General features: G+C 39.6%; 1 long non-coding RNA gene across 1 annotated transcript; it reads left to right on the top strand.

The window, feature by feature from the left end:
- The first annotated feature begins 30,406 nt into the window (after positions 1-30,406).
- Positions 30,407-101,358, top strand: LOC133208897 (uncharacterized). The gene is made up of 4 exons (XR_009724529.1): positions 30,407-30,441; positions 50,856-50,958; positions 100,375-100,471; positions 101,254-101,358. It is a non-coding gene; the product is annotated as an uncharacterized LOC133208897 (long non-coding RNA).
- The last annotated feature ends 42,821 nt before the right edge of the window (positions 101,359-144,179 follow it).

Consider the following 144,179-nt stretch of genomic DNA (forward strand, 5'->3'; position numbering starts at 1 on the left):
CTTCAGTTAACAGTATTAATGCTCCTTCCTGGCAAGGACAATGGCAGAAGGTCTGCTCAGTGAACTCCCCTGAGATCTGTGGCAGGAGGTAGCTTAAAGCATGGTTTAGCACCTATATCTGCAGGCACTCCTTAGTATTTCAACCCACTGACACCCTGTAATGGGAGAACTGTGAATGCTGCTAGCCTCCTAACTCTGACCTCAGAGCAGGGCTTCGCATTTAGTCCTTTCCTAACTGGAAGACTCTCTTAGCCCATTGGCTAATTAGGTCATTTTAATTTACAGAAATATTAAGCCCTGATTTTTAAATCTGGCATTGAAATGCTGCCACTGAATTGTTCTTGCCTCCACCTCCAAGTTTGCTTCTGCCACCGTTAGCATGACATAAATCAGTGCATCTCTGACTAGCTGCCTCTGAGCAGTTGCTTTAATATCTGCATACTGGCATGTAGGAGCAGGCAAAAAAAGACATGTGCCTGGGATGTGAGCAGAAACTCAGCGGGCTGACATGCCCTTTTCTGTTTGTTCCCTGAGGTGGGCAGGCACAGAGATCGCTCCTCTTGGCTGTGGGAGCCCTTGTCCCTTTCCCATGCAGGGGAACATGAACAGTGTGCCCTGACACCACTCTCTGGTGTCTCCAGGGTACCCCAGGACTGGCAACATGGATGGAGCCCAGCAGAGCTAGTGTCTAAAAGAGCCTCTTGTTGACTGTGTGTTGCTATATGTTGTATCTCTCCTATGTTGCTGTGCTGTCTGAGAGCTGCAAAGGCCAGAAGGAAGGGTTGCATACACCTTATATCCACATTTTTGAAATTGTGACATGCATCCCTACCACAATGGAAAAAAATGGTGACTACAGCTTAGTACTTACCTTTCTTTGCCTGCCCAGGAAGACACTTTGCAGCCTCTATCCTAAAGGTAAACGTACCCGTACCCTAGAGAGAAAGACACAGATCTCAAGATACAAATTAAACTCGTAAGTACTTGACTGCTACTTTGCATAGTGTATGCAAGAACACTGTGCAGAGGTAAGGGGATGCCATCAGAAGCAGCCAGCAGGAGCTTTTTGTTGGATATAGCCATTGCAAGGAGCTCAACACAGCTGGGACCTGGCCCAGCAGAGGTTTGTAGCTCTTCTTCTCCCCCAGAAAGCCAGAGAATCCCTGATGGACTGGAGAATTAAACTCTGATCTTAATTCCTTAGCTTTTCTGGTCTTAGTCTGAGCCGTAGTTTTGTCACCTATGTTTTTGTCCATGGCTACAGTACATTTGTTGCTAAAACCCCTTCTGGATATAACAGGTCTCTAAAAAGCATGTAGACAATGCTCAGGAGATTTCTGTGTGATACTTTCTAGGTCATCTTATGATACTGGGAAGTACAGAGGGAAAATAAACATTGGGTCCCTCTTTGGCATTAGTTGTTCATTATGCAACTAATTTAAAAAATGGATATAATATAGGAGTTTATGTATGCTCGTATGTGTATAAATTAAGACATGCTCATATATACACATGTTAAATATATTAAGTTAATTAGTAACAGAGCAGCAAGATTCACTTAATTTTCCAAGCTCTCAGCTCCCTTTTATGGGATTTATTTAGGACTGAAGCAGCACCCAGTCTACAGCAGCTAGCTGCCAGTGCAGCCAAGTGAGTCATTTCCACCTACACTAACACATGTCAAAATGGTTCCTACTGTGTGTCTACCTACTAAGTAATAAACAGAAAATAACTATAATTAGTCTCAACTTCTGCAGCTTCTTTTATCTGAGGGTCTTAAAGCAGTGTAGGGCTGGAGACCTCCCAGCCCTGCTACGGTGGTATAGTATGTTACATGCATTGAGGCATACGACATACGTTTTTAGGTGGGGAAACTGAGGCACACAATGGTTTATTTGCCTAATGTCATATAGCAACTCTGCAAACAGAGTAAAGCTAGAGACCACCTGCCCCCATAGCTTTGTTTCCTACCCACAGGACTACACTGCCATTAAATTCCAGGAATGTATTTTTATTTATTTTTGCTTTATTTCCAGCTGGAAGTGATGGAGTTTTCCTCCTTTCTGTTGCTTAGCTACCCCCTGACCTTTGGATAGTCTTTCTCATTGGCTGGGTGAATGTCTTTCCCTCCAGCTGCCTGGATGCAGACATGTCTCAGACCTCCCCCTCTGGCACGGTTTCATCAGCTGCCCTGCCTCAACCGTGTGTTTGTCTTCCCATATTGCTGAAAGAAATTTTGCTCTTTTCCTGTAGTATATATCAAATGGTGCTAGAAAGAATGCAAAAAAAAAAAAAAAAGCCTTCAAGAGTGACGTCTATTTTACTAATTCATTATATTACAGAAAAACACACTGTTAAAGAATGCTAACCCACTAATTACTGTGATTCTGCTTCACCAACCTGCAGATCAGTGGGTGTGGGGGGTTGACCCTGGCCGGATACCAGGGGCCCAACAAAGCTGTTCTATCACTCCTTTCCTCAGCTGGATGGGGGAGAGAAAATGTAATGAAAGGCTCGTGGGTTGAGATCACACACCAATTACAGTCACAGGCAAAGCAGACTTGACCTGGGAAATTAATTTCTTACTAACCAAATCATAGAATCCTAGAATTGTTTGGGTTGGAAGGGACCTTAAAGCTCATCCAGTTCCAACCCCCTGCCATGGGCAGGGACAGCTTCCACTACAGGAGGTTGCTCCAAGCCCCGTCCAACCTGGCCTTGAACACTGCCAGGGATGGGGCAGTCACAGCTTCTCTGGGCACCCTGTGCCACTGCCTCACCATCCTCATCATAAAAAATTTCTTCCTTATGCCCAATCTAAACCCACTCTCTTTCAGTTTTAAGCCGCTGCCCTTCCCCTGTCACTACAGGCCCTGGTGAAATGTCTCTCACTTTCTCATAAGCCTCACCACCCTCACAGGGAAGAACTTCTTCCTAGTGTCTAATCTAAATCCCCCCTCTGTCAGTTTAAAGCCATTCCCCCTTGTCCTGTCACTATAGGCCCTTGTCAAAAGCTCCTCTCCAAATTTCTTGTCGGCCCTTTTAGGTATTGGAAGGCTGTTACAAGGTTTCCCTGGAGCTTCTCACGTATTCTCACTCTCTCTGGCTGCTGTTGTGCAGCCTTTTTTCCCCCTTAAGCATGTTATTCCAGAGGTGTTCCCACTGTTGCCAATGGGCTCAAACTTGGACAGTGGTGGGTTTGTCTTGAAGATGGCTGGCACTGGCTCTATTGGACATATGGGAAGCTTCTAGCATCTTCTCACAGAAGCCACCGCTGTAGCCCCCCTGCCACTGTCAAAACCATGCCAAGTAAAGCCAATACAGTGGGATTTCCTGTTCAAAACAGCTGAAACTGGAACAGTTAAAACTCTGAACAAACAGGGATTTGAACTTGGCAACTTGAACATGCATCCACTTGACACATGACCTCACCACTATTAAAACCATCTTAAAAACTTGCATGAGGAATCTACTTGATATAGGGGGATTTAAACCTTTATTAAAGACTTTTGGGAGTGAAACTTTTGGTCTGATGGTGTACTGGCATTTCATGCTACTGTTTCTAGGATTTGAGTTCTCAACCTAGTCTGTTTTGACTCCTTGAAAGGCAGCTAGAATAATCAGAGATTGCTTTTTTTTCTTCTTTTAATCTATCAACCTTTACTGTTACATTACATAGAATAAAAGTGCATTCATCCTTGTCTGGAAATATTTTGCCAATAATTACATTTCCTGGAGGTGGAGAAGCAGATACTGGGACAGAAAACACAAAAGAAAGAGAAGAAACGTGCCTCGTCAGGCCATTCTGTAACTTTTCTGAATTCCTTAATCATGGAGGATGATATCAAATGGACTGCATAAAATCTAGAGCCCTGTGTTAGGCACTAGTGTCCTACAGACAGTGCAAGGGCAGCTAAATTTCCTTTCTAATGGGACTCAAACAAAGCATAGGATGAAGCTTTTTGTGTTCAGCCTTTGATGAACTGTCTGGTGAACACTGAGGATACATGAGCCTAAAATCTAACTTCATGGGAGTCTTCAAGGAGGCATACTCTTATGTTTGGGATCCATTATGTATGGCCTTCTCTTAAAGAGCTGAGGAGAGGTCACCCTTCTTTCTTCCAAACTGCCAGAAGACATGGTGGGATACCTCCTTTCCCCTGTGAGCACACACTGGCTGTGAAGAGGACCTTCCCACCACACTGGTCTATTCTCACCCCTGCCAGAAGTGCTCAAAACTCTGTCTTTGACCTCTCAGGAAAGTGTCCTTGCTACCAGGGTATTTGGTATTTATCAGAAATAGCTCACTTGTGAGAGACTGAGTTTAATTCACAGGAATCAGTGCAAACAGCCAAGATCTTCAGATGGAAGGTATTGCAGAACTGCAAATTATTATATTTAATCATAGAGCTCTTGAGACTCTGCCCTTTGAAGCCTAAAGGCATTCATTAGCAACATCATCATGTAATGCTGAGCTCTTAGTAGAACATAATGAAGATATCCTCAGGATGAGGGGAAAAAAAGAAACACCACATTTCCTCCCATGGGAGAGAGTATAAGAACTAGATGTGCAATCCTAACAGATACATTCCTTCAGGAAAGATGAGTTTGTGTATTTCTTCCAGCACCAAAATGAATTTACCATAAATTATAAGACAACCTTGTGCTCCTGCTGATCAGGCTCTCAGGATGTTTTCATCTTTGTAAGAAAGTGCATCCTGTCTCCCTAATGGACTATGCCAAAATCCCATCTGCAAGCATCCCTAAACACCAGGAAACTTTAGGTCAGATTTAAATTCAGGCTCCCATGCTAGCATCCATCCCCTGGTGGGAATACGATCTTGGAAAGCCTTCTTCATGAAGATCTGCTTCTGAGCTTTGAACCTGGGCTCCCCTATGACCCTATATACTTGCAAACCAGTCTGGTGACTACAGCAGAATCTTATAGCTGTGGTGTACCAAGGGACAAAGGGACCCGCAGGCACAGGCTATGCTCTAATGTCCTTGGGCCAGAAGCCAAGCAGATGGGCAGGGAGCTGGAAGCAATCAGCAGTGCAGGCATGAGAACCAGCCTCACTTTTTTGTGTGTACAACTGAAAAATGTGGATTTGAAACAAATTTGCTGCAAAAAAGCAAAGTGATTGAAGAAAGGTTATACTCAGAGTGTCGTTAGATGTGCAGGCACTACATAGGCAAACGCAGCAAGTGCTAGCAGCCGAGCAGCTGTAACAGCATGGACTTCAGCTGCTGACACAAAACTGCAAGTTATTCTACTTTTCCTTAGTATTTGTCACCCACCCACTTGTTCAAACAAAAGAAAAAGGCCGGAAAAGGCTGTCAATTGCAGCATGTTTGCAAATTCTCTTCTTATCACCCATCTTTGCTTCTGTAAACAATTTCTGTGCATTATTAACTTTAAAAAAACCCTACACATGGAAAAATCATAACTAAAATGTACTAGTCAGGGAACGGACCCAAGGACACAGAAATATCCATAACTCCTTTGAAGTTTTAGGATCAGCTGGATAAAAAATTATTGGAGTGGCTACAAGCTTTCTTCTGGAAGGAAATCAGCTAGCAGTAGGCCAGTGAGGGGGGCTTTGTGAAATTTTTGACCTTGAGCGGGTTCTGGAAAGCAGTCTATTTACTTAGGATTATTTGAGGGGCTTGGCAAATTGAACAGTCAGGGTCTTAGTCATCTCTGTGTGGGAATGGTGTGTGCTCTCTCTGTAGCAGCCTTGAAATGAAAATCCTGCCTGCCTGTCTGTGGAGCAGTGGGGCTGTGAGCAGATTCAAGATGGAGGCACGGCTCATTCTGGCCCAGATTTGTATTTTACTTCTCTCTCCATTCTTTCATTTTTTGTTAATCTGCAATAAATCATCCTGTCTGGAAGTATGTGTTTTTCCCTTTGCATTTGGAAACCATTGCCCTGGAAAGCCCTACTTTCATCACTGCACTACATAAACTGGTGTGTATGTGTTACAGATTACTAAAAGTTCAGAGGATTATTAATAGAGTTCGGGGGTAGCTGTAGGCACATTGTCTAAACAGATAGATGAACTGGCAGTATCTTTTACCCAGTCTTTCTAGGTGGAGATGTAGTGAGTTGTGTGACGACTGGTATCCAGCAGACAGTGTGCTGAAGGCAGATCTTCCAGCACCCAAATGCTGCTCTCCACAGATCCTCCTCCACCACAGTGCTTCTGACACCCTGCTTTAAATCTCAGGGTTATATTGTCTTGCCAGACACAGGAAAATTACTTCAATGGCATTACAGTCCACACACAACTGTGTCTGACTTGACTTAAACTCTAGCTTGCTTGGCATTTTCTTTCACACCTCTCTGCAAGGATTATTTTTTTCTGAGTTAACAGCACAAAAGACATCCCTTCATTATTTTTTTTTCCTTAAATTGGAACAGCTTGGCTATGTAATTAGTAACATGGAGAGGATGGGTGTTTATTAATCTGACACATCCTGCTTTATATATCTCTTGCACCTGCTGGAATATACCTTTCCAGAAAGCAAAGAAGGAAAGGGGTCTCTTCACTGGCTATTTTTCCTTCTTTCCCCCTCTTTTTTATATTAGAGCTGGTAAAAGTAAAGTAATGGCTCCTGTGATGCCTCTGACCCAGGATGATTTGTCATGGTTGTGTAAGTTGGGTGTTACAAATGGGATGTGAAAGTCTGAATCCCTGGCTGTAAGCTTGGCAGGGTTAACTTGCTTGGCCCTTTGTTCTTGTTAGACAAATAAAATGAGCTTCCTCTGAGTGGGTGGTAGAAGGGTGTGTTTTGGATAAAATCTCAAACATGAGACTCTGTGGATGTTTAAATACTCTCTGGCATGTTGTTTGAGAGGAGGGATGGGCAAGGGGAGGAACAGGGCTCTGCGGCTGGAGGATGCAGTCTGGTCTGGCTGCTGGAAACAGTTTTGCAGACAGCCCACCAGGCAAATATTTGACTGCTGAGAAACCCAGGCCAGTGTGTTATGTCCTTGTACAGTGAAAACAGAGCTGAGTCCATCTGTGGGCTCCATCCTGCCTTTCTGTGTGTAAGCACAGAGGTTAGGTACAAGATGCCTGAAATTTTCCAAGCTCTACAGCCTACCCACAGCAAGGCCAGCTTGGGCTGTGATTAAACACCCTGCTGTTGGAGAGGTGGTAGCTGAGCCCTTTCCCTGTTGCTGGAGGGGTCATTCAGCTTCCTGCTGATCCTGCTTTCTTGCTGGCATGCAGCAGCAGTGACTGGGGATCCTGTGTGCTGCTCCTTCCTGGACCAGATCCAAGGTAGGCGGCTGTCTGTACTGCCCTTGGAGCCTCTACCCTGCATGGCTGAGAGATGAAGAAAGTCTTTAGGAACCTCTGCTTGACCACAACAGCTCAACCCACCTCATTGCTGTAGGCAATGAGAATGGAATGAGGGCAATGGGAACAAGGACTAGAGCTTAGCCTGGTCAACTTGCAAGATACTTTCTGTGTAGCAAAAAATGATTTAAAAAAAGGGAACAAAGAGAAATGTAATAAAAATCATATTAATAATGTTCAACTCTTCCTGCAATGCAAGAATGGGTGGCAGAGGGGGAACACACCCACAGCAGGAAGAAAATACAACTCAAAGAACTGAAGAGGATAGACTCTAAAAGCGATGCAATCAATATCTAACAATCAAGGACAAAGCAAAACGGAGTAATGACTTACTTTTTATCAGTATGCAACTGAAGGCTGATCCTTCAAATGAAACGAAGGCTGAGCAGAATTTAACTTTCTAACCTTCGCTTCACATGTGGGAACTGGAGCCGGACCTAAACCAGTAATTTCTGATTATTTTTGCTAAGGGTTCATAAATTAAAGAAAGAAAAAGCCCTCTGAAATCTTGTTAAATGTTTTGTAAGCACTACAGTGCTTTTCAGTCATTGTGAACCATTCTCTCACTTCTTGCCCCCTGGTGATGCTTTATTTAAGGGAACAGGTGACCTCTGCAATCCCACCAAGGTCAGGGAAACCTTCACATCCTGCTCATGAGGAGTCACAGCAAACAGGCATCATGGCAGAGTTTAGGCAGGTTGTTGCTCTGTGCTGAGGCTATGAGTTTTGTTTCCACACACTCTCATTGGGAGAAAGGGGCTTGAGCCTGCTCATCTTTCTCAGAATTGGTGGTTGAGTCAAACCCAACAGTGATCTGTGTGAGTCACTGCATTGCCAAGTCAGTTACAGTCATAAATGGTTTATCCCAATTACAAATGAAGGAAAATGAATTGCTTCCATTGCTCTTCATCCTTAACAGCCTGCTGTTTTAATACAGATCATGTATGGTAAGAAGAGATACACAGGGAAAAGAGCAGTTTAATGATCACAGCAACTAAGGGAGGGTCTGATCTTCCAGTCTCATTACCAGATTCTATGCTTCTCTGCCTTGTACCACTGAGGCTTCCCCTACCAATGGCAACAAGCACATGAAGAGTGAGGTGTTTCCCGTGGCTTTTCTAAACAGTGCATCTGTATCTTTTGAATCTTTGGAGTGTTAAAAAATCGATTCTAAGCCAACTTCCACAGCCTTTCCCAGCAAAATCAAATTAAAGGAAGGCATGGTGCCATACTTTCCCATAGCTGTGTATACTGCATTACAAATAGAAAGCCTACTCATTATTAATAGCCGACCAAATGATAAAATATCTCAATCTCTCACACTTTTTTTTTTATGTGTAGGTTACCTTTTTTGGTTAGTCCTTTTAAAAGCCAGGCTTTTAAATAAGGCTGTAGTGTAAGATGACTGATGATCTCCTCTATTCACTGTACTAGCAATTACTTCGCCGATTCCTCTCCAAATGCACAATATACTAATATGTGAAGATTATATTCAACAGCGAGACAGACCGAATGCTGCAAGGGAAGTAGTTGCTTTTGAAAATCATTTTGCAGACGTTATGAAGCCTCTGTTAAATGAATTTATGAATGTTATCAGAACTGATGTAAGCACGTCTGTTACCAACTTTGTCTAACTACATGCATAGTGTTTAGGGACACCTATATACTGCCAAATATTTAAAATCTCTGCAATTTTACAAGATAAGTTGGGCCTTGAAGAGATACCAGTATAAAAAAGTAATAAACTTTTCCAATAACAGACAAAACTTAAAACTGCCTTCTTTCTTTTTTTTTTTTTTTCTTTATTGTCCCAATAATTATTGCTCTGCATGGAAGACAGCAGAATAAAGGAAGTCACGCCTTAATAGAAAATGGCTGGGTAGAAGAGACGTAATTATAATTCTTTTGACTGGGAATCTAATTTTAATAAGGAACTTGGGTTTGGCTAACTTTCTTAGAAGAGATGGTATGCTAAGTTAATTGTTTCCCCAAAATTAAAACCCAACTGAAAGACTGTTGTTATGCTCTGGGAATAGAAGCACTTACAGAAGAGAGTCATGGAAACATGTAATAAGTTAAGGTAAGTGATCTTTTGTTTGTGTATAGTTAGGTATAGTCATATAAAGCTGCTGGTATTTACAGTTCAATTATTATGCCATAGAAATAATGAAAAAATATATGGTAGCAACAAAATGAATTTTTCATCCATAGCAGCATGCATTTTCATCACACTGGGCTTTAATAAACTAGGTGGGCCCTGGCTAGTGCTCCATCTAACACAGAGATCCTTTGAAGGGTCTGAAATTCATGATTGAGTTGCTCAGGTGAGTAAATTGCTCCCAATGGGATTAAATAATGAGGTACCTGCAAAACCTGAGTGTTAGGATTTTCCAGTAGCCCCTTCCAGCCTGATATTACTGGTTCACTTTTGCCTGCAATGCCCTGCTTAATAGAGAAGGAGTTCTGCGAGGAGCCCTTCCTTCCCTTGCCTTGTGAAGGAAGGAGGCAGCTATAGTCCTTATATTCTGCTGAACACTCCCTCTCATGATCTCCTGAGGGCAAATCATGGCTCACACTGGTGGATGTGGCTGCAAAACAAAGGAGAGCTTGCAACTGGTAAGCTTTTCCTTTGCTAGTCTGCAAAGGTATTTGTTGCAAGTAATAGCTATAGCACCTTGACCAAAAGTGCAACAAATCATGCTTTTATTTCTGAAAGTGTGTGGGTCAGCTGTTCTCTGTGTTGGCCAAATGTCCTTGCATGTCTTTACTGTTTTATAAGAAAGCAAAACAAGTTTGTCCTGTAAAGATGTTACCTGAGCACTCTAAATTTCTGCCAAACCCATATTTCACAGAATGGTTTGGGTTGGAAAGGACCTTGAAGATCACCTAGTTCCAACCCCCTGCCACGGACAGGGATTTGCAGCATTAAATTTTGGTTTTGATTTCCTGCTAAGTAATCTGTACTTGCTGTGTTTCTTCTGTCAAAACAAAATATGTTGAAAATAGGAGGACTGATTTTTCTGAGGCTTCTGATGGTCTTAAGGGCACTGCTTTATAAAGAAACTTAGAAAAATCTTCATCCAAGCAGCTGCTTAGGTGGTAACTTTTTGTGCTGGAGTCCAGAAGACTCGAACTCAAATTCCATGAGTCTTCTGTAATTTTTTGCATGTTGAAGTATATCTGGCTTTCAGGCTTTGGATTGAAATGTGAGCTTTCTAATATAAACAAGCATGCAGGGATTGGCTTTATAACTCACAGGTCACTGGCTTTGGATTATGTTCAAGTGTGACATACTGTCGGGAACTGAATGCTTTTGATATTGGATGGTATACCAGCATCATAATGCTAACAGGCTTCTCAATGCCTACAGTAGTAAATTTGTTACCAAAACTAAGAGGATATTCTGTCAAAGTATCTACAACAACAGCCTTAGCTCCTCACTGCACTGACTGCAGTGACATTCTTAAGTTTCAGTTTGGTTTTGCTTTTACTCCCTCCTTCATTGTTCTTTATAGCAATGGTGTGCTATTGTATCTGTGATGCCCTTGTTCCATTAATGGAGAGAGAACCAGGCAGAGCAGAGCTGCTGCATCTATAAGGTCGATGAGGCTCTGCAGGTTCTTGGAGAGGGCTGTGCTATTGGGAAGGTAGATCCTGTAACATGGGGTGGGCTGGGAGGAGAGCCCCATCCTGCTGCAGCCTTCTCCAAGGGATGACATTCTCCCAAGCTTCAGATCAGCTGGAAAAGAAACATTAGGGAGAGGAAAAGGAGAAATTCCCTACCCACATGCACCACCTGTGGAAATTTCACTGATTCTGGCTGAAAGAGTTAATAGTATTGAGACAGCCAGTAGTATTGTGATACTGTGTTTTGGCCTTGTTACTGGGGAAGAATCAGATATTATTGCCTGTCATTACTTCTCAGTCCCTGGCAGGCAACACTCAGCACATGAGAAGAAAAAAAAAAAACAGCAATTCCAGCATGGAAAATCTCCAGAACCAATCTTTCCCATGCAAGAAATAGAAATCCTAGCTTGAATGCCTGAGATTACAGCTCCAGAAAATATCTCTAGACATTACAAAAGTCTAGAGACTAACAGGAAACATTCTTCTGTGTGAGACATACAGTTCATGCTGATGTTGAACAGTATCTCTTCCCTCATCAAGCACGAGGACATTTTGAAGCATACCCTTGATGCTGCTCATGGCAAATGAAGTGATGCTAAAGCAGCAGACTTGGGCATACATTCAGCACTGGGATTTTATTTTTATTTTTTTTTTTGTTATTGCAGCTGCTATGGTTACCAGTCATGCGGTTAGCCACCTTCTCTAGTGGAAGTACAGAGTGATTATACAGTACATTGTGTGAAGAAGTCAGATAGACCTTGGGGGTGTGTGGTGGGTGTGAGTTTCCTACCCACTGCAGAAGGAGCTGGAATGAAAGTTCTCTGAAAGAAATACATGTCAGTGCTAATACTGACAAAGTGTTTGTAAAGCAACAGCCTTTGACTTTTCTATTACTTCTAAGGGGAGTGGGGGGAAGTAGCAAAGCAGATATGCCAAAATAAATTATTACCCTTGCAATTAATTCAAATTAATGTTGACCTTATGAACTTGATGGTGCAGTGACCTCACGGGATCTGATCCTATGTATGCTTGCTCTGCCATTCAGACTAAATAAGTAGTTCCTCTAACTGACAGTATCCTCCTATATTAAGTAAACACTGGAAGGAAATAATAGGCATTACATAAGTCCACATATAATTGTGTTTTCTTGTATGTTCTTCAGTCCACTCCTGTAATTGTGTTTTCTTGTATGTTCTCTCACCAAAACCCACTTTTTGGTTTGGTCAGTTGTATCTCTCCAAAAGAACTTATTAAAAAACTTTTGTCATATGGGAAAGTTATTAAGCAAAGGTACTAAGTTATTATTTATCTACTGATGCATGCAGTTCACTCCCAGCAATGAGATGTTTAAAATTTGTGGGGTGACAGCCATCCATGAGTTAACACAGAGTTACAGATAGTAACTATTTGGTAATGATATTCCTTCAGTGTTATGTAGAAGACTGAATTTTTCTGAAGTCAGCACTAGAAGACCTTTGGCTACCTGGGTGCATGCTGCAGGACCAGGAGACCACAATGGTTTGTTTCTTTGCATAGGAATTGTCACTTAGAGAAAGGATAGAGCAAATTTCTTCCCAACTCTATTGCATCGCTCTAAGCGCATCTGCATTCCTGAAGACTCTGGAGTTATTGCTAAGAGCTTAGGATCTCAGTCCCCAGAATCCTTAGCTGTGATGCAACACTGCACCATCCTCAGAGACAAGCTGGCATAGGTGTCTTTCTACCAGTCACGCAACACCTGCCCTTCTTCACTTCTTCTCAGCCTGATTGGTCTAAGCAGCTGGAATATTCCAGTCCTCTTTATTGGTTTTTATTATCATAAATAAACATCTGACTCTGCTTTGTTGACAATGGTCTGCTGCTTCTCTGGGCAAGGGTACTGCCACCAGCCACCTGACTGTACAAACATGATCGTTCATTTAGGACTATCTGGCATTGCCCACCAGCCCTGCAGAGGTGCTGCCTTGCCAGATACTTCTGCAAAAAGGCAGAAACAGCTTCTTCCACAGTGGCTTCTGGACTGACACGGTCTCTCCTGCCTCTGAACTGTGATGCCCCATCCCAGTTAACCTACGTTCTCCATGCATACTCCTGCTGCAGAGGCCAGTTTCAATTCTATTTATATTCTATTTATATGCACAGGGGAATTTTTGGAGTTGGGCATTGACAAGATCTACAAGAGGCACATAATGAGTCTGAATTACCTTTGAGGATGTTATCATCCCTTTGGGCAGAGCTTCCCTTGAAAAAGATAGATCCCCTCCAAAGGTGGTTTTTTTGGTTGGTTGGTTGGTTGGGTTTTTTTTTTTTACCTCTATAAAGATCAACTACAGATTCATCTTCAGGAAGGAGCCAAGTGCTTTTAGCTGAGACATCATAGTTTAAATAACCTTGTTAATGAAAGACGTGTTCACTTTGCCTATTTATGGATATTCTTCCTGTCTTCAAGCTGGCAGCATGCAGTTACTGATAGAAACTTGAATTTCTTCATGATGACATTGCAGGTGTTTATTAGAGAGGCTATTTTCACATAGCTCAACATCCTGCCTTTTGCTGCCATGAACAAATGGTACTGACACTTGTGCAGCTTTGACTGAACTTTCACAAAAGCCGTCACTGTGGATGAGACCACCTTTGACTTACTTATTTCTTTGTCATTGATGCCTACTTGTGGTTTTGCATCCAGCTTATAGTATTTCCTAGGGTTTCAAGACTTAACACCTGCCATGACCTAAGGTCAACTGCTGCTGGTGGCTTCCATGAGCCCACTGCTGCCAGCAAACCCTCCAAGTCTTCCCATATTCTTTCCAATTCATTCTTCCATTTCCCATTCCTTTACTGGTACAGTAACTGGGTTAAAATGGCCATGATTACTGGACTTCATGGCATATAAGATGGCTAGCAGTGACATTGAGAATTTTAACATTTCCTGCTTTCTTACCATACACCGGATTTTCTCTATGCATGCACACACATGAAAGCATAATTTTATTTGCACTTCTGTAGCTGCTTGAATCAAGTCAGTCCTAGAAATGTAAGGTATCCTTCTTGCCAGTAAGCACATTACAGAGGCAATAGGAGTCCTATATTCTAAAAGGGACAAAGACAAAAAAGTAAAGTTATGTCAGTAACAATTTGCCAGGCAATAAAATAGCACATAAAATGTTGAGAGGGGAATGGTAATAAATACAGAAGAATTTTTTTTTTCCATTTATTCTCATGTATTCATCTTGTCAGTTTTCCCTTCTCCAAAAATCTTTCTTTTTAAAAAATTTCATTCTGTGAGTTTATTTTCAAAAAGGCTGGTGGCAGGTTGTCATAGAAGGGGAAGATTATGATTAACTGAAATGTCATCAGCCTGTTATTCTCCACAGAGGCGATATGAATGGGAATTAAGTAATGAACTTCTGCAAACAGCTGATAGGAGAAGGATGAAGTAACAGGCTGATTTCTCAGTTAAAGTAGGGCTATTCTGAAGGAATGGAAACAGTGAGATTTTCCTTTTAACTTCTTACACCTCATCAACTCCTATTACCAAGAAAAGACAAAACGCTCCTCAAAAAGAAATCTCCAAGATCATGCAGAAAGGGAAAGGTGAATTCCCCTTTATTTAACCACAAGTCTTGTATTTCTCAGCTTTGGGTTTTCTGTTAATATTGCTGTGGCATACATGCTGCTGATCCTTTTTTGCAATGTTGTGTGATTAAACCATTAAAATGGTAACTGATGCATTTTCCTTCACAGCACTAGTAGAATGGTGTTTAATTTTACCCCGTGGGAAACTTGTGCCTGATTTAATCAGGCATTCTTTAACTTTTTTATTGTTGTTCTATCAAAGGAAAGACAGAGCAGTACATGTCAGTCTATTATGTTACACGTTATAACTCAAGATGAGTTCAAGACATAGAATCTGGATATGAATTTCAAATGCCCAATACAATGAGAAAGGTCATTTTCATTATGCTGATCTGGGTATATGGCTGGTGTTTGAAGTGCTTACTCTGTGTGTACATTATGGGTGAAATGTATGCATTATGCCCAGGGAGGTTGTGAATGCTCCATCCCTGTCAGTGTTCAAGGCCAGGCTGGAAAAAGTCTTGGGTGGCATGGTTTAGTGGGAAGTGTCCCTGCCCATGGGAGGGGGGTTGGAACTAGATGATCTTAAGGTCCTTTCCAGCCCTAACTATTCTATGATTTTATCATTCTATAATGTGGCAACAAGGTGGCTGGGCTGACGAAAAGGATGCAAAGTCGACACCATTGGTCAGATTCCTTCTCTCATTCCTGTCCTTTTAGGGATGCTTGTTTGAACATCTGAGCTGCTCCTGGTAAGCTGATGGTGGTGGGCCTTTGTGAGGGGTCCCACATCTCCAGCATGTTGATGAAGTGAAATAGCTGGTTAAATCATGCTTTCCAAAACCTTCAGGACAAACAAAGCCCAAGGACATGTGGTGGTTTCATAATAAGAATGTAATAATATTTCCTCTCTCCAGTTGAAGCCCACATTTTTCCAAGATCACAGTGGCCCTGTGGGTCAAAGGCAGTTCAGTGGTGAGAGCCACTGACACAGTTAAGACAATTTTGTCCTAATTACCTAATACAAAATGCTACTAATATAATTTTATATAACAAACTCTCATAATAATGCTTTCAAATCTTACTGGATTTAAGTGCCAAGATTCCATAAAGGGCCATTTTTTCCCCTGTTAGTTGCTTTCTTTTAAGCATTGGTAATTAGAATCTAAAGAAACTCTAAGTTGAATAGGCGAATTGAAATCTTACAATTTCCTCACAGTTACATATCTTAGTGCTTTGAATAAGCCAAATAAATTTTTGACAATGTTGTCTTTGTGATCTCTCCAAAATGCCTTCCTATCCTTCCCCCAGCCTTACTGTAACTCTCTTAAATATTTTCTTTTTTTTTGTGTGTGTCTGATAAGTAATTTTACATTCATTGGCATTGCTTGCTTGTAATCAGAGAGCCATTCCAGCAGCCAGCAGATGTTTAGAGACAGTGTCTGTTGTTCCTATTTAAACCAGGGAAGGTCTGATCCCAGGAGACATCCCAGCAAAATCAATGGGACTGTCTGCTGTAAAAGAAATGCTCACTGGTAACGTAGGTAGAACTGAGCGGCAGAAGTTTCCAGGGAATTAAGCAGGTATGCAGAAGGAATTGCTACAAGCTGATTTCACAACAGTAGTTCACTCAGTGGTATTGATGCAGGAAAGCATTTCAGATGTATTGTGGAATAAACTGAGCTACTGGCAACATTCATTCCTGCCTCCTTCTTGTATGCGGCAATGACAGCCAGGCTGTTTCTGGACAAAGAGCTCCAGTTTCCTATTTCTGTTGAAGTTCCTGTAGTATGACAACAGACATGATACTGTAAAGTAGTCTATGGCAAGGCCAGGTGTGGAGATTGCAGTAAATAGGGCTGCATATCTGCAGAAGAATGAATTGCTCAGCCACTGCTTTTATGTCTTTATGTGATGGTGGGTTCTGTATCAGGCTTCCCAGCCAGCTGGCAGCCATGTAACTTCACACTTGCAGCTGAAGTTCATAATATGCAGTGCATTGCAAAGAGATGCTTGTGTACCTTGGTTATTGCTGAAATGCACAACGCAGTGGAAGATTTTAAAGATGCCCCGCATGAACATCTAATGAGGGATTTTCACTCACACTAGTTGTGAAGATTCAAACAGCAGAGGAAATGAAACACTATCTCCTCTAGAGAACCTGCTGAGATATATTTAAAGCTTCCACTAATACATTATGCAGATGCCTGTTCCAACAGTTTATAACAATTCTCTGCAGCTGATGGCACAACTTTTCAGGAATGTGATGCCCACAGGAGGTTTTCTTCAAGATGAATAGGATTTCTGTTAATCCAACTGGATATTACAGAATATCTCACTTGCTCATGGCATAATATATAACAAAGATGGCAAATGAATAATCACTGGGTAAATTTTACTATCACCAGGTTGTAATATACAGTTTCAATACCCTGTTTACTCAGGTTTACTACTTTTATATGCCCTTGTTGACATCTTTTATTGTGATAACCAGCCACCTGCCAGTCTTTCTTCTCAGTTTGAAAGTCTGTTCTGTTTTGGGTTTTTTTTTTGTCTGATTAAGTCTTACAGAATTTTCAGATCCCAAATTTTCTGCTCCCTTTCCTATTTTCCCATATTGTTTTAAGCCACGGCATCAAATGAACATTATGGATATGACTCCTTGTAAATGCTGCAGCCCCTTTTACAGCGCTCTGGTAACGTCATTGATTCCCACGGCTGTCAGACCCACAGAGACCCATCTTTGTGTGAGTGACAATCACCCCATAAATCCAAGAGTGAGATCCTCTTGGCTATGGCTATGCTTTTAGGAGTATGATAACAAAAATTACATTAAATAAAATGATAAAATATTGGTTCATCTGGTGTCCCATCAACAGCGCTTTGGGTTGCTACACAGGAAAGCAGGATGTTGGGGAGACTGATTTTCAAAGTGGTGGGAAGCCAGGCTCATCAGGGAAGACAAGTGATTTAACATGGCCCTTCACCATAAGTGCCTGCAGCTAGCTGATTGTTAAAGCAGCATTGAGAGGATCTCTAGAGGAGATTACACAATCAACCAGGCCAGCTAGCAAAAAGTCTGCTGTGACGGCATCAGTTGGCAGCAAGTTTCCATTAGAAAAGAGGCTGATTCCTGCTACTAGTGTTCTTAGACCTCTAAAGATCACCTTAAGTAAGCATTACTTGTTCATAAGGTTTTTAACTTTGCTTTGTCAATCCAAAAAAAGAGGATTATGCAAATTGTTGCTCCTTCACATGTCTCTACCAGCAACCCTGAAGATGAGCCGCATTTCACATTTCAGCTGTATACAGTGACTTAAACTGAGCGTGTGAGTTGTAGGACAAGTATTAAATTCTGTAGGACTGTTGCAGTTAAGCATGTGTCTCTTCTCTAGGGAAAGAAATCCTCTGGGGAGAGGATATCCTATCAACTTAATCAGACAACAGAGGTAGCTACGGAGTAGCTGCTCTTCAGGTAGCATTCTTAAAATCAAATACCCTGAATTTTATGGTAGCTGCACAGAGTGCTATCTGCAGACCATGAGGCCAATCCATAAAAGCATAACTAATGATAATATCTGATTTTTTTCAAACATGATTTTTCAGACTAACAGCCATAAAAGATAGTATTTAAGAATAGCAGATACAGAGGGTGGTGTTCTTGCCTGGTCCTGGGCTTTGATGTTGGAGTGACTAGCTGGGTTAGTAACTAAACTAGGGTTAGTACCTAAACTAGGAGCAAGTAAATTAGGGGTTAGTGGCAAGCACTAAACCCTAAAGGGTTACATACATTTTAAACAAAATACCCTGACAGGATCAAGACTGGTTGCTGGGTAGGCTCAACAACGAGGTTATGATGTTACCTAGAAATCCTTCTACTGCCAATAGGAAATTACTGTAAATGGTAAAGGTGTGCTAAGAGCCACAAAACTCTCTACAAACCCGATCCCATTCTTGTCATGGCTCAGATGAGTAGTGACTGCCCCTGAATTGAGCTGTCACATGCATTAAACTGACAGTATGTGCATATTGACAAAAAAAGAGCCTACATCAATATAGCCACCTGTAAAATGAAGGGTATAGAGTGAGACAGAACTAGTATTATATAATGTAAGAAAGAAAATTTAAGCCAAAGACATTAGTGCAAATACTGAACACTGTCAGAAGTGTTATGGGAAGTTTAATACTCCCACAGAACACAGCACTACAGTGCTAAAGCTCTCACCTGGAAAATAACATCAGGAATATTTTACTCTATGTGCTTGCATTAATTGCTTGTTTACATTTTTAAAGGGGACCTATCTAAAAGCAGAGAGAAAACCAACCATACCCTACTTTTAGCCAAACACATTTCTCTGATGTTAGAGCATGAACTTGATTTCTATTAAACCAGCATAAATCTCAGAACTCCTTGTCAGTCAAATTTTATGTCCGCGATGGATTTCACTGAACAAATTTTATCCCCCTGTTTCTTAGAAGCAATAAAGATTGATAAAACCCTCAAACCTGTGCTGGAAGATTTGCAGAAGGAAAAACTTGCAAAATTATTGCATGTGCGTTTTTAGTTATGTTGATTGTGTACAATCACACAATCACACTATTTGATCGCTTGCAAAAATGTGTGTAGTGTTATTTGCTCCTTACATAATTGTTACATTTATTTCACTGAGGCTTAAGATTATTAATATAAATGAATCTTCAAGCACATACCCAGAAGAAAAATAATGATTTCTTTATGCTATTTGTCAATAACTATAATGAAAAGGTCATAAAGACATGAAATAAAGAGGGAAAAACATATTAGAAAAGGGGACAAAAAGCATTTGTGCACAAAATTCATTTACTGTAACCTTGGAAGTCCAATCTCGGTAAAGGCCACTTAAGTGTTTAGGCAAGAAATTCAAGATAGGAAAATGCCACTGCTGCATATATAGCTATTGCCTCCAATTCGGAGGGCATTGCCAACAAATACACTTGCAGGGAACTTTAATCTGCTTAAGTACAGATATTCTAATGACTACCCCAGGGCAACTACCGCAGAGAATGGCCACATATAGGATGTCTAGACAACTAACACCTCATTTTTACAATACTCTTACATTTCTATTGAGTCTAGAGATCACAGGAGGCCAGAACAGAAAAGTTACTAATTCATTAGTGCTCCCTGTTTTGTTTTGTGCAAGGGTTATGAACTGCTGCAGTGTTGAAACACAGTGACTTCAGGGGTTATCAACAGATGTCTCGGATTAATGAGTCATAGTTACTGTTATTCAGTAGGTTATGTTTTTTTACACAGGAGAAATTAACTCCACCACACAATATCATAGAACAACTGCTGCAAATTTAACTGAAATATCAAGAATGGAAGTTCTCTATGTATCCCTAGTGCAGAAATGAACCATATAAAATTGAAATAGTGATTAAAAGGGCAGAAATCATAAAATTTGTAAGGAAGTTCTCCAGACAGGAAGTCCTGCAATCCGTGTGCCTCATAAATAGATCAGCAGACCCATCTGTGTCATTAGGTGACTTATGGAACTCTGAACTGAAAGAACCCATAGTATTCCGCTATATGGCATGTGAAACCATGGGGGCTTTTTAAACGCAAAAGCTTGAAAGTTGGAAAAGAAACATAATGTTTTGTTGAAACTGAAAAGTCCTCCAAAGCCAGTGCTGAAAATATTGGATATTTCAGAATGACTGTATTTAAATTGAGGGGAAATTTAAGTGTGGAGTCAGGGGATGCAATGGTGTCATTAGGATGTCTCATTAAAACAGCCAGGGTTAGATTTTAACCCCAGAAAGGATTTCAGAAGATACAGACAGAAACGTAATGATTTGTTCACCAGAAACCAAGAAGGGGAATTCTATGGTTATGACAACAGCCTGAAGTACAAGCATGACAGCTGCCCTAGACCAGAAGTACTAAGAATACCAGGAACTCTTCTTCCGAGTTCTAATTGACAGAGAATACATGTAAAATAGCCCCGTTAATTTCTGAATAGGTTTTATATGACATTATGTAGAGCTTTTATATTTTCTTGAATGAAAATTAAAGATGTTTTCTTCAGTTTAAAAAACTTTGACTCTTAAAACCCAGTTCCAGATTTGAAAATTGAAAAGGTTGAAACACATTTCTTCCCTGCCTTCACTGAAATTAAATGTGCATTTTGGCAGCAGGGCTTTGGCTGGCATTCTGATATATAGTTCATTAGTCCCTTGGCAGTCGCAGAAGACTTTTTTTTTCTTCAAGCAGGGTCTCCAGACAATTTTTTTTTCTCACTTCTCTCCCCCAGATAATTGCCAGCGGCCCCATTTTACAAGCTCCTGTGCATTTTTTCTCCTGAGATTCTAATACCACCAGGATTTGATAATCTTAAAATGTTGTCAGTACCTCACGCTCTCGAAGCCCCAGCCTGGCATTCATGCTCAACAAGCTCTGTAGCCATATCTACCTAGGGTTTACAGAAACAGACTTGGGCTTCCTCCTGTAAAATAATTTTTGTATGATTGCATAAGCTAATTAAAAAAACATTCATTACTGACTGAATGAACATTAGTATAAAAAAAAACCAGATTTCTGTACTCTGAAACCACAATTTACAAGAAAAGAAATATATTTTATTGGTTCGGCTTGTGAAATTCTGTGAAACTTGAACAACGATAAATAGGCAAGACTGCATATTCAACCCTTGAGAAGAAAAGGTTTATTAAGAAGAGAGAGGATCTTACCAGAGACTATCATTCTCATGCCACAGGATACTTTCAAAGCTTTTATGGTTCAGCAGACCTGGAGGAGCTTTGGGCTAGGCCAGACCCTTCCATTTTCTTCATTAGGACCAAAAATAAATCTGTATTGGTGCGCTTGTATAATATGCTCATTGATTTTCCTTAAATAGCTCCTTAGTTTCTGTAATTATGTTGGTTATAGGTATCGGTTAATATAGGTATTATTACAGCATAACTAGTTAATAAAAAGCTTGTAACACCTATTTGTACCCTTACAGCATGTTGAAGAGTCCTACAGTGAAGAAGTTCTATAGCACAAGACAAAATTGCAACTTTTCCTCTTTCATGTATTTCATATGAAATATAAACTGCAAACAAAGAAAAAAAATATCTGTGTACATACCCAGCACTTTTCCTTTACAGATGATCTTTGTCCTTTAAAGATTACTTCATTTTTCTGCTAGTTCTTAAGTTGAATTCCAATAGCAGTTCAAAGTTGAATTGTAATTGCAGTTCTAAAGTGCCCCTTTTTCGTAGGAGGCTTCTTTAACAAAATACCTGGAAGACGACTTCAAACCAGCTGAAGCCTGATGCACACACATCAAGAGAACATTAAAGTGGATACTGAGTTTTGGACTGCACAAAGTGATTTTATGAGATTTTAATTTATCAGTTGTTTCCAGGTAGCTTTCTAAATCCTGCAATAAGATTTTCAACCCTGAGGAGGCAGAAAGGCCCAACTGGAATCTAAGGATGCAAGCGTGGTGGTGGCTGGAGCAAAGTCACTCCGTTTATGGAAACTCTATGGAATGAAAACTGGCGAAGAGGAAATTCCAATGTTTTTCTTTTTTTTTTTATTTTCCCCTTATATCTTTGTGTTGACAAAGTGGACACAACATGTGAAGGTCTTTTCTCAACATAAAAGGTGGGGCCCAAGCCTGAGATCTACAGAAAAATCTGGTGACCCACAGTAATGAACCATATGCAGCTGAATAACCAAAATAGAAGTATAGCTACTTAGCATAACTTGCTTCATTGACTTAATGTGCTCTGTGAGTATAAATACACTTTTACAACATGCATAGTAACTATAGGTGGCTTAACTCTTCCAAAAAAGTATGGCTAAAAATTTCATGTTTTGGCCCCACTCCAGAATCTTTTTTGACAGCTTTTGGATTTCAATAATCATGAAGTCTTTTTCCCGATTCCTCCTGCTATATGAAATCCTCAGACAAACAACAGAATGACTAACACACTTTGCCATGGAAAGAATGAAACTGAGTATTCAGAGAGTTGCCAAATGCGGAATAAACAAACTGATACAACAATTTCCCTCTCTCTATCTATTATGGTGATCTGAGTGTGAGTTTCAACATCAGTACAGAAATCCTCAGACAGAACAGATTTCCAAACAGATAACATATATTTAAATGGTGTATTAGACGAAGCATCTTGTTCTGCTGGAAAGTTGAAGCCACTGATACCACATTACTCCTCTTGGTAACAGTACCATCTCTTTCTCTGCAAAGTAATTGTTTCTTCCCTGACAGTTTAAGCCACAGAGTAATTTAAGCCTGTGACTGCAATTTCTGATTCTAAGAGAGTTCTCGGAATATATCCCAAAACTCCCAGTGATTGGCAGCTCTGCAAAAAGTGCTAGCTAGCCCAACTATCCATCAAACAAATGAGTGGTAAGTCATTTGGAATTTATCCCAACGTTATTCAGTTTTCTGTAGAATTTGATTCTGTTGTGTGTAGGAGAGGTTTCCCAAAGGTTAATAACTGTGTCATTTTATATTTTGCTCAGAAAACTAAGAGCTAGAAAACCATATTTCAGGCTACGTGTGTATAAAATAGTTTGGAAAATAGTCACCTTCAGTTACGGACATACAAAAATGAAATTTATCCAAAGGTTTTTTATCATTTTCTTTAGAATTAATCATTCCAGTTTAAGTTTTGTTTTCCTCTCTTATAAAACGAGTCTACAACAATTAGTCCAAGACTACAAGATATCCCCATTCCTTAGTCTTCAGAGCCTGGAATTCTTTGCTGAAGATAAATGCTAATTACGAGTGAAAAAGAGAGTTCACTCTCTCATTTTAAGATGTTACCAGCAGAAGGGGTGCTGCTCTCTTCTGCCTGGACAAAACTTGTCCTGAATCTGTGGCACTTGAGTTACATTTTTCTCTGGACCAGAAGAATCTCCAGCTATGTTTCCCACTTCCCAATCACATGCTGTAAACAGGCTGCTGTGAGCTGTTCTTGGTGAGAATGTTCTCAATGACTTCTGCTGAAATTTTGCCATTTCCTAGAAAGGAAAACAGGATTTCTGGTGCCAGAGAAAAAGCATAAAAGTTAGTCCTGAGACACTGTCTTTGGACTGTTTCTGAATATGTTCCAGAACGTGTTCTTCATAAAAGATAGAGACAACCCTTGGAGCAAAAACCAAAACACATTTCCTCCTTCCAGCTGACTTGTCTTTAACAGTACACTCATTTGCAGAATAAAATGGGCCTCATTCTCTAATATAAGCTGCTCAGGGAAGCTATGAAGAGGAATGCCAATTTAGATATTATGTTTGAACACCATGTCTGAATCCTGTCAGTGAGGAGTCCCAGAGAAGCACAGGGAAGGAAGACTCAAGGGGAACAGGTGGTTAAGAAAGGAAGACTTGGGCAGAGATGAGGAGTCTCAGGGTAAAAGGGTAGCTGAACTGAAACTGTGTCCTTTCCACCACTACCACACTCTATTCCAGCTTCTGTGTCTTTTTAAGTATAGTCCTTGAACAAAACTAATGTGTTTGCGCTCCTCATGCTAAAGTTCAACAAACACTTCTATCCAGAGTAAGCTGACAATACCACTGAACAAAAGAATCCTACCTACCTGCCTTCCTGGCTGTCTGCTTCTGTTCCTGTATCATGTTCTCTCTTGTACCAAGATAAGCATTTACGAGGTCACACTCTAAACTGCATCAGGAAGTTCATCTGGCTGAAAGACAGTTCTATTTTTCCTCCTAAGTTAGTTTCTATCTGGAGCAGTAGTTTGAGTCAGTTGGCTGTAGAGTCACTTGAACATCTGTGCAGCACAAATATCGGAGCAGGAATAGGCAGCCAGGAGGGGAGGAGCAGGGTATGTAGCAGACACATCTACTTCTTCCATTAGCAGTGCCTGTGTAACTGTCCGGATAAGCCACAGCCTTATTCCAGGGTACCTGGGGTTTGATCTGCAGAAGCATTTACAAGTGAATTTCTGGGGAGATGTGCTTATTTGTAACGAAGAGCTATCCTTTGCTAGCTGTTTTGGAAAAGCAGGTGCTAGATGTCTTAGCTAACATGTGTTAGAATAACAGAGCACTAGCTGTTCGACTGCATGTCAAGACCATAACTGCATTATGATCTTGACATGTAGTCTGTGCTGGATGGGGAACTGGTTGACCACCACACCCAGAGGGTGGTGGTAAATAGCTCCTTTTATAGCTGGCGACCTGTCATTTGTGATCGATATTAGACCCAACGCTGTTCAATCTCTTCATAAATAATCTGGGTTCAAATGTACCCTGATGAACTTTGCCAGTGACATCAAATGACACTGAGTGGGGAAGTGGGTATTTTGGAAGGGAGAGCCACCCTGCAGGAAGACCTGGATAGGCTGGAAGACTGGGCTAACAAGAACCTCACAGAGTTTAACAAGTGTAAAGTCTTGCACCTGTGAAAACACAATCCAAGACTGCAGCACAGGCTGGGATCTACTTGGATGAGGAGCAGCTCTGTGGAAAGGGACCTGGGGCCCTGATGGACAACAAGCCTGATATGAGTGAACAGTGTGCAGCTGTGGCAAAGAAAGCCAACAGGATGCTGGGTTACATCATCAAGGTCATCACCAGCAGAGATAAAGTCATTATACCACTCTACTTGGCGCTGGAATACAGCATTCACTTTCAGTCCCTGCTATACAAAAAAGATGTGGACAGGCTGGAGAGGGTTCAGAGAAGGGCCACAAAGATGATCAAAGGACTTGGAAGCCTGCCATGTGAGGAAAGGCTTAGAGAGCTGGGTCTGTTCAGCACTGAGAAAAGAAGGCTTAGGGGAGACCTTATCACCATTTTCTTGTTCTAGCATTTATAGGGCTGCCATAAAGAAGACAGAGACTCCCTTTTTACAAGGAGTCACATGGAAAAGATGATGGATAATGGCACAAATTACTTCTGAGAAGATTCCGTGTGGACACAAAAGGAAAATTTTCCACAATGAGAACAATCAGGCAATGCAATAATGTTTCCATGAAAGTGGTGGATTTTCCAGGATTGGACCATGTAAGATTCAGCTGGACAGGGTGCTGAGACATCTAGTCTAGGTCACGCCTGCCTAGAAGTTGGCCCAAAAGATCCTTGAGGCCCCTTCCAGCCTGGTACTTTATGATTCTTTCATCTGTAAAATGGAGATAATAATGTAACCTTACAAGAAAGATGCAGAAATGCATCTGTTGCTGTTTGTGAAACATTCTGTTCTGATGAACACTGTATCAACCTAGCTGGCAACACATCTGCCTGTCTTCAGAGGCTAGTGGAGAACAGTCTGCAGAAAGGAAAATGTGGAGCTGTGCTCTGATTGCCCAGGCTTCTGAGAAGCTGGAGGAAGTTGTATAATCATGTAACTGCAAATTATATTGTAGAGTATGTGTATACCCAAGAAATCTAAAATAAAAGTATAAGCAGATGATATTTGGAATTACTTTTGTTTGGGTTTTCACTCCTGATCTTTTAATCACGGTAGGGGAGTTTTGGGCTAACTACGGTCTACAAAAGAACTTTGGAATTCTGCTTATATTGTTTTTAAATACTTTAATAGTATGATTTGATGAGTGGCATTGTATCACATCACTTGAAAATTTGAAACAGAAGAACCCTCTCTCCACGAATGTTCCTTTTGAATTATCTTCTTGCACTTTCTCCTAAGCCTGTAGTACTGTGACTACGTTGATCCATAATGCTGAATTAGCTCTTGTTCCAGGCACTGAATTAGAAACAAACCCAACATCAAAATAATATTCTTAAGTATTCTGATGTGCATCCAAATAAAGTGTGTTTTGTCTGGTTTTTTTTTTTTTTTATATATTAAACAAGGCTAATAACCTCTGCCTTTACTATTGAAAAGCCTTCTTGATTCATAAAGTTAATGTTTATGGGTATTGGTGCCTCTATAAATGTAGACTTGAGACATGTTCTGTGTTTCACAATTTCTTTTCTGAAGATTATATAGCTGTCTAGGGACTGTTTCCCACTAGTACAGTTTCTGGGCCTCTCTTCTCTGTTCCAGTGGTTTGGCAGTCCATTGAAATGCAAAAGAATAATGCAGATCCTTGCAAATTATGAGAAAGAGCCTACTGACTACAAAGCAGGACAGACAGGCTTGGCAGGAGGAAAGTGAGGCATGGATGGGTGCCTCTGAGCCCAGGTACAACTGAGAGGTCACAGTTCTGGCCTGTCAGACTTGACACTGATCATTTCATTTTGCACTTTCTACTTGACAATCCCTTTGCACCAGTCTTAAGGCTCACTTTCTTCTATGTTTTTTTGTTGCAAATGCTCCTGCGTCCTTCCTTCGAGACAAATTCTTCACTATTTCTACTATGTTAAATATACTGAAGTCAGAAAAATTTCTTTACATTTATCAAAAAACACATTTCCCCCACTTCTAACTACTGTGTGTTTCTCATTTTGAGTTTTAATGACTTCAACAATTAGTAATTACCCATCTCACTTAAATAGAACAGTTTACTTCAGGGTGAGTGGTAAGCTGCAGAGGGTTGCTTTAAAGTCCTGTGAAGTCCCTTAGAGAGTTCAAAGATGACCATATGAGTGCACAGACTTGTAACTGGTGAAGTCAGAGAGTGTTTATAGCTACTTTTTGTCAGAGAAGGTGAGTGAAAAAAACCCCACATAACTTATGGTTAACAAGACATCACCTTTCAGCCAAAGCTGGCTGAAGAAGTTGCCTCTTATTCCTGTCCCCGGTGCCCCAAACCAAAACCGGTTTGTTTTTCTTTTTATGGCAGTGTAACTGTTTACGTGCTATAAACTGGATCACTGGAATAATCCATATTTAAGACCTAAAGACCTCTAAAACCCCCAAGCCAATGATACTAGGAAATACTCTAAGTACAACTGTATCCCAACCAAAACCAGGTCAAACCCTAAAATCTTTCCCACGTATACTGACTTCCAGAGACCACAGATAACAATATGGACTTTTTTCATATCCTGAAACTCACTGATCCTGGGCTTCAGTACACCATCTCTATGTGAATTATTTCATCTATTTTTTCTGGCTCATTTTATATCCAAATTGTAATGCTTCTTGGAAGGCTGTATACAGTCTTTCAGATGTTCATTGTTCGACAATGAATAAATTATGCACTCTGCTTCAGGGTGGCTTAGATTCTTAGTCAGATTTTCCCTGTGCTTCCAGTAGCTTTAGCCAGCCCTGATCAGAAACAGTGCTACTACTTACCCTTTCATAAAGGTAAACCTTTAGAGGGCAACATAAATGTTAATTAATTTACTCTGACCTCACTCCTCTGAGGTAAATAGCTGTATCATTTTCCCTTTCTGTTCAAATGAGAACATTAAAACACAACTAAAGTGATTTGCCTATGGTAACACAGCAAATCAGTGGCAGAAGAAGGGCTGGCATTCAGAAAACCTTGTGGTTCTTGGGGCCTGTCTACACAGGGAAACTGAGTGAAACGCCAACTGTGCATCCTCCATTTGTAACAACTAGTCAAGCAGAGGCCAGTGCGTGAGCACTCTAAGAGAGTCCTTTTGTTCTGGAACAAATTGTGCATTATTGAGGCAGGGTAATTATTTTGGAATAAAAGCCATCTTATTCCTGTTATTCTACATCAGCTGTTCTGACAACTTCCTTATATAGGCAGGAGGTAAACTCTGAATTCTCCTCCTCACCAAACCTAGTTAATTATTGCTTAATTATAAAATCACAAAACTGTTTATGCTTCAACATAAAGAAAATAAACGAGTTCTGGATACTCTGAGACCTCTGAGAACAAGTGCTGCACCTGAGCGCTGCTGCCTCCCCCCAACTGCAGCTCTAGACACCAAGGAGAGCATGGTGAGAACAGTGGCTTGTCCGTGCCTCATGCTGGCAGCCCCTGCTACCAGATGTTGACCTCTTAGACCTGGATTCAGGCAGAGATCGCAGGGGCCCCGGAGCAGGAACCAGCTCTTGCACTGGACTGTGGCCAAGAGGGTGTGCCTCCACTGCAGCCTCATCTCAGATAGCACATAGGCTGGGCTAGTGGTTGGTGTCAGACACTTCTCCCTCCCTGTGTCCGAATATCTCCCTCATCTTATGATCTGACACAGCAGCAGTGTGTGAAGGAAGATAGTAGAAATGGTTTGGGAATGCGCTAGCCTCATTAACCTCATTAAAGAACTTGCAAGCCACAGCCTCACTATCTGAATTCTTCTGAGGAAAACAAATCTGGTAATTGCACCCCACGGTTCCTAATGCTGCAGTCACATCCAGCACCTTTTCCTTTGTAGGAAATAGGCTAGAACTGACACAAAAAGCTTTTATATGTAAAATACACAAAACATTTCAGGTTGGTGATATAAATGTATTTAAATATTGAAAATGTTCATATTTGTCTTTCTGGATTGCCAATCTCTTTTTATTTTTTTATTTTTTTCATGGCAGAGCAGCACAGAGATCAGTTCTTCACCCATCCAGAACGTTCCTTCTCCTTAGCAAGAAGATAGGGAGTGGTTCTGTGGCCCTGGAACACTTGCAGGAGTCATGACCTCAAGCAGAGGAACCCATAAGAGAGTGAGCGCTCTTTGGAAATCCACCCAGGTATTTTCACAGTACCGAACACTGAGGTATTTAATCATCAGTACTAAAGATCCATTAGGAACACCTTCAGAAGATGGCAAGCCAGAAGTCTTGTTGGTCTTTGCTGTCCATTCCAGGGAAGTGAAGGAGGGTGAACTAACATCTGTGCGGTGGACCAGCTGCTCACCACAGCACAGTTGCTCCAGCTATCACCACACTGTTGGAATGTCGCCAGCTCAAATCAGAGATGTTTTCTGGAGTGTCCTAATTTCAGAGACAGCTCAGGAATAGCTTCACTTACATTTGTTTAACTAAGATTATTAATGTTCTCTCAAGCCAAGGACGATAGTGACAGCCAACAGAGTACCCATCATGGGTTACCCACTGCTGACCTTGTTCAAAAGGTTGGCCATTTGAAATCAGAGTAGTGTTGCTGCAGAACAAGGGTGATACTGATGTATGCTCATTGTTTTTTGCATGTCATTGATTTGTTACCTGTCATGGGAATCTAGGCAGAGAATTGAATCTGATTTGGCTGACAGTAAATGAGCTCAATATATACTTTCTGCATAGTACTGGAAGGTTTTGCCTGTATGTCAGTAGCTAAAGCGACCTTCTCCCTTCACATCTCCAGGAGGCTGGAATGCGATGTAATGATCAAAATAAAAGCTTTATATATATATATATATATATATATGTATATATAAAAAAGCAATTAAGACAAAAAGTTCTGAGAGAGGCAAAACTAAAGTGTACAGGGCACGCCCCACAAAGTCTAGTTACCGACCCCACATACACAGGTCGCTGCTACGCGTGACCACAGCCACATACCCCGCCGCTGGCCACGGACCACGAGGCGGTTCCCTGGGTTTAGCTCCACAGCCCCACCGCCCTTCGGGGGCAGTCGCGCACCCCAGCGCATCCGCCTGACCACTTCAGCCCCCAGCCACCCCCCTCCAAACCCAAACTCGCTCCCCATGGGGCCGGCGGGGCGGGCCGTTTCCGGCGCGGACGGCGGTTAGAGCGGGCCGGGCTTGTCGCAGGCCTGTACCTCCCCCTAGGCCCGGAGCTTGGCCGTTGCTATAGGAACGCGCGCGGGGCCGCCAGAGCGCGGGCGGCGGGGCCGCTCCTCTCGCGAGAGCTGCGGCGGAGGGGGGCGGAGCGGAGCGAAGAGAAGCAGAGCGGGCGGCGGGGTGAGCTCATCCCGGGCGCGGGCGGGGAGCACCGCGCACTGCACAGCCCGGCACAGAGCGAGCGGAGGTGCCGGCAGCCGCCGCCGCCGCAACTTTGTTGGGTGAGTTGCGAGCGGGAGCGCCGAGCCGGGGCGGGCTGCGCGCCGTCCTCCTTCTGCCTGTGTGCCTGCCGCGGAGCCGGGCGCGGGGAGCCGTCGTGCCGTAGGACCGAGCGGTGTGTGGGGGTGTGTGTGGGGAGCGGACCCCGGCCCTGGCGCTGCACGGCGCCGGGGCTGACGAGGGCTGGCGGCCCGGGCGAAGCTGACTCGCAGCCCCGTCGGGCGGGGGGCCGCCGAAGCCCGCCGAGCTGTTGCCCGGGGCGGCCCTTCACTGGCCGGGGGCGGGCCGGGCGCGGATCCCACCGGGGGAGAGTAGAGCCGGGTTTTTTTTTTTTTTTCCGGATTGGTGTCTTTTTCTCGTAAGGGAAGGCAGCCCCGAGTGGGAGCATCGCGGACGGTGCCCCGGCGGGAGCGCGGGCGGGCGGCCGGAGGCGGCGGTGAGTGGCGGCGGTGAGTGGCGGCGGTCCGCGCCGTGTGCCGCTCTGCGCCGTGTGCCTCTCCGCTCCGTTCGCGGCTCCTCCCGCGCCGCCCAGCTCCGCGGGGGCGGCCGCTGCCCTGCGGCGGGGGACGCGCTCCCTGCGGGACCGGGAGCAGCGGTGGCGGCGGCTCGGGGCTCGACGCGTAACTTGTGTGTTGCTGCGAGTTGCACTTCAGTGCCTTGTCCTTCACTTCTGATAGCCGGCGAGGGGGAGCTGTGCTGGTTTTGTTCCGAGGCGGTGCTGGGGACACGGTCATGATAACAATTAGGTAATTCAGTGCCGGTGGGGATGCGCTGACTGCTCATCAGCTCATGAGGGAGGGGGTGGAGGAACAAAATGTTTGCGGATGGTATTTGATTCTTCACCGGGAGCCTAGAAAAGTGGAATGCCTTAAACTGGATCTTACGGAGAGGGAAAGAGGAGATGGGGAAGCAAGGAAAGGTAGGTGAGAAGAGGAATAACCTTCCTACGAGGAGTTTGTTTGCTCTTCCCCCGCTTTATATTGCATGAAGTCTTGATGTTAATGCCCTCATGCTATATTTAAAAATAACTCGTTATTTGCACTGAGTAAGTGTGATGCAGCTTTGGCTCGTTTAATAAGGCATTCACCCGTTCGTGTCTGGTGAAGCAGTGGTATGAAATGGAAATTGCTCAGGTTAGCGAAGATCTCCTTGTATAACCTTGGCCACAGTATGCGTATGCTTTATTTGGAGGAGGCACATTTTTACCCAAAGAAGAAATACGTACGTGGCTTTTGGATAATATTACAAAATCGCTTTTAATGATTTTTGCCTGCAAGATCGCTTCTAAACATGCTAGTGATGCCGCTTTAATGAACGCACTGCTGCGTGCTGAATGAAGTGCATCTGTGAGCAGGGACCCTGAGTTGATAACACAATGCAAATTTGTTTTCAGAGTAGAGGTGTCACATTTCATTAGCTTTCAGGTCTGTATGGATGAATCATGAAGATTTGTGTTTTCTTTAGAAAGCAGTCCTTTTGGTATTTTGATTGTGAATTTTTTTCTTTTTTGTTAACTATGGGAATTAAGCATTAGATTCCTTTAAGACATAAACCAGCTTTGTGTTAAGGGAAAAAGAGTCTTTCCCCCTACATCATTTTTTGTGTGTTGTTACTGCAAGTACTAACTGTATAATAAACACCTGTGTTTTCTCTGGTGAAGAGTTTGGTCGTTATTTATTTGGAAGGTTTTGCTTGGCTGGCCTCTGCTCGTCTTCAGCTGGAGGGGTGGGAGAAACAGGTGGAAATACGAAGGTAGATGTTTGTGGTAGCTGTAATTGCAGAGAGAGATCTCCAAGTTGTTTCATGGTCAAGGCTTTCTGTGCATTAGGCCATTAGATGCCATACCAGTTATTAATCCAGAAATGATATGGGAACTTCAGATTTATCTTTTCTTAGTTACAAAACACATACGTTCTGCTTAAGCAAAGCTAAAAAGTTTCATGTTTGTTTTCTCTGTAAATACTGACTTCTTTTCATTGATTGCTAACTTGGGGCAGAAGATTTTTCCCCCTATTTTAACAGTGTTTGTTTATGCCTAGTAGATTAAAGGATGTGCACTTAGTTGCTCAACAGTGTATTAAAAAGGTATTACTGATGCTAATAAAATGCTTAGTGTTAACATTGATGCTTGGGATACGCATACTTAGCTTTCAGTTGTGGTTTGTAGAACCTCTTAGATCATGAAGTCAGAAGCAAAATGGGATGTCAACTCTGACTATGGCAGGGCTGTGAAAGGTTGCTTCATTAAAGAGGTGAGCAGGTGTAGAGGTAGGCACTGACACAGAGCTTTGAAAGGGTGGAGCTGTGGTCGGAAATAAAAACTTAATATGGGGACATGTAATTCGCAACCTATTTTTTGTATAATATATGATTGTGATTTCACTCATGATTGTCATTTTACTTGCGCGTAATTGGTCTGGGATTGAGAAGCCTTTTCTCTCTCTTATGTTTATCAGATGCAAAATTTTAAGGTTTCAGATTAACTTTTGTTTAGCTGTTGTTTTAAAAACCATGTCCAAATGTGGCCTTCCCACCCTCCCTGATTTTCAAGGGGATTTTTTTTTATTTTTATCATGCTTATAAGCATTCTGCTGCTGCCTCAAGAATGTTTTGTTGTTACGTAGCTCTTTGTCCTCTGTTTTGTAGATGTGTCTCAAATACATCCTTTAAAGTGTCTGTTTAAGAATTATGAAATCTGCTAAAATGTATGCATTTTTTATTTCTCAGGTAGGCGATCAAAACTTAATTTTAAGAATATAGAATATTCCTGCTATTTATTCCTGTAAATCCAAAATTTTGGATTTTACAAAGGTTATGTTCTTCCAGTTAAGGTGGATAATTTTGTAAATACACTGGGGAGATGAGAGGTAGGCTTGTAAAAGAAAGGGCTGAGGCCCAGCTAAATTTCTTTTCTATTTCTTGATCTGTTTTGTCCTGTAGTATGTCCACTGTAGAGAAGAAAAAATGAACTGTTTTCTCCATATCAGTAGTTTAATCCCTTTGGCAAGGGGGTTGCTGCAAGCTATTGAGTTCTTGCTGCTCTGGTTAGAAATCCTGAATGCCCTACTGGAATGAAGAAGCAGAGCTTCTGCCTTCATCAGAATTTCAGTTGCGCAACTTGATTTCCCTAATGCTGACATTTTCAGAGGTTTAATTTTATTCTTGTTGACCCCATGTGTTGGTTAGTTGGCAAACAGTCTTGATCTGTTTCCGTGGCTTTCTTGGCTTCTGGCAGATTCCTTTTTGTCCTCAGCAGCTTCTTAATTTACATATTTAAAAAGTCAATAAAGCATGATTTAATTATCTTTTAATATCTTATTATAATACCTTTTTATATCTTTGCTTTGTTTACTTCATTATCCATCTTAGATTTTTATGAATTTGTTCTGAAACCCATTTAAGTTCTTGTTATGACAGAAATATAGCAAGTGCAGTTACTACTTTTATCAGTGTAAATGAATATATTCAAAAATCTGCTACGTGAGACTTTTGTTGATTTGCATATCAAATTAATAATATATTAAGTATCTTTCTGTGAGGGGATAAAAATGTCACATTGTTCAGTGTTTTATGTTTCCAGGGAGATGTCACTTCAGTCTCTTGAAATCAAGTACATCCCTCTAAATAGCAACTTTTAAATACTTTAAGCTTTATATTTCACTGAGTTCAGTTTAACATTGGAATGAGGATTCTCAAGCTGGAGGTTTATAGAGTGGGATTTTAAGGCTTTATGAGAGGTGAGATAGTCTCTACTTAATGAAAGGTAATCGATGTTTTTTGGGAGTAGAACCTTGCCAGCAGTGGCTAACTGAAGACACAGCTGTAAACCTGTAGATGATGGGCAGTGGTGAGGCTGAGTGGTAATAATTTTGTGGTTTTGACTAATTGTGTTTTTAGTCCTTATGCAGCTGGCAGTGCAAGACTAGCAGTCTATAGCAGTTTTGGTTTTAGCTTTGGTAGTAGTTTTGCACTCTGAACTTTGGGAAACCCTTTAGGAGTTGAGAGGCACTAGAAATGCTTGGTTATTTAACTGTGCTTTTGAACATGAATCAGCAGATAGAATGGTTTTAGATGTCTGTCTTTGAATATGCAAAGCTAAATTATGTCATTGTCTCAGCCTCTTTAATTTTGAATTCTATAGCACCAGTTTGATGGGTAGGCTGTTTGATTTAGATTCTGCCACATGTCTTTTATGGTAAGTGTTAAGTGAGACTAAGCATTTGCAAGTCTTTGTTTTCTTTATGGAAGCATGTTTTAAAGAGCACTTCATTTAAATGTGGCGACATAATACTTCTCATAATCTTGATAGCTGGTGAATTGTATGATTGCTGACTGAGTATTTGTCAGTGTTGTTTCAAAGGTCTGACTGTAAGTGGATCCTCTCTTGCAGGCCTGTGTTTAATTAGTAGGATCAAAATCAGTTGTGGTTTCACCTCTTCATATTAACAGTCTTCGATGTGTTGGATGCTGGAGTACAGTAGCAGTAGCTCATGTTCCCTGTAAAGTGGACGGACATCAGTTTTTTGAGAGAGAGATCAAATTTCTAAAAGGTGCATGGCTGTATAGAACAACTTTTCTGAATGTGGGTTATTTATAAAGATAATACATAGGGAAGAGTTGTTACTGGGGAAAGCAGTCTATGCTTAGGCCTGAGGGGCACTTTGAAATTTTTATTGATGTTTTAATACTCTTTGCCTTTGATCTTGGGCTCTGTAGAAAGTGGAGAACACTTCTTAAGGTGCTAAAGATTAGTGAAGTGCCTTTTGAAGACCCAAGTTTTATTTTGGAAGTTGTCAAAATTTAAATAAACTACTGGCATGCAGTTGTTCTAAAGCGGGGTTGTTCGTCATGGTTCCATATGGTTTGTTTCACTGTTCACAATTCTCTTGGTGGTGGTTATTTCAATTTGTGTTTAACTTTTGAGGTAACAGTTTTTTAACCTTAGGATACTCATTTAGACCTTGGATAGATTTTTATTGTTTCTTTTTTTTTTTTTTTACTGCAGCTATGAAAAAAACATGCTGGTGTTGAACTTGTGCATCAGCCTGGGGTTTTATCTCAGTGAAAGGTTTTCAAGTTAACCCTGAAATATATCTTGATTTTCCCAATTGATGATGACATAGTGGATTAGAAACCTCAACTAGCTGACATCAGGAGAAAATTCCTGATGCTGAAATTTCTAGGCTGCTGGAAAGCACCTCTTGGAAGTTGAGCCTAACTTAGAGAAAAGTTACCTGTTGAGTTTGGTTGGGAGACTTAGTTATGTTTAATATACTCAGCTGGTATTATTTTGTGGATGTTAATGCTTGCTTTTCTGGGTGGGAGAAATTGCCGAGCATCTTCCTTTGCTTGGCAGCCTGCCTTGCTGGCTGCCTCTTCGTGGTGGATGGTGGGGTTCCAGGAGTACCAAGAGCTGCTTTTGTAGCATGGCTCTGCTCTCTGCATTTCTGGAGTCACAATGCATGTTAAGGCACCATCAGCTAAATCCATTGTCTTCTGACCTTTGAATTGAAATGGCAGGCTTATTGTATGCTGATGTGATGTGAAATAGGATTAATAGAGAACTTCTTTTAATGCTGGCCGATAATATCTGTAGAACAACTGCTGTGGTAGCAGAACTTTCTGTATGCCAGTTGCTCACGTCAGCAGCTCTGATGGGTATCTTGGGTTTTCTTGTGGGTGGCAAAGCAGACAACTCTTTTAAAGAGTTAAACATTTTTAAATACATACTTTTGTGGGTTTGACCAAATATTGCATAGCCCCAAGAATACATTTATGTTGTTCTTGGGACTTTTTTTGAAATGATTGAAGTTATATTTTCATTATTGCCTGTTTCTTTTGATCTGAAGAAGATATTGGTCTTAGTCCACACTCACTCAAAATCCTAAGTGTACTTCACACCTTCATATGAAGTATTTGGTGCGGTTCCATGATGACTGGTGTTTTGCAAGAGATTATAATTTTCTGGTTTATAACTTTTTTTCCTCTGTTCTTTTTGGTTCAGAGAATGCTTCATCTAATTTCAAAATTGTTACGTCTTTACTTTAGACAGAATTTAGTCTGGTCTCCTAAATCAGATGTCCCCAACACAGATGTGGTTTTATGACCATGCAGGGTTGGGCCACATTTGGTGAACTTCTGGGGAAGGAATTATTTCCTTAGTTTCCTTTAGGAGAAATCCAGTTTATACACACCAAAATGACTATAAAAAGTAAAATAAATCATTCTTAGGGTGGTTAAGCATTGAACGGACCACCCTAGAGCGAGTGGTGAATTTCCATCTTTGAAGACTTCTAAAGCTTGACAGGACAAAGCCATGAACAACTTGATGCAATGTGGTAGTCAGCCCTGCTTTGAGCAGGAGATTGGACTCCTGGTTTACATCACTTTGGGCTCTGCTGACTGCTACTTGGTAATAGCTGGAGGGCCCTCTCTAGGGGCGTTACTGGTTGAAATACTGGTGCAGATACAGTTTAAACATACATATATATGTGTGTGTATATATATATTTTGTTATACATTTCAACTAATGTGAAAGTTTTACTGGGTATCCAGTCCATTTGATGTTTTTTTTCTTGGATACTCTGGTAGCAGCACTACCACTGGTGTCAGTTTCACAGCTTCCTAATGCTGGCTCTCAGGTTGCGAACCTGCAACAGGAAACTCTTACTTCCTTTGTCTGTGGGCATGCAAGAAAGGGGGAGGTGTATTTATTTATTTTCCTCCAGGAGGCCAATGTAAGAGGAAATGTACACATCTTGAATGTTTTTATTTTGTCAGGGCCAGAGCACAGAATTGCCCTTTCTGAAGAAACTGGCAAAAACCAAACTCCTCCACATTTCTGGAGTGTAACATGACTTTGTTTTTAGAAAAACAAAAGACAATGGGTGATGAAACTCAAGCTGCAGGCTTAAACGTGTTACTGTTACACAAAAGCCATTTCACTTCTTGTCTCTGAACTATTTAAAGATATCTTAGTTTTGTTTTTGTGGAAGAGATTTCTGTCTTCACTTTCTGAATTGCCAATCTTTAAAAAAAAAGAAAATAATCTTAAAGGGCCCTCCCTGCTTCTGCCCAATGCATCTGAGATTTACACCGCTTCCTTTCTTTTCAGATCAGAACGGCGGAAATTGGGTTTTTATGCTTCCAGTCCCTGCTGAAGGACCGCATAATTGTGTGATAGTTCTGGTTTAACATTCTCATGCCTTGAAAATAAATATATCTTTATAGATGACATGGTACTGGCACAGGTCTTGTACTTTGCTGTATTTAACAGCTTGTTGCATGAATCAGGATAAAATAGTTCAATAGACTGCACTGTATTGATTATACAGCAGTCAGAATAAAGAGTGCAACCTGATGCTTTCCCCCAGCTTCTGCTAAAGCAAACACTTGGGAGCGAGGGAATGAGAGATACTTATGTAAAAGCTATTTGCATAGTTTGTCATTTCCTTAGATTGTTTCCTTTACTCTTTCTCTTCTTTTGCCCTTGTGCAGTCTTTGAAGAGGGCAGTGTTGACAAAGTCAGTTGTGTGTTTTCCTAAATCTTCCTTCTGTTGACTTCTGCAGCATCTTGCCAGGGTAGTTACTGACTCATAATTGACATAACTCGGAAATTCCTATGATGTCCCAAATCTAGTGTTATTCATTGCATTGCCATACAGAGAAATGGTAGGTGAATCTTGTTAGGATGCATTTGTTAACATAAACAAATGAAAAATGCTAAGGTACTCTTAAAACATGCCATTTATTCAAAATTGAAAAACCTGTTAGGGATTTGAGGTTGTGTGGGTTTTTAGGTCATGTCTGTACAGTGAAATGAGTGGTCATGGTACTCTGGACTACTGCCTACCACAAACACTTCCACTCTGCTATTCAAACTGTGGGATAAACTCTGTGGCATAATTTGAGAGCTGTTTAAGTTAATTCTTACCTTATTATACAATTACTTTCTTATCTAGGCAAAGCCAGATGATCTCCAGAGCTACATAGGGGTTTTTATCTTGCATTAAAATTGTCAGGAGCTTTTTTTTTTTATTCCTGTGCTATTGTACCTTTGTTTTCATCCAGAAAATGTTCAAGGTTAATTAATGTTCTACATTTGAGAACACAAGAGGTTACTGTGTCTCCAAACAGTATTAGAATTGGGTGTGAACATGCAACAGTGTGCAGTATTTCAGATGTAATCACTTGTATATGTAGTGTTGATGCAGTAAAGACTTTCAAATTTGTTGGTAATTTAAAGCGCATCTCCAGTAAAACAAAGGTATGATAATAAGTGGTAATTAAATGTTGCGAATGGTTCTCATCACTGTTATTTTACCAGTTAGTCATTATCTGCTGATTGCTGGCATCATTAAAACTCAGTTTTTTAGTAAGTCAGTGCTTACCTGAGCAGCTGAACTGAGGTTTTCTATTCTTGCATAGTTGAAGTATGTTTTTGTTCTTGGACCATAAGTGTAATGACATACCTCAAACTGCCAGCAACTTTATGTGTGCCAAGGGCAAGAGTGTGCATGTTATGAATATGCTCTTTAACTCGGAGATATAATGCATCTCTTCTGAAAATTGGGGAGGCGGGCACAGTCAGTTTGAGAACAGCTTAGCAGTTGTGCAGAGCTGACCACATGAAAAATAATCGTATGCAAGGTAAACATTGCCTCTTGTGAAAGTGCAGGATGCCCAGAGATAGAAAGCATCTGAAGGGCTGGGGGAGAGGAGAGGCTTTTGCTGCTCCTTCTTTTTTGTAAGCCTGCATTTTGTTTAAAAAGAACAAAACCCAAAGCAATTTATCCTAGGTGTCAAATATTCCCAAATACGATGGAGTCTAACTTCAGGTGATGGCTTTCTTCAGTTCTTGAGAACTCTTGAGGAGACTTGGTGCTGAGTAAAACAGGCCTCACAAACTGATATAAGGAGAAAAATTAAGGAGTTGTAGAAGAAGGAATTTGAAGATAAAATTCTCATTTCATCTCTCAGTTATGTGTAATTTAAAGAGGCAATTACAATTAACAAGGGTCAAACTTGAAATAGTTGGTGAAATGGAGAGCTAGTGGACAGGTTTTAAATAAAGTAGCACTTTGATCACTTTTTTTTTGGATGAAGAAGTGAATAACCACCTGTTTCCCCTTCTCTTTTGTGAGTATTATAGTTTAGAAAGGAACAGTCCAAAAATCTCTGATTCTCTAGCCTTACAAGTGAAAGAAGAATTGAAACCTATTTGAAGGGAGGTGGGAGAAGAATCAGCACAAATCTGTAAAGGTGAAGCTAAATGCTTAATATTGTGACTAATTTCTTAAGTTTGAATCCAGATTTCCTCCAGAATGACTACCTTTTTTTTTTTTTCCAGGTATTGACAGAAAACGTGGGTAGAATTAATTCTTACTTGAAGCTTGGCTACTAATTTAGTACTTTATTACTTGTAAGATACATGAGGGTGTATCTTAACAGACAGTATGCCTGATCGTCTGGTCCTTTGTATTCACTTTTTTACATGGGGAAAGAAAAGGACTTGAACAGTGCTGCTCTATTTCAGTAACATTTTACAGGTGGCAATAAAAACTTGGCTCTGCGACAGTACGTGGGTGTTGTGTGCTTGCAGGTAAAGTCGTTTAATGTCAGCGTTTAATACTACTTTTGAAAATGAAGTAATTGCATGCATAGTATAATGCAAAATACCCTTTAAATAGTGGTTGGTTTCTGCATTACACTACTTTCTTGTTGCTAATAAAAGAAGTACAAAAACCTTCCCATGTTGGAGGTACAAAGCAATTTTGCCACGTAGAAAAAATTGCCTTTCTAAAGGTGCTGGTTTTTTTTTTGTTTTCAAATCTTGGGCTAATGCTGAGTGACTGTTCTTGCACTGAGTTTCTGCCTTAAAAATGTTGATAGAGGTAGCTGTCTTGTTTGCTGTAACCCTTGTTTGTTATCACTTTAGTACTTATCTGAGGTGCCAAAAGCTCTTGAGATGTATGGAAACTTCAGGTAGGTGAGTCACTTGAGTAATGGCACCCCGTGTTGCAAGGCAATGTGTTATATTATCCCTGCGAAAATTTGGAACTGAAGACTTAGGATAGTATTGAAGTGCCACTGCTGTTCAGTTTTTAACTATGTTAATTAGTGCTGGGTGTCAGCAAGATGAACATATGTAGTATTAATAAAACTACTTGTGAAATTAAACTGTTGTCATTATCTCAATGAATAGTTGTACTGAAAAGTTGCTTGACGCTTTTCCAGACAAAGATAATTAAGAAGGGCTTGCAGTGTGCCCTTTGAACTGTAGCTATCCTTTGGGAGCTGATCATCTGGTCTCAGCCACCTCCTTTCTCTGAGACTCTAGATGGTCAGACCTGGCTGCAGGGAGGACAGTCTTAATAGCAGTGTACAGCTTTGAGAGTACTATTCTTGGTGCCTTGTGAACAAAACCTAGTTGTCCTGATCTCGTAACTACATGAGGAATTGGCTGTTGCTTCTGGTAAAGTTAGTATGACCTGCTCTGCTCCTTTTATGCATCTGAAAGGGTGTTGGGGAAGTGTAAGGGATATGTGTGGGGAAGGTTCTGTAAGTTTTTAGTGGTGGCAGAAACAATTGCTTTTAAGATGTTGTTTGATTTGCTTATGTTCCCAGTTTAGACAATACTCCTTGACTTGATAAAAAAAATCCCCATACAAACCTCTAAACCAACAAAATATGGGAATTGAATCAAGCAGGATAATCGGAGCACTGATGTGTTTTATACTTGTCTGTACTTTCATGAACTGGAAAGGGCCAGAGCCCTAATCTGACATTTTAAGCAGAATATGGAATCCTGTACATGTACATGTGCATGTGCAGCCTAGTTGCGTGGTAATTGTGCTGCTCTACATTGAGTGTACTTGACTTCGCTTATTTATGGCTACTAATGAGATTGTATTTTGGTGTGATATTACTGTAATATCAGTGCCTCATATTCATTCATTACCTCATTGACTTTGTGAGGTAAGGAAATGCAAATGCCTTTGGGCAAGTTGTTTTAACACACAAATGAGAAATCTGTAGGAGTGTTCTGAGGAGAAGCTGCCTTGGGCTTTAGATTTCATCTCACTGTGGATAAATTTATTCATAACTAGCTGTAAAGCTCTGCTGGAGACCCTTGAGCCAGTTCTGAGGAGTCTAGCGTATGTCTGCACTTGTCTGCAGTCTACTTTCTGCTCCGAAGAGTGGCTTTGCACAGCTCAAACCCTGCTATTTACTGGGAGCAGAACCTAGCCTTTTGGGATCTCCTGTACATCAGTGTCTGTTAGCAAACTTGGGCAAAATCATGAGTTACAGATCAGTGCTCAAACTTGTCCTCTTGCTTTATTTTATTATTATAGCTTTAGCTCACAGTACCTACATGGCACAACGCAACATTATGCTGGTTTGTATCTTGCAGGCAGATAGCATTTAATGGCAGTAGCCATTGGCAGTATTGCATATGAGCTGGCTTGCCATCCTCCTCAGTGGAGCTTCCTGAGCTTGGGAACAGTGTTGTGCTAATGTGGCCGTTTCATTTCTGGTTCTGGTGTTAGTCCAGCAGTTTTAGTTCAAAGGTTAGAAGATCAGTGGTGCCAGCATAATAGCTGGTATGCTATGAATTAAAGTAATACTGGAATAGATTGCTTTGGATTTTAATTGCCTGCTAGACATCCCTATGTTGGTGAACTCTTGCACATCTTGGCCTGTAGCAATAGAAAATGAGGTAGTCTATAAAACTGCAAAAAGAATAACAGCACACAAAGTAAAAGAAACATGTAGAAATTGTTGTGTCTAAGGCAATTAAAGTGTATTCTAAGATATTCCTTTAAATCTGGGTGAGCTTCTGGTGTGGGCTCTCAGGTAGCATTCAGGAAGAATTATGTTTAGAAGTTACATGTGAAGTGCTGCCTGGCTGTCTCTGCTGACACTGTGCCCTGTGGGAGTCAGTGTGCCTCATATCGTCACTTCCAGTTCTGCTTTGTTTTCCATCTGCTAGAAAATACATGGATGACGTTCTTCAGCTTAGACCTAACTTGAGTGTCAGTTCTGTGTGACAGTCACTGCTGAAATTGCAGTAGCAGTATCCTAGACTTCTGGTAATAGGTTTGAGTCAAGTTTGTCCTCAAAGCTTTTGGTCTTCTATGGAAACCAGATTGGGTGGTTATGTTCTGTGTGATCCTACCTGCCTGCTTTTCTCTAACGCTTCATTCTCCCTGACCTCCTAGGTATTTTTCTAGCCCCTTACTCATGCCTGTGGGTGAGTGAGTTGCTGGGTGGGTGAGACTGAGTTTGAGCAGTGGCAAGAGCTGGTTTTAATTGCCACAGAAGCTGTGTGATAAACAGCATCGTATGCTAGAAACTTCAGCTGGAGTGTGTGTTCCTACATGTCCTACATCCGTGGGTCCTGAAGGAGCTGGCGAATGAAGTTGCTAAGCCGCTGGCCATCATATTTGAAAAATCATGGCAGTCAGGTGAAGTTCCTGAGGACTGGAAAAAGGGAAATATAACCCCTATTTTCAAAAAAGGGAAAATGGATGACCCAGGCAATTAAAGACCGGTCAGTCTCATCTCTGTGCCTGGCAAAATCTTCAAGCAGATTCTCCTGGAAGGCATGTTAAGGCACATGAGAAACAACAAGGTGCTTGGTGACAGCCAGCATGGCTTCACCAAGGGGAAATCCTGCCTGACCAATTTGGTGGCCTTCTATGATGGGGCTACAGAACTGATGGACAGGGGTAGAGCAGTTGATGTCATCTACCTGGACTTGTGTAAAGCATTCGACACTGTCCCACACGACATCCTTGTCTCTAAATTGGAGAGACATCAATTTGATAGGTGGACCACTTGGTGGATAAAGAACTGGCTGGATGGCCACACACAAAGAGTTGTGGTCAATGGCTCAATGTCTGTCTGGAGACCAGTAATGAGTGGTGTCCTTCAGGGACAGATGTTGGGACCGGTCTTGTTTAACATCTTCGTCGCTGACATGGACAGTGGGATTGAGTGCACCCTCAGCAAGTTTGCTGATGACACCAAGCTGTGTGGTTTGGTTGATACGCTGGAGGGAAGGAATGCCATCCAGAGGGACCTTGAAATGCTTGTGAGGTGGGCTGATGCCAATCTCATGAAGTTTAACCCTGACAAGTGCAAGGTCCTACACCTGGGTCGGAGCAATCCCAGGCACAGCTACAGGCTGGGCAGAGAAGGGATTCAGAGCAGCCCTGCGGAAGAGGACTTGGGGGTGCTGGTCAATGAGAAAATGAACATGAGCTGGCTTCAGTGTGCGCTTGCAGCCCAGAATCCACCTGTATCCTGGGCTGTGTCAAAAGGAGTGTGACCAGCAGGTCGAAGGAGGTGATCCTGCCCCTTTATTCTGCTCTCGTGAGACCTCATTTGGACTATTGTGTGCAGTTCTGGTGTCCTCAACATAAAATGGACATGGAACTGTTGGAACAAGTCCAGAGGAGGGCCACGAGAATGATCAGGGGACTGGAGCACCTCCAGTATGAAGACAGGCTGAGAAAGTTGGGGCTGTTCAGCCTGAAGAAGAGAAGGCTGCGTGGAGATGTCATAGCAGCCTTCCAGTATCTGAAGGGGGCCTATAGGGATGCTGGTAAGGGACTCTTTATTAGGGACTGTAGTGGTAGGACAAGGGGTAATGGGTTAAAACTTAAACAGGGGAAGTTTAGATTGGATATAAGGAGGAAATTCTTTCCTGTTAGTGTAGTGAGGCACTGGAATAGGTTGTCCAGGGAGGTTGTGAATGCTTCATCCCTGGCAGTGTTCAAGGCCAGGTTGGATGGAGTCTTGGGTGACATGGTTTAGTGTGAGGTGTCGCTGCCCATGGCAGGGAGGTTGGAACTACATGATCTTAAGGTGCATTCCATCCGTAATTATTCTATGATTCTGTGAATAGATACAAACCCACAAATCTTTATCTGGAGAACACTTAAAAAAAAAAAAAGCCATTAGAGGAAAAGATTTTAATGAGATCATAAATGTTCTATGTGGTTTATTAGACAGGGCTTGGAAATTGGGGCTCCTTCTGAAGGCGTTTTTGTATTCAAATTTTTCAGTAATTGACCTCATTCTACTATGAGCTGTCATTTGTATTTCAATACATGAAATGGCCTTCTCCGGAAACCTTTAAAGTCTTTTGACCTTCCTTTGGGAAAGGGTAGAACACTTTTATAGGCTTGTGATTAAATGTTTTTTTTTCTCCACCCCCTTCCCCCTTTTTTCCCCCCAGTAGTGTCATTTATCAGTAATGTTTAGAAAGAGGGAGAGAGAGTTCTTTTAGTGGTTCTTCTTTTTCATGTGTGATGAAACGGGAGTTGTCTTGTGTTCACATCTTCCCTGAGCTGAGGAGTCTTTCCTTAGCTTGGTTATTGGATTTCAGTAACTTACGTTTATGATATGGTAGAGGTATCAGCAAAGCACTCAAAATACTATGAAGTATAGCTTAGTTTGGAGGATTTATGGAGGCTTCACTGACTCTGCACGTGTGGGGCCTTGGAGATCCTCTAGTCCAACCCTGCTGCTCAAAGCAGGGTCAGCTAGAGCAGTACTTTGTCTGGTTGAGTTCTGAACATCTCTGAGGATGGCAACTCCATAAACAAGTCTCTCTTATCTGTTTCAGTTTTCAGTTGCCATTAAAGTGTTCTTTTTTCTATATTTACAGGATATTTCTGATGTTTTATGTGCTGCAGTTGTATTTCTGAACACTGCTTCAGCACAGTGCCTGTCAGGAGTCAAGGGAAAAGATTCTCAAGGGTACTATTCAGAAACTGTGTTCATTGTTTGATATTTATTATTTTTCTGTTTGTGAGCTACATAGCAACTGCAAGCTGGAGCTGCTTGTTGGATCTGTTTGTTAGATAAGGAACAGAATGACAAAATCACTTTTTTGATCTGCTTGTCGGATACAACACTTACCTAACATGTTACACTTTCTGAAAGCTTTTAAATATCATCCATGTCGTTAGTGTCTTGCTAGCCTGTAGAAGCAGGTGTCTTTTTGCAGGTAGGCACCAAAGTGTTCATTCTTTCTGTGGAAGGTGGGCAAACGCGCGCTTTAGACTGAATCTTGCATTTAGTTTGATCCATACATGTGAGCCAGTCTGCTAGATGTCTGTTTTTCTTTTCTGGAAATGTATCATGTTTTTTCGTATGAAAGTGGGGGGAAAAAATGCATAGAAGACAGTTTACAGCTTCATCTCTGTACCTGCAGAAAAGATTGGTACCATAGTCTGAACTGTATTTCTTTGGAAAAACTGGTATTTTGTGTGTCTTGCTTTTCATTCTTCTGTTTACCCCACTTCTAACGGTAGCTAACGCATAGCTTGGCTTTGCAGTGAATTTTACAACTTACTGTTAGGTGACATTGTTTTGTATCAAATATGATGATGCACAGGTGGTTTTAGTGTGGAATGGGTGAGGTTTTCAAAGCCAGTGTTTTGTAGCTCTCTCTGTTGGGCTGCAGTAATTTACAGAATCACACAGTATGATTAGGGATAGAAGGGAGCTCTGGAGACGTAGTCCAACCCCCTGCCAAGGCAGGGCCACCTAGAGCAGGTTGCACAGGAATGCGTCCAGATGGGTTTTGAGTGTCTCCAGAGAGAACCAATAACTTCAGTAATCAGGATGCAGCAGTGAAAATTGAGATGAAAACTTTTATAGGTAATCTCAAGACCTGTAACTGATTTAGGCTGAAACACGGGCCTCTGGAGGTCACCTGGTCCAACCTGCCCTGCTGAAAGCTTGGCCAGTGTAAAATGGAGGTGTAAAATGACAGTGGGTTTAGCTTAGTCTTTGCTGTAATCTCCCTAGGTAGGTACAGAAAGGAAAGTGATCCCCCAGGCGTTTTCCAGAGTAATAGACTTAAGCGTCTCGGCCTGTCCTTGTTCCTCATGTACTTCAGCCCCCTAATCCTTTGGTGATCTCTCTGCTGAGCTTGATTCAGTCCATCTTTCATACACTGAGCAGTCTGAAACTGGACATACTCAGCGTGTGAAATGTCACTTACCAGATTTAGACAGAGGACTGTCAAGCACTGCAGGGCAAATACTGTTAACTTAATCTTTACTACAGCTTGAGATGGTGCATTTTCAGAAATGCCTGGTTTTATTCTTTTACTTGTGAGGAACCTGAGAATAATTTTTTGTTTTTACCATATCACTGTTTCCAGAAAGGCTTATTTACATTGTCTAGCTTGTCTAATTTGTAGCCAGACTTGTTTTCCACAGCCTCAGATTTAATCAATATGTTTCTCATGCTCTAAAACATTTTTCTATCTAAATTGAACTGGGTAGTCACACATCATTTTAGTTACCCTACTGATGTATTTTGCCTTGTGTGGCATGTTATATTGGTTTACATTGTTTTTCTTGACATTGGGCATCAAGCAAACCATTGTGGTTGTCTGATTTTTGAGTGGAAAAGTAGTTTTCTGCCTGCTTTATTCTTAAGGTCTGCTTTCAATTTATAAATTACTGTTTGTTTGATCTGCATGCAGGGATGTGCACTGTACCATATTTCAATGTGTCATAGTTAAAAGTCTCTAAAAGTCATACCAGAATAAATGTTTATGGAAGAAATGGGAAAGTGGATGTTCTCGGAAACAGGGATTAGGGGAACGGGGAGGAGACAGTGAGTATATTATTATCAAGCATGGATCAGTCTTTCACGTAACTAGTGGAAAAAGGCACTCTGCCCTTGTTGTATCTTTTACCTGATAGCTTGTGACATCCAGCAGGCTGGGTGGTGCTGCCAGAGTAGGAGCTAGCTGCGATGGATCTGTTTTGGTGCAAAGTCGAGGTCATCCATTCAGACCCTTGGCTTCGTTTCAGACTGCTCGTATGGTAATGTTTTTCAGTCCTATCACTTTGATTTTTGCCAAAGACTGCCTTGAGCTAAAATCCTCTCGGGACCTGCACAACATTATTTTTGGCAACTGCAGCACTTGTGCTATGGGCTGTTGGCAGGTTGAATCACTTGCTTCGTTTGTAAGATACCATGTAGTGTTTCAGGATGTAAGGACAAATCAGCTTGCAGCCTGAGCTTGTCACAGCTGTCTTGCCTTTCACCTCATGGGAAAAGATTTATCAGGAGTAATTATGTCTAATTGAGCCTCTCTTGCTGTCTTGACAATTTTTCTTTTTTTTCTGCTAATTTGGTCAGTGGACATAGATGAGATAAAAGTGTAAACAGTGCCTCTCTGAATGGCTTCATGCTTCTTGGATTATTTAAATGATTCTTTTAATCTGCCGTGAAATTATGTGGGTTGTTATGTGGTATTTCATCTTAACTCCAGTTTTCTACCTCTTGAACCATATTATATTCCAATGAGGAAGGTTTGTTTTTTACCATCTGTACAGGACAAACTTATTTTTTTCATTTCTTTGAACTGCCGGAGTAGTGCATGTCTGCTTTTTTTAACCTTTGTTTTCTTTTATGTTGGATGCAGGTGAAAATTGACTTCTCCCCACCCTTTACTCACCTGAAGGGTTCATGGTTACAAACTTTTTCAAGTTGGGAACAATTAAGTGCATTTCTTATAGAAACTTCACTGTTCAGGAGCTTCTGAAAATGGCACTGAAAGTGAAAGGGTTTATCAGCTGAGTATGGGTATAGCTAATAGTGGTACTTTCTGCTCCTTTTTGATGGATTTTGTTTTTGTTGCTCAGATTCCTAACCTTACTGTTGAAATAATTGTAGTAGTCATGAGTCAACTAAAACTCACTAAACTTGTAGCAACCTATTTCTTAGTTTATACATGTAATTCATGAACATTTCAGGAGAAAAGAAGGCTGCATTTTAGGGTTGGATGTCTCTGCCTTAATTTATACAAAATAGAGGTATCTTATATGGGAAGCTGTGGAGATGTTTTTGTTTCTGAGTGAAGATCTGCCTGGTGTCCTGGATATCTTGAAATACAAATGGTATTTCTATTTTGAGGACGAGGAATTGGAAGATACAATTAAGAGGAAGGGACATAAAACTCCCATTACTTCAGACTTGAGTTTTCTTTGTGTGAACTGCTGTGTATGTGGAATTTATTGTAGGACAGATAAAGTGAAGAAAATTGCAGTATGGTAAACCTGAATTAAATTTTCTTTCTTTGCCACTAAGTGCATTCTTGAGCATATTCTTTTTTGGTTTTTTTTGCTGTTAAAACCTGGATATTCTTAGTACCAGAATATTAGAATGGCCAGAAATATTTGACTTGCAGCCTAAGCCAGTCTTTAGAGAGGGAGTTTTGCATATATGTGGGGATTATTCAAAAACTGCTGTCATTGTTTTCTTCTAGGACAGTGGTATACCAGACAAACATGTAAGATATGCCTTGGCTGGAATAGGTGCATTAAGTTGACTCACTTTTTTTACTAAAAATGTTGAATCTGGAGATATCACTGTCTGTATTTGTGTTTCAGTATATACCAGATGCAGGTTTAATTATGGAAACTAGACTTGCTTTAAAGCAACTATAGGAAAGGTGACTGTCCTGTTTTTCTTTAGTCTCCTAGCTTCCCAACAGGCAAATTCGAAGGAAAAATTCTAGCAAATGTAAATGATTTTAGTTTATCTCCACACCCTTGGAAAAAGCCTCAAAAACCATGTAACACCACCCTCCCTCTCAAAAAGCTGGCAGGAAAATGGAGAAATTCCTGGTAAAATGCCTTCCTTATCTTGACAATTGTACAGAGTGGTAGTGCTGCTCTTCCTGTGCCCATTTACTTGTAGAAGGTTCAGTGTGTCTCACTGATGGCATGTACAGTGCTTTTATCATGGAGTGCCTGGAGAGGCATATCCCAGGCTGTGATATGCCTCTTGCCAAAAGTAATGCATCAGCCTGGATTGAGCTGAGTGCTTTCCCTTTACATGATGCATGGAACTGTAAGGTTTCTTACACTTGATCATAAATTTGTGTTCTTAGTTGCTTGTGACTTTATCAGACTGATCAAAAATTGGTTGCGCAAATAGAATTCTTCCAGTGCTAAGGAGCAGAAGGCATTAGTGGGACACTGTTGTTTTTCTCAAATTCAATATAAGGTTCTGTGGGCAGGTAGTCAGCATTGCTGATGGATTTTTATTTAGGTTGATGCTTGTGAGAAGTTGTGTAAAATTGCTTCGGTTAATGAGTTTCATCCTTTCTTGACAATTGTTTCTATTTTCACTAGTGGGAAAAATATATGATACCGAGTACTAGCTTCATTAATCTGGTTTTGTGCATTTTGGTGGATAAAATGGAGGCTGTTTTTAAAAGTTAAATTCCACTTTGCATAATTGCATCCATACTAAGCAAGTGGATCAAACAGCCATTAACTGAACCATTGACTAATGGCCACTGGTAGAGGAGAGAAGTTAATGGGCAGGAGGGGTCTGCTGCTGTTGAACTTGAGACCTGTATCAGATTGTCTTTTGGTTTGTAGCCTTTTCCAAGAAAAAAATGCTACTGATTTGGCATACTGCTTTATAGTGTGGCTACTGATCACTGCATCTCCTGAAAGATATGCCTTAATGCTAGCCTGCAGAAAAGCAGAAGTAAAATCTGCTATTGGCACATGTGCTCCAGGTATAACATTTCCATATTTTTAAATTGAAGCTAATAACAAATGTTATTAATGCTTGCAATTTTTATGCTTTATTGTGATCATGGCTGTCAGTTGACTTGTATGTAAGAAGTTTCTTGGCTATATACATTTGTAGACACATAAACATTTCATTTAGAATTTGATGATTTGCAGGTTCTAGTCATGTATAAAAGGGAAATTGAGTTACAAAACTTGAAGTAGGTCTGTGCATCTGAAGCTACTGCTGTACCACTGCTGGCAGATATTACTAAAGGTCCCATTAAGTATCAGAGGAACGGGGGGAAAAACCACCAAGCACAAAAACATGCATTATTTCTGCTAACAAGCATACGGATCTGAGAAGTCCTCTTGCCACCTTAAGGTATCTGTTCCTGTAGCAGAACCAAGTGGTTTAGGGCTGAGTTACTCCAGTGCTTGTTGCTGTTACTACTATGGGATGTGAATGGGTGATACTTCAGTAGTGTGACTTGAAACTGGTGGCTCAGGTGAAGGGTGACCTTGCCAAAAGGGATTATTTTTTTGTTTTGAACAAATTGCACAAATTGATTCCTTTTGTATAACTGAAGGAATATTGAAGTGTACAGTGCATCCATAATGGAACTTGCCATGTACTCTAATTCAGTTTCAGTTCCCTCTGTGGATTGGTCAATTGCTTGTATGGTTCCAGATGTGAATAAAATTTTTCTTGATAAGCCTTTTACAAAAGAACAAGTTTAAAGTACATACTTCGGAGGAAAAAAGGGATTTTTATTTTTTTTAATGTATGTCTGTGTGTGTCATGATGCTGATTCCATAAGATCACATCTCGAAATTTTGATGTATTTTAGGTGAAAAGCATTCTTTGGACTGGACCAGATATTAACTCTGACAGGAATGAAAATCTGAAGAATTTTGTGAACCTACAGCTCTCTAAAGAAATTGATGAGCAGGGTAAGAAGTCACTTATCTTGCATAAACCTTACCTTGTGGGTATTTGGCTGCTGTAATACAGAATATGCCACTTCCTGCTACGTAAATGGAAAGAACAAAGGCAGTTATGAAGGGTGAAGACAGCAGTCACATTCAGTCTTCCTCTCTCCTAGTATAAGACAAAATATCATCGTTCTGAATACTTAAACCTGAAAATGGTACTGGCAGATGTGTTTTACACAGTACAGATACACGGTGGCAGAATGTGAAGTTTGGTGAGGGAAAGGTGAATTGTTTGGTGTCTGTTTACTTTGAAATGTAAGAACAAAGTGAGGTGCTGTGTTGGCTATGAAACTGGGGGAAGTAGAGCATTTTTTTTTTAAACTGGCTTTAGTATATGGATGTCATGACTGAGGAATAACTTCAGGGAGTTGCTCTGGGTTTGAAATACTCTAAAATGCATGTCATTTGAATTTAATATCTGACAAAAAAAAAAGCTTCAAAGTTTTGCCTTGTAATTTTTTTGGCAAGCAGTGGAAAGCTGGCATTGTGAAGAAGCTTGAACAGAAGAAGGCTGAGAACGAAGCCTCTTGTTTCTTCTGAAGATCTATCCGACAGTGTATAGTTAAATTGTACTGGATTTTTCTGTTATTTTCTCTTGACTTCTTTAGCTTCATAGCCACAGGTGATTCATTGTAACAGCTTCTGACCTTTTGTTCTTGGAAGCTTTATGTTGTTAATGGACCAAAAGCAGAATGGCTTTTTAAAAAATAGGTTGTGGGAATTTAGAGTGTTCTTGATGGACAGGAAGGATAATCCTGTGGCAGAATTGACTTACTATAGTGACTTTCCACTTTGAAGCTTTTATTTGTACCAAAGAAAATGTAATTCCTGCAGTGCAGTGCAAACCTGGATTTAGCTTAATTTTTCTTTTTAAACATGAAGAGTTTCTGTGCTTGACATGATGGAGCAGGGGGAAAGTAATTTGCCTGTGTGCAGGTGAATCTTTTTCCTGTTTCCTAAAACAGGGACAGCTGAGGGAAGAGTAAAGGTCATTTAAACATACTCGCTGCTGTTACAGATAAGCTAACAATAGTTTAGGTCCTCTTTGCTCCTTGCAGATTAGAAAATTACTGAAAATGTTAATAATGTTTTCCTTAGTGCCTTATTTTGAGAAGTACTTAGACTCTTCAGCACAATGAGTTCAGTTATTCTTCCCTAAATAGTTTATACTTGTCTTTAATTGCAGTTTGGGTCATTTTTGATGGAAGGTTATTTTGTGAATTTATAAGCTTCTTAGGGAATCAGTACTTAAGCTGAACTATATGGAGTTACCCCTTGTTAATCTATTGCATACCAAACCGCCCTTTTTCTGGAATGTTAGCCTATCTCCAAGGAGCAATGCATGGTTAAGATAAAATATAGTTGTGTTGGGTTTTTTGTTTGTTTTTCTTGTTTGGTTGGTTGGTTTTGTTTTGTTTAACCTCATATAAGTACCTAAGACTGAAATGTGTTAAAGTGCAGGTTTTGGAAGCTGGGATTTCGCTCACTCTCCTCTGTAGTTTTGATATTGACAAATGTGTCTCCCAAATCTGACAGCCTAGGAGAGGGACTTGCAACTTAATGTAATATGATGAGCTAGGGTGATGTGTGTGTCAGATCTATACCTGAAACTGCATTATGACTGGCCTTTTTTACTGCTAGATTTTGCTTCTAGGCCTCCCTCCTGGGTATGTCACTGCTGTACAAGTCATTGAGTTTGTCCTCTGCCTCATACATGCTTGCACAATTCAGAAGGTAGTAGAGAGGCAAGAAGCTGCAGCAGAAGATTTGCTCATCAAACCACATCCTAAAAATAATGTGGTGATTTTAGGTGTCTCTGGGTTGCTTTCTCTGAAGACCAGCAAGGCTAGTAAATGTTTTTAATGAGCAGCATATAGAACTGGAAAAGGAAATTGCTTATCTGAAAATCTGAAAGTTGGTGTAACTTTGATTTGTAAAACAAAAAACATAGGTTGTAAAAAATGCAACCTCGGGGGTATAGTGCAGCTGCTGTCTCATTCTGAGAGAATTCACAGCCACAATTTTTCTGTAATTCTCTTGGTTTTATATCCTTCTGCAGTGAGGCTGTTAATTGAGGCTGCTGTGGGTCATTTTGGACACTAGAAACTGGGACAAGACAAAGTCTCTCTTTACACAATACACAGCTGTTGGATGAGAGTATCTACTTTAGATTTCAAGTACAGTTTAAAACTTAAGGTGACAGAGTCCTTTGTTTTCCCTTCATTTTTTTCCCCCTTTTTCACCCTTCACTGGGAGTGCATCACTCCTTTCATTTGTGAGTACAGCTTGGAGGTGGGGTATCAACCCACCTAAACATCATCAGTAATCTGAGGTATTTGTGAATTTTCTGCGTGTTCCTTAATGAAACTTACTGTTCTGTTTTTCTTTTATTATTCTTCAAATCCGTATTACAACAGCATTGGTGTCGCTGCCATCTTTGTGTGTCTCAGATTGCTTCTGTGAGTGCATTCCAACAGGTGTGTTGTTTTTGTTTTCCTGGCATTTATTTTGCAATTTATTAGGAACATAATGCTTTAGATCTGTATTTCAGTCTAGTTCGAACAAGTTTAGCTCAAGTAGTGGTTGAGTTGTGGTTTTGATGGAATGCTTGTTTGGCAAGCTTTGTCTGTAAGTGCTTCGGTGTTTTCAGCACATAATATTTTGGGGCAGCCATAATGCAATTGCATAATCTTAAACTATGTGCTTTACAAATAGCAGATGTTTATAAGTATTGAATGCAAGCCTTGAGCAGTTGAAGAATTTGGTGCATGACATGTCAGCATCTCAGGCTTTATTAAAAAAAAAACCCCTTTTTTTTCTTTTTTCCATTACCTGCATAGTTCAACCTAATACAGATCTGATGATGATGCAGTAATGTGTGGGATTTGTTTCAGGTTTTATAGGGGCTCCTTATTGAAGCGTCTTGTTCTACTTGGGTTGCTAGTCTGTGGTTTCAGGTGACTCATTTGTGATCCTTGTGACGTTCCACCCTCTATTCTGCCCCAAATTGTGGCCAGGAAACTTTGATTTAATAGGGGAGAGTTCTGATCACATTAAGGAAATGCTGAATAGTGTAAGTACTGAAAAATGAGAGAACCACACTTGTTTTGGTTATCTGAGAGTAACTTATTGAGAGATGCTTATTGTTTGAAACTGTTTTACATGTGGCGGTTTTGGGGTCTGTTAAATCTAAGACTTAAATACTGCTAAAACTGTACATAACAGCTCTCCTCTCCCGTTTTTTAAATTCTTACTATGAGGTTAAAAATGTAAGAAATGTTGTATTGCAAGCAGTTATTTTTAGTTTTCTGCTAGCTTCAGGACTGCCAGTGCTGCAGATGACAGATTTGGGGTGGTGTTTTAATAAGTGCCCCATCCTCAATGAATTCACTTCTTAACTCAAACTATAATCCTAACGTTGATGATGTCCTGTGGTCACAATTATATATTGTAGAGAAGAAAGTTGCTTTTAAATTTCTTGTTAAATTCTGATTATTGAGATGTCACCAATCCTTGAATACCATAGATGACTTTTTCCTGCTTGTGTTCATGGTTTTAGCTGTTGCTTTTTTAGTTCTTCCAAGGCTGTAATTGTCCTTAATTTTTGTTTGTATGGAATCTGATTGTCTGTTACTTTTTCTTTAGTCTCTCTATTATCTTTGAACAATGTGAGTGACAAACAGTAGTCAAGAACAACCATGGTAGATTGTATGTAGCAGTGATTTCTGATTTGTTTTCCTTTCTAAAGTATCCCAATTCTTTTCACTTGCTTTTGATAGTGGAAAGCTGATTATTTTCAGTGAATTATCCATAGTGACTTCAGTTTTTTATCTTCCTGAAGGCTTAACAAATGTGAAGCCTGTTAATATGTAGATTCACTTGAGGTTATTTTTTCCCTTCCTTTTAAATTTGTTGGCAATGGATTTGATTTCACAATCAGCCTGTCACTGTGGAAAGCTTCTGCAGCTATTCACAGAATCTTTCAGATAAGATTCTTCTGACTAATCTGAATCTCACACTTTTTAGCTTTGCAAAGCTTATAAAAGTTTCTGTATCTGTCAGTTTGCTTCTTGTTCCTGAGCATGGGTCAAAGTGTAGATCTTTGAGAAAGCTGATCATTGCAACATCCTATTCCCTATTTCATTTTATTATTTTATTTTATCCTTTGGTCATAATTAAATTTATTTGGTCATAATTAAAAAAAATCTCATTGCTTCTGCTTATCTCCCACTTAGTATTTATTGATGGGTTATAATTTCCAGCTAATTTGTCATTCTTTCAACCTATGAGAGCTTGGTTTCTGTAAGACCCTTCAATGAGAGATCTTGCTGTTCTTGTTAACTTCTGTGTATATTCTTGAACTTTTTGGATATAACGCATTGAATAGTTTTTGTATGCTAAAACCGTCTTAAGTGGCTGGACCACTCTTTCTGGAAACGAGGGTGCTTTACTATGTACATTGTTGTAACGAAATTGTGATGTTTTTCTTTGAACAGGCAGGCAAAATAAGATGAATAATAAAAAGTATCTCTAGCAGAGCCAAAAGGCACACCTTGTAGTTGTGGCAATAGCATGAGATAACTCTGAATGCGTTTTAACCTGTTTCATTATGCTGCCTCAGTTTCATTATACTGCCCAGGCTGCTGCACAGTAGAACTGGAAATATTTGAAAGACACACATTCCCTGCCAGTTGTGAGGCAACCACACCCTGGCTTGTTTGCTCTTATGAAGGTGCATTTTTAATATTGTAAACAGTTCCTTGTGGTTGTTGTGTAATAAGAAGCTGATTTAATGAAGTTTTTGAAAGGAACACATACTGTAAATGTCAGCTTTACTTAACAGGTTCTTTTGTTTGAAAACTTTGAACTGTTGAATAAAATGTGTGGCTGCAATTAAATTTAACCATATATGTAGTACTGTGATACAGCTGAGGCAGCTGTGTCTGTTCCTTGTGCTCAGGCGGTGGGGAAGTCTCCCAGGGTGCTGTGTTCCCCAAACGTTCCTCCTCACCCTCACTGACTGAGTAAATCAATATCCTCCAAGTATACAGGCACATTTTAGACCTACCAGTATTCCAGTAACTGGCTTGGGTCCCAGTAGCTGGTCAGAGCTGTACTACTGTAGAGAGGTGCCTAGTATGAGTGTTTTGAGAGCCAGTATGGTAATGTGAAATAGTAATTTGCAATAGATTTTTTTGGCTGTTGGAGAGGCATCATGTTGCATTTCACTTAGCAAGGGGGAGAGGCTTAGAATAATTCTAGTCTGTTTGCCTTTAGAAGTATTTCTATGAGACTAATATAATACCTGAAAAAGGAAATCTGTTGGCTGGCCTCTAGGGTTGCAAAATGTCAGATATGCTTGTGAAGTAGTATGTGAGTGAATTTGTTTCTGATAGTGTCTCGAGTGATGCATGTTAATTCTCAAGTGATGTTCTGAGAAGTCACAGTCCTAATGTAATTAGCATTTTGTGGATGATAATGCTTGTGTAAGTTAATTTTGCTTCTGAAAATTAATTGCAATTACAGAATGATGCTCTGTGATGCTTCTGAGATAAGTCTGTTCTCTTGTGTTGCACAAAAAATAATTATGTGACTGCAGGATAAACCAAACAAATCCTCTCAAGGTTCATGTTGGTATTCACAAAGAGAAAATCCTCCTTTTTTGACTTGTTCTTGGGTATGAAATCATGGGAGTATTGGGGACACTTGATGCTTTTACCTAAGAATGACTTTATTTTGTGGTCACTGGCTGCATTGCTTTCTACCAAAGCATCTAGTCTTTTATTTCTGGGTGCGTCTGTAGTTAAAAGTAGTGCCTGATGGAGAAAATGCATATGTTGATTTCTCAAAGTGTGCCCTCAAAACATAACTATTGCTCAGTAATAGACTAAAGAAATCTTTTATAGTATAACAGTGCTTTTTCCATTGTGATATAGGTTCCCATGGAATTTCTTTTAACAGTCTTGTTACCTTGAAATGAATTCAGATATCTCAAATCATTGTTGCAGACGGTCAGCAAGCATAGATTTTTATTTCTTAAGTTTTTCTGCTGCTTTAAGGGATCAGTCAAACTTTTTTTTGGTGGGAGCTCAAGTGCTAAAACACAGAATGGCATTTTCCATAAAAATGTACCAGATCATACAACTGCTGTGCAGTGATCAAGTAGTTTTGTCTGAAGAGTGAGGAAGATGGGAAATGAACTGGACATGTTGTTCTGTGCACTTGAATGCCTTCAGTTTACCCGCTTTATGCTTTTGATTATTGTTTGTCCTTTACTACTTTCTATATTCCATACTAAGATAGGTCCTGGGACTCTGCTGTAGTTCAACAGCAGTTCTAAGAATCTGCCTTGGCTTTCATAGATAAGATGGTTTACAGGTAAGATAAATTTACAGTACTTGGAAGTTTTTAGTAGTATGAAGGTGGGGAAAACAAAAAGTTTCCAAAACCCTGCCTAAAAGCTTTTACGGGTAAATTTCCACAATCAAATACTCACTGTCTTGTGTCTGCCTTTTATTTTGAAATTGATGCTTATAGGGTTCTTCTGTTTATTGCTACTGACCTGCTCTGCTGATGCTAGTTGTTAGTCATGACAACTTCTGTACAGTGAGGTGACATGTGGACTGCAGGCTGACCATAAACTGCAAGCTGATCATAAGGAACTGAAGATAACCTGTGAATTGACTACTGTAAGGAACTGAAATTAATCTGTAAACTACTTCAGCCAGGAACTTAATAATGGTCCCTCCAAATTACCTGGCTGCCATTATTACTTGAAATGGAGCAATTTTGGGTAATCTGGGAGAATATGAAATTTAGGAAATTACACGCTATTTCTAGATTTTGAACAAAGCTCAACTGCCGTTGATGTATATTTACGTATTTGTATATGTATGCATATTCAGAAAACCCCCTACCTTCTCTGTTCTATAAAGAATAGTACTACTTTCTGCTATTTATTTCTTGTTAATTGTTGGGGGAGGAAGTAGAGTGTGATATGATTAACCTACATTACAACTATAGTATTAATTATTTTTTATACAGGCTCTTCACTAACAAAAGAACAACTTAAATGTATTTTTGTTGTAATTAGCTGATGTAAGTAATTACATTCTCATTACACTTCTATGATAATCTGAGTTTTAAAAACAGAAGCAGTATTATCTCAGTGTGCCATGCTACTGTGTGTAGTAGGCTATAATAAAACAAAACTAATTTTGAAACTATATTCAAGAAGACTTTTCTTTGCACTTGGAGTTTTGTGTGCCTGTAAAGAAATTTTAGCAAGTTTTTTGTGGATGAGGAAGACATTAGTTAATGGATTTGGCAATAAAAATGTCTTGAAATTAATTCTAGGAATCTGAGGCATCCTTGACACATTCAAGAAAACAAATATAATGTACGTACATTTTAATTGTAGATGAGATCAATCCTCACTAGCTCTGCGGTCATGGCAGTTGACACTATATGGGATTTAGCACTGGAACTGAATCTCTGTGGCTGCCTGGTGCAGAACAGTGTATTCATTTAATGAAAGGCTTTATTTCTGAACTTCCCTTGGCAAGCTGCAGTTGGCTACTGAGGTTGAAAGATTTAGTGTAGGATTTTAATCTTCTAAACCAACATACAAAATTTTAGGGATAGCTTGTAAGATTCTAAAATTGGGAAGTTGCTAAAACAGAAAATAGTGCTTTTGACTAAAATGTATTTGAAGTAGTCCACTAATGAAAAATTTATAAGCATCTAGAAATTGTAAAATTGAAAGCCTCCTTAGCATACGTGACTCTGCCAGTGAAGATAAAGTCAGGAGCAGGACTGTTCTATATTTCAGGGTCTCACCTGTGTGCTGTAGTAAGCCTTACTGACACACTAAGAAAAAGTAGCATTGTATTCTCAGATTTCTGGAAAGGTTTCATTATCAGAAGGGTTTTAAAGCAAAGCTTTGTCGCTGTGACCAATTAATGAACAGTGCTCTCCTGCCAAAGATTATTTGTTGTAGTTTAGGTTATATTCTATAACAAATTATGCTGAGATCAATACTGGTAGTAAGGATTCTAATTTTAGACTTGTTTCATTTTTTTCAGAGTTTGCATTTCTAAGGTAGGTGATCTTTTTATTTGAAACTTTCTTCACAAAAAGTTTTTCTTATTTCTGAGGGACAATTTTCAAGCATATCTTTTGAGTATGAGATAGCTGAATGACGTGTTATAGTGACTTTTATTTACGATTATACACTTGTAAACTGACTAATGTCTTACCTTGTGTTTTGCAAAATATGTTAGTGACTTTTCATTGAATTTTTAAAAAGTATAATTTGAAAGCAGAGAGCTTACCTTGTGGGGGGGAGAGGGGAGGGAGGCAGTGTTACCACCTTTGAAGTCCACTTGTTTCCACAGCATAATTTCATGCAAATATACAAATGTTTAAACAAGGAAGTTTTAAGTTGATGACAGTTCTACATGGATAATGAGCAGAAGACTGTTTTATTGCATTTTACAACTGTGGTGGCCATGAACGTGTGCACTGAGCTTTTATTTATTGCCCTGATTTATAAGTGCCCACAGTCCAATATTTTGTATGGTAACTATTTTTACTGTGTAGAGTAGGGGTAGAAGATCTTTTAGAGCCAAATAGTGTGATCCAGCTTCATTTACCTTATAGGTGCATACGAATTTTAAACCACAAAGGCAGTTATCGAAGAGAATTTATTTTTCCTCCCACTTCCTAGAAGAATGGTAGAAACAAGAAGCAATACAGAACAACTTGAGAACTTAGTTCCTGTGCTAAACATTATTCCACCAAGACTGGCTTCTACATTATTGTAATAATATGTATTATTATAAGCATACAGAACCATGTATCTTTATATATGTGTATGTGCATATTTCAGACTGCTTATGGTCTTCATACTCTACAAAAAAAGTTGCTGGATACTGTACGTTTACTGTCATGCCTGGCTAATAAACCTATTACATCAAATAAGTCCATTTGTTCCTGAAAAGTGTCTGGTTATAGAAATCTGAGTAACAAAGTTCATCTAATAGCTTGAGCTATGAATTAGGCTTGCAGCTGCATGGAAGTACTAGATTTCAGGATATCAGCTTTTGAGGAATTGAAGATGGTGTGTCTCTTACAATATTTAATGTTTCTATTCCCTGCTACTAATGGTCCTATCAGAAGTATGTTACTTGCAGAGGATGAGCTGTAAAACTTTTATCACTTCATATGCATCTGTAAAGGACAAACTCACTGCACAGACCTCCGGTTCTGTTCTTTTTATCCTTTTTATGAACCAGTCTTTCCTTCTGCTCAAGATACAGTTCCTCATCTGTTTCCAATGTCAAAGTATAGACAAAGAGCTTTGAAACCAGTAATTACTTCAAGGCGTGTGAGAGAGAAATATCTTGCATTGGAATCATCAGTCTATTTTTGCTCAGGCTCGCTGTGTTTATTGTATCTTCTCCATTCTTTAGTGTTTTTTTGTTGTTTTTTTTTTTTTTCAGTGAAAAATAGGGCAGGGTAACACAAACACCATTTTAAAGTTATTTGAGTTACAAGGCCTAAAGACTTTGTTACTCATCAAGTGAAATTAATTTTCAGAGTATGGATTCTGATGTTTGCATACGTCTTATATACTAGGCTTCAGTTTGGGGTAATATTTTATTGGCTTCAGTGCCTATGTAGCACAGAGCTGCTTTGTGAAGAGCACTGACTTCTTTGTAGGCAGCCAGAAAGTGTATGTGGGTTGGCAGCACAAATGCCATCCTTTGGATGGAATTTTTTGATGCCAGGATTAAGCCACAAAAAGTGGAAGGAAAAAACAATGCTGAATCTGTTAAAAATAAAGTTAGTCCCTCAGTATATAAATAGTGAAAAATAAAAGCCAATGGTTGCTTATTGGGTGTTTCTTAACATTTAGACACCATAATATTTTCCAAAGCATTTTGAATTGTGGGTGATATCTTTCAAAAATAAAACAAAATTAAACATTTCAGTAAGTGTTGCTGAGTAAGCATTTAATATTGAAAGCAAATATTACCTAGTTCTTTTAAGTTCTTTGCTTTCTGTCTTCAACTAGAATTTTAGAGTTACCAGGTGCTTTGCAATTCAGTATTTGGTTTGCTGCCTGAAGAGAGAATAGTACTGAAGTCACCATGTTCCTTGATCCAAGTTTTGTGGTAGTTGTATAAGGCCCTTAAAGTTTATGAGAACAAAAGGTGGAGTGAAGGGCAAATCATGTAAGTTATTTCATGAATGCAATGGGATTTGAAATGTCAGAATATAATGTTTTCATTAAATACCCAATTTCCTACTACATAGTTTTATAGTACAGATACTTATTTCCCTGGTGGTGGAAACACATTGTTCTGAAACCACAAGCAAAAAAATAATTCAGCTAAAATTTCACAGAGTTCTAAAATTAGAAACCTGTATTGGTGGTGAGCTTTGGTCCATGTACCAGGTTGCAGAACTGAGTCCTGAAATTCTCTAAATGTGGGAGTTGTCTTCTGAACATGATGCACAACGCGTGCAGTTGGAGAATGTTCTGTGTAGTTTTGGTTTCAGCCAAAGGTAAAACAAGGTCCCATGCCTCACCGTAAGGTTGAGGCTTTTATCAAGGAGGCAACCTAAAATTGCACTGCTGCTACATAATTTCTTTCTGCTGAAGTGTTATAGTTGCCTGCCTTGGAATAGTATTGTTAGATTGGCATATAGACAGTTAATCACACCAGGCCATGGATCTGAGCAGGCTTTGTTTTTTTGGCTACTTTTATTTTTTTGCCTTTCAATCAGAGCAGCAGAGTAATCCAACTAGTATGTGTCCATACTAGCGTGGACACAAGGGAGGACTGAGATTGTATGGCTGAGACAGAGCATCTTCTGCCAACCAGTGCAGTGCTGGGTACTCCTAATGCAGTTGTGAAGTTTCAGTATTTTGCGGCTTAACGGTGTCACAGAAATTCGCTTGTGCACAATTTTTTTTTTTTTTAATTTAATCAGCCATGTAAAGCTTAATGAGCTCAACTGTGTTCTGAAATCTTTCTTAAAAAGCTTCCAAATTCTGAATTGATCTCTTCCTTCCTTCCTTTTTATCCTTTATAAAAAAAACAATCTGAACTATTTTCTACAGTTTTGTTGCATCGACTTCCTTTCTGTATCTGAGCAGTATTTTCAGAAAGCAGAGAATTATGATAGGTTGGTGCAGGTTTTTTTTTTCATATAAAAAAATCTGTAAGATAAGAGAACATTGTATTGGCTGACAAGTCTTGTTCAATTAAAGTAAAAAATAAAAATAAGTTTTTCATTTTAAATAGTGATAAAGCATATCAGCTCGAAAGAGCTCTTACTTTGTGCTGGTTACAGTATATTTTTGAGGGAATGTATTCAAGTACATAGTATAAAGGAACTATCAAAATCACAATTGGTTTCAAAAAGTACACGGCATTTTCTGTGAATTCAATTCATTGTTTTCTTGTTTGGTATTTTGTTTTGCTATGCCTTCATGAAAGGTTACTGTATTGTGCCTTAACTAGATGTTGTTTTTTATAAAATGCATTGTGTAACTTGTTTGCTCCTTGGCTTCCTTATGGAAAGGATGTCCTGTATTTGTTTACATCTGTGGATTGCTATACTTTCTCATCAATGTTGTGATTGCTATTGCATTTAATATTCTCACACTTTTATGATGAAAAGATTTGATAGTGAGTTGTTGGACTGTTCATGACAGATGTTTGAGCACAAGAGAGCTCAACTAAAACCAGTGGTAAATGTGAAATTAGCAAAGATTTCTGAAATGAATAGTGTGTTAGATGGGGGGATGATCAGATTGGGTGCACATCAGCTGCAGAAAGAAAGGTGTGAAGCAGACACAGTCACAACATGTAAGTATTGTTAAGAGAAGGAGACTCTTGTGCAGGGGGCTTTGTGTGACCGTGTTAGGTTTAGGATGGAACAGTGTTCTGGTAATTCTGGATGTGTATCCTCCTCCTTTCCTATTTGTACTTCTGGAAAAAAAAAAATAAACCAGGCTATTCAGTAGAGCTTCTTCAAGGCATCAAGTACGCTCATTTGAAAAGTAAAAGTGGCAGAATGTCTCTGGATTTGTGTCAGTTTCTTTCTTGTTTGCTTCCAAGTAGGTGGTTATCAGGAAATCTTACAGTCCTGTGCCTGTTAGAGATAAGAGTAAAGCAAGAGTGCTGGGAAACAATTTTAAGTCACTTACGTGAAATTTAACTTGAGATTCTGCTTTAGAAAAAAAGGCCATATGCTGAAAAATGTCAACACATGTTCATAGGAATGAGTAATTGTGAAGTGGAACTTGAGTTAGCTCCCTTGCTGTTCATATTCATTTAAAAATCCCTTAAGATTACTTTTTTCTAAAGTAAATTGCTGATGTTTGTTTGTCCAGCCCCTTAGATAACCAAGTCTTCTGGTTGGTACAGAATAGCACACTATTGGGCTGTTATATAGAAAAGATAGGGATGATTTCTAAATGAATATGCTAAAAATAACTTTCCAGAGCGTAGACATGAGTGCTACTGTGAGCATGGTGCAGATGCTCATAATTGCCTTAGTGAACATGATGTATTCTTTTTCTATTTAAAAAATGGCAATGAAGTGTGCTCTGTCACTGGTGCTGAATGCACTGTTTCGTTAGGAATTCATAGTTTTGTGTCTCGGTTTAGGAGGATCTTGGGTTTAGCTTGTCACTGAGCTGAAAAGACTGAAGTGACTTCTGGATGGTGCAGGACAGGGCTATATCCAGGGTCATCTGGCCACTGTTGGTGTGGAAGGGCACCAGTTGGTTCCCCCTCCCCCCCTTATTTATAACAGACAGTTTGCTGTCAAAACTACTGCCTGTTTTGAATCTGGAAGGTAGAGGATTGCTTTTGCTCAGTCATAATTAAATGTATTTTCTACAGGATTCTGAGACTCTACCTGTGAACAGATAGTGAGCAATAAGGACTGGATGCTTTGGCTTGCTTTGAGATGCTTGTGTTCAAAAGCAGTTCTTGTTTCCTTGGGTTTATGTTTTACCGTGTTTCAAGTGCATTTCAGTTTATTATAGAAAGCATTTCTAAGCTCTCAGAGGGTATATTGCGTCTTCAGCTGCAATGCTAGCTATTTAATAATAGCTTGGACTGTACTGTAATGAACATTGTAAATTTTACTATGTGTTTTTTGAAGTTTTTATTTATTTGTTCACCTTCTTTGTCAGGTCACCATAAAGAAAAGGGTGTTGCCTTTTAATTTTAAGTTTAATATCTGGTAAATTACTTTCAGGCATGTGGTTCTTTTTAAAGTATAAAACATTATAGTGAAAAGGAGTTTGTCTGTACAAAGCTTTATTAGAGGTTACTTTCTGCCTCTCTTGAGAAAATTTTATGAAGGTGGGAGGGAAGATGTGAAGTGTTTTAAAGTGCTGGATACTTTCCTTAGAGTTACCTTACAATTCTTCGCTTTATACCTCTGCATGTGAGAAAGAAGTCTGCACCTGTTGGTGCATGCCACTGCAGTATGACTTCTCTAATTCTCAGAGAAAAATACCATATAGAGACAGACAAGAAGTATCTTTGAAAAAGGTCCTGTGTTTATCCCACCACCAAGTAGTTCCCCCTCCTCATCTTCCCAATTTCAGCCGCGTGGATTGTGTGAGTGCCGTCTCTGTAAGATAGGCTGGCTTGGCTCTTTGCCTAACCTGCCTGGCTGATTTTGTCCTTACTAATTTAGGTCTCTCTCATGTCATACTTTGCTGTAAGCAAGTGGTTTGGGATATTAATACGTTCAGCTAAACTGATGCTGTACAAAGCCAGTATACCTAGGATGGATTTGCACAGTGAGGTTTGGTTAGATTTTTTCCTCTCCTTTTCTGCCTTGACTAAGTTCTCCATCAAATGCCTGTTCTGTAGGGCACAACGTGACAACCAAGGTTGCTTACATGGTATGCAGAGGTGACAATAGCATGTCTGAGGAAGACAGCAGAGTGTCTTGTTTTCAGAATTTAACCTTTGCCTCCTACAGTTTTCACATGAAGGGGATGGGTTTGTTCCTAATTATTCATTTTAAGTAGTGTTGATTGATTAATAGTAGCATGGTTCATAGAACAGTCTAGGTTGTAAGGGGCATTTAAAGGTCCCAAATACTCATCAGAATATTGCTGAAATGGAGCCTGGGTTGGTCTGTTATGTAGGTGTGTTCTCATTATGGTAGGCTTTCAAGGAAAGGAAGGGGCTAAATTCTCAACTTTATTTTTAAGTGAAGCTAATGGCATGAAGCTTCGTGGCATGTTCAGTTCCTGCAGACCTCAACGTGCACTGCTGGGCTCAACAGCTTGTTTAAGACAGGTTTTTAGCTGTACTGTTGTTCGGATGTAATTAGAATGCTTTATGCAGTATGCTTTGGTCCTAATACAAAGAAAACCCTGCTGCTTATGTAAAGAACAGTTTCTTCGCAGTTAGACTGGTCTGTTAAATAGGTTTAAGATGTATGTTTAAAAGCATATCATGAATGAGGAATACTGGAAAGGGCAACCAAATGAGCACTAGGCAGCATAGCAGTGAGGAACAGATACACAGGTTCTGGTTGAGACATGGGGCTGTCTTGGATCAGGTCCCTGTCTGTGATTTCTCTTTGTTTGGAAAGATGGAAAACTATTATTTATTTTGTAAGGCCTAACTAGATGTTTGTGAAAAGCTTTGAGAAGCTTTTGATTAATGACCGTATGCAATATGTGATTATTTCACGCGGAATAATAGAGGGTAGGAGGAAAAAAGTTGGCAATGTTATTTTTAGAGCTTTGTGAAACTTAAGGCTTTGTTGTTTTTCAGATGCTGTCTTTATATTTAAACATAATCTGTTGCTTCCCCTAATCTTTAGCTCTTCTAAATCAATAACAAAACAAGAGAGGCATATCCACCACTTGAAAAGGGAGGAAGAAAAAGTGTAGGGCCATCTGTATGCAGTCTTGGCTTCTTTTAAAAAATAAAAAATATTTAAACTGGTTTTGCCATGTTCTGCTTTTACCAGCATTTGCAACCAATATATGGCTGCAAATATGTCTGTGAAAACTTACTGTTTTGGGTTTTTAGATTTTTTTTAATGTTTCCGTTTTGAAAAGCCTCCAGTAACTGGTGAAAATGTTTACTTGCAGGCTTTTCAGTACTGGTTGCTTAACCTCATACAGCTGTAGAGCAACACTCTGCCTCTCCAGATGTGAAGTTGAGTGGCTGCTGGTTTTTGAACTTCAGACTCTGATTTCCCCACCCTGTTTTTTCCGATCTTCATTTACCATGGTAACCTCTTGGCTGGAGTTGCTTTTCCTTTTAACATGCCCCCAGCTGCTTTTGCAACAGGAAAGATGTTCCTGAGGAGGTTGACCTGAGGAGTTGTCTCTGGCAGCTGTGGGTGACTGAACCTGGGCTGGGATTTGGTAGGGAACTTCTTGGGTGTGATGGAAAGTCATGCTCAGGAGGGCCAAGGACACTGCCCTGCAGAAGCTGTCCAGCAGAATTGCAGGAGGCAGATGGAGGTGGCTGCTCTGCCATCTGTTGCCTGCCGCAGGGCTATGAGTTGGATATGTTAAATGGCTTGGTAGTAAGAGCTCTGGATGGAATTTCTTCTTGAAGTACTTTAGTTTCTAATTTCCTTTCTGTATTAAGGGAAAAAAGGAACTCTGTAGGTGGAAACAGTATGCTGGAGGCAGAATCCAGTGAGAGAAGTTAGAAACTTACCTACCAGGGTGCTGACTGTGGAGTACTTTCCTCAGCAAGAATTCTGCCAGAGAAGTAACACGTGGTTTGTCAGCTGAATGTGGGTGGCATTTAATGTGAAAATTGTCAATAGTAATGCTGGAATATAATGAAAAACAGTGATAATAAAGAACCATCATTTGTATGGGAGCTTACCTGTGGGAGGGTTGTGATGAACAAGACTCCTCTTCAGAGTTTTGTCATCGGTATATTTGAGAGAAGGAAGAGGTTGCTTTGGTAGAAATACTAACTTGTTCCCCAAAGGCTTTTAAAAAAAATCTTTTAAAATCCGAAGTTGGTGCCACCAAACAATAAATTCTTGCTTTCTCCAATAAATTTGCCTTTGTGGTTTTGGGAAAATGCACAGCAATATTACTTTTTATACTGTATTTAAACTATGCCTTTGTAGTGGGCGAAGAAATGAAGCAGCTGAAGTATATGAACCTTGGAGAAAAAGAAACCTTCCCCCACCCCAAACCAAAGTCTTCACCTTCTTCAAAATTTTCTTTGTCTGAAGTGAAACAGGTTTTGGTTTAGCTGTTAAACTTTCAGTTCAATTAGAGTAGCACTGTTTCACAGACTGTTTATCAGAGGAAGTTTTGGTAAGCGTAGAACTCCTGTAATCTAAATGTGTGTCATGGTTGAAGTGGAGGATAGTATGCAGTTGTAGATCACCTTTTAGCCATGTGATTTGACAAAAAACTGAATTAGGGAGTAGATTTATGTTAAATGTATGAAAATGTTTCACTGGCATTTTAGGTGTCTTTGCACTTCAGAGTGTTAATAGCACATAAAATTGTTAAGAAATTAATTCAGCGTGCAGGAGACACCATTACACTTCTGAAGATGAGACTCCATGTTTTATGTATCTGGTACTATTTCTGCAGGTCTTTATGATACAAAAAAGATGTAAGACACCTTCCTGCTTTTTTCAGAATATATATCTTCCAGTACATAGAATGTGGAATGAAATTTCTCTTAGCAAAGGCAATAAGTGGTTGAAACAAGAATTTTCAAGTAACTGCAAAAAATTAATTGGGAAATGTAACAAAAAGGAGAGCATGGGGAAAATGGAGGTAAACTAGATCATAAAGGCTTGAACTGTTGTAAAGCAGGCCTTAGATTTAAAATTTCTTTCTTTTGGGTGGTGACAGGATGGAAACAGCAGCAACAGGGGTTTTTCTCTTGAGGGAACTACAAGCTTTCCTTTAAAACCTCTCCATTAAATTGGTGAGAGTGCTAAGACCTGCTGTTACTGCTATGCTGTTATTATTGCCTGCATGATTAACAGGTTTAGAGGGTTGTATATTCTTTTTCCAGGTGGAGGGGAAAAGAATTCCAAGGTAGATTCATATTTTAATGCATTTAAAATTTATGCTTTATTGCAGTAGGGCACAGATTGCTTCTTCTTAACCATCTGTATATTCAGGTAGGATGGGCTCAGTTTACTCATGGCAGAATTGAAAAGCAGAGCGCTCGGTTGTGAAAATACAGGTTTTTGGTAGAAAGGAAGTCTTGGTCAGTGGCATGACAATGTTTACAGGAATTACAGAACACAAATGGCATTCATTCTTGAGGAAAGATTTGGCTGATGTGTTGGAATTACGTACAGAGACCAACAGCAATTACCAACTTGTATTTCAAGTCATTGTACAGTTGTCAATGGTGCCAAAGTTCAGAGACTGGTGGGCAGAAGACAACTAGAAGTTTATCACATACTATGTCATTGGGTTAGCTTTCTACCTTCTTCCCAAGTCTAGCTTAAAATATAACACTAGTAAAGTATGTGAAGTTAAAATACTTTACCAGCCTGTTAGTTTACATTGTAATTCTTGGTTTCTATGCTCCATGTTTTTACTCTTTGAAACAAACAGAAAAAAGTTTTCATACAAGGTGTATTTAGTTAACTAGCAGAGAGTGCTGTAATTCAAGTGTTGAATTTTGTCAGTTAACATAGTCAATATTGCTTAGGTCTAGATGTTAATGCAACAAAGATTGTGTATGACATTAAAAATCACTGAGTTACAATTTTCAGATGGGATAGACCCAGGTTAAGCAGAAGATGACAGACAGAAAATATAGTATCACATGAAAATTATTCAGTCTTAGCAATTTTAAGATAAAACTTGCACTTCATTCTCTTCATGAAGTTCAACATATGCAACATAGTTGAAAAACTGTTGGGAGAAAACAAACTGTGTGTGCATCAGCCACTTGATAAAAGACAACAGACTCCAGTTTGGGGAGTAGTGATGTTTTTTGGACAAAGCTATGTAACAAGGGAACAAAGCCATTAAGATGCAACAGATGGTTTAACACTCCTTGTTCAATGAGAAAAGTGGTAAGGTTTTAGAACTTGAATTGTTTACAAGAAAGCATGCCTTTCAGTATAAATTTTAGCAGTTTCATAGGCCAAAATTTATGTGTACCAAGTAACACCAAACAGGCTTTAAAAGAAAATGGAAATACTTGTTATATGTTAACAGGAAAAGATTTCCTGAGTAATGTGGGTAGCATTGATACAATTATCCTGTGCCAGTTTTTCTCTTCACTGTTAGAAAATTTCTTGGGCCTGCTTGGAAAATTCATTACTTCTTGTCTTGTAGTCTTTTTGCCATTTTTTGAAATGGAAAGGTAATATTAATCTTGTCATCTTTTAAAAAATGGATCTCTTTTTCATGAAACTCTAAGCTTTGAGTGTTAGTCAGTTAAAGTTACTATTGGAACAAAAGCGTGAGACTCAAAGTCTGGGAAATGTTGCCTTTGTGCCCTCTGAAAGTCAGAAACTTTCTGAGTTTAAAGAAGACTTTTTTTTTTTTTAAAAAAAGAGCCTGTTTTTAACGCTGTGTGTATGAGCATTGTATGTGTTGGTTTCTTTTTTCTTTTAAGGGTTGTGTGCTTCATGGAGTTGTCAGGTTTTACTTATGATACTAGAGGGGCCAGTATATATCTGCTATCTATAAGCTACAAACCCCGGTATGAGAGAAATAGAAACCCTCCATAACTACCTTCCCTGTACCTCATTTTTCCCCATTCCTTCCTTCTCATGATGCTTAGTCTATGTCTGATTTGACACTGCACAGGTCAGCTAAGCCAGTGGAGTGGTAACCCAGAAGGACAGGGTGTGGAAGGGAGAAGTTGTCTGTCAGGTTACAGCCTGTGGTGATAGCCAGCTGTTAGGTAATGTGCCTTGAATTAATCTGACTTCATCCATTTAGGGTGTGTGTGAATTTAACTGATGGTACTTCATTCAGATTGTTTTTCTTTAATGTCTTCTCCAAGAGAGGATGGTAGAAAGGAACATTGAAGGCACTGTGAGAGGAGGGGATTGCACTTCTCTGTTGTGACGGGAGCTTGAAAACTCGGGAGTCTGGTGTTACCTTTATTTGCTCCAGTTGTTATGGTTCACAAATACCTAAATACTCCTGAATCTTGCTAGGTTTATGTATATATGTGCACACACACATATAAATAAAATATGCTGTAACTTCAAGGAAATGCCACCTACCTTCATGGCACCAGCAGAGTATTTTGTGTATCTCAGATGGTGTGTGAAAACTGTGCTGCAGCAGTGTAGCCATTAAACTGTTTCACTAGTTCTTTGATTACCTGTTATTTCATGTGCTATCATTTGGCCAAATGACTGCCAGCAGGGCATTATTTTTGTCTTACTTGCTAGGCAGTAGAGCCTTACAGGTGGGGGCTGTGTGGGAGATCTTGGGGAGGGGTAGTACTTGTGGAGGTAAAATACATATTTGTGTTTAAAAGTTCAAAGAATCACTTTTTGTAAGTGAAGGCTAATCTGTTATTTTCCTGGAAGGCAACCTGGCTTTCTCTAGTTAAATGGAATTAGCCAACAGTGTCTATGGAGATAAGCTCAAAACAACGTGAAAGTTATAGCCCTTTATAAAGGTTATTTTGTGATATTATCTTCAATTTTTGAAGCATGTAGTCTTTTATTTTAAAAGTACGTTCTCCCACTTCTGTCAAAGTTTGTGTAAACAGTCCCAGTGTGGAGTAAAAAGCCTGAAAGATAAATGGGACAGCTGCTACTTACAGCAGAAGGGAAGAATGTGCTTTAGTGTTCTTGCATATATTTTAAAATTGGTTCATTGGGATTTTTAACTAATTAATTTTATGAAGTATGGGATAATTTTATGGGGTTGTAAATACTCAGAGAACTGAAGTTGAAAGAGCATTTTCCTGTGTTTGCAGAACTAATTCATCAAATATTTGCCTGCCAGTTAATTTTTCACATTCTGAATTGTCATCATAATCAATATCTTACCTTTCACAACTGCTCTGCTGCACAATTTTGGGGAAGAAGTCCTGAGTTGGAATAATAGAATTGAATTGAGGAAGTCTTGCTGAGAAATTGTGTACCAGTTGATGGGAAAGAAATAACGATTTTTTCCTTTCTAAGAAAAAACTGACCTGTTAACTGGCTGGATGGTGAACGAACAGCTTGCTTGTTTCTTGGAGGGGAAAAAAGGCTCAAATTTTGAGTATCAGAGCAGAGTTTGATTAGAAGATCTGTTGTGACTGATTAAAGGCAAAAGATTTGCATATTAAAAAACCCCTTAGCAACACCTGTTTTGCTAGGGCGTTTAGAAGGAGCTTGAGCTGCCTGAGTATGAAGCTTCCCAGCAATAAAGCAGAATCCTCTGAACTTTTCCTGGTTCCTTGATGGTTTTCTTTTTCAAACCACATACATAGAAATAGGTGCTGTCACTTCTGAGGACTGTTGGATGTATTGAATTTATTGCAGTTCTGTTACATCTTTTCTGGGGAAATGTTAGCTTTGAATAAGTTCACCTTCAGGCAGCATGAGAAATTGCATGGCCTTTGATCTCACGGTGGGCCTGGACTGATTTTTTCCTGTCTCCCTCCCATTCTCAATTAACTTTAGATATAGAATCATAGAATGACTTGGGTTGAAAAGGACCTTAAGCTTATCTAGTTCCAACCCCTGCCATGGACATGGACAGCTTCCACTAGACCAGGTTGCTCCAAGTCCCATCCAACCTGGCCTTGAACACTTCCAGGGATGAAGCATTCATAACTTCCTTGGGCAACCTGTTTGAGTGCCTTGTTGTCAGGGGACAGTGACTTGAATGTTCTGCCTGAATGCTAACAGCAATGTCTGTATTTATCCAGGTGTGAAATGAGGAAAATGAGGTAAATAGCTGCCCCTGGTATGGGAATTGGGCTGTGAGCTGGAGCTGTTGTAATGATTAGGAGCCAGGGCAGAGGCTGGCACTGTCCTGCACCATGGTCCGTTCAGGCAGTGGGGGTTGAGGACTACGAGGTCAGTGTGGTGAGTTAGCTCGCAAAGGATGCCTTGAGTTAGTCCCAGGTTACTTCCTTTGTAACACCGCTCCTGGTGTGATTACAAAATTGGTTTGGTTATTTACCATCATCAAGGAAGGATGGCTGCAGTAGTTTGGCTTAGATTGGTCAAAAATGCTTCTGAACATTGCTGCAGTGTGGGGGGCTTTGCAGAATGAGGCTGTGAATGTAATCATTTGGAGCAGATTTCCTTCATTGGTGGGTAAAGGCCTTTTTAAAGTCACTTCCACAAATTGCTTTTGCTGCCTGTGTTGGTGTGCCCGAGTTTCTGAATCAGGTGTGTGTTACTAGGGAGACAGATGAATTCCTCTGCACTGACTGCAACAGCTTAAACCAACTGAAACACAGGGATTTACGTACTGCATAATTAAATGATAACTTTACAGAATTTATGCAGATGAGAAAGAAACAAGTAATCCAAACAAGGCTTGCACAATAGAAAATGAACTTGTACATCCTTAACTATATGGCATCTTTCCCTCTGGCGGAGACAGCACCATTTCAATATTAATTGCCTAGTGCTTTCAGTGTGACAAGTAGTTTAGGTAATTATCTTGGGAACTGGCTTTGTTTTGTGCTGCACCTAATATGAAGTAGGCCCTATTTTGATTTGTTATGTACTCTGGTAATTCAAGTATTTAACAGTGTTTAATTCTTCATATGTGTGCTTTAATATCACGACCACAGGGAATTTTTATGTTCTTTGAGGAGCATTGTGATACTCTTACTCCAGAAATAAAAGTGCTGTGTGTCATAAAATTAAACATGTTTTATGCTACACCCTGTTTTTCAGGTAGCTGTTGTTCCTGAGCATTGTGTTCACATTCCTTAAGTGCTCTGTGACTATTCAGACATAATTCTTGTGAGCTTTGCTGTCTAAATCATCTTGAGTGTGGTTGGTTTTTCATGGAAATCTGCATGGTATGACACGTCAAAGCATTAATTCTGACTGGCTGAAGGCAGACTGCCTTTAGACAGTCAGGTGGCATAACTTGTTACATGAGATTTTGTGTCTTGCTAGAAGAGAGAATCATGATGTGTTGTATTTATGCATGCACGCATCCTTCTGGTGTTTGCCAGTGTGATTCTATAACACATTTCTTGGGTTTCATCAACTCACTGAGGGGGAGGTGGGCGCTTCATTGCAGCTGGATGGATTTGAGTAATAGCCAAGCCTGTCTTGGGGAGGAACCTGGAAGCTAAGCTGCTCAAAGTTGGAAGCAAATCTTCCTTCTTAATTCTGAACTGACATCTGAACGAAATAAGATTAGCTGGCTCTTCAGCCCTGTTTCTTGGATTTTTAAGAATAGAATGCTTGAATGAAATCCCTCCTTCAACCTAAAGCTCCATAGAAAGATTCTTCTCAAATAACAAGTTATCTTTGCCCTTTCTATTTGGTGCTTTAATGGTCAAGGTTAAGAGTAGAAATGATGAAAGAAATGGCCGTTTAGTGTGTTTTCCTGTCATACCTGTGGCATTTTATAAGAGGTGTGTGTGCAATATATATATATTGTTTTTAAAGAGGTTCATTGGTTTCACTAATTCATTTGAAATTGGAAAATAGTAGTATGTATTTTTTTGTGGTGGTTTAAGCCCAAACAGTAACTAAGTATCATGCAGCCACTTGCTCACTTCCTTCCTTCAGTGGGATGTGGAGAAGAATCAGGGGTGGGAACTGAAGGTAAAAACCTGTGTTTTTTGATAAAAACAGTTTAATAATTGAAATAAAGTAAAATAATAATAGTGCAAAGGAAACAGAGAAGAATAAACCCCTGAAAAAACAGGTAATGCACAACACAATTGCCCACCACCTGCTGACCTATACCCAGACTGACCAGAGCAGTGATAGGTCTGTTCCCGTTGACTTCCCAGGTGTCAGTTTGGTCAGGTGTCCTCTCTCTGCTTCTTCCCAGCTTCCTGTGCCCCTTATCACTGGCAGAGCATGAGACTGAAAGGTCCTTGACTTAGCATAAGCACTGCATAACAACAACTAAAGCATTGATGTGTTACCAACATTATTCTCATACAAAACCTGAAACAACAGTGTACCAGCTTCTAGAAAGAAAATTAGCTCTATCCCACCCAGAACAAGAGAGTTTTAGAAGGGGAATTGGTTGTGTTAATTCGGTGCTCAAGAGTGCTTTAGGATGGCTGTGCCATTCTCTGGGTATATAGGAGGTCCCCTTGTTAGAGTACTTTTATTTCTGTTTTCTAAAACCTGGAGAGCCCAATTCTCCAGGCTGTCTGTTGTGAAGAGACAGTAGAAATACAAAGACATGCCGGGAATCACAGACATGGGAACATTTTCTCTTCAGGCTGTCTCCAAAATCCCCCATGTATCTTCCCACTTCTGCAACTGTTATTCCTGAATGTTTATTATGTCAGTCCCATCTCTCTTCTTGGCTTTCCTCCTACTTAAGAGACACAGAACATTGTGGTTGTGCTCTTAGGATCCTCAGAATGGATACTCTTAAAAATCTCACATGGCTTCACTTTGTTGTTTGTCAAGATACTTCTGCCTTACTTAGAAGCTATGGATAACTCTCCCTGGCTGTGTTTGCTGTTCTAGTGAGTAAAGCTTTCATTCTGGGGGAGAGATATAAATGCACACACACTTTATTATTATGAGATATATTATAAAAGTAAGTAAATCAGAAATTATGCATCTTTCAGTAAAGCATGAAACTAGAGGTAGAGATGAGTTACGCTAGTAGAGGTTTCAGTAATGCAGTGGTTATTTAAAAGGCTAGGTCTTTCTTGCTTTATAAGCAGCTATGCTCGACTTTAAGTGTAAACCTCAACCTCAGACCATATCAAAGTAATGATATGGTTTTTGTGCAACAGTGCATGGACCTTCTCAGTAGTGCTGAAGTGAAATTAAAATTTTAATTGCTTGGAGGCAGCCTCCAGAAGCTGTAATATGGGCAGTGTTTCTTCCTGTTGCTAGGAGTAGAGAAACAAAGTGGTCAGCTCTCTTCCCTTACAGTACGACTTTCAGGTTTGACAGCAACTGATCTGATCTTATAGGAGGAGCAGATACTGACAGAAGGTCTTCTCTTTCTGGGATGGGCTATTCCCATGAATTTGCAGTTTGAATGTAATACTTCCATAGCTTAAGGCGGAAATGTATGGTCATAGTAAATGGTACACCTCAAGACAAAGAGAGAGTTTTATTTGTATTTGCATCTTGGAACAGTATTACGATTTGGCACTGAAGTACACATATTTGGCATACAAGTTAAGTTCGTAAGTCATATTACCAGAATTGCTTTGGTCTTTTTTTGGATGTTACAAAATGTGTGTTTCATTGATAATGATAAATTATAATATAGTGAATGTGGAGAGATTAATTAGGAATGGTTGCTTTTCTAATTCGTTCTGATAGAAATCAGAACACTCAAGCCTGAAAATGAGGAGTCTTGGACCTAGATTTTCTTTTGTTTGTTCATCTCTTGTCCAAACTTTTATAGTAAATCAGATCTAATGTTGCTTTTGCTTTTGTGATGTATACTAGTGCTATCTAACAAAGAAAGCATCTGCTAGTAATACAGTAAGCTTAAGCTAGGAAAGTCCGTTGATATAGTAAGACTCATAACTAATGACTATAGCAATAAACTTGAAACTGTTTTGGTGCTTGTAGTCTAAATTGTATTTCTTAATGTGTTGGCAGAATAAAGTCCAGTGGATTATTAAGTGTAGTCATGTGTGTGTTTACTAATCGTCTGGTTAGTATAAAGAAAGATATGGGTGCTTGAAAATGTGTTTCTGTCATGTGGACAATCAAAACTGAGTAAGTTTAGGATGTTAAAAAATAATGGTTTTTCTGAAAGGACCACTGCAAGTTGTGTAGCCCAGTGCCAGGCTGAAGTGAACTCAGGTGGCTTAGGACTCGATATATTGAGTATTTCTAAGGATGGAGTTTCTACAAACTCTGTAGGCAGCCCGTAGTAGCATGTTTGGTGTTCCTGTCCTATGAAGTAAACTGTATTTATACTGGTGATTTGTTTCTGTGTAAGTAATGAAGGCTTCTGGATTCTTGAGGCCTGTAAGACCTATCACTGGACCTCTGTGGTATCTGTGAAGACCTTTGGATGTGCAGTAGTTGCGGAGAACGTAACTGGGACTGAGCGTCAGAGTTCATTGGCTTGCTTAGTGCTGGGAATGAAAGAGAAGATACTGTATTTACAAAACAATGCACAGATGGAAAGATCCAGTGGGAAACGGAAAAAAAAAACTAATTGACTTTTGATTACCTGTTGAATGGCTTATTAATCATAGAATCATAGAGTAGTCAGGGTTGGAAAAGTCCCTATGATCATCCAGTTCCAATACCCCTGCCATTGGCAGGGACACCTCACACTAAACCATGTCACCCAAGACTCCATCCAACCTGGCCTTGAACACTGCCAGGGATGGAGCATTCACAGCTTCCTTGAGCAACCCATTCCAGTGCCTCACTACCCTAACAGGAAAGAATTTCCTCCTTATATCCAACCTAAACTTCCCCTTTAAGTTTTAACCCGTTACCCCTTGTCCTATCACCACAGTCCCTAATGAAGGGTCCCTTCCCAGCATCCCTATAGGCCCCCTTCAGATACTGGAAGGCTGCTATGAGGTCTCCATGCAGTCTTCTCCAGGCTGAACAGCCCCAACTTTCTCAGCCTATCTTCATACGGGAGGTGCTCCAGTCCCCTGGTCATCCTTGTGGCCCTCCTCTGGACTTGTTCCAACAGTTCCATGTCCTTTTTATGTTGAGGACACCAGAACTACACAATACTCCAAATGAGGTCTCATGAGAGCAGAGTAGAGGGGCAGGATCACCTCCTTCGACCTGCTGGTCACACTCCTTTTGATGCAGCCCAGGATACGGTTGGCTTTCTGGGCTGTGGGTGCACACTGAAGCCAGATCATGTTCATTTTCTCATCAACCAGCACCCCCAAGTCCTTCTCTGCAGGGCTGCTCTGAATCTCTTCTCTGCCCAGCCTGTAGCTGTGCCTGGGATTGCTTCAACCCAGGTGTAGGACCTTGCATTTGTCATGGTTAAACTTCATGAGGTTGGCATCAGCCCACCTCACAAGCACGTCGAGGTTCCTCTGGATGGCATTCCTTCCTTCCAGTGTATCAACCGAACCACCCAGCTTGGTGTCATCGGTAAAGTTGCTGAGGGTGCACTCAATCCCACTGTCCATGTCACCAGCAAAAATGTTGAGCAAGTCAGGTCCCAACATCTGTCCCTGAGGGGCACCACTCGTTACTGGTCTCCAGCCAGACACTGAGCCATTGACCACAACTCTTTGTGTGTGGTCATCCATCCAGTTCTTTATCCACAGAGTGGTCCATCCATCAAATTGCTGTATCTTCAATTTAGAGACAAGAATGGGACAGTGTTGAATGCCTTGCAGAAGTCCAGGTAGATGACGTCAGCTGCTGTATCCCTGTCCATCAGTTCTGTAGCCCCCTCATAGAAGGCCACCAAATTGGTCAGGCAGGATTTCTCCTTAGTGAAGCCATGCTGGCTGTCACCAAGCACCTTGCTGATTTTCATGTGCATTAGCATGCCTTCCAGGAGAATGTGCTCAAAGATTTTGCTAGGCACAGATGTGGGACTGACTGGTCTGTGGTTCCCTGGGTCATCCATTTTCCCCTTAAGGAAAATAAGGGTAAGGATTACTTGTGCTTTTAGCGCTCTTCCCACTTCGCCTGAACATATGCATTATTATATGGAGGTGTAGACTACATGCTTTGTTTTATTTGTACCTAGTCAACTTGCTAATCCTCTTTCCCCTCTTTGCTTTGGTAAGGAATACCTAACTGTACCTAGGAACATTCCTGAATGCTTGGCTTGCTTATTAAAAATAATGGAACAGTTAGTCAAAACTTGACTGTTTATGTCAAAAATCATATGCTTGATTATTCACTAAATGTTTCATCACCTTTCGTCTAAGCATACTTCCCTTGAAAGTGTCATTGTCCTAATACCGTGCTACTCCCTGCGTGATTGCTCTCAGCATTTGGTAATTTGGGAGTTGGAGAAAGGCAAGAATACCTACTATTTAAAGTAATAAGAAGAAAATCTCTTTCTGTCGTTTGTCTTGATTTAGCAGTAGTATGCTTCCCTACATAAAAATAAAAGGGGCTCTTGAGCAGTAATAAGTGTTACTACATTTTTGTTCTGTGTTGGTGGATTGCGTATGCTTGTACATTGCCTGAGACTATGAACACGGAATACCATAGCAGTCTGGCTGTGAACTCCCAGTAACTGGCTTTCTTGCATTCCTGCCAAGTGCCCCATTGAGACCAATTTCAGTAGGACATACTTCTTGCTTTGGGTTGTGCTTTGTTGTTGAATGATCAGACAGGATGTACCTACCCATCTTGGGTTGTCTGTTGTTAGAAAAAGGGCTTGTAATAAATTGTTTGACATGCATCCGGCTGTGGTGATTTTTTTTTTTTACAATAATCAGGTGGAGACTGCCCCATCAAAAAGCCATTCTTAACCTTAGCCTAAAGCTGAAATTCCCATGTGAATTTTCAGTTTATGTTGACAAGAGCCATATGTAAACTGGAGCCCTTGCTCTTGCTACCCTTTGCAACAGCGGGAACTAGCAAAGACTGTTTAGCTTCTAGAGGAGTGTAAATTTGACCATGTCAGCTGTAACTGGCAAGAGATATTCCAAGAGAAAGAAATCTGTCAAGCTACAGAGCAGTACTGAATTTGGCAGTAAATTTGATGTTGGTATTTCTATGGAGTTATTAGCTAATATTTTGGGGGTAATGGGAATTGTAGCTCAGGAAAACACATGGTGCTCTGAAACTTAGAAACCAAAGTAATCAGAGCACATCCCCTGTGTGACCAGATGTTGGTGTCCGAGTCAAACCTTGGTTATGAGAAGACAGAACTTGTTTGTCCATAACTGAGAAGGTTTAATCATACCTTTACATCATTTCTGGAGCTTGTCTTTTACAGGTAACTAAGGCGAAGCTGTAAAGTGTTGTGTTTAACTGGGGTATTGCAAAAGTTTCCATTATCCAGATTTTATAGATTTGTGGATACATGTCATCTTGTAATACTGGGCATTGTGTTCCCATCTGTTCACACAACTTTGGAAGCCAGGGATACAGGCAGTAATTTTGAGAGTTTGTTGTTTGTAATTAAAAATTAAATCTCTAAATGATAATTCATCACATAATAGGCAAAATGTATGAAACGGATAATCTTTTTTATAAAAATGGGATGTCTGGTATTCAGAATAATCCTCAATTTGATTTTTCTCCCCTGCCTTTTCATAAGAAGTGTTTTCTGTCATTTTCCAAATCTGGCTGCTCTCAAACTGTTGACTCTTCCTTCTTTCCTGAGATTTTTACTGTCAAGCCTTCTTGTAGACCTTCATATTATTGTCAGATATGCCATTGAAAAAGAAATGTGTATTTTTATTTCATTTTTTTAGATGATGTGTGCTAGTTCCAGGGTGTTCTAGTCAGGTTTTTTTTATTAAGATGCATGGTAAACAAGGCACCAAATCCAAAGTGATACCAGAGTTAAAATTAACCATAGTATGATGCTGCATGGAAAGAATCTGAAGTTGGTGGAGGCTTCAAGCTGGTCTTTAACACTAGGTAGCTCACTTCTTGGGTTATCACAATCCAGATCTGTTGGCTTATTCACATTACTTGCATTTTTGTAGTCTGATCACCAGAATTCTTATGTAGATACTGATTTAAGTATTTTGATACAAAGCATGTTAGAAGGACCACAACAGTCATCTTTTAACATGTATTTAAATCTCCATTCTGAGAGATGTTTCCTTTTTAACAGAGTTGTGAAATATAGGTACTTGACACTTAAGCATGGGTTTATTTGTGGTCAAGCAGTTATATTTATCCATCTCTCTAACCTGTTTGCTTTTTCAAATTCCCTTCCTGTGCATGAGAACTGCAGAACAGTCTCAAGGAACATGATTAGCTTACTTAAGTGACTCATCTGCTTACTTTGAAACCTGTTGTGGATAGGTTCTGTGCTAACTGACAGGGTATAACTTTAATGAAATTCTGTCTATTTGAAAATCAAGCCCTGAATATACAAAAAAAACAGTTAACATGAGATTTGTCTGAGTGGGTCTTGCATGTTCCACTTGTGGGATGCACCAGAGGCAATTCATGCAGTGCAGTTGGGAGCAATCATGCACCACTTCCTACAGTTCTGTCATGACTTCAAAATCTTGTAAGAGTGAGGTGAGAAAAATGAATATGGCAGTCTCTGTTGCCTCATTTCTGTCCAACCACAACAATTCTGCTCTTGAATTTCAGATCAGAACTGCAGCCATAGGGAGTGCCAGGCCTGACTGATGTGATGGACACACCCAGGGTGTATGCAAAGGGAGTATTGGGTTTATAACTCCTACTCATGGTATTTCGTTAGTTCATCTTAGAATGGAAGAATAGCTCCTAGTTCATTTCTCCTGTTCAGTCTCCTAGTTCAGTATCTCCTGTTTTTACCTTTAGCTGCCTGGACAGTAGGACTGAAAAGAAAACTGCAGTTATCTTCTACAAATGGAAAATCTGGGATCAGTTATCATGAAAAAACCAAACCAAAACAAAAAAGCAAACACAAACCTGAAAATATTAACTACAGTGGTGTTCAGCTGAATTTTATTTATACAGGGCTGGGTGTAGCTGCCAGTTAGGAGACAAGAGTGAGAGGTGGAGCTCTGCATGCATGAGCCACAGCAAACAGCTGCCTTGTGATCCTGGTGGGGCTGCATTAGCCCTTCTTGTGCCACACTAGTGGACCTGTAGTTCTCTCTGAGCATGTGCCTGGGACCAGTAGCTGCATGGTATCACTGAAAATGAGCTTTGTATTGATAAATATAATCTTACTTGAGTGGCACGCGAAAATGGTTTTCAAGCAATAAAGAACACTGCTTATTTGGCTTGGTGTAGTGAGTGGATTTCTCAGGTCAGACAGGAAATATTTAGGTGGGGAAGTGAGATGTTCCTTCCTTAATTTGTCAGTTAAGTTAAAAGCAAGCAATTTTACATTGGCAAAACAAGTTAGAAGGTTTTCAGCCCCCTGTGAAAGACTAAATGCTATTTTTTAGACAGGGTAACGTTTGCCTTGGACTGCTCTGTAACTTCACAATTTGTTTACTTACTCGTCTTTTCTTCTCACACTCCTACAAAGGAAAAGCAAGGCAACGTGCCTGAGAGTTTGGTGGGGTGGGTTGTTTTTGTTGTTGTTTTGTTTTTGTTTTTTTTTTTTTTTTTAATGTATATATTGAAAAGGTAGGATTGGGGCTGAATTTTCCACCTGTTTTCTAAATGAACTAGCTAAAATTGATGTATTTCATTTCTCCTTTTGTATTTCAAATCTGGAAGCACATTATACTGAAAATACACCTTCAAGTAAAAACAGACTTTGTATTCCTGCTCCAGGTTTAAAGAAGCAGAGTGTAAAGAGAGGTTTTATTCTCAAAGTGTATTTTTACAGATAAAGTTTTCTGGCAGATGCACTGGTTTGAATTCTACTACAGCACACATGGATTTCTACAGACAACTTGTACAGTCTCTGCCTACACACAGATTTGGGATGTTCTGGGAATATGTATTGTATGGAGCTCATTAGTACTGAGGAATGTGTGATGGTATGTTCCGTGATAGTGGTAGTGCAGAAACAACATAGCAGTGCAGTTGCTAATAAGGATCTCTTATTCCTAGCACACCCCTGTTTATGAACTAGTTAATTTTGTGAATGTGACCCTCTGTCCTGCAGATACATTTTTAGCTGCATCTCTGATACTGGTCAGGTGGGACTAAATACCATTGTGTTAATACAGTGTAAGCAATATTGGAGGGCAGAAGAAAAACTAACCTTGAAAGTATCTGATTTCTAGCTACAAAATAGCAACCTTTTGAGAATAGGCAGAATTCCCTGAGCAGAGTATCTGGAGGTTGTTTTAAATTCCTGATAATCTCTAATATTCTAATTATGTAGGTCTGACCCAAAGCAAGGATGCTTTCCTTTGGCCAAATGGTGGGGAAGATTCTGGTTTTATTAAAGTATTTTCCCTTTTCATACAGTTTAGCAGAGATTTTATGTTACCTTAAGTCAGCAGCAAAGCCTAATTAGAATTAAAAGCAAGGACTAGCTTGTATGATGTATTAGGAATAAATGAATGGACGTGTTAAAGGTACTCCAGACAACATCTGTGACCAGGATTGCAAAATAAAACTTTATGAGAGTTTTCTCAAGTCAGGTTGGCATATTTTTTTGCCTATTGCCTATTGATTTACAGGTATTTTGGGGGTGGGACGCTTTTACTTCATACTTATATGTTCAAACCTCAATATTGTAATTTTATGGCACCTTTTTGTATTTGCTTAGAATGAGTGAGTTAACTTGTGCCAGACAAATGGATGAAATGTGCCGTGAGATTAACATGGCAAAGAATGTTTCATGTTGGATACTTTATTTTTTTTTCCTAACTGACTTATTTTAAGGTCATGGAGAAGTTATACAAAGTTCTTTTTTTTTTTTTTTTTTTTTTTATAATCACAGGAAAGGTATGTGCCTTGAGGATGGGATGTTGGTTCCTGATTATAACAACATGAGGGCACTTAATTCATGCACAGTCCAGTTGACTTCAGCAAGAATTATCCCCTTAAGTAAAATTACTCATGAGTATTACCAGGAGTCTCTGTGTGTGTTTTTTTTGGTGTGTTGTTTTTTTTTTCTTGGGGGGGGGGAGGGGAAGTGGTTATTACATTTGAAAGTAGTATTTTGTCAAGGGTTAAGTAGCAGTTAGCTCAGTTTAGACAAGTAAAAAAATATCCTGAATTTGTAGGGTTTCTGGAAGCTAGTTTGAGAACTGCCAACACCTCTGTTCTGGTTTTGAGATGTTATTGAGACTGTAGAGCAACTAGCAAGCCTCTTAGGGCACTGACTTCCCTCATTGCAAGCAGGGAAGTTATCTGTACCTGAAACTTTAATTTTAATCTGGCATAAGCTGAGTGACCAGTTCTTCCAGCCACAAATGCCAGAAACCTGCAACAGCCTTTAATCTGTATTCACGCATGAACGCTGTGTAATTCTTCTTGTTTGCCTGTTTCAGGAATTCAGTGCAAAGCTTCTTCCCTTACCCCTTTCTTGCAAGACCTGGAAATCTAATCTGTTAGTGATTGTGTCTTTGGGCTTACCTTTTATGAGCACTTTGTTAGAAGCAGAAGGATTTATCTGTGATGTAGTCTTCACACTTACGTAGCAAGTAGATGTCTCCATCTACTGTTTCACAACTTGCTCCAATTTAACCTTCTTTTTTCAGGGTTGTCCTCTTTTCTCTGGGTTCAGGGTACCTCTGTAAGTGAAAGCATGTAGCATGCTGTAAATTGGAGGCAAAGAAAGATCAGACACTTGGTTCAAAAGAAAGATGCTTAAAGAAACATTACAGTGTACAAACTTGTAATCTCTAATCACTAGCATTCCCCTTGAGACTGGCTACTTGAGCTTGATTTTCAGAGTTGTTACTGTGCACTTTTTGTCTCTTTCCTCTGTCATATGTTTCCAAATTGCTGCTTGACTTGCAGTGTATTATTCCCACCAGTGCCTTGGCTGGTAATGGCAAGGTCAGCATGTGGTAGGCAAAAAGCTTCAGAGGCACAAATATCAGTGTCATACAAATAGGTTATTTGGGTTAGCTCAAACTTTCCCTTGCTGCAGATGTGTAAAACTAGGCAGGGTGGTGTGCCTGCTGATGTGGGATTCTAGTTATGTTGAGTGAAGTATATATGTGTGGACTTGCAGTTACTGTTGTATACTTGAGATCCCCAATTCTCTCTGGTTTATGAGAAACAATACTTCTGTTTTCTTTCTCTGTCCAGTGGCTATGAGCTTTAATATATTCATACCTTACACTTTAAGTTCCTGTAGTCTCTTGAAATCTGACATTGAGCTGTGGTGCTTGCAAAGTCCATCATATCTAGTATTTCGTGCAGTGATTTCACTATTTTCTTACAGTTCTAGGATTTTGCTGCTTAGCTTGATCTGTGGAACAGATTTCTGGCTCTGTGATAAAGTGCATATGCTGCTTAGGTGGCCTTCTGTATCTTTGTTAGTGCAGTGATGCTCACAGTTCTTTATATTGCAAGGCTTAAAATTTACAGATTAATTTGCTTGCCTTTTGTAAAGCCAAGTCACTCTGTAACTTCAGAACTAATGATGCCTTCTAGGTACTAAGTTGTTGCTGTGATGTGACTTGCATGTAAACTTTGAGCTGTGTATGTTCACATGGGAGCTTTCATGTCACTTATTTCATTTGTCTGTTGCTGGTGAAATTGGTGATAGCACACCATTCAGACGCAAATTGCAATTCACTGACATCATGTATATTCTTTTTCCACCTTTATTCCCCCGTATGGTATTGTGTCACTGCATATCATGAATAATTTATGGCCTCTTCAGGGCATAGTAGTCATTTGATAAGATCTGCTTTGGTCTACAGGGAAATTACAGGTATTTCAATCAGTAAGAATGATACTTAGTGAGAAGCATGCTAGTTATCCTTGCTAAGTCACAGACAATTAGAAGGTCTTAAAACCATGAATTTGTTCCCTACAGGGAAACAGATATTTACAATTAGTATTTTTAGACCTTTAGCAGTTATTTAGGAGTTTCTTTTTAGATGTATATTAATATAATTTCATACAAAAATGCTAAAAAATATTTCATGAATTAATATTGGGCTGTTTTTAGGAGCTAAAATACAGATTAACATCTTTTAGAGGTTAAAGTAGTAGACAGTTTCATGAGCAGTCACTTTGTGAATGGTCAGCTCATAATAATATGCATAGTAAGTCTTAGTTCAGTTCTGCTGATATAAAGAAAAAAGTGCATGGAGGGAATCAGTTGAACTGTCTCAAATCTGAGAAATGCTTACTTACCCTTTATCATGGGTACTACCACCCCTTTCCTGAAGTTTTAACTAGCAGTGTCTATATTAATTGTTTCATGTGGATTATAATCCTCTTCATCTGTGTGAGAGGTACTTTTATTGGGCAGTGGTTTAATGGCTATGTGTTGGGTGTGCTGCATTAGTCCCTACTGTACCTGCTGCTGTGGTGGAAGAGGCTCTTGTTTGAAAACATGATTTCCTGGTTTAGGCAGTGTTTGGCATGAGATAGTAAAAATGCTTAATAGAAGCAGAAGCTTTGGGAGATGACTTATGGCAATGTAGATGATTAATACTGTAGCTCCCTGGGTAATTTTAACCCAGCCAGAATTAACTCAGTTACTGACAAAAACAGTGGTCTTCTGTTCCTCTGTGCTTGCTTGTGTAGCCTCTGCTGGGTGGGCATTCTGGTCGCTATTCAGCAAACTTGAATGGAAATGGCTTTCTGTTAAAAGTAACCTGCCAAAGAAGACATTTCAGGTTCTAGTTGAGTTGGTCTTCTTGACCTGGTTTACCATCTTACCAGCTGGCTGTTGGTGACAGCACATGAAAGGGCTGAGAGTGATAGAAGCCAAGAGTCCTGTCCTCTGCAGTTCCTGCTTCCTCCAAGCTAACAGAAGCTGGAATTGCCTGCTGACAATTTAACCCTGAAGGGCAAAGGCAGGGTTTTGTGTGTCACTTGGATGCGTCAGAGGTTTAAAGTAGTAGACAGTTTCAGTAGACAGTAGTGTGTCACTTTGTGTGTCAGAGGTTTTCTCAAGCAAGTGTATCCCTTTGGGCAGTCAGGTGTTAGTGCATGGTGGGTGGGTGTTTTTTGGGAGGGAGACAGTGCGGGATGGTGGTGTTTGGTATGTTTTATTTGTTAAGATGTTCCTTTTCCAGTAGGGAGTAATTGGAGGACTAGCTGCAATCTTGTTAAGATGCAGTAGCACAAAATGGAGTATGATTCTGTAGTAGTGACAATTACCTCATGTGTATGGTACTGGGCTGTAATCTGGCTGCCCTGGGGGGACCCTGGGAGAAATGAGTGTGCCCAGCGAGAGACCCTCTGACCCTCAGTTTGCCTAGCTCATCTGTGGCTCTCTGAAATGGTGCAATTCCTGTTTCTCAAAAGGGCAGTAAGGAGGAATGCTTGAAGACTCCAGTAAGAAGGTTATTTGTAGAATGTGGGTTAGTCCTGGCCTGTAAACTTGAACAATGTCTTCTGTATCCCATGCAAAACCAGTATGCTAGTGCAACTTTTGTTTTTGTTTAGCATCACAATATTATGCAAATCTGATTATGATCTGGTTAATAAGTTTACCAGACTTTCACTTTGTCTTGAAAAGAGTAAGGATGTTTAATCAAAATTGCAATATGAAGACTACCAGGAGTTAATAAATATTTTGTTCTTAAACCCGTAAGTTACTGGGACTGTTTTCTCTGTGAGTGTTGCTGAGACTTACTCTGAATTGAAGTAGAGCTTAACTATGGCAGGAGTTGAGTAATGGTTGTATTTTGGGGATTTAGACCAATGTAGTGTAAAAAGGCAGCTTTGCAGATGTGAGTTTAAGAGCAGTATTTTCCAAGTATTTTTTAATACAGTTATTTGAATGCATTACATGTTTAGTACTTTGATTGCTAAAGGGCATTGTCAGATGTTTTTATTAAGGCACCAGCCTCTTTAACCTATGAAGGTTGGTTGATAAACATCCTCTATTACTATAAACATCCTCTTGACCATCTGCCAACTAAGGCCTGAAAGGAAGGAGGAAAAAGGTAGAATCTTTTACTCGAGAGCTTGTTTTCAGGCAGATATGCCATCATGTATATATTTTTCTGAGAAACAGACGGTTTGTGAAATGAACCTAACAAAAATACAGCTACAAAAAAAAAAATCATTCCTTTGTGAGTCCTGCAGTGTGGTATTTGTGCTGTGAATATAAGCATGATTAAGACAATACTAACAACTGTAGCTAAAGGTTAAATTGTTGGAAAGCTTTAGGTTTTATTTCTCAAGTGTAAGGATGTATATAGAGACTTCTTCGAGTCCACAAAATACCTGAAAAAAGAAAGCAGGCTTTAGCCAGTAATGTATTTATGTAGGGGTTTGGCATCTTGCTGTTCTCCCATTTCTTACCTTTTCCTTCCAGAGCTAGGGACAGTTGTTGGCAAATTAGTGGATGTGAATGAGTCTCCCATTACACGCAGCATGTTTTTTCTTGGTGTGAACTGACTTGGAATAGCTTACCTTGGTTTTCCTTAGAGAATAAGGTCTCGCAGATGTTTCTGGTACTTCCTCTCCCTGTCTGCTGCAGGGAGGAAGGGGTGTAAGATTTGACTTGTGACATCGCGCATCTCAAGGGTTTTTTGTTGTTACCTTTATTTTGTAGGGCAATTTTGTTTTCATTATGTTAATGCTCTTTATTTACCTCTGATGTTTGTAAATACAGCTATTTCTTTTTCCTGAAATGATCCTTTTGTACGGGCCCTGTTTTCCTCTAATTGCCATGTGCAGTTAGCTAAGATTTGATTTGCAACATATTAAGATTTATTTTCTGTAACTTGTATAACACAAAACTAAGTGACATGCTTGAGTGAGAAAAGTGACAGGGAACTGAATCTGTGAGCACATGATAACCCAGTGGCATGGTTTGGTGAAGGCAGTTTTCCTTCAGAGCCTTTTGCAGTGTTGGTGTTTCTGTCTTCTCAACAAAACCATGTTTGCAGCCTGCTGCCTGGTACAGGGATCACAAGGAGCATTCTTTTGGGTAAAAGTAAACACTCCCACTGTGGAGAAGTGCACTCAAGTAGCAGGTGGGTTTTCAGGTGAGGTTGGTGGAAGGAGTTTTTCATGTGTTGAGTCTAGATATAAGGGAAGAAACACACACTTGTGCTTCATTGATACAAAAATATTTCAGAGAGCCAGGAGGTTTGAGGAGTACTTATGAGCAAGGAATTTTTGTGTTTGGAAGTAATCTGAGACCATAAATCGAGACCCTGTTGCCCTGTAAAAAAAGAACTGAGTGAGCAATGTGATAGGAGTCCTTGTCCTCTGGAGTAAACTTTGTGTTACTCTTGACAGCTTTTCTAGTGTATCTTAACTGCCATTTTGTGTATGCAGTGTGCAACCAATCTTTACGAAATGTTTGTAAAAATCTTGGGAATGTGTTAAAAATCTGTGTATCATAAAGTGCTATATGAACATGGTGATGGCAGCCCTGTGCTCAGTATGGGTTTTGTTGTGTGGTGTCTTCCCTGTGCAGTGGAGTGCTATTTTCCTAACACTTTGCCTTTATGTGGTTGAGGTGGTTGATACCTTGGTGATGAAATCCGTTCAGGTCATCCTCTTACAAAGTATGTGATACTCTCTTAAGTAGCATAAAGATACATCTCTTTAGATTTGGAAACATTCCCTTATCAAGAAAAGACCTTTCTGCTTACTAAGTTGAAGCTACAATTGATAATTATTCTGTACCCCAACACTGAAGTGATATATGGGCTGATGAATCTCTTTATTCTAGATTTAAAATACGTTTTGGTAGAACATGCCAATAATGCTGTGTTCTCCAAGCATTTGAAACTGGGCAGCACGTTGTTCTTGCATGTAATTGCTAGATAACCATTTGGAACCTTTATTAAAAACTAGTTCAGCAGAGCACTTTTGCCTATGAATTACGGGGTTACTTGTCATAGATCAGGAGAAGTTTCGTTAACAGAGTGCACCAGTTTGGGCTTATTTTATTTGTCTCCCATGTATAGGACATCAGGACTCATGGAAGTGGAAGCTCATCTTCAGTTCCCCGTACATCAGTCATGCTAAAAACAGAAACTGTCATGTGTGGTAACTAGATGTGCTGCAGTTTTTTCCAAATGCTTCTGCTGAGTCTCTTGGAATAAGAGTCAGACTACATCCAAACCTAACTTTTGAGTTTACTGGCAGATTTTAAGCTTTCTTGTACCTGATAAAAATAGTATTTCAGCTGAAGTTCAGGTGTGTTTTTCTTGTCTGGGGTAACTAGTAAAGCCAGTGGGATGAGACTTTTTGTGGTGGTGTCTGAGCTCAGCTGTTGCTAATAGCAGTATTGGGCAGGATCTGTCTTTTCAGGGCGCAGCAGTGAGGCCATGCCACATCATGAGCCCATGCAGTTCCTGGAAGGGTGCATCTTGCTTTTGTCTGCCTCCTGCTCAAACTTGGCTGCTGCTTCCTACCTCCTCTACTTACAGATGTGTGCAGCTGCAGTGTGGGCTGAAGTGAGGGATCAATTCTGCTGAAAGCCAACACTTCCAAGGGGGGGGGGGGAAGAGAGTTCTACCCCACCAGCACACATGTATGTGCTATATAATGCGTTTGGCCCTTTTGGCCTTAATAGGATGTTTCTGAAATCAGTTTCCACTTATGGTATGTCTGGATTTATCATTCTTACAAGTAGGATTTGTTAAATTTGTGCTTGTGCCCCATGTTAGCATACTGGATTGTTTGGATTCCATGTGATACATTAGTAATGTTTTCTTTCCCATGCTTTTCCTAATCCCATTGGAAGCAAGCCATCATGCATTTGTAGGAATAATGCTGTCAGATTGTTAAAGTTGGATAAAAGTAATAGAAGCCCTGTCTTAGGCTCTTTGTAGACACTGTCAGTGGCATCATATAACAACTCCATAGATTTTGAAAATTGGTCTCCAAATGCATGGAGGAAGGAAAAGATTATCTGCTCCTGAGTAATCCACATTGCCACAATGTAGTTGAGAGTCTTTTCTGAAAAGTATTTTCCTACTTGTGTAATAGTTTGAAGCTTTATCCATGTGTTCTCAAGACAGTGCATTTTAAAGTTTACCTTGAAATTGAAAAGTTGAAAGAAAAAAAAAAGTAAAATTTGTTGAGTTTCACTGCAGGCATGCAGCCAAGCTTTACAGGTAGGAATAATAGAATCATAGAATCAAAGAATAGTTAGGCCTGTGAAGGACCTTAAGATCATATTGAACACTGCCAGGGATGGAGCATTCACAACCTCCCTGGGCAACCTATTCCAGTGCCTCACCACCCTTACAGGAAAGAGCTTTTTCTTTATATCCAATCTAAACTTCCCCTTTTTTAAGTTTTAACCCATTACCCCTTGTCCTATCACTAGAGTCCCTAATGAAGACCCCTCCCCAGCACCATTATAGGCTCCCTTCACGTACTGGAAGGCTGCTATGAGGTCTCCACGCAGCTTCTCTTCTCCAGGCTGAACAGCCCCAACTTCCTCAGCCTATCTTCTTACGGGAGGTGCTCCAGTCCCCTGATCATCCTCATAGCCCTCCTCTGGACTTGTTCCAACAGTTCCATGTCCTTTTTATGTTGAGGACACCAGAACTGCACACAATACTCCAAATGAGGTCTCATGAGAGCAGAGTAGAGGGGCAGGATCACCTCGTTCGACCTGCTCGTCGCACTCCTTTTGATGCAGCCCAGGATACGGTTGGCTTTCTGGGCTGCAAGTGCACACTGAAGCTGGCTCATGTTCATTTTCTCATCAACCAACACCCCCAAGTCCTTCTCCGCAGGGCTGCTCTGAATCTCTTCTCTGCCCAACCTGTATCTGTGCCTGGGATTGCTCCGACCCAGGTGTAGGACCTTGCATTTGTCATGGTTAAACTTCATGAGGTTGGCATCAGCCCACCTCACAAGCGTGTCGAGGTTCCTCTGGATGGCATTCCTTCCCTCGAGTGTATCAACCGAACCACCCAGCTTGGTGTCATTGGCAAAGTTGCTGAGGGCGCACTCAATCCCACTGTCCATGTCAGTGACGGAGTTGTTATTGAACAAGACTGGTCCCAACACTGATCCCTGAGGGACACCACTTGTTACTGGTCTCCAGCTGGACATTGAGCCATTGACCACAACTCTTTGTGTGTGGTCATCCATCTAGTTTTTTATCCACCGAGTGGTCCACCTATCAAATTGATGTCTCTTCAATTTAGAGATAAGGATGTCGTGTGGGACAGTGTTGAATGCTTTACACAAGTTCAGGTAGATGCTCTACCCCTGTTCATCAGTTCCATAGCCCCATCATGGAAGACCACCAAATTGGTCAGGCAGGATTTCCCCTTGGTGAAGCCATGCTGGCTGTCACCAAGCACCTTGGTGATTTTCACGTGCTTTAGCATGTCTTCTATTAGAGTATCTCAGAATGGTTACTTGTCTCTCGGTTTGTTCCTATATAATGTCAGGTAATAAATTGTTTTTGGTCAAAGACATGTTCCTGTATCTGTGTGTTCAAAGGAATGACATGCCATGCCATGTGGAGTCCATAACTTCTTCCTAATAGTACTGATTTCTAGCTGTCCTGTTATGATAGTTCACTGGGCTGTGCAGCGTTTCAGTTGTCTGATATGAAAGGGCAAGTATTTTTATGAAAAGCTAAACAATGATGTGTTATTCTCCCCCCCCCCCCCCCCGATTTCTAGTTAGTACTTATTTTTACGTTCAGCTGATGGATTGTAAACCTTTCCTGGCATGTTTAATTGAATGGATCATTGTAACAGGCTTTTCTCAAGGCAGTTATTTAGTTGTGTTCTGCCCTAAAGGGTACAGGATGGCAGGTGAAGAATTGTCTTGTTCCTGTGTATTCTTGACTGATGGACAGTGACTCAAGTGGAGTAGGGAGAAGGTACTATTTAGATTGTGAAATTGCTTAAAAAGAAACATTCACTTGCAGTGGGTACTGGTTTTGTGCTTCTGTTACTATTTCTCCTTTTACATTTGAACCTTTTAGCCTGGTGTAGGATTAGAGAATTTTCTCCTCTTTAGTGGCAATGTCCAGCATGCAGAGTGCATTTGATTAAGAAATGGATGTGGACAGTGGGTGCTTCTGTGTGGTGGGTGAGTTGGGTGTTTCTGCTATGGCTGAGACACTGAAAACATCGTGGTTGCCTTCTGCAGAAGGGCTGCTGTTGGCAGAGGTGTCATGTCTCCTCCTCTGTGGTTGTGGCCTAAGGGGACAAAGAAAGTATTTAGTGGTGTCTCTAATTGTCAGTGTTATGCCTTCCTTTTCAGTTTTATGTTCTGCATCTAAACAGACAACCCCCAACCAAACCTATGCTGTCACCTTTTATGCTATGTTGTTATATTAAGTCATTTTTTTCTGCTTTTGTATGTGTAGATTGTGTTTCCACTAATGAACACTTACTGAAGTGTAGAATCTCAATTTATGGCAGCATGGAAACATGGAGTTTCATGTACTTTGTTAAGAATGGATAATCTTGCTGTTTTGTTTCTTCACAGTCTAGTTTCCCATATTAACAATTTTCTTATTATAGTTTCTTTCCTAGAATTGCAGTTTCTTTAGAAACAGGGGTATCAAGTTTTTTGGTATTAAAACCATGAGTTGTTCAGCAGTGTACTTTGTATCTGAGGGTGTTAGTTACAAAGTGCTTTAACTGCAACAGTTGCAGAGAAACAAACAGGCTATTTTAGTCCTCTCCCCTGCCAAAATTAGTAGCACAAAAGCCACCTTGCCTTTCTTGAGTTCAATCTTACATCTTGTGAGTAGTCATTTACCTTCAGATCATGGTACTTCTATGGGTGACGTACCTGGTTTTAGTCTGTGCCTGCCTGGTATGTATTGTACAATACACTGTCAATGTGTCCGATACTTGCTTTAACAATGACTGTATTTCTTGAGGCTCTGTTCTCTATCAAACATACTCCTGAAATTATTTCAAATACCCAAAGTACCTTACTTAAGGAGCCTAATTTCACAGTGCTGCTTCTACTAAACAAAAGCAGGCAAAGTATGTATCTGTGAATTCATATTTACTGACAAATAAGAGAAATAAAAGAATCCTGCGTGGAGAACTAGACATTCAAAATCACTTTATTTTTAACAGAAGAATGTGTGGACAAGATTCTCAGCTATACCTGGTCAGCCTGGGAATGAATGGTTCCGTAACAGTGAGACCACCTTAAGAATAGCTTTTGAATAATTAAGTAGGACATTGATGTGGACTGGGTAAGTTTACTGTCCTTGAGTTGAACAGTTGAAGCTGGGAGTAGAATTCCATGAATCCTTAATAGTTAGCTGTAGTAATAGTCTCTGGATTCATGAGGTACTTCTACACATTTCTCTTTTCATTTGGGTTTATTAAAAGTAGTATGTTCACAGTGTTCTGCAGCTCTTCCCTTTTTTCTCACAGAGAAATGAGCTGAAAATGTTACATCTTAGTTAATCAGTGAAATTGCAGTAACTTTGCAATGACCAAGACTTAAGTCAGATTCCAAAACCTGTCTGTTCAGGTAAAAATCTGGCATTGAAGAGTCTGCTGCTGGTCATGGCTGGGCATGTAGTTTGAGAAATTATATAAGCATTGAATTTTCTGCATTGTGTAATTGTGTAATTTTGCTAATATTCTTGGAAGTGCAGAAGTGGCTGGTTCCCTGCAACTCATTTTTTTTTTTTCTTCATTTGAAAATGAGTCTAAAATCTAACCTGTTTTTCCTTCACTCTCTCTCCTCAGATCTGTCAAATTAGCCTCTGTTTTAGATTCAGGCTCTTCATGAAAATTAATCATTCTGACCCCTGTGAAGTAAATATTATTTTCATTAATGGGAATATTGCAGAACAGACAAGTAAAATTGCTTAAGTTATGCAGGCTCTTAGACATGTGGTCAAATAGCTAGACTGTTTTCAATAAATTCTTTGCAAACTTTTTTTACACAAGCTGTAAGAATATTAATGCCACCTAAGGAGACAGAAAAATGCCTTTTTTTGTTTCCTGAGGAGCTGCATGACCAAGATCACAACTGTGAACTATGGTGTATAGAACCGTATGTCTTGAAATGTGGATAAATGAGCTATATACTGGTAAGAGTACAAAATACTTCTTAATTTTACTGGGGAAACAGGCAAAGAACCCTTTCAAGTTTCGTCTTAAGCTAACAAAGAGTATATAGGTCCTTGAATGGGTAGAGAAACCTGACTCTAATGGAAATTACCAGGTCTGCCAAGTGAGTCGAATCAGGATGAAGACGTAAGGTGCTTGTGTTTTATGAAATAGTAGATTATCAGTTCCCAAACAATGCAAGCATAAAAGAGGCTTCTTCGCTGAAAATGGAGACCTTGAGTGAGACAGGAGAAAGTATCATGAATTACTTTTCATCTCTTTCTGTAGAATTGACATAATGAGTCTTGCTTTATCTCAAAGGCGGCATAGATGAATATTTTCTTTTCCTTGACGGAAGGTCTGTTTGGTTACATATGCAAAAAACTTTCTAGCTCAAGAACTGTCTTTTTATTATAGCTGAATTTTGAGTTAGGGATAGGAGATATGATTTATGAAGTGTGAAACTCTTGGAGATTACTAGGATTTTCAGTTTGACAGCTTCAAAGCTGATGAGTAAGTTCTGCTCAACAGAGTGGAATTTTTCATATTCTTTCAGATACTGTGCAGCTATAGTGATGTAGTTAATGCCTCTTCTAATGGATTTTATAGGCAGTACATGTCAATGTAACTTTTATTGTAAAGCTTCCTTCTGTATCAGATGTATGGTATGTATTTCTGGTGTGCTGTGAAGGAGACTGGGTGCTTATAGAAGTGATGCTCAAAGCACATATGCAGTCAACTGACATCTGCAGCTGGGTATTCCTGATTTAAACCCTTACTGTGGTAAAGGGTGAAACAATGGCTGGTATACTGTAAAAGACTGAGGAAATGAGATTTCATGTTCTGTTTGACAGAAATTGGTACCTGCCAGTGGAAACCCACTGGTTGACCAGTGTACACCGGTGCCATGCCATTCAGTAACAGAGCTTCATGGCTTTTAGTTTATTCATTCTTAAGCAGTTCTCTGCCTTCCTGTTTTGCGCATCCAACTTCTCTAGGTAATAATGTATTGTTGTTTACACTGAGGAACTGAAAATACATATAAAGTGCTGATGAAAGCCTTCATATAAAGAGAAGTCATGACGGTCTTTGCCATGGGTGGTAGAATTTGGAAGACTAATATTTCTGCCCTTTGGCTGCTGGATGACCTTGAGCAAGTCCTTTTCTTCCTCTTTTCTTGATTTCCCTCTCTTTGTATTTGGTTTAATGATATTTACCTTATCTGCAAAGCACTTTGAACCCTTATCAGTGGAAAGCTTCCTAACAAGAAAAATTCTCTGTGGTGCTTCCTCTGTTTCCATTGGCAAACAGCTTTAAAATTCCAAGTGTAGAAGTCAGTTGAGATGCTGGCTCAGGTTTTCATTTCTTTCATCAGGAGAAAAATGGAATTAGGTGGGGGAGCAAAATGGAAAAGTAGCGAGCTTTCAAATTGTGAATTTGCAAATTCTTTGCTGAATTTGCGTGTTATCCATGTTCCTCTAGTATTTTCTGCCATAGACAGATATTTTTTCTTCACTCAGCAGCAGTAACGCTTAAAGTGGAAAATTCTATCCTTCTTTTACAGATTAGCTGTGAAAGCAGGCCAGGCTCAGAAGCAGGTAACTTACCTGAAGAGAGAACCTGATTTTAAAGAGGGCATATTGGACAGCAAAAAGGGTGGGTCACTGCTTCATGTAAGGGAGAAAAAAATGGTCTGTTTGTATTTGTTGTTGGTTTTCTCAATTTCAAATATAAGTATTTGCATTCCTTACTTTAGAGTGCTTACTGTTGTCAGGGGTATCTCTGAAGGTCACATTTTCATGGTTGTGCTCTGTAAATGCCTTGATGTTTCACTTCACTTACTTCAGGACTGGACAAAAGCTTTAGTTCATAGATTAGAAGTGATTTCAACTTAGGGATATTTTCTTGGTATAGGTATTTCACTTGTATGACATGCAATTATATTAAAGGTAAACATGAAGCCGCTTAAACATTGTTATATTGTGTGGCTGGAAAACTGGCCTCAGTGTGGAAGTGTGTAAGCCATGGTGCTTGTGAATAGACAGGAAAATTTACGGTGTGCCACACAGAAATGATGATCTGCACATCAGAAGAAGCCTTTTCAGGTCAAATTAATTTAAATGAAATTTTGTTCCATTATCCCCTTTGAGAAAAATGTCAGGAATTATAGTAATTGACTCCTGTAGACAGGGCAGTAGAGTAGTTAATGAATTAAATGTAATGTTACTAATTTTGATTGATACTATTATAATTATGATGTCAAAGGTGTTTGAATTTGTATCAGGTTGTAAATCTTAATCAGACTTCTAGTTTACTCTTGATGAGAGGAAAAAATGCAACACAGAAAATGAGAACCCAGACACCCCCCAACCTAAACTGAATCTTCATTCAAAAATGAAGTGTAATGCAATTTCAAGGCTCTTTACTGCTGGTTTACAAGAATATACAAGCAGGTAAAAAAGGTTTTACTAGTTCAGCTTTCTTTCTTGTTAAGATGTATTTCTGAGAATTTCCTGAATGTCTTGGTATCTGAAAAGCAAAATGTAAATATTCTCTCTGAATTTTGCTGTCAGCAGCGCTCCATGCTCTTCTAGGGCTTTTTGTGTAATAGCTTTAGTCTGACTGGAAATCTTAGAGCCTGAGGTAAAAGGCAGCCTTCTTAACCTTGACCTCTTCTTGCTAAGGAGAAATAAAACTTCATTTTACCTAAAAGTGAGATTTATGGAAGGATATGAGAGATCACATTATTCTGTCAGTGACTCTTGAAGCATATGTTCTTTAGCTTGACAAACCGAGCATGAAAGGATATGCTTTATTAGGATGCAAATTCTATGTATGTGATTCATTTGTTGTGTAATGTTTTCATGGGGTTTGGTTTATTAGAATTATATGTGAATTAGTATGTAGAGAAGGCTGTATTAAGGTGTCAGATACTGTATTTTGCTATTCACCAGGCTGAAAGTCAAGATGGTTATAATTCAGAGTTTGGTGGAAGTCTATATACCTTCTTTTATAATTTCCCTAAAATAAGGGATTTAATTTCTTGCTACCTTTTTATATGCCTTTATTTTTTTGATACTTGTTTCTGCATCATCTTACTTTTTTTCTTGCTTCTGTGTTTTTCACCATTTTATACTCAATGTTTCAGACCCTTATTTCTGTTTTCTGGAGGTTCTGCTGTTCATGAGTTTTATAACTCCCTGTGATACTCCATTCTTATCTGCCTTTCTGATCCAGAAGAATTTGTGTCTCAGTCGGTTTCAGGAGCAGCTATCTTATATTTTTAAGACTACTTTTAAGAGCTTAGCTGTAACTTCTGAGTGTGCTGCTTTTGCTTGCCTTATAGGTTTGTGCAAGTGAGCTGGCTTGGTGCTTTTCAGATTCCTGTCCTACCTGTGTTTCTGTATGAATAATAGCCATTAGTGCTCAACAATCATATAGCTGAAAAGATGTGCAAAAATGAAGTTTGCTTTGTAGTAATGTTGCTTATCGGTTTCTGGCATTCAGTGTCCTCAGTGACAGCGTATGTTTGACTGGAGATGAAAGTTAAAGCTCTGTGAAAGCTTTGGTTGGAGGTGGCCTTTCAGGAGTACTGCTCTGTAGGCTGTTCTCTGTTGCATCAGTGTCCTGTGGGTACAGGAATTCAGTCAACTGCTAGACGCAGGGCTTTGAAAACACCCACCTCAGCACTCAAGGAAATGAGGTGCTGGAGTCCTATCCCATTTGAGGTAAGCTTTGCAAATAGGTTGTAGGCTTGTCCAGTGCCATAGGAGCAGCAGCCTGTTCTTTTCCTTGCAGTGCATCATTTCATGTTTCTTGAACTTCATTGGTGAAATTTGTCCTGGCTGTCTTCATTCCTCTGGTAGTAATTACAGTAATAATCAGCTAATGCACATATGTCAACAGCCTTTTGTTTTTATTGGGAAGGGAAAGACAGGCCTATTAAAAATATTTTTATAGGTTTGTGATGACACGAGAACATGTCATGTAGACTTAATTTGTTTAGAAAGTGTAACATGTATAGGTGGTGCCTTGCTAAAGAAAACCGAGAAGGATATTTTCCACTGATGCTCATGCCTTCTTTCCTTTGAAAATCTAGACTAGTTAGTAGGACATCCTTCCCTGCTTTTCTGGGAAGGTGAATGGACTGAAGGCTGTGTAGGCCAGGGGGGAAAGGAACTGTGAGAAACATCTGTACTTGTAGTTATTTATTTATTTATTTATTCAGCATTTCCAAATACTGTTAGATTCTGCTGAGAATAAATACAAGTTATTCTTAGTGTTTCTAGAGAGCATTCTTTCCCCCCTTCTTTTGGAAAGGCTTTGGCTACAATTTCAATACTTCCTGATGCTGTTAATTATATAAGGCTTTGGACTGCTAATGTGCAGGTGACTGGCTGTTCTGTGAGAACAGCTGTTGCAGGATGCAGTAGAAAAGTGGGGAAAGTGAAACATTCCTTGGGTAGGTGGCAGATTCTGAAGCCAGGGGAATGAATCTGCAAGGATTCCTCATTTTGTTTGTGCTGCATATTGACATCTGGAACCTAGCAAACAATCCTTTGAATTCTTTTCAAGGAACACATTTTAGCTCTTTCAAGGGTGAGGTAAGAAAATAGCCTTTTTCAGTAGAACGAAGTTCTTCCCTCCCTCTTTACGCCTACACCAATGTTTTTTCAGCTCTGCAAGTGTGTTTTTTCTCACCCTCTATGCTGTGTAGGCGGCCTTCCCAATCACAATTGAGCTTCACAGGCAATCTTTTACCAAAAAAAAAAGAGAAAAAAGTTGTCTTTACACAGCAGGTCTATAATTTAACACCAAAGAAAATGGAGAGTTCTGGGCTGGAATTATGATGCATCTTAGTAATGCTTGAATAGGTGAAGAATTTCACCCTAAAGGAAGCAAGGAAATCTTTTCTTGAGCAGAAGGCCACCACCTGAGGAAATGATTTATTTATCTGCTGCCCAAATGACTTGCCAAAATGTCAGTAGCAATTGCAAGCAGATTTTAAACCTTTTACTTGCCTCATTACACTGAGCGATAACTGAACTTTCCTGCCCCAAGATTAGAATATGATTCTACTTGAAAGAGACAGGCTTAGTTTGTTGATAATATGAAAGTTAGAAAGCAGTTCTTCCTGGAATGTTACCTTGCTTTAAACATGAGTTTAGTTCTCTCCAACCTCTGGAAGCTCTTTTTGTGGCATGTGGTATGTACTGCAGCTCTTTTGATGATGCTTCTTAGTTTTCCAGGGTCTTAATTTCACATAGTATCTTGTCAGTAAGCCTAAATCTAACTTGCAATTAAAAAACCCAACTCTGAAAGCTGTGTTTTTAATTACTTAAAGCAGGATAACAATAATTACTTTCTTGAGATCTGTTGTAATGATGTCTGGCACTTCTTAAAGAATTTTCGTTGATGCTAATGTTCTTGCCACCAAGTATTCAAACTTTATTCAACCCTGTCTGGAAATATGATTGGGATAGTAGTTATGGGTGACTAGAAGTTAGTTGCATATGAACCTATCAAATTTCAGAGATCACTATAATAGAATAACTAGGGTTTGTACCATGGTTTTACATGCAGCTTATGATGGCGTTGCAACTGAAAGTAGCTGTCCTTGACTGCTTACCCTGACCTGTGCCTTCTCTGCCTTTTGTCAGCACAAATTGTTATGTAGCTGTGCAGTGATCTGGACTGGGGGAAAAACAGATCTGGAGAAACGATCTAGGTCTTCTCCTCAAGTCTCCTTATTTAGAGTTGGATTTTAATCCATCTTTTTGATATGATTCACCACACATCTCCTCTAATGCTGGAGCTTGGTGGGAGGAGAAGACAAAAATTCACTGTCTGTGTTCTACCTCCAGTTTGTACCCCTGCAGAGTTTTCGGGTCTGCAGTATGAATCTCCATGGTTTCATCTGTTTGCTCAGTCTAATTTTAGAGGGCTCCCGTCATGTTTTGTAGCAATAGATAGAGGTCACATATTAAGGCTAATGTTGAAACAATACAGATTTTATTACAGGACCTGGTAAATATGAAGGACTAGCTTTGAGCCATTTTTCCTTGCTATACCTGGGGACTTACTTGGAGGAGTGTAGTTAGTGACTTAAATAACCTCCCTCTTTCCTTTTGTGTTTGGCCTTTATGTTGAAAAAAGTGAGAGAAAAAGTGGGCCACAGCACTGTGAAATGTCCCCTTTCAGGTGTAACCAAATGTTTGCCAGAATGTGTTCTGGAAGAAAATAACGTGGTTCAGAAAAAGGGTAATAAAAGAAAGGTTGGGATTTTTATATTAAGAAATTTCTCATGCAAGCACTCTCAAATGAGTAAGCTAGCTGCATAAACTTAATAGGTTCATAGTTTTTTAAGTCTTTGTTGCTTCTGGCTTCTAACTAGCACAGTTTCCACAATACCATTTCCCTTTTGAAAAAGATTTAACCTGTTTGTTTCCCTTTCAAATATTGTTCATACCAATGGTCTTTCTGCTTCCAGGTTTCACAATGGCATGATTCCTCTGAAGCTGATTGTGACAGCCACCAGGAGTTTTTGCTAAAGCTGCGTGTGCTTGCCTTCTCAGGAATTTGGATAGGTAAGTGTGCATGTTCCACTTTCTGTACTGTGTGCCAGTTACTCTTTGGAGTAGTGCCAGTTGCCACAAAATCAGTGTTGGCTTTGTGACTGCTGATGGCATGCAGTGTTTCATACAATACAGAAGGGGTGGTCTCCAGCAGGTAGGCTGGCTGCTGCCGTGTGCCAGACTGTATCCCAGTCTGGCGCTGAATGCATCCTCTATGTGCAAGAGGTTTTCTCAGGAGAGAGATGCAAGGGGTCTAGATGAATATTTCCTTCCCCCTTTCTACTAGGTATTTGTGGAAGTGTTTGTAAAAGCAGGTTGGACTCTCTTCAGGCTGTGACAGAATGCCTGTTTTGTCACATTTTCTAAAACACAGTAGTTCTTGTAGGTGGTTTCTTTTTATCTACTTGTGAAACCAAGTTCATGTTGTAAGGAAGGGATGGTTATTCTGAACGTGCTCAGTTCTTGAAAAGGACTATCTTTTAGTACATGACTATTCTTTCACAGAGAAATATATTTTTAGGGAGTTTGTGAAACTGTAAAAACGTTGCTGCAAGTGCAAGATGCTGCAGGTCCACCCATGCAGCCTTGCCCTGTGCTTCGTATCAAATGCAAGTCTTATGCAGATGTGTAACGACCTGGATCAAGAAGGCTGGAAAACTCCAGTGTGTGGCTTTGGGTAGAGGGAGGAGGGATGGGGGAGCGGTGGTGTTGGCCCTGCAAAGATGGGTATAGGTGGATTTGTTTTCAGGTGAGTGGGCTTCCTGAATTAACACCACATGTTGTGCAACCTGTAGTGCTGCCACCTGAAGGGAGGTGACCATAATACTTGCTGGGGACTGCAGGGAGAGGAGCATTGACATCTGAACTTGGATCAGTGTATGCTGATTTGCAGCCAGGCTCTAAAAACATGACCTTCTTCATTTAATAGATTTTAATGATCTATTTATTAACAGATGTTGAAAGCTATAGGTGCAGGATATGCAAAAGAACTCCAGGCTGGAAGTGACAAGCAAACATAGCTACTAAAGAAAAAAACCTTCCTTGTAACCTAAGTTCATCAGTGTGCCATATCTAAAGAAACTATTAGGTTTCTTATTTGAGAACCTGCCCTGTAGTTGTTGCAGTTGTTTAGGACAATCTTGTTGTATCGAATGTGTCAATTTAAGCCTGTTCTTATGAAATGCTGTCAGCAAAGCTGTGTTGTGCTCATAGGGGAGTGGTTAGCCCCTGAGGTCTGATATATTGTAACAACAAAACCTTTTCTTCAGAGGACACATATATATTGGAAACAAACCTTTTTTTATGGATCTGGAGAAGCCCTTGGAAAAGGCTGTTTTAGTTACTTTCCCCTTGAATCATCGTACCTCTTCACTTGGCACTTCAGTGTCAGTTTTTACATGCAGTCATTATTGTGGTTTTATTTGGTATGTAGTTCTCATAGTTACAGATAGAGGAGAAAATACTGTGTCCGTCTCTTTCCCAGCACACCATACAGAACTTATGTTTTGTTTTGCTTTTGAAGTTTGTGGTCCCATGGGGACATACTTTGATCCTAAACACTGTGTAGTGGGGCATGAACAGTGAAAAAGAGCTGTCTTGAGTGGTGAAGTAAAAGCAGTCTCTCAGCTGCTAATTTAACTTATTGGTGGAAAGTAAGGGAATACTCCCCCCCTCTCCACTCCCTCTGCTATATTTGGATGCTACAGTTTGGGTATTTTGATGTACATTTTCCATAAAGAATGTCTCAGTAATTAAACTAATTTTGCCATTGATGATGCCACCATGTTATACCACTGAAGTACTTAGTGAAGGTGGTAAGTTCCTTTTTATTACACGTGCAATTTTTGTTCATTAATGGAAATTGTTTCCCAGTGGACTATTTAAAATCTTTAAATTCTAGCTCATAATAAATCTATTTATACAAAGTTGTATTTAAAATTTGATTTGTTTCACTAGTAACTGTTCTGGTTGTTTATGAGCTTGTAAGCTAGAGGTCCTATAGACCTAGTCTTGTTTACTGAAACTCAACAGCAGATTTTACAGTTGGGAGTAAAACGTTTTAGTAAACCATATCCATGTCAACAGGTAGCCTTTTTAGAAACAATAACATGCTCCAATAAAGCTGACATTTGCTTATGTTTCAAATACCAAGTCTAATTTAAAAGATATTTATGTGGAAGGCCCAGCAGCATAAACTTTATTCTGGTTCCCCACATTCTTTTGGTAATATAGACAGAACGAAACTTATAAAATACAGCTTAACCTGAAATAGCTTATTTCTTCTTGACCTATGCTTAAAATAAAGAGGAGGACCAGGGGGAGGGAAGAGGAAGGGATGCTCACTGTGCCTAAGTGGCTGATGTTGACCTTAAGTTATTTTTTGTAGGTTAGTGTTTAAAGCTGCTGGTTTTATCTTAAGTATTCTTTTCCTGTTGACAAGTTGAAGCCTTATGGCTTCATTTATAGTGGTAATAAGGTCTGGTTGGGCTGGGAAAAGGTTTTGCCTCAATGATCATTGCTTGCGCTTTCAGGTGATCTGGTTGAGTACACAATGCTGTATGCTCTGTAATGGGAGATGGCAGCTGTATGGGTACCTGCCCTTTCTCTGCATGGCCAGGAGAGGTAGAGAGCTGTGTTCTTTTCTTATATTTGTAGGTTTAGTCTCGTCTCATTGTCCCCCCCCCCAAGTTGTCCCAAGGTTTAGTTGGTTTCTACAAAGGGTTTGTGTTACTAGGATTGTGTAGGTCTGTACTTCAAGCTGTTTCCCTGAGAAGTCTGAAGAAAATTAGGGAAAAAAAACCTGCAATTAGTGTTTAGTCTTGGGCTTCTTGTAAAGAAAGGATGCTGCTTGAGGAGTGCGTATTATGTATTTCATTTGTATGCATGTACCTGAGAGACAGAGGGGATTAAGGGTATTAGATGATCTTATTGATGTGTGAACATTCCCAGGTTAGTGACTGCCTTCTGTGATGTCTTTGTGGTATTTCAATGATAGCTACAATATTGTCATTAAATGGAAAAGAAATAAAAAGTGCTTAGTATATTTTAACCTTCCTTTATGCTTAAAGCAGTGTAGTAAATAGGCAAAAATTAGCATGTCATAGTTGGAGGTAATTTAATGTGGTGCAGTTCTAGAGAATTGCAGTTGGACCATTCAAAAAAACTTGGATAATGTTATTAATAACTAAAGATGTCCATTATAATAGGAAATGGGTCTTCAGGAGAAAAATCTCATCTTTAGTTCCTTGTCCATGAGACTTCTGAATATACAATTTTTTAAACCATATGTATATGAGTGAGTGAAAAGAGGAAAGCCTGGATTCCATTAATTCTTGGCTACCCATAAACTGACAAGGGTCTTATGCTATTTTCCTAGTCTACAATGACTGAAGATTTAGTGGTATGGATTGTAATGATCCATGCTCTTTGCTGTTATAGGCACCTGTTGACTACACAGGCCAAGAATGAGGGTACATAGACTGTGTCTGCACGCTTCCTGAGTTCAGAATGGTTAGGCACACCCAAGTTAGCTTTAATCTAGCTAGCCTGGATTAGAAAAGATTGCAAGGATTTAACAGCATGGATTTTAGCATAGCCTGCTGGAGACTGGTAGGGAGACTGGGTGCTTAATCACTGCAATCTTTTGCCCTGGAAATAGAGTGGATTTTGTAAAACTCAATATTATGAGTTCGGTAGCTTGCATAAATGTGGAGAGCTGCTGGTAGCTTAAATGTATATATTGTTGTGTGTACGAATTTTTCCTAGTTTTGTCTTTAAAATGTGGAATGTAGTATAACTTAGAACCAGTAAGTATGGACCTAGTGTTATGCATGATTATGAATGCGCACTGATTGATGAGGTGTTTTCTGTAGTTGATCCTGCTATATTAACACTTTTTGGGACTGGCTGGTGAAGAATGAGCAGCCCTGGTGTTTTGATTTTCTCCATGGCTCAGCATGTGTATTGCTAAAGCATAGCGTGCTGTTGTACTGCTTAAACTTCAATAGCAACAGAGTTTGGCAGTTAAAATGCGTTGCAGGTTAGTACCAAAAATTTGCAATTAAATCTGAGACACAGAACAGACGGAGAATCTGTGAATTGGAGCTAAAAGTAAGATCATGGACAGAAAAAAACCCAGCCAAACCCAACCAAAACTCCAAAAGAACAAAACCCCCCAAAACAGACTACATGCCTTGTCCAAGAAAACCCAAACAACAACCCTCCCAAAACCCCAAATCATAAGGGGACCACAGAGTAGCAAAAGTGGAATTAGAAACTGTGAACTTCATTCATGTGCTGTCATTGACTTAGTGCTATTTCTCTGCTTTGCTTTTTTACCTGCAGATGGAAAATGCTTGGTTCCTTTATGAAGTGTTTTGAGAACATATGCACCTGCTACTGCTACAACTGTATTGACCATTAGAATTCCTAAAATTATCTGCTTCAGATAGAACAAGGTGAAATACAGCGTTTATTTGAAAAGGATCCAGTTTCAATGAGAATACTTCTGGGAATTTGAAAATGAGCAATTCTTAAATGATTCAGTCTATCTGAAAGCAAAAGAAGCCTCATCTCTAACTTGAATTTCTTTAGGTATAATTTCTAGAAATTGGTGGTTCTTTTGTTTCTTTGCTTGATGAAAGGTCAAATTCCCTCCTTTTCTTGCTCTTTGTATTCTTTCAGTAGGGATATTAATTTCTTTCTTCTGGTTCTTCAGCATCCTTCTTGAGCTGTGAAATCAAGAACTAACTGCAGTTTTCTGTGCCAAACAAATATAACTGTTTTGCTCTTATTTGATACCTTGCTTGTTTAAATGTTAGTGGATTGTGTGAGATTAGGCACATCTGCGTGTTGTGAGTTCTCTGTTGCGTACACAGATTCAAGCAAGTGAACTTGAAAATTGGAGTGATGCACAGAGATGTCACCTGTGAAGATCAGAGTTCACGCTTTCCACCTGAGATCAGAGGAGATCAGCTTCCTTTTCGGTCTAATTGTACTCACTGCTTATGCATAATGGAAAACCACAACTTGACTCTGCTGTACTTGATGGAAGATAAGGATCAGTGTCTACTAGAGAATGTGATGCTAGCTTTACAGATCTTGTCAGCATGAGGCATCAGTCATGTCGTTTTATGTATGTAACATAACATAGAAGTATATGAATGTCATAATGTGAATGGTGCTGTGTAGCTTTCAAATTGTCACAGACTCATAGACTTATCAGGTTGGAAGGGACCTCAAGGATTGTCTGGTCCAGCCTTTCTGGGCAAAAGCATGGTTTAGACAAGATGTCCCAGCACCTTGTCCAGCTCAGTCTTAAAAGTGTCCAAAATTGGGGAATCTACCACTTCTCTGGGGAAATTATTCCAATGTCTGATTGTTCTCACTGAGAAAAATTTTCCTCTTGTGTCCAATTGAAATCTCCAGGAATAACTTGCACGCATCACCCTTGTCTTTTTCACATGACTCCTTGTAAAAAGGAAGTCTCAGTCTTCTTTGTAACAGTAGTATAATTAGTAAGTAGTGCTTCCTGGCAAAATGTATGAGGTTTTTAGCATGTTGGCCTCTTTAGTTTTTTGCCTTGCATATGCTGTTAGATGAATGTCATCAGTCACTAGTTCATTCCATGTATTCCATATATCAAGACTTGGTACTAATACACAGTTCTTCAGTACCTCAAAGCAATTCTATTTATTATATTGACTGTTGATACCACTGAGGTCTCATTTTTTATTTTTTAAGCAAAGGAAGTTTGTAATTTGCAGAAGTTTAAACAGTTTTCTAACTCGTCAGGTTAGTAAAAACTCAGCTTTGGCTTTATGTATGATTTTTACGGAAATAACCTGAGTGTCTTTATGTGTTTGAGCTGTAGTGTTTCCCATGCCTGTTTATCTCCAGTAAAGATAGAAGGGAAGGAGAAAGATTTCTCATTAAGTTAAAGTTTTACATCTATGTATTTTAGAAAATACATGAGATTTTCCTCTAAACTGAGAAGTCCATGGTGGAAAAGTCTTGAATTTGAGACACTGGTTGGATAGAACTAAGGTATGATACAGTGTGGTGGAATTTTTGGTTTTATTGCTGTTAGGTATTTTGTGTGCATGCAGACATTCCACACCATTTAAGGATGTTCCTCTTCTTCATCCATGTCAGTGTCCTGTCATTTGTGAGGCTGTGTGTCCAGATACATTAACTATTCTAGGCTGCACCTTAGAGCACTGCTGGCCTGGCCAGCCCTTAGTGCCTTCAATAGCTCCATTCCAGATGTGGGCAGAACAAAAGCAAGAAAGCTGTTTCCTCATCTGGTTGTTGAGCCAGTCTTGGTCCTGCACACCTTGAGATGTTTGGAAGCTTTTGGTTGTGTAGCTGTGACACAAGAAACACTGGAGAAGACATCTTTTTATTTTAATTTTTACCCCTTTTTTTTTTGTGTGTGTGTGTGACAGCTATACCTTAGAGGAACAGCCACTGCTGTTCTTGCTTCCTCATGCTGCTGCACTCTTGGTAATGTGTATGTAAAGCCCATATCTCAGAGGTACAGTGTGTGTATGTACATGTAGTGGTATAGACACGATTTTTCAGGATATTAGGAAGCATTGAATAATCTGAACTCCAAGTTAACTTTAATATTTTTTTTCTATGTGTTATCTCTTTCTCTGAACATCTTCCTTCATTTTCTCTACTGCTTTTAGGCATCTATTTTATTCAGCATAGCTTTCTCTTTTTATTCCTCTTTTCCTCTCCTCTAGCACCTGTGCTAGAGCTCTTTGCAGAGACTTGCTGAGGAGAAAGGTTCACGTTGAGAACCAGTGCACCCTTCTTTATGAAGCAGTATCTGAGGCCTCAGCTTCTCATCTCTGGAAACAAGTGGTTGTTGGGAGGAAGTTGTTTGAAAGAGGATGAGCTGTGAAATGTCTGGGGCCTGAGTGCCACCCCAGCTAGGATTAATTTAGAATCAGAGGTTTATAGTGTTCTTTAAACATTTACATGCTCGGCTGTGGGGGGTGGAAGGGGTCAGACATCTGCTCCTTGCAAATTTTGGTTCCTTGTATCTGTCCTTGCCTATAAAAGGGAAGCAGAGGTAGATTTAGTAAGACTGAAAACTTGAGAGAAGAGCAGGTAAAGGCAGTGGCTATTAAGTGTTTTTTGCTGTGATATTAAATTGCATTCTCTCTTGGATTATTCTGCAAGGCAGTTGTTATTCGTTTATTAGTAAGGGCTGGTCTGGGTCTTTTAGCTTTGCTTTTATTAAAGTGGTTTGGATGTAGAAAGGAATGTTGAGGCATACAGCCATCTATAGATACTAGAAAGATTTTTAAAAGAGCTGGTTAAATATTTGTACAAGTTGGATGCATTTTCTCATAAATGAAACACTTAATTGTTGTCTTTCATCCCGAAATGTAATTTTACAGTTAGCTTACTGTATTTTATTAAATCAAAGTTCCCTCGATCTTCGTGGTGCTACCTGTGACAGCACAGGAACAGATGTAAGTGGAGGAATATAAGATAGGTTGGTAGCTGTAGACTTAGTTAATGTCTGGTGACTTTCAGATCAAGATTCTTTGAATGAGGAAATCTAGTACCTTTTGCTCTTTGTTGCCATTCTCCTATCCTTTCTAATTCTGCAGCAGCTTTTTTTAAATTGGAATGAGCAGGATTGCTTTAGTACTGAAGACAGAATTTTTATACATTGATACGATAAAGAACCAGTGTTCTCTACAGAATAATTCTTACTGCTGTCAATAGCTGGGTGGTGTTGTGAGCTTTTTCTTTATGAGCATTTTTAAGTATGCGGGTATTGGTATCCATCAATTTATAATCTTCAGTGTAAATAATTCTGCAAAGAATTGAGAAATGCCAGGTAGTATTGGTAATGGGTGTGCTTATCATATTTGATTATCTGCTTGGTACAGTCACCTAACAGTAACAGTGGATGCTTCAGAGCTGTGAATCATTGCAGCATGTGAAATTTTCCAGGGTCTGGAAGACGCATGGCTAGGGCTTAAACATTCCTATGCTTACCCCAGACGAATAAAGCCTCTACTGACATGTCTAAAGGCATTTCTGCTGCATTTTTACCGTTACTCCACGTTCACCAAATAATATGGCTCTTCATTAGTGTAGGATAGTTATTCAGTTGCATACTTTCTGCCTGTACTTTGTTCAGCCAATGAACAAAATGCCTGGGTGCTCTAAGGACACTTCTGGAATTGTTCATCTACAGTGCAAAGAGGATTGTGGCTGACCTTCTGACATTTTTATATAATCGGGATTTAAGCGGTTTTCTAATTCTGACTATTAAATGAAAATGGAGATTTAGCCTTTCTCTTAAATGAGTCATTTCTGAAGCAAATAGATGTAAGAAACCTTTAGAAACCCTTAGAGTTTTACTCTGTGTGTGGGAAATTGCTAAAGTATATTAATACATACTTTGAAATTCTGCTTTGAAAGGTGTCAACAAATACGACCGTTGGACAAAATTCTTAGGTGCTACAAGAGCTGCCTAACATGTTATAACCAAAGGGGCCACAGTTACTGTGTTGTTTTTTCCTGACATACTTTTTTTGGAGGGGGGGAGCATAATTCTATTACGGCAAAACTGAGATGTTTTCTTCCTTGCGCTTTGGTAAGCTGTGAAGAACTGCAGCTTTCTCTTCCCTTTCTCAAGTAGAACAAGCTCTTCAGGCTGAGGTTTGGGTTTGGTGCTGCAGCTCTGAGCCTTACAGAGCCTGCTGCCTGTTCTGTCATCCCAATTGCAGATACAGTTTCACCTATTAAAAAAAATAATTCTAGGTTAATACCTGTGCAGTGATTATGTTCCAGTTCTAAACTGACCAGTGAGGTACTGAAACAGTACTTCTTGCTTGGCATTTTGATTGTCAGTGCAGCTTAGGATCATCCTAATCGCGGTTGATGTGAATTTACAAATGCCTTTCTTCCATGCTTTTTGTTTCAGTTGATCCATGGAGGCATAACGCAGTTTTTATCTTAATCTGTTTTTGCTTGCTTCTTTACATTTTAACTTTGTGCTTACAGTATTAGTTTATTTTTAGCACAAGTGAGCAGACCTGCAATTTCAGTTCTGGCATTTGAAAAATGGTGTTTGTTCAGTAGGTACATCTGACAAGAAATTGTGAAACTATATTGAAGTGATTTAATAGTAAGTATTAGCTAAAATCGGAAACAGCCATGTCAAAATGCTTTTGTGTTTTGTGGCAGAGGAGCATACACATGTACATCAGTTATTTTTTGTTTGGTTTATTTTCAGTTTTGTAATACTAAAATGAAAGTATATTAAAGTAGAGGGCACAGATATATTACCTTGTATCTTGTGTAAAATACGTTTCATATTACACAAGAACGTGGTGTTTTGAGAAGTCTTGTTCCCGTTTTGAGCAGCTGAGAAGCTCCTATCTCCAGTGCTGTGAGTTTACATGAAACAAAGATGACTGAGTGTAAGATAGTGCTGTAAATTCTTTGTTAGTCACTTTGTATTATCTACTAAATTTAGTAATCAATTTCTGAAGTCCCTTTTGTTAGTGTTAGGGTTTTTGCTGTGTGTGTTTTTAGTACATGAATTATGTTGATAAAGTATACAAGGTAGTGATAGATCTCTGGCAGTCAAGAACAGGAGAAACCTCAGCATTGTTGACCTTTCTCATAACAGTACAATTAATACAAAATGTAACACTTAGGCCAATATTTTGTAGTTTATATATAAACCCTTGTGCTTTTTTTGTATTCCGTCAGGTAATGAACTAACTTTTATTTGTTGGAATCGGATCTTATGTAAAATCATCTTTATTTGGACAAAATACTTTGAAAAAGAAGCTTAACTATCCCTGTCCCCAACTCAAAAAACAAGCCTCAGAGCTAGGCAGTTTTACTGATGATACTGAGAGGCCTCTGGCTAACCTTTTCAAGACTGAAATCCTTTAGAGTAATGTAGGATTTCTTCTTTGGACTTCAGCAGGTGTTTAGGCAGCTGTATGCTTTCTAATGCGATTTTATTTCTTTTTTCTTTATTTGTGCTTTGTGGTTAAGAAGTTGGGCACGTAAAGATTTACCTGATGTGTAGAAAAATTGTTGTCTGAAAAAGAAAATATTGGACCAGGAGCCATGAGCTTGAAATTACACTGCTGATTTCCCACAGGTAAATACTACTACTGTCAGTTTTAATTGTTGATTTCTCCATACAGAGTAGGGTTTTTTTTTGCCTTTTAAAGGCATTGAGGCTTCACAAATTTGTTTATTGTACCTAGGAGTTGGTGATTGTGAAGACTTGTTGGTGAATAAGGTTGGTGTTGTGATTGTTATGAGCTCAGCATGTTCTGTTCAGTCTCAAGTTCCCAAACAATAACAAAATGTAGGTGGTAGGTACTTTTAGAATTGTCTTCTGATGGAAATTGTTAGGACAGAGACTAGACTTCTGTAGGGTAAAATAGGGAATAGCATCATTGTTAGTCCCTATTTTTGATAGCATTTATCTCCCTTAAGGTGTAATGGTGCCTCCCTGTTCAGGTGGATGTGATAACTTGCAGCAGTAACTTGTTTTGTGGTGTTGTATGTTTTTCTCTAACTTGTGTGCCAGATTCTTGATGTTTTCTCTGTTATTGCAAATGTAAGGCAAAAGAGATGTGAAGGCTTGTTTTTAAAGCTTTATAGAAATCTATTCTACACACCAAATAGACAATAGGGATGTTTTGTGTTTTTGAAAGTGGGTGCTAGAGTATCTGCAAACAGTGCATTTTGTCTGTAGTACCAGAGAAATAGCCCCTTTTTGTATATATGCTAGTGGTTACCTTCTTTCCTCTTGCAGTACTGCAAGTATTCTTCCTGTAGATGGAGGAGGTTTGCATTCCTTCTCATGCATGTCTGTTAGACCCAGACTTCATGGTCTCTTTTTGCAGATGATTTAGAGTCCACCTGGAGATGTAATCGAAGTCTTGTTCTCTCCTTCAGCAGATATTTTCACATGATATAGCAAATATTTTCACATGATATATAAAGAGTCGTGGGTTTTCAAACTGTTTTTTAATGTTACTCTGGCTTTTAGATCTCTGAACTGGTAAATATGCATACATTTTCTTAAGGAAAGGGGGAATGCTGTCCATTTATAGTTTTATGGCTATTATGAGTGTGTGTGTTTGGACTGTGTTTCGATCTACTGGCTCACAGAAACCACTCTCTATATGAGTAACATATTAAATTTCTAGCAGAAAGGAATGTTGATGGAGAATTGGAGCCATGGTGGTGTAAAATCTAAACAAGAGTTGGTGAAAGTCTGAATTCCTTAAAAGGCTGAAAGATGGTGTCATACTTTGGTATGTGCTGTTGACACTTCAGCTCTGATAGCTGCTCGGTGTCCGTCTGTACTGCTGTAAATACATGTCGGGTTTGGTGAAGTATGATCTGGAATATTACTGCTGTTTCACAGGAAAGCTGAAAAAAAAAGAGCTAAAATACATACATGATAAGACTTAAAATCAATGTGTATAGACAACTCTTGTCAAGTCTAAATTGTTTTAATGTAAGTATGACATGAGCTGGAATCAGTGTAACGACTTCCATAATGGAAAAAACCCTGACATTGAAACGTGGTATAGAACTGAATGCTTAGGATGAATTGCCAAATGTGAAAAAGCAGTAGAGTTTTTATGGGTATCAGCAGTTAGCATGTGTATCTTTTTTGGTAAATGCATCAGTTAATTCTTTTTCAAGTACTTCATGTTTTTTTTACAAGACCAGGAAAAGGAGACCGAACTTGGAAGGAACTCTTGTATTAGAGGAAGGGAGGTCAAGGGGAAGAGAAATATATTCATGTACACTGTCACTTAAAGTAACTCGCAAAAATGAGTTTATACATGAAGACCATATTTATTTACTGTTAATATCTTTTGAAAATCCAAATATACACAACTTTATAGAGAAGATGAGGTTTTATTTTCAGTTGCTGTCAGTCTGTTCTAGTAACCTTAGAAACCAGCTTTTAGGTTCTATTCTTTAGAATAGGTAAGAAAGACCTAAATGGTATTTCAAAGCAAGAACAATGGTGTTGAGGAGACTTGAAATGCTTTAACTTCTTGTGCCTCAGTCTTAACACATTCCAGACTGATATTTGGCTTTTGGGAACAGCATTGGGTTTATAATGTTTACTTAGTCTGTGATCCTGTACAGCTCCCCCCAAGTTCTTTTCTGCTTTATTGCTCTTTAGATGTCTAATTCTTTATATGGGGTGTTTTGTTTTGTGATTTTTTTTTCTATTGCTTTAATTATTTCGTTTCAGATTTACAGCATTTTCTTTGCTTTCACTTGCAGAGGCTTTGATCATTTCAGCTTTAGAATCCCTGACTTCCCATGCTCATCTGGATCCTCTTCTCCATACTCTTTTCAACTCTTGACCCTCACTTTGGTGTTATTTTTGGATTCTTCAAGGGGGCCTCTGTTTGATCACCCAAATTAATAATGAAAGTACTAAGCAAAACTTGCTGCAGGACAAGTGCTAGCTGAACCAACCTGAAATGCCTTCTGTTTTCTTGTTTGTTTTTTCTTTTTATACTGAGCCACTGCGTTAGTTCTCTGAAAACAAATTTTCTAATAGTTATGCTGATATACACTGATTATTTTGGATGTACAGTCTCTAGATTGTGTTGAACAGTGTCGGAAGTGTCAGTTATGTAAACTACACCTGCTGCTTCACTAAGACATATATCCAAGAGAGAACGTTATGTTGGTTTTTTGTGGCTTCCTTACTGTTATTTGTCTTTCTCCTCTAACTTAATTGATTTTTACCCCTCTTCTCTTTCACCAGTAACATATCCAAATCTTTCTAAGCACCAGAATTACATTGTCTTACCATTTCTTAAGTAATTTCCCACTCCTTCACTGCTGTGAAAGGGCATGGACACTGTTTTGTATTGCTCTGAGTTTTCCTGTGGTTTACTAGTTCTCAAAGCAAATCAGTAATAGCTTAGAAGTTTAGGCTAGTTACTTATATACTCTAGCACACATAATTGTAAATAGCTGGATAAAACTGTGTTAGTTTTTCAAATTTAAAGATCAAGGGCATCAAGGACAATTCAAAGGCAAATATGTCAAAGATTACAAGGGCATGTAGAGATAGGGCAAGGGGGAATAGTTTTAAGCTGACAGAAGGAAGATTTAGATTAGGTATTAGGAAAAAAGTCTTCACTGTGAGGGTGGTGAGGCACTGGAATAGGTTGCACAGAGAGGCCGTGGATGTTGTTCAAGGCCAGCTTGGATGGAACTTTGAGCAACCTGGTCTAGTGGAAGGGGTTCCTGCCCATGGCAGGGGGCTTGGAATTTAGAGGATCTTTAAGGTGCCTTGTAACCCAAACCATTCTGCAGTCAGTATTTTTTTTTTTTTTTTTTTTACAGGAGAATATATTTTGAGTGTTACTTTTGCTAACTTTCTTGTTTCTTCCTTGTGGAGCCCTCAGTATCTGGCTCCTTCATCTCAACCAGATTCTAAACTGGCTGGCAGTGCTATGTGCCACCATGTTTAGTTGTCTCTGTAGAGACAATTGATGAGATTGCCTGGGTGAGATCGAGAATTGATGTAGGAGGTCCAAGTCAGGGTGCTGTTGAAAAGTCACCTTTAAGTAACTCATTCTTACTGAACCTGAAAGCAGTGTTGGCATTTTCAAAACTGAAAAGATAACGCTCCTCATCTTTTGTTATGAGTGTGATTTGTAGCCCACCACCCCCAAAGCTATCTTGGAGAGCTTTGCTGGACTGGTATTTCACTCAGGAAGTCTTGCATGGAGTAGCCAATCCTGTGTTGTTATTGCTAACCACCTACTCACACGTATGGTGTTTTTCTGCATTCCTATCTGGACAAGACTAGGACTGACTTAAAGGTCTTCTTGCCTGAGTCAGAGCAGTATAAAAGAGTGCAGAGAAGGTGGTTCTTGGCTTGCAAAGATATAAAAAGCCAGACAAATGAGTGGCCTATGTGACTATTTTTATTGTTCTGTATTTGTCATTTGAGCAGACCTCCTATAAGTTCAGCAATATAAATTATTGCTAGTTATCTGATTAATGTACTTGGTAATATAGATCTTGGGACTGCCTGGCTGATAGGTCTCCCTCTGTGATGACTGGAATCACTTAGTCAAGGTCCATGGTTCAAAATTATCTGTTGAAATAGCTGTAACACAGCTACATGTGCTGAAAGCTGAAGTCATGGTGGCTGGAGACTGTCCAGAGATCTCTCATGGCTCTTTTTCTGAATGGTTTGACAAACTTCTTCTGTGAATTACTGAACCAGCATTGCACATCCTTTGCTAGTGCTGCCAATTATACCGCTCAAACAGCACACAAAACCCTGCTCCAAGAAGGCATTGTATCTCTTCCTTTATTTAATTCCCTGTAAAGGCTACACTGGTAAAACCAAGACAGTAAAAAGCAACGGAAGGCAAACAGATGTAAATTCAATCTGGTTTAGTATATTTTTCCATGTAGGTTTTCTCATAACTTCAGTTTAATCTGTTTTATGTCTGGGAAGGCATTCTAAGTGGAAAACAAGTAGAAAATAATTCCAAATGGCTGGAGGACTGAATATGCAGTTGTGCAGGGGGGTTTTACTTAAGTTTACCCTTTTTTAACCAGAAAGAAAAACTGAGGGTATTTGCTAAAAATAAAAATTGCAAGATGTAAATCAACAGAATTATGTTACTGAATTTACAGAAATGTTACACTTTACGAATGAAGGTTGATTTTTTTTTTCTATGCTATTTATGTTTGTTTCCCCATCAGTACTTGAATTAATCTCACTTGTCAACAGCTATTGAAATAATAAATCCTGCTGCTTGAATTGTAGTTATAGTTGTTCTGTTTTTCTTGACTTAAAAAGCAAACTTGAAAACCTCAGCTGTTAATGCTACCAAATGATGAAGTATATCCAGCTTACACCATTGAACTGCAAATGGTGAAAAAACCCTAAGTAGAACATGTTTGAGTTTGGACTACCTGTTAATTTGCTGAATGCTTTTAAGCTGGTGCCCCCTTTGGAAGGGGTGGCCATGGCTTCTCCAATCTGCTGATTTCATGATTATTCGAGGGTCTTTCACCTTCGAGAAAGGAGGGGTGTGTGAATTCTGAACTCCAGTGCACAGCACATGTGCATGTATTGCCTTGTTAAGGACAAGGGGCACCTCTTTGGTGTCTTAGTTCAGCTAATCAGGTCATTTCATGGAGGGTTGTGTTGCCGCACAGGTTCTGATGCATATGTGTAAAGCTGTCCCACACAGTATGAAACTGTACAGTTCTTGAAACTGTTGTTAAAGTTTTGCTTAACATTCTTTTACTGCTTTAATCCTTTTTGGAGTGACTGCGTGATGAATGAGGGTAGCTGCCCACAGCTACATGCCCTCTCCTGCCCTCCTGAACAGGAGGCAGAGTTGGTCCTTAATCTGCTGAGGTTCTCAGCCTGCCATAGCAGGGCAAATCTACACTGGTGATGGTTTGCCTTAAATGCCATACTTTAAACGTTAGTGCTGTCTTAACTTATCTGTCAGAGTTCTGGGACTTGCAGTGTAGGAGAAAATCTGTGTTCTGTTTAGTTTAATCTGCAGTTATTTAGGTGAGTAGCTCTAGCAGTGCCATTCCTTGGAAGTTAGGGGCTGTTCTACTGTGCAAGTGCTGTCCCAGTTTTCTTTTTGTGAAAGACTTTCAGCTTGGACAGATTTCACACTTTCAGTTTGGGTTTACTGTTCTGGCAGCTAATTTTGCTGAAGTACCCTAATTTTGCTTCATTCACTGTTTTACAACACTGGCTGGACTTTGCAGGGCCTGGTGGGGCACCTGAGCTTACCCCAGTATGTAGCTGCAGGGCCTGAGTGTGTCTTCTCTTCACATCACTTACCTCTGAGATACAAGCCTCTCAGAGCTGTGAGTCTTCAAAATGAGAGTGCAGGGACTGCAGGGACCATCTGTTCAGTACTCACAGCGCTGTCTGTGCTGGCATCCAGTGCAGAGGGAGAGAGGAAACGATTGTGATTCAGATACCAGAGGCTGAAGTACAGAAAGGAAGGAGAAGATGCTAGGCTGGGAGACAAAGAGCTGGCTCCTGGAGGCGAGGAAGGGATGGCTCTAGGAACCAGAGACTTTAAAATAAAAAAAGAGGAGAGAAGAGGAAGGAGGGAACAGGACAGGGAAAAGTGGGAGGAGTTGATTTATGAACAACAAGGAGGAATGAGTAACAAAAGAAGGTTCTGAGGATAGGAAAAATGGAGATAGTCACTTGTTGGGTTTTAAAAAGTCCTGGATAGCTTGAACCAAGTACTGCTTTTTGATAATGCAGAGATTTTAGTGGAAGGTATTTTTTCAGGATGTTCCTGTCCAAGTTACTGGCTGTCTAGGTCTTGAACTAGTTAATGCTGAACAAGAATTTTTTACTGTCTGTTTTGTTTAGTTTTGTCTCTATTATGCCAGCTGCTGCATTTTTGAAAAGAGATATCCTGTGCCCTTCTTCAAATGCCTGTGTTATTTCCAAGAGGAACCATCTTTCTGTAAGTGAAGGTCTTTTCTGTGAACATAAAATTCATGATCTGAATTAGCTGAATGCATTAATAGGAATGTGGGTGTGCAGAGAACAGTTTAAAAGCTGGATGTATATAGTACATAATACGGTTTTCATGATTCATAATTTAGAATAATGATCGATGCTTAGGGAAAGCTTTATTTTTTTGCTTTGGTCATTTGAAATGAATAGTATACTTCTATTATAAGCTTAGACGTTGATAATAAAAACAGTACTTGTCTCTGTCTACATTTGTGGAGGAAACATGTCTTTGGAGACTTCTGAATGTTGCATTTCATGATGAGAATAGTAAATCTGTCCTGTGTAGTGTCTGGGTGCACTATCTTGTATCAAAACATTATTAATTGAGTTTTATACTTTACAGCTGTGTTTTGGGATTAAGCACTGGAATGAAAGCCAAAAACCCACTTTGGATTGTGAGAACATATTGGAGGAGAGCTAAGGGATTGATTTATTTTTCTGGTTCATAAATTTTGAGCAGGAGGAAAAGGGAGGGACTTCAGCCGCCTCCTTAAGTTGGTCTGCCAGCAGCCACAGAACCCAATAGATCAGCACAGGAGTATGGCTAACTGGATCTGTGCAAATACCTAGATGCATGAAGATGAAGCTAGGCACCCAGTGAGATCTTCATTTGTACTTAGATCCATTATTTACATAGAATTGTGGAAGTAGGGCTTTTCTGGAATTGCTGAAGAATTGTGCATTTGCTTCTTTAGACATGAATACTGCGAAGGCCAGTCTTTAAAACTCCTCTTTTCTAGAAATACTGATTTTCACACTCTGGATGCATTGTATATGTTAATCAGTTCCTTAAACATTGTGTTTTGCCTTCATTCTGAAAGTCATAGTATAAGGCCAGCAGTAGGCAGTGGCTACTGAGATAGTGTTTGCAGTATGTGGTACAGTATGAATGAAGGACTATGCATGCTTGTAACAAAGCTTGTTTTGGCTTGAATAAGAGGAATTGTGAGAGATTTCTCAATTTAGAAACACATTTGAGGGAAATAAACAGCTTCACAAATAGTTAAGCAATAGGAGTATGTGGGCTAAGTTGAGCTAGATGTGTTTTGCCCTCAAAAGGAGATGTTCTTTTTAGTGCTGTAACACAGGCTAATTTTAATTTAGTTAAGCCATAAGTTTTTTATATATATATATATACACATACACATATATATGTTCTATTTTGCTTTTTATTTTCCAACTTGGCATACACATGATCTTAAAATACTCAAGATACAGTAAAGTTTATTGAAAATGTCTGTAAACTGAAGTTATGGCTGGTGGTTTGGCATTACAGATAAGCAGTACCCTGAAAGCTTGAAGTCTTACTTCTCTTCCTTTCCTAGTTCTCACACTTAACTGTAAGTTGATCTGCTGCATCATCTCAGCAAAAAGACTGCTTTAGGTTTTGTTGCTGGGTTAGTTTTCTTCTGATTTGGAAGCTGAATGCATCTGTAATGCAAAGAGATGATTGCAGGCCAGAAACAGAGAATGGAGGAGATGGGAGGATTCAGCCTCCCTGTTCTAGCAGGAGCAGGATGTCCACTGGGCTGAAGCCATTATGATAAACTGCAGCCCTGGGCTTGGTGTGGGCCCCCAGCTCAGTCCCTGTGGGCCTCATAGATGTCAATATCTGTTTTGTCCCTAGCACAGACTGGTTAGATCAATGGGGTGGCATTGAGACAGCTCGAGACTATAGATACATACAATTGACATTGTTTTGCAGTGCAGAAAAATATGAGTCTAGGAGAATACAGCTGTGTGTTTTCCCACTGTAAAACAATTCTCAGAAGGCCTGCGCTGCAGCACATTTTAGGAGACTGTTCGGATGAAAACCTGAATTCTCTGGCTACTAAAAGTAAAGACTGTGGGTAGTACCTTAATTATATTATTTTTTGTGGGGGTTGTGATGTAGGTATCTCCTGTATCCCCAGCTGCTGTATGCTCATGCAAGTCTTCCGGTTAGGACGCCATTGTGGTCTCTGGAAAATAATGTGGCCTTTATTTGATAAAACAATTCCTTTACCATACTATGGGCTTACTGAGGTCATGCAGCATGCCCTGGAGATGGGTTTTCCCTTCTTTCCTCTTCAACCCTTACTTTTCTTCCTGAAGCCAGAAAAATGATGCTGAGATGAGGGGAGGAGAAGACAATTAGGGACAAAGTCTGGAAGAAGGCAGTTGGGTTAGATGGAACCAGAGCTGCTTCGGCTGGAATTACAGCGATTGGGGTGGGAGAGGGAGTGAAGGGATGCAGAAGGCTGTTTGGCTTGTTAGTTTGCGGGGGTTTGGATGGCTGGCATTTATCATAGAATCACAGAATAGTTCGGGTTGGAATGGTTGTGGCAATACAAACATCCCTGCTTCTCCCTCCGCCACGGTGTGAAAGGGGGGATGGGTCGGACTGTGAAGGTCTTGGGAACTGTGGTCGTAACGGATTGATGTTGTGCTGCTTCTTACTTGGATTGAACTTCTCTGGTTGTGTACTCTATGTTTGTTCCTATCTTTCACTAACAGCTTCTACCCAGTTGTGTTTTTATACATGTGAAATGTTTGGAAAGAATTGTGTGAATGATTTTTTTTCTTTAGATAAATGAATAATGGCTGCTCTTTATACTGTTTTTCATGTAGAAAAAGACTGGAAGAGTGTGTGTTTGTCTTGCACTAGAATTCATCTATTAATAGGGAAGATTTTTGTCTATTATAGTGTAAAAAACAAATAATTGAACTAAACTGAACAGCTTCTGTGGCACCTCTATCTGAAAACTGCATCCAGGTGGCCTAAACAAAAGTTAAGGAGTAGGGCTTGCATCTCTGAAAACCAGAATTACTTTGCAGGCTACTCAAAACAAGGGATAAAAAAAAAGAAATTGGACTGTACTAGATATCCTTTGAGATATGGTTATGGCCCATGGTTGTGAAAGAAGGTGTATGAATTTAGTAGTAGTGTCATAAAAATGCCATCTGTGACCTCTGTTATGTTCTACATAATTCAGTTTTTTTAAATTCTCATCAGGCATTTCATATATGGAATGAATGGCAGATACGCTTACTGCATAAACCTCTCAGTGGTAAATCCAGCAACCGATAACAAGATTATTGAAACCTGATTCTGAGATGTAATAGTATAGGGAGTAATTTATGTGAAGGAACTTTAACTAGGAGATGATTTGACAAAAAGTTAGATTTTAGTGCATCCAACAAAAACTACAGAGCTGCCTTTTTCTTCCACCAGCTTTATCTAAATACTCTGTACTTGTACCAAAACTATTTTGATTTCACAAATATGACTGTTATAGCTGCAATTTCATCTAATTATCCAGTGTTACTTTCAGTTTGTAAAAATGGCACTGAATTTATTTGTTAAAGTTCAGTCTTATGAACTTGAAGACACTGAAGGAGTAGGCTGGCCAGTGACTGGGGAAATCACCGCCAGGATTGCCAAGTATGGAGTAACCAGAGGGTTGCTAAGAGCATATGCTGTTGAATTTCAGTAAAATAACTGGGGGCATAAGGAACTAAGCAGATTATTTGATGGGCTAGCAACAAGGTTGTCTGGAGCAGTTTAGGAAAGCAGTCAGCCACCAGCTTGTTAATGTGGTGGTTTACATCCCAGAGTTTACTTAAAAGAGACCATTGAAGAACATCTATTGCTTTAATATGGTTTACTGGTGGTCTCAGGTTGTGCTGTGTGAACCAGCAGTGGAATTTAGCGTGTCAGTCATCTGTACACCAAAGTATTTTGAATAACCATGCAGTTGACCCGTACTATAGGAATAACTCAGTGTACCTTAAAAGATGCTGAACAATATAATCAAAGAAAATGGAAAACCTGAAGGTCAACTTGGAAGAATCTGATAGTCTTGATGGTCTCTAGACCAGGCAGGATGACAGTTAGTCTCTCTGACTTCTCATCAGTGGGGCTGCCCCCATTTAACTTTGGTCATTAATCTCCTTCCTTATTTATGTTTTGCCTAATGTTGCATAGAGCTCGTTTTCTGTGTGCCTGTGGTGCTCTGGTTGCAGAAGGTGTGGAGGGTTGTGCATGTTCCCCTCCTGCCCCAACTGCTTGCATCTCTTTTAAGCTTTTCAGAGCTCTGCCCTTAGATGTGTGTGTCTGATTAATGGGGCTAAGGGTACTGCACTGGGGCTTCATGGAAGGATTGTCTTGAAAGAAGGCAGGTAGTTTTTCATGAGCTGGTGCTGACTACCTGTTTCCTCCCAGAAACAGAAACTGCCTTGCATATGAAGATCCAGGAGGGACTTTTTTTTCTTTCATATTAGTATGAATCACAGATATTAGTAATTCTGCTTTCCAGTTAAGTGTTAGCTGAGGCATCAGATATATGTAACAGATACTGTAACTGTAATGTAACTGTAAAGTTGCTGTGTTTAAGAACATGTGAACAAACTTATTCCAATGGGGGATGTATTTAGAGATGTAACAACTTGAAAGTTTTTCTGTAACAATATACAAACACACATCTGGCACAACAGCCTGTGCAAATACCAGTGTAAAGTTTATTTGGGTAAGATTTTTTTCCGTCAGCCTCCTGTTAAGATTTGAAACTTTAAAAAAAGTTGGAGTGATCTGCTTTACCCATCATTACATTTCAGTGCTTACAGCCACGTTTAACATAAACAGGGGTTAGGTATGATAGGCTTACATCAAACCCTCAAAGCAGTGTTCATGAGAACATTTGTGCTTAGAGGCAGCAATTCAAATTGTTACAGAACATGAAAGCAGCTTCAGCATTATTATGATAGTCAACTTTATAGTGATTCCTGAGCATAACTGGATATAAGCAAATACTCCTGCTCTATGGATATTTTCTTTTTTTTTAAATCACTGTAAAATACTTTCTTCTTTATAAAGGTCTGCTGACTGTCAGTATCTTTCAGATGCCTGTCAGTGTATCATCATAGCTTTTTTTCATGTGTCCACATTAAAATTTACTGTATCCATAGGGAAAATATTTTAATTGGAGAACTTCCTTTTAAATTTTTATGGGTGAAAATGTACCCGTGAATTTCACCCTCCTTAACAATAGCAAATGCAGTAACATGTAGGCTAAAAGAGAAACGTGGACTTAATTCTCCTGGGCATTCAGTAACAATATTTATATTCTACTGTGCTATAAAAACATGTAGGATTTACCTTTTGTGCCTAATACAAGCTTGAGAAACAATAACTTTCATATTCAATTTTTATAGCACAGTTTTCTGCATCAGCTGTAACAATGCACTTTATCTTAGAGTATGTCTGTAGTAGGTGCAAGAGGATGACTTCAGAAAGCTTTAAAAAAACCCCAGAAAGGACAAGCCACAGTGACTTGTATATTAAATGGGAAGTTTATACATGAGGCTGGGGTTGCATTTTATTAGTTTGTTATTGCCTTATGAATATTTTATTTTTAATACTCTTAAGCGTTGTCTTTAAGAGCATGCTGTAGACTTTGTCTTTCTCCCTTTCGTAGGTGTTTATTTTCCTTGATTAGATCTAAAGGGCTTTCTTGTGTCCTCAGTAACTTGAGAACTGTTAAACCTCATCTCCTCCTAACTGTTTTCTAGCTCTTTTGATGAATTGTCTATTGCTTTGCTTCTCTTGACATCCTCAAGAGGGAGAGCAGGAGGTAAAGATGCTGTAAGTGTGTAATATTCTCAGAACTTGACCACAGTGAAATACTGTGTCACCAGGGATGTACAGTGGCAGATTGAAAACCCTTGTTATGGGTGAGAGTGTAGTCTGCTATATGGAAGGAGCCTGGGTTCAGGGGCAGTCTATGATGATTGCAGGTCTCTATTTTCTTATGACTCGGCACCGGATTGCCTGAAATGTGCAATCTCAGCTTTTGCTTTTTCTCAGTAGTCCCCTTTTTATGGGTTTCATTAACATTTTCTGTTATGGATGCATTAAGCTTGTTTACTTCCTATTTTTAAACTCACTGGGAAGAACTGGAAAAATAAAGAGCTCATAATTTCAGAAATGCAGAATTATTAGACCTGTTTTTCTAATATCCTCAAACAGATCAATATTTAATGCAGGTATATTTAGATTGATATAGAAATCTGTAGGTGACCAGCTGATTTCTTCATAGTATTTTCTCCAGCTTGTTTAGGTGCCCAGTTAATTGTGTGTCCATGCTGTGAAATGTGAAATCATAAATCCACTGTAGAAAATACAGGACTGTCTAGTGTTCTTTTCCTATAGTTTAGGAAAGATAAGTCCTGAAGTAAAAATATTCATGGTAAATAACAAGATCAGTTGAACGATGGGCTTAAATTTATGTAAGAGCATTCATGCACAGGGATGACATTGGTTTAACGAAGTACAGGGTGACTTCATATATTCAGTTGTTGTCATTTGTATGTATTGAACTCACTTTCCCCTAAGGTGCTTTCAGAAATCCATTTGATCTGTTTTTTTCTATGTCACTTTTTCCATGTTTAAGAATACCTTTGAATACTTTTCAGTTAATGAAATTGCATAATGGGTTCAAGCCAAAAGTAGTTATTCCTGTTCTGTTCCTCCTCGTGCATGTGCCCCCATTACTTGTGCACAAAGGGGATGCTCAGCTTCATACAGTGGAATGGATTTTGTTTTCTTAGGTTTGGGGTTTTTAAAATTCTCAAAACAGTAAAAAAGTTATTCTTCAGTAGTAAATGATTCTATGCTTTTTAACTGGCACCCTACTGAGCTACCATCATTGACGCAGCCTGTGGCTCTAGTAAGTATGTCAGGTAACAAAATGATGGGGAGTTTGACTTAAACCAGTCACATCTACTGCTTTTCTGTGAGAGTACACTTTAAGTGACAGCCATGCAAAAGTTGAGCACTTCACAGGTTACTAGATATGGTAGAAGTAGGTTGTAACTCTTAGGAGAATAATGCCTGACAACATAATTGACAGGTTACAGTGGTCTAAAAAAAAAAAAGTAGTAGACTTTATTAGTATATAGCCTTAAAACTATGTATCTACAAATCAGTTCTGAGATTGTGATGGAAATTACTTAAAATAAGCAGAAATGAATTGAATTAAACACTATGAATACCTTGACTCCACCTCCTCCTCCCAGATGCTGAAATTTTTCAGAACAAATGCAGAGAACTGTGAGCAACTTTGCTCTGATGCAGGTTAAGGATATCCACATCCCTAATAAGGAAGGGATGATGAACATGAGGGTAGTCTTCCTCTCTGCATCTTGGAGATCTGCAACATAGGAATGCCTTCGAGAGTTAAGCTTTCCTTTTGAGAAATTATCTGGAGATTTTTGCCGTGTACAAGAAATTGGCTTATCCATCTGGTTTATTTAGAGAAAATCAGTAAGATTCATACAGGATGCTTCAAGAAATTTACTCTCCTTAGTAATGGTATCAAAATTGTGTTAGCCATAGAAAAGGTGCTTTCCTGTTATGTGCTGCAGGGAGGCTCTCTTCTGTTGACTAGTTGTTGCTGTGGCTGGTGCCAGATGAATGATGCTTCTGAGTTAAACAGAAAGGGATTTTTCTGCTATCTTCACACAGATTGCCCTAGTAACCAGCCTCCTTCTTGTTTCATCTCCTTCAGCTGATTCTTAATGTAAGAACGTGTGTATTAACTCATTCCCTGTGAGTTTCCTAGTGGAATGCACATTTTCAGAACATATTCTTACCAGAAGCTCCCGTGACTCATCAACATACAACTTTTCACCTATTTTAACATTTAATTATTTTTTTTCCCAACAGAATATTAAAAAAATATCCATACGTAGGTGTGTATTACCAGAAGGGACCTTTTCACCTGTTAAACTTGAAAGCTTACTTGGAGGGAGGGACATTATACATTTAAAGTGTACTTTCATATGGTACTACTGCCTTATTGTCTAATACCTGTCTCACTTAGATTGTCTTATAGTGTGTATAAATTATTTCAAGTTGTCTTCTCCATGTATTACCAGATTTTGGAGTTTAGCTGTTGACAGTGCACCTGCATGTTTTCAACCTGCGCTTAAACCATATAGGCAAATGCATACCTTCTTATGCTTTTATTTCTTTTGGCTGTGTTGTTTTTCTTCTTTTACTGGTGTGTGATGACCTCATCAGAAGTTTTTACTGAAAATGGCCTCTCTCTGAAATTGCTGACTTCCTTCACTTGTGCAGATTTCACTGTACAGCGGGAATAGCTGTACTTCGCTAGTTTAACATGAGAAAGGACTCGATAGCTTGAGAATATCTGTTTCTGGACTTAAGGCATAGCTGCATCTTGTGGAGTTTATGGAAGGCCGTTTTTTCATAAGGAGACTGTGGAAGATACATCATATATAATCCTCAAGAACATTATTTTCAGTAATTGTCATAGACCAGATGCTTTGAAACCTATTTAGTTATCTGTTTTTCTTAATTTTGCTTTGCTTGCTTGAGACCTCAAAAGTTAATTTCCCCAGCTGCTGATAAATATAGGGCCATAGGAATTGCTGTATTGGGTCAGACCATCTGTTGTTTAATTAGGAGTAGTAACAGATGCTTGGAATGATGATGCAGAAATGTCTACAATAGGCAGCTATGACAGCTTCATGCTCTCAGGCCCTTGTCCTCATGGGGGACTTCAACCACCCTGATATATGTTGGAGGGATGGTACGGCCTGGCACAAGCAATCCAGGGGGTTCCTTGATTGTGTGGAAGACAACTTCCTTCTGCAAGTAATAGAGGAACTGACAGGGAGAGGTGCCATGCTTGACCTCTTGCTCACCAACAGGGAAGGGCTGGTTGGAAATATGACGCTCCAGGGCAGCCTTGGATGCAGTGATCCTGAGATGGTTGAATTTGAGATCCCCAGGACAGTGAGAAGAGCATGCAGCAAGCTCACTGCCCTGGACTTCAAGAGAACAGACTTTGGCCTCTTCAGGAACCTGCTTAGTAAGGTTCCATGGCATATAGCCCTAGAGGGCAGGGGGGGCAAGACTGTTGGCTGATATTCAAGGATCACTTACTGCAAGCTCAGGAGTGTTGCATCCTGACTAGAGGGAAGTGCAGCAGGAGGGCCAGGAGATCTCTCCTTAGATGGATAAGTAGCTGCTGAGGAAACTACGAGTGAAAAAAGAGGCTTATAAAATGTGGAAGCAAGGACAGGCAGCCTGGAAAGAGTACAGGGATGTTGTCTGGGAAGCTAGGGACCAGGTTAGGAAAGCTAAGGCTCAGTTAGAATTAAACTTGGCTAGGGATGTGGAAGGTAATAGGAACAGATTCTATAAGTACATTGGAAATAAAAGACAGATTAGGGACAACATGGGCCCTCTCTGGAAGCTATCAGAAGAACTGGGTTCCCTGGATTTGGAGGAGGCTGAGGTTCTGAATGATTTCTTTGCCTCAGTTTTCACTGGCAAATGCTCTGACCACGCCACGTAAGTCTTGGAAAGCAGTGGCGGGGACTGTGAGAACGAAGACCTTGGGCCTACTGTAGGAAAGGATCTGGTTCGAGACCATCTTAAGAACCTGAAAATGCACAAGTCCATGGGACCTGATGAAATCCATCTGTGGGTCCTGAAGGAGCTGGTGAATGAAGTTGCTAAGCTGCTGGCCATCATATTTGAAAAATCACAGCAGTCAGCTGACCAATTTGGTGGCCTTCTATGATGGGGCTATAGAACTGATGGACAGTGGTAAAGTAGTTGATGTCATCTACCTGGACTTGTGTAAAGCGTTCGACACTGTCCCACACGACATCCTTGTCTCTAAATTGAAGAGACATCAATTTGATGGATGGACCACTCGGTGGATAAAGAACTGGCTGGATGGCTGCACACAAAGAGTTATGGTCAATGGCTCAATGTCTGGCTGGAGACCAGTTACGAGTGGTGTCCCTCAGGGATCAGTGTTGGGACTGGTCTTGTTTAACATCTTTGTCGCTGACATGGACAGTGGGATTGAGTGTGTCCTCAGCAAGTTTGCAGATAACACCAAGCTGTGTGGTTCGGTTGATACGCTGGAGGGAAGGAATGGCATCCAGGGGGACCTTGACATGCTTGTGAGGTGGGCTGATGGCAACCTCATGAAGTTTAACCATGCCAAGTGCAAGGTCCTACACCTGGGTCGGAGCAATCCCAGGCACAGCTGCAGACTGGGCAGAGGAGAAATTCAGAGCATCTCTGTGCAGAAGGACTTGGAGGTGCTGGTTGATGAGAAAATGAACATGAGCCGGCTTCAGTGTGCGCTTGCAGCCCAGAAAGCCAACTGTATCCTGGGCTGCATCAAAAGGAGTGTGACCAGCAGGTCGAACGAGGTGATCCTGCCCCTCTGCTCTTGTGAGACCTCACCTGGAGTATTGTGTGCATTTCTGCGGTCCTCAACACAAAAAGGACATGGAACTGTTGGAACAAGTCCAGAGGAGGCCCACGGAGATGATCAGGGGACTGGAGCACCTCCCGTGTGAAGATAGGCTGAGAAAGTTGGGGCTGTTCAGCCTGGAGAAGAGAAAGCTGCGTGGAGACCTCATAGCAGCCTTCCAGTATCTGAAGGGGGGGGGTCTGTAGGGATGCTGGGGATGGACTCTTCATTAGGGACTGTAGTGATAGGACAAGGGGTAACAGGTTCAAAGTTGAACAAGGGAAGTTTAGATTTGATATAAGGAGGAAGTTCTTTACTGTTAGGGTGGTGAGGCACTGGAATGGGTTGCCCAAGGAAGTTGTGAATGCTCCATCCCTGACTGTGTTCAGTGACAGGTTAGATAGAGCCTTGGGTGACATGGTTTAGTGTGAGGTTTCCCTGCCCATGGCAGGGGTGTTGGAGCTTGATGGTCTTAAGGTCCTTTCCAACCCTAACTATTCTAGGATTCTGTGACAATAGTATACTCCAAGGTATAGCTCTGTGGGACACTGTTACTTTGGTTTGTGTCATAAAACTCAGACATTTGTATTTTTTCCATCTCTTTGTTTTTAAATATTTTTATTGGTGATTATCTTGTCAGCTTTCCATTTAATTGAACACCTCTTGGTCTTTCAGTATCCTGGGAAGGAAATTCATGCTCTGCATTTCATGTGCCATTTTCTGTTCTCTAGGGGGATGTTATTCCTGCTGATTTTTCCCTTAATTTTGATAGTTCTGTGCTGCTTGTTATTCTTGGTTGCTGTCTCTACAAGGCCTTCATTTAAACTGCAATAACTGGATGATTCAAGTTTCCCACCATGCTTCAGTTGAGAAAACATTTTTGATTGCTGTGTAGAGAATTTTTCTCATCTTATGCCCTGAATATGTATAATTTGTATGAAGAATATTAGTTTTTAATGGAGGAATATGTTTTGCTGTAATGGTAAAGGTGGTCCTGCAAGGGGAATATTGTCTAAACTTGCAACAGTGCTGCAGTGCAGTGCTGGTCTGAGCAGAGCGTGGCACAGAATTACAAAGCTGGGGGAGAGCCCCTTTTGGGGAATGAGGGGGTGTTTGTGCTTCCCTCAGCAGTCCTGCATCCAAAATGAGAAGCAGCACTTTCATCCCTTACTGCAGTGGGAATGGTAATTTAAAGGATTGATGAACCAGTCATAAGATTGGCCAGTGCCAACCTCATGAACTCAACCAAGCCAAGTGCAAGTCCTACACCTGGGTCAGGGCAAGTTGTGAATGCTCCATCCCTGGCAGTGTTCAAGGCTGGGTTGAACAGAGCCTTGGGTGACATGGTTTAGTGTGAGGTGTCCCTGCCCATGGCAGGGGGGTTGGGACTAGCTGATCTTAAGGTCCTTTCCAACCCAAACTATTCTATGATTGTGTGAGCTGGGGGCAAGTGTTTGCTGGCAGGAGCAGCAGCATTAATATGTAAGCATTAAGTCTGAAAGTAGGGGTACTGGCAGATAGTGGTCACTGTACCCCAAAAAATAGTTTGCTGTATTTTGGTATCCTCTGCTGATCAAAAGCAATTTGTATAGAAACCAATATATGTAGATTTAAGATTATAGTTAAGTATCTCTGCAGAGGGGGTCCTCATTCTTGCCAGTTTTGCAGGCGTAGGCTTACTTAGTGCAGTATTGGTTAGGTATTGCCAGCTACCTGAAATTGCTCATTTCTGTCTTCATAGATGCTTGGAAACTTATGAAACCTCAAGGTGAGAAGTTAGTATTGAAGGAGTTGATAGGGTTTGAGTGAATGGCTGTGAAGTCAAGTAAAAAAAAAGGGGGGGGGGAGAGAAACATTCTTGTTAGATAATTATAAAGAGAAATCAAATGTTGAGGCCTACCCTAACTAATAAGGGAATACAGTTCTTTTTCTAACCTGCTTCTAAGTGTTAGAGCCAGCCATCTTTGTAGTGTTCAGGTTTCCAAGGAGATGCAAGATATTTTTGTGAAATTGAGAAATTATGGGAAGAGGAATTTTAAAATGCATGTCAAACCACAAAATACTGTGGCAGGGAGGACCTGTAATGCACAGTATTTTAAGGGTGGAACTTAAATGCCATACAAGTGAAATTGTCTTTTTCTCCAATGGTAATGATTAGTGTTTAACTGAGAGCTATTTTGGGATGATAAACAACATTCCTTTCATTTTTAACTGCTTGGAGGGGAGACCAAGTGCCTGGTAATAGATGCTATTTATTCTGAAGTCTGCAAGAATTCTTTACTTAGGATCAAAGCCTCTAAAACGTTACTAAGAAATTAAGTTTGTTTAAAAATGCTGGAGATCTAATTTTTGAGCTGGCTGTTTGCACTGAGAGTGTTTAGTGAACAGATCTCACAGATTGGGCAACACAGGAGTTTTTTGTGTCTAGGATATTAAAGGCTCCATAAGACTGTGGGAAGTGCTTGAGTCAACTTCTTGAGGAAACTGGAAATTTCCAGTTCCATGCTGTTATATTTTACAGGCAAAAAGTATTCAGATGCTGGCTTATGCTTTGGAAGTCAGGGTAGTTGTGGTGAGTCCCATGATGCCACCAGAAGAGTAGGCTAATTTTGCTAACTGACCACACATGCTATCTTTTATGAGGGATCACATGAGTTTATTATCAAGAGATGGACTTCTATATTGGGGTGGCATCACAGTTTTTATGTTATGGGATGATTTCGTGCAGCATTGTTAAGATTAGATAAATAAGCCTTCAGCCAACTTGCCAACAGGAGAGGAGACTGAGTAGCATCTGTGCTTACATGGTGCAGATTATTGCTGCTGTATGGCCAGTTTGGACTTCAGATTTGTTTTAGTCATATGTTGTAGATTTGTGGTGGTTTTGGCTATATTATGGCTATATTAATTTGTTAATTTTAATCCTCTTGTGGTTTCTCTTTTGCACTTTGTCACTAAATGGACTGATCAGTGTCTATCACTCCAGTTGCAGTACTGTCTGCGTACCTCTTGTAGGGCTGGCAGGTTGAGCAGACAGGGCACAGAGCAGGAAGGCATCGGGAGATTCACTAGGAATCTCTGAATATTCAGGAGGAGAGGGTACAGGGAACTTAAAATACTTCAGTGTGAATTAAAGTTTGAGCTGGAAGCTTGGGAGAACTGCAGTAGGCACTCTAGGTAATATTGGGGGCGGAAGATAGAGATTTAATGGATATGAGGAGAATGTTGGCTCCAATTTAAGTGCACTTACTATAGTAAACTAATCAACAACAAGCTATATGTCTACTGGAAATTAATCTTCCTCTGTATTGCTTGTTTAGGGGAGCCAGCAACCCATGGCATTGTTGGATACCCAGCTGTCATAGTTCTGCTTCTTGTTTATTCTATAGGTTATTAAGGGTTTTTTTTACAAGCAGTCAGTAATGTCACTTACAGACATATGGAATAGAATCATAAAATAGGGTTGGAAAGGACCTTAAGATCATCTATGTCCAACCCCCTGCCATGGAATAATCGATTTATTTCAAACAAAACAAAAAATTGTGTATAATTAGAACATCACTCTGTAAGAAAAAACTGTTTTAAACTTTTTGGTAGAAGAGCCACCTTTTTATATGTTTAAAATCTCTATAAAATGCTTTGAGTTAGCATATCTCTTTGTGGTAGTTTCATGCTGATTTTTACTTTTGAGACTTAGGTTTTGTTCTGTTAAATATTCTAGGAAGGATTTACCTGCATTTTCACCTACAAATACTGTTGTTCTTGGGAAATCATACCACACAATTGTAAAAGCTGGAAGGAGTATGAAACAATTAAAAGATACTTTATTGAGGCAGAAAAAAGGTCATCTTTGCCATCTCTCTGGGAATGCATGTTTCACTTATACTGATTTCTTAAAGTAGGCCTCTGAACTGCAAAAATGGTGATGAGAGTTTTGTCTTTGCTTGAATAATAAGTGGTGGAGCCTGAGATAATAGAAGAAAGCTGAAGTAACATGAAAAAAGGTTTGAAAATGTAAAAGCTCAGGGAAATAGTAGCAATTAGATGTTACTGAAGGTTACATTACCTAGTGTATAGGGGCAGTTATTAATTTTCCTCATGAATTTGGCTTTGTATGTGTAGAAATGGTGAAAGTGTGTTGGCACACTTTCTGACCACAGTAAGAAGAATACCCTTTTCTCTGTTGGTTTTGGCACCTGAGTTACCTAGTGGAGAGTGAGCTTCAGTCAGCACTTCAAGTTGTGCAGACATTCTTTCCCAACTTCACTGCAGACAGCAAAGCGAAGGTCTTCTTTCAGTAAATGAGATTCCAGTGAAACCTCAAAGCTGAGAGGAATTTCAAAATGAAAATAAAATGATCATCTGTCAGAAGAGATTCATTGGCTGCTATTCAGTACAGAAACTGCAAAATGCCTGTGGCCAGCTAAATGAATACCAATGCGTTACATTATTTTTACTTGTGGGGTTTTTTTTTGTGGGTTCCCCCCCCCCCCCCTTACATGCATAATGAGCATAACACAGAATCATAGAATGGTTTGGGGTGGAAGGGACCTTAAAGATCATCTTGTTCTAACCTCCTGCCACAGGCAGGGACACCTTTCACTAGACCAGGTTGTTCCAGGCCCCATCCATCCTGGCCTTGAACACTGCGAGGGATGGGGCAGCCACAGCTTCTCTGGGCAACCTGTGCCAGTGTCTCAGCATCCTTACAGGGAAGAACTTTTTCTAGTATCTGATCTAAATCTCCCTCTGTCAGTTTAAAGCCATTCCCGCATGTCCTATCAATACCTTGCAGTTGTAAAAAGTCTCTCTCCAGATGTCTTGTCAACTCTTTAGGTACCGGAATACTGATTCAGGGTCTCTCTGGAGCCTTCTCCAGGCTGAACAATCCCAGCTCTGAACAGCAGGCTCTCGCAGCCGGTCTGATGGCAGTTTGTTAATGTCCACTTTCTGTTTGAAACTTTTCTGAAAGAAAATACACACTTTCTGTGAAGATCAGTTTTATACTAAAGGACTGATAAGCCCTTTATTTTATTTAATTTTTTTTGCATAGCTGATGAGTTCTTGTCAGTTTTTCCCTTACAAAACTGACACTGAGTTTTATGAAAGGTGTGGTTTCCTGCTGTGAATATTTAGTCTGTGAAGGCATGTGGGGCCCTTCCTAACTTTAGTTTTGTCCTTGAGGACCAGCATGTCAAATTGCACACATCTTTTCCAAGGGAAGTCTTGATTGTGGTATATATTTTGATACAAAGTCAGAAGTACTGCTGTCTAGGTTAGTTTTAGTAATTAACATATTAAATACAATGCTGTCAAATACAGATCAATGTGGTGAATAAGGTAGAGGTTTTGCAGCAAGTGGCGATTATCTAAAGAATTAATTTGGCATTTGTACAGTAATAATCTATGTACACGAAAGAAAAATTTGTCAAAATACCAATTCAACAGCTTTTCCAGATTAGTCTTTTGGTTGTGATGTTTTAGAAGGTTTATTTGATCATTTGTTTTAGGGAAAACTGAAGGTGGATTGCAGTATTAACTGCTAGGCTACAGTAAACTGCTGTGCTCCCCACAAAGAGTGCACATCAAGCACTTGCCTTTTTTCTTTCTTTTTTTTTTTTTTCTCTGATGTGAGATCTCTTGTCTGCATGAAAGTGTCATGTAGGTGAATGAAAATCATTAATCTGAATCATGAGTGCTACTTGTGTAGTAATGTGTCAGATGCACCCTGATCTGCTGGTTCGTGTATTGGTGCACATGGAGTGCACACCTGCCCTCTGGTGACAGAGCTTAGTTCAGGGAATGCTACAGAGTTCTGAAGTGTTAAATTCGTGTGCTTAGAAATGGTTATCTGCTCCCATTGTACAACAGGGGAGAGAGCAGGTCTGTCTGTAAGTGGTATTTATAACATGCACAGTAGCTGTAATGGTATAGGCTTAATGCTTTCCCCCTCTTCTCTTTTGCAGAAGGTAGTTTACTTCTGCACAAGCTTTCATCTTTGTTTGCAGATAAGAGGAAAGCAGCGTGCTTTCCAGCTGATTACATTTTATGCTTTACACAGGGACTTCTTGTGGGACCAAGACCATGTCGCTCTTGCAACTTCTCATCTCCAGATCTGTGTCTCCCATGAAATGCTGCCAGTGGTTAGTTGAGTTGGGTAAGAAATGAGTGAAATTTGTCTTAAAGCCATTAATTTGGTGGGTACTTCAAATCTGCATCAGTTCTCCAATCTTCCCAGGATTCATCTGGACAGAGTGCTTGGGCCATCTAGTTGAGGTCATGCTTTGCAGAGAGAGTTTGGACCAGGTGATCCTTGAGGTCCCTTCCAGCCCAGTATTCTATGTATGCCTGAGAGGGGACGCATAATTTGGATTCTGCTTTTGGTGGTAGCACTGGTTTGTGCTGTGAAGGGTTGGCATGGCGGTAGCACCCAGGTGCTGTATTGCTTCCCTGATGGCAACTGATGAGATGTAGTGTTGTGGTATCCTGGGAACTTGAAAGAGAGATGTCCACAAATGGCTGTGTCCTGTATATCCATTATGTTGCAGCTGTTAAGAAGGTATTGTCTATACTTGGTACTTTGGTTCTGCCAAAAGGAGTTTTGCTCGGTCAAGAAGGATTGCTAGCACTGAAATCCAGCCAAGGCACTGGGAAATGTAATGCAGCTCAGAGTCTGGTCAACTTTCAGAGCCTTTGTACATAGAACTTTATTTTTATTTTTTTTTACTGCTGTTTACTAGAATTTGGGGATTAAAGTTATATGAGGGATCATTTTTCTTATTATCTTTCTGTCAGTGAAATACTCCTTTTTCCTTTCCAGCTGTTGTAAACTTACTGCAATGATGTCCTGCTCTTTACTTGGGACTGCAGTTTTATTCTAAACTTGCATCAGCTGTAGAAACACAATAGAATAATGCTGCTCTTATGAAAAATTCCATATAGAGTGATGTATTGTTAGTTTCCTTTTCCTTTCTTGCACTTTTTCCTTGCTGCTGACCTTTCAGTATGAGTCTGGGTTGTGCTTAGTGCAGACAAGAAAGCAATTGTTTACAAAAATGACTTGCTACTCATTTATACTTACCTTTTTTATAGCAAGAACTACGAGAAAGAGCCAAAGGTTGTCTAAAAGAAAATAATTAATCTCTTTTTGCTGTCCCGTTGTCTTATATGACATTTTGTGAGCTTACAGGCAAAAATGTAACCATAGTCTGTATGATGGCTCTGAGTTGTGTGTGTCTCTGGCCCTGATAGAGAAAGCACTGAGGAAATTGTCTTCCCTGTTAGAGAACTCCATTTTGAAAGGATTGTGAATTTGGCTATTTGACATGTGTTACAGTGCATAAGGTTATTGGTAGGGAAGAGAAATATTTATTTGGGGCACTTCATAAACTTCCCTGATGATATTGAGATTGTCTTTAAGGTGGACTTTGCTGGATACTGTCTTTAAAAGGAAAATGCCAATGGATTATGCGCAAGAAGGGAAGCATATTTGTTATGACACATCCATGTCATATGAAGTACTATGATACACCACTGCATTTTCAATCTTTTCTGTGTAATTGTGAGTCAAATGCATATAAAAATACTGGTGAAGCAACACTGCTTTGTTAAGAGTAACAGGATGTTGTCCCCTTGTGGTCTTGAGTTTGACCTTGACTGTGGTGGCACAGCAACCACATCTGCCTGTTTTCCTTGTCGTTCTCCTTAAGGCATTCCATTACTGTGCACTGAAGAAGTCAGCTTTATGGTGCTCTATGGAGAGGGTTACCTACACCATTTGCATTATTATTTAGATTGCAAAATGAGTACCTCATGGATACCTTTGGAGCTAATTAAATGCCCTCCCAGGAATTAAATCCCCATAAGTAGGAACAGCAGAAGCATGATACTATGCTGCACCACAGCAAGGATGAAACATTTCCTCAGCTGCTGCTTCTGCGTTGCCTAACAAGTCATATCCATTTTATCAGCTGCATTTACATGTGAGAGCTCGAAGCAGAAACCTCAGGGCATAGTAGTGCTTAATGTATAATAAATACTATTTGCTTTTTTTAATGGCTGAATGAAATGTGCTTTTAACAAGTCTTTGTAACATTTTATACAGCTTTGAAACTAATGTGTTGTTGTGTTGTTTTTTTTTTTTTTTTTTTTTTTTTTTTTTTAAAGAAGCCTGGGTAATAAAATGTATTTTCTTACTAATGCTGTTACCCACAGACATAAAACAATACGCCTGCAGCTGAAAGTTGTTCAACAATTTCCTAATGGAGTGGGTTAAAAAAAAAGACCTTTGGCAATTTGTGGAGGCAAAAGTAAGTTAATCAGTGAGGCCAAATCCAGAAGGTGACTGTATATGCAGGTCAGGACTAAGGCATATTGATGGGGCTCTGAGAGCCTTGTAGTGTTTGTGCAGTGGTCCCAGCAGTCTGTTTCCTGTTAAGTTAATCAGATGCTTATGACTTTTTACAGCCATTTAACCTGCAAAGGGCTAATTTTAGCTGCTTTATGATGTACAAGAAGCATGCTACATATTAGTCTCGTTCTTTTCATCTTTACAATATAGTTGGGGAAATACTTGACTGAGACTGGCCTAATTCCTCAAAACAAATTTTTAAAGAAAATATTGCCGAAAAAGCAAGATTCATTTCCTCTTAAAACTTCTCCCTTAGCTGTTTAGCATTTACCCTTGTCTTGCTGTCATCAGTCCGCCATCTTTCATCTGCTAATATGTATAGACAGTGGAGAAAACATTGCCCTTGTTCTACATCTATTCCTTTCTTTACCTGTAGAGAAGTGTTAAAATCTATATATTTCATGAAGTTCTTAAAAAATGAGTGAGACTATTGTTTCTCTGTAGGGAAATAGCATTTTTATTTTCTGCTTTTAGCTCGGTGTCATGCTGCTGTAGTGATTACTTATGTTAGCCCTATAGGTTGCTCTGGTAAAAGTGTGTCGGTAGAACTTCTTGCGCATCTTAAGCTGCTTGAGAGCATGTTTCAAGTTTGTTTCTCCCTCCCACCCTGCCAAAGATACCACATGCTCATCCACAAGAATTTTCAGCATTTGAAACTGTAGATTCTAGCAAAGGAGACGCACCAGTTCTATGAAGTGAACAATCTCTATAATGGATGGCACGTGTTATGTTGCGGTGTTAAGGAAATCGATTCTACCAGATGCTCAGCTGTCTTCTAGACTCCAGCTGCTGCTTCCCTTATGCTTCACACCCAAATTGCTTGGACTGTATTTGTGGTAAAAGGGAAGGTGTATTTTAGGTATCTTGAACTGAAGAAAGAATCTGACATATCTTTCTGGGGCTGTATCTTGTTAGAATTGTTTGGTCTGAGTTCATTTTTAAACTACATCGTATCACTAGAAGAAAAACAGTATTAACAATCGAAAAGTCCATCCAGATCTACCCCAGAATTTCTCCTGACACATTTTATTATGAAATAATTCTTTTTGTAAAACGGTTCCACTGTATTCTGAAAGCAACTCACAAGCGGTTATTGTCTTCAGGGTTGTGTATGTGCACAGTCCTGGAGCTTAGAGTTTTCAAACAAGTATTCTGCAAAATTAAATGTAACTCTTTTGCTTTTACTTTAAACACTGTTCTTTACTAAATCTCCTTACTGACATTGATGTTCTCTTGCAATGTGTTTTTGCAATCTATTTTTTTAAACATCCAGTGAGCTATTACTTTAATAAAAAGCTCTCTTAAAAAAAAAATCAATGTTCTGATTTTGTCACTCTCATCACTGGCAATTGTGAGGAGTAGTGAAGTAAATAGTTGAACCCTTTGAAGATACGTGATTTAGTAATAAATTCAGTGATGGCTTTAATAACAGTACTGCATAGGTAGTCTTTTTGCAAGGAAATTCAGTTCAGTAGTACCAGGGTTATAACTTGGTCTTTTCCAATAGTCATGCACAGTAAAATTCACAGCACAGTGGTAGAATGCAAAGTGACAGTTGCTTGTTCCAGTGTAAATGTTATAATAAAAAATTATGATCCATGCAAGAACTTCTAATTGATCTTTCTATGCATAAGTATGAATAAGTAACCTGACAGGCTACCAAAGTAAAGGTGAATATGAGCGAAATTACCAAGGTTTTTAGTTAAAAGCTAGTGGATTTATTCTTCATACTGTTCTCCATGAAACAGCACTTCTGTAGAAGGCTGAATTCAAAGATGCTTAACAGCGTTTTGGGTTTCTCCTTTTATTCAGATATCTAAAGTAATATGCATTAATATAGGTACAGAGCTATGGTTTAACATATATCTGAGAGGTTCTTAAATTTGCTTTGTGCATATGATTTATTTGGTCAAATCTGCCACCTTTTTCCATTTTGGCAGGATTTTATTCATTGCTTTTTGTGGGGTTTTTTTCCCAATACTTTACTGTTCTGAAATTGTTGTAGAACTGTTGCTGCACAGTGATGATTATCTGACTCCTTCGTGGCCAAAGTTTTCTTTCAGGTATCCACTGAGCTACACAGGATATATACCTACATGTAGACAGTTGATCTTTCTTAGATACATGGATGTATCTATATTGATGTACAACTGTATTTCTATACAGATATATCTTATACATTTCTTGAGTATAATATAAAGATTATTTTTTTCCTGAAGCTTCTGAAGTTGACATCTTCAGTTATTACTTTTGTTTCTCACCTGCCCAATCTTTTCCCAGGAGTTACAATAAATGTCAGTATCTGGTGTGTGGGAAGATGGGAAATGAAAAGGATAATGTATAGAGAACATTTTTTTTGAGCTGTTACTACTGTACCGCATTTCTTTAATGAACCAGAGTTTACAGGGACGTCTGTTCAGACTGGAAGTTATAATCAATTGAAATGAGGTTCTGTAGTAGAAGTTTTTGGCAGTCTTAGTGATAAATGGTGTTGACATCCCAGCTTTTGATGCTGCAGATGCATTTTTTAGAATACCTTTCATGATGACTTTTCTTTAAAATGATTTATTCTTGTTGAAAATACTGGTATGCTTGGTGGTTCACAAGGCTAGATGGGGTTACCAACATTTCACACTCTTAGACTAAGATTCCTTCAGTTCAAAACGTTGAGCATTTTTATTACGTAGAAGTTTTGATTACTTCAAAGAGTTAACTTCCATGATTAAATGGATTTTATGGTTTTGCAGTTCAGAAGCTGAAAATAACTATAACACATCTACCTAATTCTCTCTTCTGCTGTACTGTTGTTTGTGGAGCTTCACAATTAAATTGAACACATCTCACTTTCAAGTTCCCATAGTTGCTTTTTTTCTGATGCATATGGATTTTGTCAGGGTAGATCATATTGCATGGAAAAGCCTTGGAAGGCAGCTACAGACAGGGTGAAGTATTTCATGTTGGTGTGAAAGTAATGCTGTATCTGCTAAATAAACAGCCAGCCAGCTCATTTATCATTTTCTGCTGTGCGATAGCTCTAGTTAGAGCAGAGTATCCCTGGTAAAGTCCACTGTCATGGATGCACCCTGCCCTGTTCTCTGTCTTGCAGACATGTCCTTTCCCATGGCTTTCTGCATGTCTTTGAAACACTCTGCTCTTTGGTCTTCATCTCTTGCTGCTGTTTAGTACTTCTGGAGGGTGTAGAGTTGCTCACCCTGATAAGTCCTCACTGTTTGAATGGATTCAGCTGCCCATTTGTAGTATCAGCTGTCTGAGTTGATCTGTGGTGACTTTTCTGACAGGGATTATACTGTGCTATGCTTGTGTCTGTGAATGTTGTGAAAATCACTAAACTAGTGAATGATCTGCTCTGTTACATTTCACATGTGGATTGTATAGTTTTCTGATTGTGCTCTGGTTTTAGTTTTTGGGGTTTTTCTGTTTTGGTTTTTTTTTTTAATGAAATTTATTCTTCTGTTGATGTAAACTGTTAGTAATTTGGCATCAGTTAAAACAAACATTTGTGCTGCTGGATTTGAAATCAATTTCTCTTCCTGCCTTGCTGTGTTAAACTTGATCATTGTTCTAACAATACGGATATGTTACATTTTTCTTCCACTGTCAATAAATCTGCTCTTTCTGGTCCAAGACTGTGCCAGATAAAAATATTCCCAAATCTACCAATATACAGGAATTCTGTATAATCTAGGTTGTCAGATCTTTGAGATGACCAGCAGGAGGGTGTAGACTAGAATCTGGATTGAGTTTTCTGAACAGGGTTGTTACTGCTGTTAATGTTTCAGAAACAGATGCATAATGAATATTTTTACATGCCTTAAATCAGTGCATTTTTGTGTCCCCCTTGTGTTTCGGAGTCCTCTGATTTGGTGGTTTAAGTTTCTGGTTTCAGTCTGTTATTCCAGTAGATGTGAGTTTCAGAAGTTCCTGGTAGCGCTGCTGTTCTGCTCTCTTTCCAGGCTGATGGGAGGCACTTACCTTGTCTCCTCCTTTTCTCTGGGCATTATTTTTGTAGCGTGTGAACTGTGGTAACTCCTCTGATAACTCAGAGGATGATATCGTAGGTACCCAACTGGCTCCATTTAACCCTCTTTGATTTCTAGTTGGTCTGAAGGTTTTGCTTCAGGACTGCTTGAGTAATGAAACTGGTTGTAATTCAGAAGGTTGACTTCCAAGTTTACAGAGGCTCATTAAGTTGTTTTTCATAGTTTGAAGAAATTGCCCTTTTCCTCAAGTGAATTGGAGGAAATTTCACCTTCTTTCTATCTCGCAAGGATTTCTCTCTCATCTTTTTGATATAAGCCTACTTGAATCCTAAATTTATGCCCCGGTGTAGCCAAGTCAGTTATACAACTATTGCATTATTAATACAGCCTTAGAAAATCTGTTGTTTGATCTCCTTATAAAACATGTGAGACATTAATGTTTTTGGAGCTGTATCTTTATTTGATCATCATAGGTAATAACCCTTCAAATATTTCACAAAGAAATTAAATGACATGACTGAATAAGATCTGTCTGCCACAGGAAATCAGTTTGTTTTGTCATTCAGCAGAGAATTCAGTCTGTTTCTAACGTTTGCTTTTTCTTGGAGAAGACCCTCCTTATGTATTCTGCTAGCAAAGCAAATCAGCCAGGCTGTTTTTAATATGTGTGATTTAAAATAACACAGTGGGGTTTTTTTTTGGTGATGGCTGGGGAAGCTACAGAGTCAATAAAAATCAATGAGTTGTTCCAGCTTTTACATTTTTGACAGAAGAGCAAAAGTTGTTGCTCATTTTTATTTAACAAATGCAATGCTAATATTTGACTGACAAGTGTGGCTGAACTTGATGGCTTTTTTCCAGCTTCCATTGCATTAGGCAATGGAGAGCACTCTTCAAATTTGTATGAAAGTATTCCAGCAAATTAAGAAAATTCAGGCATGACCTGGGAGTTGTGACTGAAGTGACTCTCCTAATCTGATCAAAGAGTCCTTAGGGGTTTTTCTAAATACTTTATTCCTGGACAAAAATCAGTTTATACCTTTGAATTGTATGCTCTGTTTTTCATTTAATGACACTTTTAGAGTTGTCTAGGTTTCTTGATCACTTAATGGGATAAAGTATGATTCATTGAGGTTAGCACTGTTTTGATTTTCAATCCAGCTCCAGTGGTTTTGGGAAAGCTATATGGTAAGTTCAGTGTTTAAATGGTTTAACCTGTTTTTGCCAAGGATTGTTTGTATGGAGAAGTGGGTAATAGCGATGAAACTCTTATTTCACTTTTATTTAAAAAATGGTCTTTACCATAAAAGTCTTGCTGGATTAAAAAAAAAAAAAAGGTAATTAAATGGTCAGGGTAAAGAGCTCCTATTTGGAGTGTGATGAAATGAAAAATCTGGTCCATTTCCAAGTGATAGGGAGGTAGTAAAATGTGTATGGTGTCATTTCTTGGTGTGCTGATTTCTGAGAGCATTGAGAACCACCTTAGTTCTTCAAAAATAATTGCTTTGTAAGATTTTGCCTTTGGGGAGCTTGAGTCATTAGTAGTAATTTGGAAGAATATTAAGGTTGCTGAGTAACAGTTTAATAGATTGAGTTAAATCTTTTATAGTTGTTGAGCTTTTCTTAATTTACCCTGTGTGATTTCATGTGTGTATAATTGCCTGGACCACCAAACTGGTGTCAAGTTAAAAACTAGCTTCCCTCCATCCTTCACTTAATATGCCTTCTGGAATCTGGGTGTGCTACCAGTACAAACTAAAATGCTAGTTTTAAAAGGTGCGGAAGGACCTATCTAGCAGATCTAAAAATGCTTTCAGAACTTTGCCTGATTTGTAGTTTTAAACAAAATTTGAGAGAAATGCTGACAATAAATGTTTGTCAATGATTAGAGAGTACGTCTGACTTTACAGCTGGGGCAGTGTTTATTGTCTTGCGAGGCCTTGAGATGGAAAATAGCTGATGGTTTTTGTCCCTTCAGTTTTTGGTACAGTGACACATCATCTTGTCTGAAAGATTGAAAAGCTGTAAAATATTTGTAAGTACATTCATAAACCTTCCTTTCAACACCTCTGCTGTTACTCACACCTGAGTTACCATCCTTTTCCTAAAGCATCTCCCTGAAAAATAATTGCCATCATAGTAAATGGAAGGTGTGTATGTAATTGGATTCTTGATGAGTTTTGCAAAATGACTGTTGCCTGGAATTCCTACATTTTGCTTAGGATCTGGGTCAGATGTTGTTTTGCCACGAAGACAGCAGCCTTATGTTGTGGTCTCTGGGAAGAGAGGAAAAAGTACAACTGCAGTAGTTTCACAAATGGTCAGAACAAACTTCCCTTTTGGGAATGTCAAATTGTCATTAAATGGTGCTTTCGAGGGTGTGAAGAATAAACTCTTCAGATAAAAACAGCTTTAAAAATTCTGAGAATTTTTCATGCTTGCTATCTTCAGCCCAGATAGAGCTCCTAAGTACATAGTTGGTGTTAGCGAACTTTGATTTTACTGCAATTTTGTGTATTATGTAAAGTGAGACTTTAGATTAGCCGTCTATTAATAGTTGTCTCTTATTCTCATGTTTCAAGGTTATATTTGTCATTAGCATTTTTCTGCCTGAGCTCCAATTGCTAAAGTACCTTAAGGGTCACAATTAGGGATGCTGTCTTACCTTTCCCATTGTTTAAATATGCTTTCTATGGCATATTTTATCCGCAGTGCGCAACATTATACTGTTTGTAAAAAGTTGACTGTGATTGTACTTAAAGTAATAGCTCTGTAGTCACTTCATTGAGTGACAGCATGAAATGCTTAAGTTGCATGTATATTGTAACCTTCCTAAAACTGTTAAAAACAGTGGCTTGCTTTTTTTTAACCCTCACTGATGAATTGTATTGGTGGTTTGTAACACGCATGCTAGGTAGTAGGTTGAACAGTTGAAACAGCACTTGGTAGACAGTACAAATGATTTACCATTGCATTTTTGACGAGGTCAGTAAGATCGCTCCTACAATGACATTTATTTGATAGTCCCCACTTACTCACTTGATTGTAATCCCTTAAGTGTTTCGACTTACTTTGAATATGATCCAGCAAATTCCAAGAAAAGTGGTTAATCTTTGTAAGCTGTAAAAAAAATAAAAATGTTTGCATTTACACAAGGGGACTCGTAGAAGTTGAAAAACTGTATCAGCAGGTACTGTCTTTGATTGCTACTACTGACAGTAGTGTTAACCTGATTTCCCTGCTGCAGGAAAACTAAGCAACTTTCCTCATGTGTAGTCATGCCAGTATGTTTGCTAATAACGCTGTAAGGCAGAACTTTATGATAGGAAACTATGGGGATACTGAACTTAAACCAGAGGATTTAATTCCAGAAAAGGACATTCCCCTAAATGCTCAAACTTACTCTGGGTTGGCTAAAGCAAGCATTTCAGTCTGTATTGTCACTTAGTCATAAATTCCTGTTCACATCCATAAAATGCTGATAAATATATGTATATATTCAAAGAAATCTCCTTGACACTTGATCTCAGTTCTTGCAAAAAAGACTTGATTTGCTTTACGTTTTGTTACTAGGCTTTCTGCTTTCTTGGATACCAGTTAAACTGGGGTAACTTCACCAAAACTTTTGGAAGTGAGGACGCAGGAGGTACGAAGAGAGTTCTTGGCTTGTCTCTCTTTATCCTGTGCAGTGTCTTTCCAGAGAGTGGTTTTGCCCCCTTTTAGCTGTGCTATGGTTTTCTGACATGTTCCAGTTGTGGGCTCCAGAGAAATTGCATGAAGAGATTCCTTGAAAGCCTCTTAGAGGCCACCTGGATTTGCTAATTTAATGATCTCATGGAATAGCTGATTTGAGAAGCCATCCTCCTTGTAGAGGAACCAAATTTTATTTCTGCTTCAGTATCTCCATTAGCATTTTAAAATGTTTACCTACATCTCGGGGGGGATGTGGTGCTTAGAGCAATACTGCACTGCATTTGGTTGAATCTACAGTGAAGAAAATACATATATCTACAGAACTTATAGAAAGGTTTGCAGTAGGATTTCCCCCCCTTTTGTTCTTGCGTCTTCAGAGATATTTAGTTACCATAACAACATAAGGTAAGTATTAAATGCATACTGAGGGCTTTTTTTTTTTTATTGCTGCTTATATTTGAAAGGGTATCGTATGTAGAATAAAACCTCAGTTGCTGAGGAGCAGTATGATAATTGTGTTAATGGCTTTTGTTTTGAAACTAAAATAATGAATTGATAAGCATGGTGAAATATTTGGGAATGGCACTCTGGTTTTTATACTTTGAAGCCAATGAGTGGTGTAGTGCTTATTAATGTGTAAATCTGGATTGATGGAGGCTGAAAAAGGGCATACAAAATATCACGTCTGTCAGTCTTTCAAAACAGTAAAGTCTTAAACCACTTGTGTCAGCCCTAGTGACATTGCAGA

The sequence above is a fragment of the Neopsephotus bourkii genome, unplaced genomic scaffold, assembly GCF_033783945.1.
Source record: "Neopsephotus bourkii isolate Nb327-2 ecotype Australia unplaced genomic scaffold, CSIRO-AGI_Nbou_v1 NB_301, whole genome shotgun sequence".
NCBI lineage: Eukaryota > Metazoa > Chordata > Aves > Psittaciformes > Psittacidae > Neopsephotus > Neopsephotus bourkii.